This window comes from Archocentrus centrarchus, chromosome 20 (genome assembly GCF_007364275.1).
Source record: "Archocentrus centrarchus isolate MPI-CPG fArcCen1 chromosome 20, fArcCen1, whole genome shotgun sequence".
Classification (NCBI taxonomy): domain Eukaryota; kingdom Metazoa; phylum Chordata; class Actinopteri; order Cichliformes; family Cichlidae; genus Archocentrus; species Archocentrus centrarchus.
In genome coordinates, this window is record NC_044365.1 from 32,318,200 (window position 1) to 32,435,258 (window position 117,059).

Here is a 117,059-nt window from a genome sequence, read left to right on the forward strand (position 1 = left end):
GTCAAGGATGAAGACTCTCCCCCTGACCCGGTCCAAGCTCTGGTTCTGCTCTTCTACAAACCCCCTGAAGATCCTGATCTCAGATCTGTCCTTAGTGTACTGTTGTTACCCAGGAACATTGTGATCCGTGATGTACAACGCACCAGGAGGAAATTAATCGGAGAGGAGAGGTACTTAGACACGTCCCCTCACTGTAAACTGCAATCAAAGCAGGTTTACACTCTGTCCACGTCTCCTGAAGACGACCTGATCAAAGTTCAGCCAAAAGAAACTGATTTTGATGGTGAGAACCACGAGAGCTACTTCCCATCTTTCCAGGTGGTTTTCAAAAGAATCCTTACAGAGATTCACCTGAGTCTGAGACACAAGAGCAGCTCCAGCTGTGTTTGGGAAAGTGAGGTTTGCCTTTTGGCCAACAGACTGAGAACTGTGACTCTCCCTCCAAAGGACAGGCTGTTAAATGTATGGAGTTCCTTCATTGATGGGATTTCAGGACCGGTTCTCAGCAGCCTGATGGACAAACTGCTGGAGAAAACAGTGATAACTGATGCTGAGAGGGAGGCAGCTGATGGAAAGAAGGGAAGGGAAAAAGCTCGTTTTGTTATCGACACTGTGAGGAGGAAAAATGCCAGTTTAGAGATGATCGAGTGTCTCAGTGAGCTCGATCCCTTCTTCTGCAGCAATCTTGGGCTGATCTGAAGCATCAGTCAGTGTTGCTGAATGTGAGCAGACAGTAAATCCATCTGCACTTCAGACTGTCTTATGTTAGATCATCAATAAACATCAGTAGATACATTTGAAACTATGTACACATGTGCAAAGTTGCAGACTTTATATGGTAAGTTTTCCGAGGCCTCTCTGTACTTCTTTCATTGTGTTACAGGCGGATCTTTGTGTTTTCACCTGCCTGCAGACTGATGAGGCTGCATGCTGTTTTTCTTTGTCATCAAATCTGTATTTCCTTCCACAGTGTCCCCCCCCCCCCCCCCCCCCCCCCCCCTCAGCAGATGACCCCCCCCCCCTCCCTGAGCCTGGTTCTGCTGGAGTTTCTTCCTGTTAAAGGGAGTTTTTTCTTCCCACTGTCACCAAGTGCTGTTCATAGGGGGTCATTTTGACTGTTGGGGTTTCTCTGTAATTATTGTAGGATCTTTACCCACAATACAAAGTACCTTGAGGCCACTGTTGTGATTTAGAGCCATATAAAATGAATTGAGCTGCTTCCACAGAATATTGTGTTCTGCAAAAGGTTACATTTTAGGAGGAAATGAGAGATGCTCCTGAAGATGACCTTAGGAAAGTTCAACCAAAAGAAGCAGAGTTTGATGACGAGTACCATGAAAGCTTCTTCCCATCATTCCAGGTGGTCTTAAAAAGAATCCTTACAGATGTTAACCTCACTCTGAGAGACAGCAGCAGCTCCAGCTGTGTTTGGGAAAGAGAGGTTTGTCTGTTACCCTCCGGAGTGAAAACTTTGGACACTGGTCCAAAAAAGAGGCCGTCAGATCTGCGGAGCTGCTTCATCAGAAGAATATCAGGACCTGTTCTCAGCAGCCTGCTGGACCAACTGCTGGAGAAAAGGGTGATAACTGATGCTGAGAGGGAGGCAGCAGACACAAAGCAAAGCAGGAGTGACAGAGCTCGCTTTGTTTTTGACACTGTGAGCAATAAAGGTGAAGCTGCCAGTTCAGAGATGATGGAGTTCCTCTGTGAGGAGGACCCCTTCCTCTGTGAACACCTCAGCATCACTGCAGACAGCATTCAAATATAAATGCTTCACTTCAGTTTCATTTCTATGGCACCAAACAGCCTGTTACTGTTTTCTGAAGCGTTTAAATGTTTTTGTTTTGGATGATCAGTAATTATGTGTCAGTTTGAACTTTTCATGACATGATGATGAATATTTATGATGTATTTTTTCTAACAATATATTTAATTTAAACCCTTCAGTAAAAATTGTGATTGTAAACTTTTTAAATAAAGTTTTATTATTTTATAATTAAATGATGTTTCTGCACATTTCTGGGGTTCTGTTTTTGGTTTAGTCTCAGATCTCATAAAACAATAGTTTAATAAACTGTATTCAGACATTTGTTTGTCACCAGGTGAAGTCACCCCCGAAACACGTCTCTGCATCACCAACCTGCCCCAAACATGAGAACCAATCACAGCAGAGCCCCCTCCGGCAGCTCTAAGATACAAACATGTATAGTTAGATGCTGGGCTCCCATCACACACTGAGCAACAGACTCACACACTCCTGACACTCCCATTTTCTAGCTGAAGAACAAATTCATTGTTTAAATTAATGAAGTTATTAACATCAAAGAGAAACAACCATAAATCTATCACAGCATAAACATAAAGTCATCCTTGTATCTGATCATTTCACAGGAGTGTTGTTTTTTATGCCACATCACACTGACCTGTGAATGATTCCAGCAGAAAAAGGCACCTGGCTCAAGGGATGAAACAATGTGCAACAGGTCGGGATGCAAACCTGCACAGCCTGCTTTTTGCCTTGCAGCAGACATGGTCGCCTGCTCTTCCACAGAGCTACTCTGGCACCCTTTAAATTGTATCTTTGGGCACTTTGTTACCATCAGCCGGTCACAAAAACACATTTTTACCATTTATTTAGTCGAGTCTATGAAAAATACCAAAGATAACACAGTTTGACAGGCATGACCAGTCTCCATGTGTTTAGTGGACCTGGAGAAGGCGTCCCTCATGGTATCCTGCTGGGGCCGCTGCAGGAGTATGAGGTTTCTGGCCACAGTGAGAGCTTGGTCTGTACGGCCGGCAATAAGTCAGACTCGTTTCCTGTGGGTGTTGATCTTCACCAGGGCTGCCCTTTGTCACCGATTCTGTTCATAATTTTTATAGACAGAATTTCTAGTCGTAGCCAGGTGAAGGAAGGCCTCTGCCTCAGTGGCCTCAGAATCTCCTCTTTGCGGATGATGCGGTCCTGTTGGCTTCATCAGGGGGTGGCCTCCAGCTCGCAGTAGAATGGTTCACAGCCAAGTGTGAAGCGGCTGGCATGAGAATCAGCACCTCTAAGTCTGAGGCCATGGTCCTCAGTCAGAAAAGGGTGGAGTACCAACTCCAGCTCAGGGACGAGTTCCTGCCCCAGGTGGAGGAGTTCAAGTATCTCAGGGTCTTGGTCACGAGTGATGGGAGAAGGGAGCGGGAGATCGAGAAATGGATCGGGGCTGCCTCTGCAGTGATGTAGACGCTGCACCGGTCTGTCGTGGTGAACAGGGAGCTGAGTGTGAAAGCGAAGTGGTCGATTTACCGGTTGATCTACGTTCCTACCCTCACCTATGGTCACGAGCTTTGGGTAGTGACCGAAAGAACAAGATCACGAATACAAGCAGCAGAAATGAGTTTCCTCCAAAGGGTGGCTGGTCTCTCTCTTAGAGATAGGGTGAGGAATGCAGTCATTCAGGAGGGGCTCAGAGTAGAGCCGCTGCCCCTCCACATCAAGAAGAACCAGTCGAGATGGTTCGAGCATCTGACTAGGAATCCTCCAGGTTATCTCTTGGGTGAGGTTTTCCAGGCATGTTCACCTGGCTACGCCTAGAAATTCTGTCCATAAAACTTATGAACAGAATCGGTGACAAAGGGCAGCCCTGACGGAGTCCAACACCCACAGGAAACAAATCCGGCTATACGGACCAAGCTCTCACTGTGGTTGTACAAGGACTGAATGGCCCGCAACAATGGGCCAGACACCCCATACTCCCGCAGAACCTCCCAAAGAACACCCCGAGGAACACGGTCGAATGCCTTCTCCAAGTCCACAAAGCACATGTAGACTGGTTGGGCAAACTCCCACGCACACTCGAATATCCTTGAGAGGATAAAGAGCTGGTCCAGCGTTCCACGACCAGGACGAAAACCGCATTGTTCCTCCTGAATCCGAGGTTCGACTAACGGACGCACCCTCCTTTCCAGCACCCTGGCATAGACCTTACCGGGGAGGCTGAGTAGTGTGATCCCCCGAAAGTTGGAGCACACCGTCCGGTCTCCCTTCTTAAAGATGGGGACCACCACCCCGGTCTGCCAATCCAATGGCACTGCCCCAGATCTCCACGCGATGTTGCAGAGGCGTGTCAACCAAGACAGCCCTACAACATCCAGAGCCTTCAGGAACTCAGGGCGAATCTCGTCCACCCCAGGGGCTCTGCCACCAAGGAGTTGTATAACTACCTCAGTGACCTCACCCCCAGTGATGGTCAAGTCATCCCCCTCATCCCCAGACTCTGCTTCCACTACAGAAGGCGTGTCAGTGGGATTCAGAAGGTCCTCGAAGTATTCCTTCCACCGTCCGACTATAGCCTCAGTTGAAGTCAGCAGCACCCCCCCCCCCCCCCCCCCCCCCCGCACTATACACAGTGTGAGTGAAGCACTGCTTTCCCCTCCTGAGTCGCCTGACGGTTTGCCAGAATCGCGTCGATGCCGTCCGAAAGTCTTTTTCCATAGCCTCACCGAACTCCTCCCACACCCGAGTTTTTGCTTTGGCCACTACCCGAGCTGCATTCCGCTTGGCCTGTCAATACCTGTCAGCTGCCTCCGGAGTCCCACAGGCTAACCAAGCCCGATAGGACTCTTTCTTCAGCTTGATGGCTCCCTTCACCTCCGGTGACCACCATCTGGTTCAGGGGTTACCACCACGACAGGCACCAACCACCTTGCAGCCACAGCTCTGAGCAGCAGCCTCAACAATGGAGGTGCGGAACATGGTCCATTCGGACTCAATGTCCTCAGCCTCCCTCGGAATGCTGTCGAAGTTCTGCCGGAGGTGGGAGTTGAAGATCTCCCGGACTGGGGCTTTTGCCAGGCGTTCCCAGCGCACCCTCACAATACGTTTAGGTGTGCCAGGTCTGTCCAGCATCTTCCCCCGCCACCTGATCCAACTCACCACCAGGTGGTGATCAGTTGACAGCTCAGCTCCTCTCTTCACCCGAGTGTCCAGAACATACGGCCGCAGATCTGATGATACGATTACAAAATCGATCATCGACCTGCGACCTAGGGTGTCCTGGTGCCATGTGCACTTATGGACATCCTTGTGTTCGAACACGGTGTTTGTTATGGACAAACTGTGGTTTGCACAGAAGTCCAATAACAAAACACCATTCGGGTTCAGATCGGGCAGGCTGTTCCTCCCAATCACGCCCCTCCAGGTCTCACTGTCATTGCCCACGTGAGCGTTGAAGTCTCCCAGCAAGACTATGGAGTCACCAGATGGAGCACTCTCCAGCACCCCACCCAGCAACTCCAAAAAGGGTGGGTACCCTGAACTGTCATTCGGCACATAAGCGCAAACAACAGTCAGGACCCGTTCCCCAGCCCGAAGGCGCAGGGAAACTACCCTCTCGTCCACCGGTGAAAACTCCGACGTACAGGCAGCAAGCCGGGGGGATACAAGAATACCCACCCCAGCTCGCCGCCTCTCACCGAGGGCAACTCCAGACTGGAACAGAGTCCAGCCCTTCTCCAGGAGACTGGTTCCAGAGCCCAGGCCATGCGTTGAGGTGAGCCCAACTATATCTAGCTGGTATCTCTCAACCTCACGCACTAGCTCAGGCTCCTTCCCCACCAGAGAGGTGACATTCCATGTCCCAATAGCCAGTTTCGATAGCCGGGGATCGGTCCGCCAGGGCCTCCGCCCTCGGCCACCGCCCGACACACACTGCACCCGACCCCTACGACACCTCCTGCGGGTGGTGGGCCTGCAGGAGGGCGGGCCCATGTAACCTCTTCGGGCTGCGCCCGGCCAAGCACCACGGGCTAATGCCTGGCCACCAGATGCTCTCCCTCGAGCTCCCTCCCCAGGCCTGGCTCCAGGGTGGGGCCCCGGTAACCCTATCCCGGGCAGGGTAAACTGTTCCCTTGTTTTTTCACTCATAAGGGTCTTCTGAACCGCTCTTTGTCTGGACCCTCACCCAGGACCAGTTTGCCATGGGAGACCCTACCAGGGGGACAAGCCCCCAGACAACATAGCTCCTGGGATCACTGGGACACACAAACCCCTCCACCACGATAAGGTGGCGATTCACGGAGGAGTATTGCAACAATGCAATAGAAAATTGTCACAATAAATGACATTAGATATTAAGTTTTAATTATATAATTCATGTTGCAAATAACTTGTAAACGACGATTGAAACATTAAGTTCAGCAAACAAAAAGTGAATTGTGGGAATGACCCTTTAATGTGTGATGTAGCTGTGCGCACTGAAAACATTTTCTCTGTAAATACTGAGGTTTTCCAACCCAAAGGAAAACCAGTGACTGTTGAGACTCTGGGAACAATAACCAGATAAGTTTTTGTGAGTTTCATGATGTTTATTTTGCATTTGAGAAAAGTGTGTTTTTAGACGAGCAAATGGAGTAAATGAGACTCTGAGTTTAATCGGTGAAAGTGGAGAACTGATCGCTTTAATGATAATGTATTTTGAGTTTATGTGCATAACCAATGTAGATATGTGTATAGCGTACATTATGATTTAAGTGTGCATTTTATTACAAGCGTTACTAGCGGCGAGAGGAAAAAGCTGCCGCCATTTTCTTTTCCTTTCTCTTCTCATGAAGAGGCAGAAAGAGTGTATTCTGTTCTTGTAATGATTCTTATAGTAAATTACGTTTTCTGTATGGCCTGTTATGCAGACCAGTTTTTTGTGTGTGTGTTTCTGTTGCTGGGAAGAACTTTCTGGGTGTCGGACGAGGCCTGGATTTCTCGCTCCGTCTTCTTCGCGTGGTGGCTGCAGACGACCCGCAGGCACACATAGGATATTGGATGGCGACCCATGAGACTCAAGCTTAAAGAAACTACAGCAACCGGATCTGCAGAATAGGGTTTGATATTGTTCAGAGAGAGATAATTTTGTGTCCTTCTGTTTGCTGCTTTATGGGAGCAGGATTCTGGATCAAACTATTGAACTCAACTGAATCTGGGTTATAATATTGAACACTGTTATATTTCATGCTGTTATTGTTGTGTTAAAGTGGATTTTGTTCATACTCAATAAGAGTTCTGAGTTAAGTAAGACCTGCTTGACATTAGTTGTGAATGGTTTTTGTTCAATGTTTTTGTTTTATTAAAAGTGCCGGCTTTCCATTTAAGGGTTTCTTGTTCTGGTCTCTTCACTGTGCTTTGCTCCACCACTCCTGCGAACCTAGAACTGGTCCAGTAGCTCATACATCTGTCTTAGAATGACACAAGTGCTACATATAAAGTGGCGAGCCAGCCAGGAGTGGTTCAGCGGGTACATTGCTAGAGATCAGAGACCTTCAAAGTAAATAAAACATGGAAGTCGTGCAGCAGAGCAATGTGAAAATTCCCAATTCAGTGATAGTCAGTGGGTTGTCTGGTACAGAAGCTGATAAAGAACTGTATGATTTCCTCAAGCAGTATGGTTCAATCAAAAGAATAATACCATTAGACACCCCATGTACAGATCGAGGTAAGCAGGTCATTGTGGAATATGTATATGGCACAGCTGTTCAGTCATTATCATCTTTGTTGCCACACAAGGTGTTATCTAAGAATCAGACAGACACCTTGTATATTATTGAAGCCTTACCTGCTGTATACACACCAGTAGTCAGTAAGACAGCTACACAGACTTACCTTGCAGAGCTAAGAGACATAGACAAACAGAATGGCAAAGATTTTTCCACTGTTTTAAGAGAAGAACTCACTTCCAACTTCCAACTTCTCAAGATGTTGGGACAATCATTTAATATCTGAACTACAAAAGAAGCAAAATCCACCCACCTTTGCAGAACTACTTCTCCTGCTTTGCACTGCAGAAGATAAGCGTGCTTCCAAAGCATCCTGCAAGCAGTGAAAGAGCTGAAAAGACACAATCTGTCAAGCTAAAAGCTCCCAACTCAACAACAGTCAAGCCCCATTTGACAGTTCAAGGTTGCATAAGATCCAAGCCCCTGACCAAATCACAAACAGCTCAAGAAACCGACCCAAAGCCTGGTATTGTTTTAGGTGTGGTGAAGATTTGCAAATCAAACTGCAATGTGAAGGTGAACCAAACCCCTCTTTAGTGGCTTTAAAAAGGAGGCAACTGAAGGAAAGACAGCTAGCATGGGATGCTAGGAAAGGGACCACAAAATGTGACACTTTAAACTAGAAGAAGTTTCCATTGAGGGACAAATGGAGACTAAAGCATAATTAAAATGTCCCAAAAAAGGACGACACTTACCTAATTTGCACTCTAAGAGCAACAGACATTTGGTAACTGTGCCAGAAGGATGGGTTGGTGCAAAATGTCCAGCACGGGTGATCATAGGAGATCAAGAATCTAGCTGTTTATTGGACACAGGTTCTCAAGTCACAACTGTTCCTAAATTGTTCTACCAGGAGAACTTGTCCAAATTACCAATTCATCCCTTAAATGACTTGCTACAAGTAGCAAATTGTCAGAATGTGCCTTACCTTGGGTACGTTGAAACAACAATTAGATTTCCTAAGAGCTTATTGGGTGCGGACATTGACGTGCCAACCCTAGCCCTGCTCTTACCCGATGTACGTCCAGGTTTTTCGTCACCATTGATTGGCACCAATGCCTTAGATGTCTTTTATGAAGAGTACATAGACATTGCATCCCAAACCCATCATTTACTTCCCTATGGCTACAAAGTTGTCTTAAAGACCTTGGAAGCCAGGAAAAAGCATCAGGCTGACTGTAGCCTTGCAGAAGTGAAACTGCGTAGCACAGACCCTCAAACCATTGAGGCTGGTCAGACAACAGTTTTGGAGGGGTCGATAAGCTGCAGAATCCAAAATGTTGGGAAATGGGTGATGGTTGAATCTCCAAGGTCAACCTCCCTACCCGGCGGCTTACTAGTCACTGATGGGCTAGCAACTCTACCATCCAAACTGCCATGCTGCATACCAATTGTCCTCAAAAATGAGTCAGACTATGCTATGCTTTCACCAAAGACTGTCATAGCAGAAATACATGCTATTCAGTATTCAGTCTATTGATCAAGACCAAGTCCTTTTTGCCAAGCCTGAGTGTAACCCAGTAGAGAAAATGTCCCCTTTTCTCTTCTTTTATTTATATCAATACAGTTGTACTCTTTTATTTTGAAAAAAACTTTTAACTGAACATTCGCTGAGGAGCCTCCTTCTTCTCTTCTGAACATCCACATGGTAACAATACAAGCCACAGACTGAAAAAGGAGCTGAACTTAAAAGACAAACACATTTTGACTTGACTAACAACCAAAAGGACAAAACTGAAATATTGAGCTCAATGAGACTGTGTTTTGATTTTGATATGCCGGCTTGTTGTTATTATTATTGTTCTGATTAAGCTGTGTTTTTAATTTTATTTCTTTGCTCAAAATAATAATTATCTTTTGCTCATTTCCTGCCTCCAGCTAATTCATTTCGCACTCACCTTGGTTCCTATTGTACTCCTGCTGAACCTGGCAACTGGTCTAAGATATTCGAGTTATTCTGAATTACTTAACGAGTCAGGGGTTACATGAGCATGATTCAAAATTGAATTTTGACTTTGGAAGCTCTCCCATACCCAGTGAGTGGAAGGAGAGAATAACTGACAAGTTGAATTCCATGCTAGAGGTGTTTTCACACCATGATCTCGACTTTGGCCGCACTGACAAAATAGAACATCACATAAATCTTTGTGATGAGACACCTTTTAACACAGAGCAAGGCCTATACACCCTCAAGATCTAGAGGCTGTACGTAACCACCTACAGCAACGTCTTGATGCAGAGGTCATCAGAGAATCTGCATCACTCTTCTCTTCTCCAATTGTGGTGGTCAAGAAAAAAGAATGGTGATGTCCGAATCTTTATAGACTATAGAAAGCTGAACCTCCAAACAGTAAAGGACTCTTATGCCCTGCCTAACTTGGAGGAATCTTTTTCAGCATTGACTGGGTCCAAATGGTTCTCTGTTTTGGACCTCAAATCTGGTTTTTACCACATAGAAATGGAAGAATCACACAAGCACAAAACTGCATTTGGCTGTCCCCTAGGATTCTTTGAATTTAATAGGATGCCTCAAGGGATCACAAATGCCCCAAGCACTTTCAAGAGGCCCATGGGGGAGCTGAACTTGAAACAAGCCTTGGTTTTTCTGGATGATCTCAATGTCTTCTCCTCAACATTAGAGGAGCATAAAGAAAGACTGCTGCGGGTTCTCACTCGACTGAAGAAGTATGGCTTGAAACTGTCTCCAGAAAAATTCTAGTTTTTCCAGAGCTCAGTAAAATATTTAGGCCACATTATCTCCAAAGAAGGCATCGAGACAGATCCTGAAAAGACTGCAGCATTAAAACCTGACCAAAACCAAACAATCTGAAGGAGCTGAAAACATTCTTGGGCTTCTGTGGTTATTACCGAAGATTCATCAAGGACTATTCAAAGATCATGAAACCTCTCAATTAACTCACCGCAGGTTACCCATCCTCACAAAAACACTCTGGTACCCATGCAGCAGTTGGAAAATATCACAATCCTAAAGACTCTTTTAGATGGACTCTGGCTTGCCAAGTAGCATTTGACACCATTATTGAGAAGTTAACTACTGCTCCTGTTCTAGGGTTTGCTGACCCTAAACTGCCCTATGTTCTGCACACAGACGCTAGCGGTTCAGGTCTTGGTGCCGCTCTTTACCAGGAGAAACAGGGCCAGAAGCGGGTTATAGCTTACGCAAGTCGGGGTTTGTCTAGATGTGAGACAAGGTACCCTGCCCACAAGTTGGAATTTCTTGCCCTTTAATGGGCAATAACCAAAGAATTCCAAGACTTCCTTTATGGCAGTCCCTTCTTGCTTGTTACTGATAGCAACCCATTAACATACATTCTCACCTCTGCCAAGCTTGATGCTACAAGCTACAGATGGTTAGCAGCTCTGTCAACATTTGATTTCCAGTTACAATACAGAGCAGGAAAGCAAAACCAGGACGCAAATGCATTGTCCAGGCGACCCCACAAAATCCAACCTCATGACATGCTGTCAAAGAAAGAGCTAGAAAGAATACAGCAGTTCACAAAGAGCCATCTTAGTGAAAGTGCAGTCAAAGCCATATGTGAGAAGCATCTAGTCCATCATCTCTCAGATGATAGGCCTGGAGAGCCAGTGCCTAGCATCTCTTTGGTCTTATCACTCGCTCACCATCCGAAAGCTATTCCCAAAAGCTTTCTGGATGAAGAGCAGCTTGGTGGCTTGCCTGTCATCCCTCACTTTACAGCATCTGAACTGAGGAACAAACAAAAGGATGACATGTGCATCCGAACAGTGCTCAACCAGATGGAGTCGGAGGAGGGACCTTCACCATCCCTCAGGACAGAAGCCCCTGAGCTGGGTCTTCTATTGAGAGAGTGGAATCGACTTATAGTCAGAGATGGTGTACTGTTCTGAAAACGACAAGAGGGTGCATCAACACAATATCAATTAGTGTTGTCTGAAGATTTGAGACCCTTAGTCCTAAAGAGTCTACATGATGACATGGGACATATGGGTGTAGAGCGAACCTTAGACCTGGTTCGCAAATGGTTTTAAATGGTAAATGGACTAGTTCTTATATAGCGCTTTTCTACTCAGATATGAGCACTCAAAGCTCTTACACAACACGTTTTACATTTACCCATGCACACCCATTCATACAAGCACTTCCATGATTAATTAATTAAGCTAAGTGCTTTAATTATTTAACATTCACTCACATTCATACTCTGACGGAACGGTCGGAGAGCAACTTGGGGTTAAGTATCTTGCCCAAGGACACATTGGCATGCAGCCTCCAGTAGCCAGGAATTGAACCACTGACCTCCCGATCAGTAGGTGACCTGCTCTACCTACTGAGCTACAGCCACCCCAATATTAGTTTTATTGGCCTAAAATGTCCATTGAAGTGGAGAGCAAAATCAAAACTTGAGACCGCTGCATACGGTGCAAGGTTTCAGCAGAAAAGGCTGCCCCGCTTCTGAACATCATAGCTACACGCCCCCTTGAGCTTGTATGCATGGACTTTCTCACCTTAGAGCCTCAAGTAACACCAAAGATATTCTGGTCATCACAGACCACTTTACAACATATGCAGTGGCCATACCTACCCCAAACCAGAAGGCAAAGACCATTGCCAAGTGTTTGTGGGAACACTTTGTTGTTCATTATGGCATTCCAGAAAGACTCCATAGTGATCAAGGCCCAGACTTCAAGTTGCATATGATAAAGGAACTTTGTGAGCTGGCTGGTATTCAAAAGATACGAACTACGCCATACCATCCAAGAGGGAATCCTGTTGAGTGTTTCAACAGAACCCTGTTGAATATATTAGCTGCTCTTGATAACAAGAAAAAGAGCCATTGGCAGGAATATGTCAACCCTTTAGTACATGCTTATAATTGTACTAAGAATGAGGTCACTGGCGTCACCCCCTATGAACTTATGTTCGAGCGGCAACCAAGATTGACAGTTGATTTTAGTTCTTACTTTTAGAGCACTCTATGGACAAGTACCTTCTTACATCAGTGAACTTCTGCAGAGCCAGCGATTAATATCAATTAAAGATTAAATGCAAAGCGTATAAACAAAGAGTATAAACAAAGTAAATAAGGTGAATGAAAAGAGTGCATTATGTGAACCCCCCAGCAGACTAGGCCTATAGCAGCGTAACTAAGGAAGGGTTCAGGTCACCTGATTCAGCCCTAACTATTGGCTTGATCAAAAAGGAAAGTTTTGAGCCTAATCTTAAAAATAGAGAGGGTGTCTGTCTCCTGAAACCAAGCTGGGAGCTGGTTCCACAGAAGAGGGGCCTGAAAGCTGAAGGCTCTGCCTCCCATTTTACTCTTAAGTATCCTAGGAACCACAAGTAAGCCAGCAGTCTGAGAGCGAAGTGCTCTGTTGGGGTGATATGGGACTATAAGGTCATTGAGATAAGATGGGACCTGATTATTCAAGACCTTGTAGGTGAGGAGAAGGATTTTAAATTCTATTCTAGATTTAACAGGGAGCCAATGAAGAGAAGCCAATATGGGAGAAATCTGCTCTCTCTTTCTAGTCCCTGTCAGTACTCTAGCTGCAGCATTTTGGATCAGCTGAAGGCTTTTCAGGGAGCTTTTAGGACAGCCTGATAATAATGAATTACAGTAGTCCAGCCTAGAAGTAATAAATGCATGAATGAGCTTTTCAGCATCACTCTGAGAAAGGATGTTTCTAATTTTAGAAATATTGCGCAAATGCAAAAAAGCGGTCCTACATATTTGTTTAATATGTGCATTGAAGGACATATCCTGGTCAAAAATGACTCCAAGATTTCTCACAGTGTTACTGGAGGCCAAAGTAATGCCATCCAGAGTAAGTATCTGGTTAGACACCATGTTTCTAAGATTTGTGGGGCCGAGTACAAGAACTTCAGTTTGATCTGAATTTAGAAGCAGGAAATTAGAGGTCATCCAGGCCTTAATATCTTTAAGACATTCCTGCAGTTTAACTAATTGATGTGTGTCATCTGGCTTCATGGATAGGTAAAGCTGAGTATCATCTGCATAACAATGAAAATTGATGCAGTGCTTTCTAATAATACTGCCTAAGGGAAGCATGTATAATGTAAATAGAATTGGTCCTAGCACAGAACCCTGTGGAACTCCATAATTAACCTTAGTGTGTGAAGAAGACTCCCCATTTACATGAACAAATTGGAGTCTATGAGATAAATATGATTCAAACCACTGCAGTGCAGTACCTTTAATACCTATAGCAAGCTCTAATCTCTGTAATAAAATGTTATGGTCAACAGTATCAAAAGCTGCACTGAGGTCCAACAGGACAAGTACAGAGATGAGTCCACTGTCAGAGGCTGTAAGAAGATCATTGGTAACCTTCACTAATGCTGTTTCTGTACTGTGATGAATTCTGAAACCTGACTGAAACTCTTCAAATAAACCGTTCCTCTGCAGATGATCAGTTAGCTGTTTTACAACTACTCTTTCAAGAATCTTTGAGAGAAAAGGAAGGTTGGAGATTGGCCTATAATTAGCTAAGACAGCTGGGTCAGTGATGGCTTTTTAAGTAGAGGTTTAATTACAGCCACCTTGAAGGTCTGTGGTACATAGCCAACTAATAAAGACTGATTGATCATTTTTAAGATTGAAGCATCAATAATTGGAAAGACTTCTTTGAACAGTCTAGTAGGAATGGGATCTAACAAACATGTTGCTGGTTTGGAGGAAGTAACTATTGAAGTTAACTCTGAAAGATCAACTGGAGCAAAAGAGTCTAAACAAATACCAGCAGTGCTGAAAGCAGCCGAACATGAAGATAAATCTTTGAGATGGTTATGAATAATTTTTTCTCTAATGTCTAAAATTTTATTTGAAAAGAAATCCATGAAGTCACTACTAGTTAAAGTGAAAGGAATACTCGGCTCTACAGAGCTCTGACTCTTTGTCAGCCTGGCTACAGTGCTGAAAACAAACCTGGGGTTGTTCTTATTTTCTTCAATTAATGATGAATAGTTAGATGTCCTAGCTTTACGGAGGGCTTTTTTATAGAGCAACAAACTCTTTTTCCAGGCTAAATGAGCATCTTCTAATTTAGTGAGACGCCATTCCCTCTCCAGCTTTCGGGTTATCTGCTTTAAGCTGTGCGTTTGTGAATTATACCACGGAGTCAGGCACTTCTGATTTGAAGCTTTCCTTTTCAGACGAGCCACAGTATCCAAAGTTATACGCAGTGAGGATGTAAAACTATTGACGAGATAATCGACCTCACTGGGAGCAGAGTTTAGGTAGCTGCTCTGCGCTGTGTTGGCACTGATGAGCATAATAATGAAGGAATTAGATCCTTAAACTTAGTTACAGCACTTTCAGAAAGACTTCTACTGTAATAAAACTTATTCCCCACTGCTGTGTAATCCATTAAAGTAAATGTAAATGTTACTAAGAAATGATCAGACAGGAGGGGGCTTTCAGGGAATACTGTTAAGTCTTCAGTTTCTATGCCATATGTTAGGACAAGATCCAGAGTATGATTAAAGTGGTGGGTGGGCTCCTTTACATTTTGAGAGAAGCCAATTGAATCTAACAATAGATTAAATGCAGTGTTGAGGCTGTCATTCTCAGCATCTACATGGATGTTAAAATCACCCACTATAATGATTTTATCTGAACTGAGCACTAAATCAGATAAAAAGTCTGAGAAATCAGACAGAAACTCTGAGTAAGGACCAGGTGGACGATAGATAATAACAAATAAAACAGGTTTTTGATTTTCCCAATTAGGATGGACAAGACTAAGAGTCAAGGCCCTTTCACACCGGATGCGTAAATTCCGTGCGAATGTTTCGTGCGTTAAAAATATTTTTCGGACTCTCCTGTTCTTAATGCAGCCGTTCACACCGGCCGCGTCATTTCACAGGACGAATTTGCGGCATTTATTTTTTTGGATCAAGTTCGATTTTTCTGACTTTCGCAAGTGAACAAACAGGACTGACCAATCAGAGCGCTGCTTTTTGCAGCATGTGAGGTCATAGCCCAAAATGCGCACCGATGTACTGAATATACAGTGATGTGGGAACAATAAAATCAAAATATTTTACCTCAGACACACAGCTACATGCTGCTCTGGGTCAGTTGACTCTGATATTATCCTCTGCCTCCTCACATGTGATCCCAACTCTGTCAACAAGAGCTCAAACTGTCCCACTGACATCCTGAAATGTGTGTGAAAGCATCCGTGATGCAGCTTCAACTCCGGGATCAAACCATGAAACTCTCCCTGCTGCTGCTTTCTTATGAGTTGGATGAACCCATAAACTCTTTCTTCCTTCTCTTGTTTAGAAACATCAGGGCCTCATTACATCATCGCTGGATGTCGATTGCATTTTTTTTTCACCGTGCGTTATATAGTGAGGATTTAGTCCGGTGTGTATATAGGTTACAGGACAGGTTCACATCCGAAAGATTCGGAATTTCGTGTCGTTTTCTACGCAACGCATCCGGTGTGAAACGGCCTTTACTGTGACTCGGGGGTGTTGATTCATTTAAACTAACATATTCATTCTGCTGTAACCAGGTTTCTGTAAGGCAGAATAAATCAATATGTTGATCAATTATTAAGTCATTTACTAATAGGGACTTGGAAGAGAGAGACCTAATGTTTAATAATCCACATTTAATTAAGAACTCTTCACCATGACTTGTTGCTACCCTGTGGATTCCTTTCTGCTACCTCAGCTGAAATTGAGAACCCTGTAAGGGAGAACCCCAGATGACCAAAGACTCGTCAGTACTCAAGAACTGACAGTTCAGATGACTCAGAGGAGCGAGAATCTGATTCAGAAGATAACTACCCCTATCTCTATGGTTACAGGGATATAATGGTGGAAACTACAGACCCCCATCATACCCCTGTGTTTGATCCATCACTTATGATTGGCAGTGCATCTGAACCACCTCATTTGCCTGCCGTTGAACATGGTCCTTCAGGCATAGTTAGAGTTCCTCCTTGCACCACTCAGTACATATACATTTTATTTATTGCGCTCTCACCTATATAATGCAAACCGTGTATGCTGTGTACCTTACAAATGTATATAGTGTTTTTGATATCTGTATACAGTGTTTTGATGTATGTATGTGTATTGATATTGATATATATTTTATGTATATAGTGTTTTCTATTCTATTTTATTTCATTTGTTTTATTCATCCCTTCATTTTCTCTGTACTGAGCTGCTGTAATGTGCAAATTTCCCCTTCATTTTACAGTGCCTTGTGAAAGTATTCGGCTTTGTAGCGCCACCTTTTGCTGCAATTACAGCTGTAAGTCTCTTGGGGTATGTCTCTATCAGTTTTGCACATGGAGAGACTGAAATTCTTGCCCGTTCTTCCTTACAAAACAGCTCGAGCTCAGTGAGGTTGGATGGAGAGCGTTTGTGAACAGCAGTCTTCAGCTCTTTCCACAGATCCTCGATTGGATTCAGGTCTGGACTTTGACTTGGCCGTTCCAACACCTGGATACAATTATTTGTGAACCATTCCATTGTAGATTTGGCTTTATGTTTTGGATCATTGTCTTGTTGGAAGATAAATCTCCGTCCCAGTCTCAGGTCTCTTGCAGACTCCAACAGGTTTTCTTCCAGAATGGTCCTGTGTTTGGCTGGATCCATCTTCCCATCAATTTTGACCATCTTCCTTTTTATACGGAGACTTGATTACACACAGGTGGATTCTATTGATCATCATCAGTCATTTGGGACAACATTGGATCATTCAGAGATCCTCACTGAACTTCTGGAGTGAGTTTGCTGCACTGAAAATAAAGGGGCTGAATAATATTGCACGCCCCACTTTTCAGTTTTTTATTTGTTAAAAAAGTTTGACACATCCAATAAATTTCATTCCACTTCATGATTGTGTCCCACTTGTTGTTGATTCTTCAAAATCAAAAAAAAATTAAATTTTATATCTTTATGTTTGAAGCCTGAAATGTGGCAAAAGGTCGAAAAGTTCAAGGGGGCCGAATACTTTCGCAAGGCACTGTAGATATAAGCCCTTCATAAATGATGCTGACTGCACTCTGTTTACCAATATAAGCAAAGACATTACACATAAAGGCACACAGAAACATCTGAATCTGTTATGTGTGGCAGGAAGGGATGAACTCAGATGCAGGACGTGAGAACAAATTAAACTCAAAACAGCATTTATTTTCTGAAAGCTCAAATAATACAAAAAACACAAAACAGAAATCTCAACCAAGCCTAAAACAAAAGGCAAAACACCAAGTCTGGGAGAAAGGAGGAAACACAACACTAAACACAACACTGACGACAACACAACAAAGAACAGAGAAAACCCGAGGGCTGAAATACACACAAGGACACCAGAGAGAGTGGAAACAGGTGCAACATATGAAAGTGATAACACAGAGGAAGCAACACTAGACACAAAGTACAGTAATCCCTCACTTATCGCGGGTGTTTCGTTCCAGGACCGCCCGCGATAAGTGAAAATACGCGAAGTAGGGACGCTACATTTATTTTAATACTTATACATTATTTTAGTAGTTATACACTATTTAAAGTTTTAATAAACCCTCCCCAAACACTTATACACCAAATATATACATTACTGTACAGCACGTACTACGCATGTGAAGAACGAGTACCGCAAAAACCCGCAAAACAGCGAAAATACCGTGATAATTATTTTACACTAATATTGATTGAAAACCCGCCTAACAGCGAGTCCGTGAAAAGCGAACCGCAAATTAGCGAGTGATTACTGTATAGAGAACACAAGACTGTCAAAATAAAACAGGAAGTGACCAACACGAGGAATAACAGACAAAAGAGACACCCCAACACAAGGGAGGCCAACTGAGGGAAAACACAGTAAACTGTAAAGCTACAGCAGAGGAACCTAAACAGTGAGAAAAACCAAGAAACACAACCAGAAAATACAACAGAACTACACAAAAGGAACATAAAACACTGGCCATGGCCCCAAACTCGCTCTGTAAGAGTGACTGTGCCATGCTGACTCTTTTTTGTAGCACTTTGTCACCACCACAGAGCGCACAACGAACCTTGATGTTGTCATCTTTAGCTGACACAAACTCACAATAGTGCCTGTATTTCAGCTAGAACACACACATCTCTGTCCTCCCTCATTGTTTGTACTGAGGAAAATGACAACAACAGTAACTCAGTGACTTGGATAATAACTTTAATCTGATAGATCAGAGTAACACTTTACTGACGTCACTGTAACAAATGTATCCATGTCATCTTCATCTTCTGAGTCAGCCATGTGTAATCTTTGATAAAATTCTGTCACATATTTTGAAATAATGTTTTCATCTTCACATATCACATCATGAATTCTACGTTTTCCAATAAAAGATGCTCAAAGTTGCTTTTTTAAAGAAATCCTTTAAAAAACGTTCCCTCCTGGATCTAACAAAGGCACCTTCAGCTTTATCATCTCTGTTTTCCAAACCTAACATGGATATTCTTTAGATTCAGGTTCAAATCTGTTTTCTCAGATAATTTCATTATTTTGAAAATGATTTGGCTTTCTCTCTTTTTTCTCTGAAGCAACCTTCTTCCCGTTCTTATTGTCAGATTCCTGATTTCGAATGTCATTAATTCCCAGCACTTCCCAAAACTATTAAGAGATTTTGCTTGTGTCCAGTATTTGTTAAGAAGTCTCAGAGTTTCATTTTGAATTCTTCACTTTCTAACAAACTTTTGTGTAATTTTCCAGTAATCTTTATTCTGAATGTGTCTAATAAATTTCATATGAACCTTAATGGGGCCCCTTCAGCTTGCTTCCTGCTGCATTAATAAACTCCTCTGAATAAATGACACTGATGTTCCTGTGCAGGTGTAACCATAACCCAGAAAGGGACGACCGATTGGCCCAAATGTGGCCCACATCTGCAGCTTTCATTGGGCCACATGTGACCTTGACTGAAGACACTGACCCAGGGGGAGTTCACAGGTCAACCCAATATGTGCCGAATGGCAGGTGGGTAAAACCAGGAGCAGCTGGTTTCCCACTTAGGTAACCGTCAGCAAACAGACTGTGGTTTTCTTTAAGGTTTGTAGCTTTGTGAAGATTACAAACATGGAAAATGACATTTTCATTAATTCATTGTGTCCTGCATTATTAATGTGTGGTTGACACAGTCTCAAGGAACACCTGGTCTTCCTCTAGAGGGCAGTCATGTTTAAGGAAGAACTCACATTTGGAAGTGTGATGCTTTTGGGAATCTCTTTGATTTCCCTGACCTTTGACTCTGACTCTTTGCTTTTGAAATTTGATATTAAGTTTAGTTTGCTGCTTCCATTTGATTCCATGCAGAAACTCAACAAATCAATCAGTGATGTCACCCCACGGTCCCACTTCCACAGTCTTCGCTGATCCTTTTTTTTTTTTTTTTTAAATTTGTGGGGCCGAGTACAAGAACTTCAGTTTTATTTGAATTTAGAGGCAGGAAATTAGAGGTCATCCAGGCCTTAATGTCTTCAAGACATTCCTGCAGTTTAACTAATTGATGTGTGTCATTTGGCTACATGGATAGATAAAGCTGAGTATCATCTGCATAACAATGAAAATTTATGGAATTTTTCTAATAATAGAAAATATATAATTGAAATATAATTTGTCCTAGTACAGAAATCAGACCCCTGCAACCCTGAAAAAGGACAATTATTTTTTCAGTGAGTTACTGAACTCTGAGTAAATATAAAACACGATAGAGAAACTGCTGAAATTCTTCACTTTCACCCGTGTCATTCAAATAGGAAAGTTAAATAGGACAAAACATCCAGCAATTTTTTTTTTTAATGTGAACTATATATCTGATGCCTTTTATGGGATAGACTCCACCACCCCAACTTTGTAAAGGAAAAATGGAGGAACATGGATTATATATAACTGATTATTGTCTCATACTGGTGGTGGTTTGCACTGTTGCCTCACAGCTAGAAGGTCTGGGTTCGAATCACACTTTTAATCAGGAGAAGATTTTCCTGTTTTTGTTGGACATAATGAGTCTGTGACTAAACTGCCAAGTCTATCAAGGAAGATCTGCTTTGATTAACATTTGACTCAACCCTACTCCAAACAATACAGGATGTCATGAGAGTCTACAGCTTCTTGGAAAGGATGAAGGTGTTATGAGACTAGAACAGATAAAACAGAAAGTTGGACAGTGATGTGAAATACCTGTGGTCCTCCACCCAAAATGCTTTCGCTTTCTCTTTTGTTAATAAGCTTCTAATAAACCACAAATATTCAGGCAGCTTTGCTGTGAAGAAATATTTTTCTTAAACCACTGAAAGAAAAACATGATGTTCAGTGTGACTGTTTTCATTAACAACACTTGTTGACTTTTACATTATTTTCTGCTCCACAGTTCAATGACTCACTGTTTCACTTCAGGGTTGCATGTTCCATGTTGTTTTTGTGCTCTATAAATATATTTCTTTATTTAATCAGTGTCTAAAGTCCTGATTCAATAAAGAGTCCTCACTAACAGATCGCAGCTTTATCTCATCCCTCTCATCCCGGCTTATTGACTTTGTCACTTTATTTAATGACTTTTCAGACTTCCCAATCAATTTTTCCCCAAAAAGTGACTTGTGACAAATTTGGCAACTTTTTCTGCTGGTTGTATTGGATAAAACTATTTTTTCTGTAGTTAGGACAGTTCAGTTTATGACCATCTTATTGTTTGAATACTTATTCAAATGTAATCTTTTGATAGAATAGGAACCTCACTGTATTCATTTTAATGGAGAATTTCATTATTTCTGTCATTACTGGATGAAACTGAGTAATGAGATTTAGAGAAAATTTTAAAATACTTTAAGCCTTTCTAATCTGATGTTCTCAGAAATGTGATGGAATGAGTCCATTGGATCTGGACCTTATCCGGACTGAATCCCTGATCCTGATCTATTTGGATCCTCCTGCTGTGAAGGTGGACTCAGAAACAGTTTGTTGATCATTATAGAAACGATGATCACAGATTTAGGGGATTTTCAGTGGAAAATATGCAGCGATTCACACTAAACATAACTTTCAAAATATTGATATAAGTCACTTAAATCCTTTTATTTCAGTTTTCAAGTCTTAAAATCATTTCAGTCTCATCTTCACTCAAACTTTCAAATCCAAGAGGATGATGCCTATTATTTAATATTCTCATTCACACATGGATGTAAAAAGAACAAATGAAGCAGTTAAACATTTGTTTCCTGTGGCTTCTAGAATTAGAAATAATTGATGAAAATGGTATAATGACTTTTTTTTTATTAGAACAGAACGTTTCAATGAATAACATTCAAATAATAATGAATTATGATGATGCCAAATGGAAATTTTTTAAATAACATTTTCACACAAAGAAGCAAGAAAAGAACAGTAAAAAATGGAAAAGAAATATAGACTTCTTCTCTGCCATCCTTGTTTTGACTACAGAAAAAAAATAAGGTTTGCCATTTATATAAAACATTATATTTACTCAATGTTTTTGTTGTCTGCTAAATTGATAAAGCGTAAGATTGTCAGAGATGACAAATCACATGAATCAATGTCCATTACAAATCAGAAGTGACCAGAAGTACTTTAGTAACATAGCATTAATATGATTATTTTTCACTTTACATTATTTTTTCTTCAACACCCAAAAATTAACTCAGAGAATCAACAATATATATTACATCTTTTATTATATTTATCAGAAATCAAATTAAATTAATGCTCCACATTTATCATTCATACAGATTTCACAATTTCATGTAAACATACAGAAGCTGTCTTAAGTTAATCTCTCCCAAGAATGATGCGAAAAACTTTGATACGTTTAACAAGAGACTGAGTGAATCTATACTGAGCCAAAGTCACTCCCTTACGGCGTGCTTCCTCCACTTCTTTGTACATCTCATCTGTGTAATATGTGCCCTTATTTGCTGCCACCATTTTGTCGATCATCTTCACCAGCTCCACCACCTGCCTTTTGTCACTGCTGGTGTTGTCAAAGACGTGAAACCTGTTTCCACAGCTTTGGATGATGCGGCGAAGCCCTCGCTCACCTTCGCTTACATACTGCTGTATGGTCATGCCTCCAAGATCACCACCACGGGTGAACAGCACAATCATGAAGTGGTTAGCTTCTGGGCCAAACAGCTCCTGCAGGACACCAATCTCTCTAATATACCCAAGTTTAAACTAATGGGTTGTTGTGTTCAGGTGGTGGTTGTAATAAAGGGTCCTTTATGAACCCAGAAAAGCAATAAAGGTTCACTAATGTTTACTAAGCTCTTTTGTGTTTTCATACAACTGTAGGATATTACTTTTTACATTAAATGAAATCAAATTATTAATTCATTTACATTTTTACATTTTAAGGTAGTATAACAAGAGATTTTGCTTACATATTATTGTTATAAATTGATGCAGGGAGAAACGCTGGCAACACAGTGACCCTTGTTCTCCTGGGAATGGCTTTGGTACCTAAAGAAGTTGTGTCTGGAAAGGATAGTGAGCCCTTTGCCCAAAGGACAGATCTCGGCTGGACAATAGTAGGAGGTGTCGATCCTTATGTCAACTATGGAGACATTATTGGATGCAGTCACTGGATCATTGTCAAAGAAGTGACACCCAGCCCACCATCTGATCAGTTGTCGGAAGAAGTGCACTACATCTGTCGCACCCAGGTCAAAGAAGTTGTCACACCTTCAGATGTAATCAAAGTGCTCGAGGGTGATTTTAATGAAAGGAAAGTGGAAGATTCTCATCTCTCTCAAGAGGATTTATGCTTAATTTTGATAATGGAGGAAGGAGTGAAAATTCGAGAAGATCGACATTGTGAATTACTTTTATCATTTAAGGAGGATAGATCGTATCTACCAAACAACAAGAACTGTGCAGAACACTGACTTAAGTGCCTGAGTAAAAAGATTTGAAAAGGATAAACAATATCACAGGGACTACCTCAAGTTTATGAATGAAATAATAGAGTGTGGAGATGCAGAAAAGGTACCTCCTGAATCACTGGACAAACATCCGGCCTGGTACTTACCTCACCATGAGGTGTACCATCCCCACAAGCCTGGAAAAATAAGAGTGGTGTTCAACTTCTCAGCAAAGTATGAAGGAGTCTCATTGAATGATCACCTGCTGACAGGGCCAGAGTTAACTAACACACTGGTAGGAGTCATGTGCAGATTCCGAAAAGGACAAGTGGCAGGGATGTGCGACATCAAAGGCATGTTTCATCAGTTCAGAATCAGAGCAGAAGCTCAAGACTATTTCCGCTTCCTGTGGTGGGACAATGGAGATTTTCACTCTACTCCATCTGTCTACCTCAAGCATGTCCACCTGTGTGGAGCTGCTTCATCGCCTGCCTGCGCAAACTTTGGCCTTAAGTACATCGCAGCACGTCAAGGACCGTTTAGTGAAGCGACAGTAAGATTTATTGAAAGAAATTTTTACGCCAACGACGGCCTGATCAGTTTTCATTCAGAAAAGGAGGCAATTTGTCTGGTGAACGAAGCAAAGCAACTCTGCAACACTGGAAAGCTGCGACTACATAAGTTTGTTTCCAATAGTCAACAAGTATTCAAATCCCTTCCCAAGGGAGACTGTGCAGAGACAGCAAAAACCCAAGACCTTGCACTTGGTGAGCAGCAGACTGAAAGAGCTCCAGGTGTCAAATGGTGTGTCACCTCAGACCATTTTCAGTTTCGAGTGGTCGTAAATGAGCATCCACTTTCCAGAAGAGGAGTGTTGTCAATTGTGGCCTCCATCGAAGACCCACTCAGTCTTGTGGCGCCCTTCATTTTACTTGGCAAGCAAATACTGCAGCAAATGTGTCATGACAAGGCAGACTGGGATGCACCACTCTCAAGTGAACTTAAGCCACGGCGGGAGTCCTGGCTGTCATATCTCAAGAATCTTGCAGATGTCAAGATCAACCGTTGTTACCTACCTAAGGATTTCAGAGCAGTTCCGAAATATGAACTCCACTATTTTTCAGATGCAAATGTCGCAGGATATGGAGTGTATCCGGACAAATCCATTGCTCACTTGTATTTGCCAAGTCCAAGGTACCACCCACCAGGGTGACTACAGTACCAAGATTGGAGCTGTCTGCAGCAGTTGTCGCGGTACATGCAAGTGACATGCTCAAGGCAGAACTGGAGCTTGAAAATGTTGAAGAATGCTTTTGGACAGATTCCCAAATCGTCTTGGGATACATCAGCAATGAAGCCAGACGCTTTCACATTTTTGTAGCAAATTGAGTCCAGCACATCAAGGAGAGTACTAAAGCAACGCAGTGGAAGTATGTCGCATCAGAGGAAAATCCCGTTGACCATGTGTCTCGTGGATTAAAGGCTAAGGACCTTGTTACTTCCAACTGGTTTTGTAAACCAAGTTTTCTCTGGCAAGAGGAGCTTCCCAGTGGAGAGATTAAGGTGGGAGAACTTCAATCAGAGGACCCAGAAGTATAGAAGTAGTCATACACCACACAACAGCAAGATTGGAGTCTCTGGCTGAACGTTCTCTGAAATTATCCAGCTGGTCAAGACTAGTCAAAGTTATTGCAAGGAAGAACCAATGAAACCACCAGTCTTGAAGAAAGACAAGAAGCTGAGCTTAGGATCATAACTGTTGTACAAAGATCAGTCTTCTTCAAGGAGATCAAGGAGCTTCAGTCACGGAAAAAGTTAACTGAAGACAAGACAAGTAGGCTCTACAGACTCAATCCCTTCCTGGATCACAAGGGTGTCCTCAGAGTGGGAGGTAGATTGGAGCAAACTACGCCACATCCTTACGTCAAGCACCCAGCTATCTTGCCAAAGACCAGCCACATCACAAGGCTACTGATCGATCACTGTCATCAGCAAGTGAAACATCAAGGTTGGGGCATGACAATAAATGAGCTAAGAGCAAATGGCATTTGGATACTTGGATGCAGTCGAGCAGTATCATCCTATATCTACAACTGTGTCAAATGCAGGAAATTCAGACGTGGAACAGAAGAGCAGAAGATGGTGAACCTGCCTAGCGAGAGGATGGAAACAACTCCCCCCTTCACATATTGTGAGATGGATTGTTTTGGTCCATATTATGTCAAAGAAGGAAGGAAAGAGCTCAAATGCTATGGACTGCTGTTCACTTGCCTGTGCTCTTGTGCAGTATATATTGAGTTACTCGATGATCTGTCAACTGATGCGTTTCTTAATTCACTCTGTGCTTTCATTGCCCTTTGCAGAAATGTCCGTCAGTTGTGGTCAGACCAGGGTACTAACTTTGTTGGGGCAGGGCGAGAATTCCTGGATGCAGTTAAAGAATGGACCAGGAAAGTCTGAAGCAACTTGGCTGCGAATTCATTATGAACCCTCCCTCTGCCAGTCATACGGGTAGAGCCTGGGAGAGGCAAATTCATACAATCAGAAGTGTGTTGTCCTCTATTCTGAATCAGTCATCCCGCACATTGGACTGTTCATCATTACGGACCTATCTTTATGAAGTCATGGCCATAGTGAATAGTCGACCCATCACCACACACCTACTCAATGATCCTCCCGGACCTCAACCACTTACTCCCAACCTTCTCTTGACGATGCAGTCATCCATAATTCTACCACCTCCTGGAGACTTCGTAAGGGAGGATCTGTATCTTCGCAAGAGAGGCGTAGAGTTCAATACCTGGCCAATGAGTTCTGGCACAGATGGAAAAAGGAATATTTGTTGAAAGAGACTCGGTAAACAGGTGCACTTGGATAGACCTATTCATAAAACAGTTACATTATAAGAGGCAGAACAGACCCACTCATAGATTCATAATAGAAATCACAAGTGATTTGGTGGGAGTGTGGCTGCCGTCAGAGGCAAAGGTCATATATTTCGTTTCATTATTTTCATTGTTTGGTTAAAAGGGCAATAAATATGTCGGGTTTTTTTTTTTATCTAAAAGGTTCAATAATAAATAAGTAACAATGTTAAGTAAATTCATGTGGTTAATGTCATGTCCTGGGCCGTTGGCCCAGCGTTTTGTGTTAGTTTATTTCCTAGTGTTGTGATATGTCTGCGTCTCTGTCCTGAGTCTGTGCCTGTTCCCCGTGTTTAGTCAGTATGTTCCTTGGTTTGTCACTTCCTGTTTATTTTGACAGTCTGGTTTTCCTGTGCTTTGTGTTCAGCTTTGCTTCCCCTGTGTAATTAGTTTCATTTGCCTCACCTGTTGTTCCCTGCTGTTTCCTCTTGCCCTGATTACCCAGTGTGTACTTAAGCCCTCAGTTTTGTTTTGTTCTCTGTTGCGTCGTTGACGTTGTGTGTCCGTGTGTTCCTGTGTTCCCTGTGTCTGCCCGTCGTCTCCCTTCCACGGTTTTTGTATTTGTTTTTTCCCCGTTGAAATAAATCCCTTTTATGTTACGCTGACTTCTGGAGTCCTTCGTGTCAGCCATTCCTCGTCCATTTCCTCCCCGGCCATGACAGAACGACGCAACCAAACTAAAGACCCTGCAAGCTCCGGCCGCTACAACGGCACTCGCCTGGCGCTGGGGGGACCAGCTTTTTTGAACGGTCCCCGGCGACGCCGCTCACCGCCCCCGCCTAAACCGCAGGTCTGCCGCGTGGGCGGACTGTTTTTGGCGCCGGCCGCTCCCTCACCTGTCACTCCGCTTGCTGGTCCCTCCTTTTCTCAGCAGTCGCCGCAGCCACGGAGGACGAGATACCGGAGGAAGCGGAGAGACGTTTTCCTGGAGCCGGCGCCCGGAATGACTCCAGAGGAGTCATTTTTCCGATTCCTGGGTCACAGGGGTCCTTGGCCTCCCACCACTTCCGCGTCACCACTGCCTGCTGCTGACGGAGGAAGACCAAGCTCCCGGCAGCATCAGAGAGAATCGCCGCGGGAGCAGAAAGAGCAACTTCAGCCCGTCATGTACTCTGCTGCTTCCTCCCTCTCAGAGGAGAGCAGGAAAATTCTGATCCGAAGAGTGGACCGATTATGCTTGGACTTGTTATCTGACCCGTGTAAGGAGGAACAGGAAGCCATCACCACCAGGCTTCAAGACCTGATTGCCAGTTTCCCTTGGCTGTTGGACTCCTTGCACGGGTTAGTGAAAGACTTTGTAATCACCACCCTTCACCTACAGCCAGCACCACAGACCACTGCTGCAGCCTCTCAGCCACTCCTGTCAGTTCCCTTAGCTTCTTCCCAGTGTTCCCAGTCAGCTGTAGCTCCAGCTCCCCCTCAGTCGCAGTGTTCCCAGTCAGCTGTAGCTCCAGCTCCCCCTCAGTTGCAGTGTTCCCAGTCAGCTGTAGCTCCAGCTCCCCCTCAGTCGCAGTCCCAGACCCCTCAGTTAGCTCCAGCTCCCTCTGCTCACCCTGCTCCAGCTCCCTTAGCTCCAGCTTCCCCTGCACCCGTACCTGTTCCTCGGGTGGGGGCAGCCACGGACGGGCTGACCTCTGCACCCGTACCTGTTCCGCGGGTGGGGGCAGCCACGGACGGGCTGACCTCTGCACCCGTACCTGTTCCGCGGGTGGGGGGCAGCCACGGACGGGCTGACCTCTGCACCCGTACCTGTTCCGCGGGTGGGGGCAGCCACGGACGGGCTGACCTCTGCACCCGTACCTGTTCCGCGGGTGGGGGCAGCCACGGACGGGCTGACCTCTGCACCCGTACCTGTTCCGCGGGTGGGGGCAGCCAGGTCCAAGCCTTCGCATCGGTCTTCTGTGTTAGCTGCAGCAGCAGGGTCTCAGTCAGCTCTAGCTCCAGTCGCTCTCTCTCGCCTTCAGTCAGCTCTAGCTCCAGTCGCTCTCTCTCGCCTTCAGTCAGCTCTAGCTCCAGTCGCTCTCCCTCGGTTCCCCGTGTCAGCTGTTTTAGTGCCCTCTCAGTCAGCTCCCTCTCAGGCCCCAGTGTCAGCTAGCTCTCACCTCTCTGTTTCCACGCAGCCAGATCTCCCTAGCCCTCAGGCTGCTCCCACGCAGCCAGCAGCGCTGTCTCGCACTCAGTCTGCTCCAGCCCCTGTAGCTCTCCCTCGCACTCAGTCTGCTCCAGCCCCTGTAGCTCTCCCTCGCACTCAGTCTGCTCCAGCCCCTGTAGCTCTCCCTCGCACTCAGTCTGCTCCAGCCCCGGTAGCTCTCCCTCGCACTCAGTCTGCTCCAGCCCCTGTCGCTCTCCCTCGCACTCAGTCTGCTCCAGCGCCTGTCGCTCTCCCTCGCACTCAGTCTGCTCCAGCCCCTGTCGCTCTCCCTCGCACTCAGTCTGCTCCAGCCCCTGTCGCTCTCCCTCGCACTCAGTCTGCTCCAGCCCCGGTAGCTCTCCCTCGCACTCAGTCTGCTCCAGCCCCTGTCGCTCTCCCTCGCACTCAGTCTGCTCCAGCCCCTGTCGCTCCCCCTAGCACTCAGTCAGCCCCAGCTCCTGTCGCTCCCCCTAGCACTCAGTCAGCCCCAGCCCCTGTCGCTCCCTGTCCACTCCACTCTCAGTCAGTTCCAGTAGCTCTTCCTCGGTCCCCAGTGTCAGCTAGTTCCTGGCCTGCTTCCACGCAGCCAGTCGTCTCCCGGCCTGCTTCCACGCAGCCAGTCGTCTCCCGGCCTGCTTCCACGCAGCCAGTCGTCTCCCGGCCTGCTTCCACGCAGCCAGTCGTCTCCCGGCCTGCTTCCACGCAGCCAGTCGTCTCCCGGCCTGCTTCCACGCAGCCAGTCGTCTCCCGGCCTGCTTCCACGCAGCCAGTCGTCTCCCGGCCTGCTTCCACGCAGCCAGTCGTCTCCCGGCCTGCTTCCACGCAGTCCCCTGCACCTCGGCTAGTCCCCGAGCAGCCCCTGCTGCTCAATAAAGTAGCAGTGTGCCCTGTTCCGCGGTCCCAGCCTACGCATCCGGTGCCTCACTATGTAGGCCCCGTTCAGCCCATGGGCCCCGCTCAGTCCGAGCCGGTGGGGGTCTCCGCTCAGTCCGAGCGCCCCGCGCCAGAGGGCCCCGCTCAGTCCGAGCCGATGGGGGGCCCCGCTCAGGCCGAGCCGATGGGGGTCTCCGCTCAGTCCGAGCGCCCCGCGCCAGGGGGTCCCGCTCAGTCCGAGCCGATGGGGGGCCCCGCTCAGTCCGAGCCGATGGGGGTCTCCGCTCAGTCCGAGCCAGGGGGTCCCGCTCAGTCCGAGCCGATGGGGGTCTCCGCTCAGTCCGAGCGCTCCGCGCCAGAGGGTCCCGCTCAGTCCGAGCCGATGGGGGTCTCCGCTCAGTCCGAGCGCTCCGCGCCAGAGGGTCCCGCTCAGTCCGAGCCGAGGGGGGTCTCCGCTCAGTCCGAGCCAGGGGGTCCCGCTCAGTCCGAGCCGATGGGGGTCTCCGCTCAGTCCGAGCGCTCCGCGCCAGAGGGTCCCGCTCAGTCCGAGCCGATGGGGGTCTCCGCTCAGTCCGAGCCAGGGGGTCCCGCTCAGTCCGAGCACTCCGAGCCAGGGGGTCCCGCTCAGTCCGAGCGCTCCACGTCACCCGAGGGTTCCCCACCAGAGCCCGGGGTCGCCCTTCTCCGCCGCCGCACGCCCCGCGGTCGGCCTCCAGTGTCTGCTCCCCGTCGCCGCCACCGCACGCCCCGCGGTCGGCCTCCAGTGACCCCTCCTCGTCGCCGCCACCGCTGGGAGCGCGGTCGGCCTCCAGTGACCCCTCCTCGTCGCCGCCGCATGCCGCGCGGTCGGCCTCCAGTGTCTTCTCCGCGTCTCCGCCGCCGCCGCTGGAAGCACGGTCAGCCTCCGGTGCCTGCTCCCCGTCGCCGCCGCCGCTGGGAGCGTGGTCGGCCTCCAGTGACTCCTCCTCGTCGTCGCCGCCGCCGCTGGGAGCGCGGTCGGCCTCCAGTGACTCCTCCTCGTCGTCGCCGCCGCCGCTGGGAGCGCGGTCGGCCGCCAGTGACTCCCCCTCGTCGTCGCCGCCGCCGCTGGGAGCGCGGTCGGCCTCCAGTGACTCCCCCTCGTCGTCGCCGCCGCCGCTGGGAGCGCGGTCGGCCTCCAGTGACTCCCCCTCGTCGTCGCCGCCGCCGCTGGGAGCGCGGTCGGCCTCCAGTGTCTCCCCCTCGTCGTCGCCGCCGCCGCTGGGAGCGCGGTCGGCCTCCAGTGATTCCTTCTCGTCCTCGTCGCCGCCGCCGCTGGGAGCGCGGTCGGCCTCCCTCGTTGGGATTTTGCTTTGTGGCCCCTTGGCCTCTGCGGCCTCCTGAACTGTGTGTTTTTTGTTTTTGGATTTCCCACTGACTCCCCTGAACTGTGGACTGTTTTTTCCCCTGCTGTTTTTTGTTTTGTCATAGCTCCTGGACTGTTCCTTGTTTCGACCCCCTGTTTTGGACTGTCTCCGGCCTTGTGCCGTCGCCTTTTGTTCTGGTCCTGTGTTTTTGTTTTCTTCCTGTACGGGTTTGATTTGTTTTGTTCACGCCCTGTGATTTCTGTTTTGCTCCCTGTCTTTGTTTTTGTTTCGGGCCCTCCCTCCTGGTCCCCCGCCTCCCGCCCTTGTCTGGTTTTGTTTTCTGGTTTTGGCCGTCGGGAGCCGGCCTTTGAGGGGGGGGTACTGTCATGTCCTGGGCCGTTGGCCCAGCGTTTTGTGTTAGTTTATTTCCTAGTGTTGTGATATGTCTGCGTCTCTGTCCTGAGTCTGTGCCTGTTCCCCGTGTTTAGTCAGTATGTTCCTTGGTTTGTCACTTCCTGTTTATTTTGACAGTCTGGTTTTCCTGTGCTTTGTGTTCAGCTTTGCTTCCCCTGTGTAATTAGTTTCATTTGCCTCACCTGTTGTTCCCTGCTGTTTCCTCTTGCCCTGATTACCCAGTGTGTACTTAAGCCCTCAGTTTTGTTTTGTTCTCTGTTGCGTCGTTGACGTTGTGTGTCCGTGTGTTCCTGTGTTCCCTGTGTCTGCCCGTCGTCTCCCTTCCACGGTTTTTGTATTTGTTTTTTCCCCGTTGAAATAAATCCCTTTTATGTTACGCTGACTTCTGGAGTCCTTCGTGTCAGCCATTGCTCGTCCATTTCCTCCCCGGCCATGACAGTTAACCCTTTTACTCCGAATGCATTGGCCATGGCACATCATACTTCAAAAGTGCCACAGTTCGCAAACTTCCAACAACAAATACCATAATACCCCTATATGGCTGTGACGCGCAATTTCTGGGCTTACAGGAACTGTTTGCATTTTTCGATAGGACAAACGGTTGCAGAGTTATGGTAAAAAGCCAGCTGATCAACATTCCTTTGATCAGCCGACTCTGCGCTGATACGTCAAGTCTCAATCAGCTGTTCGACGCTATTGAGGGCAAGTAATAGGTGCCTCAGCGGCGATCACCTGGTGTTAAAGGGTTAAAGTTCATTTATCGGGTTAAAAAAGGAGGAAAGAACATTAAAATGTAAAGGGAATTTATCTTTTGTTCCGCATTGTTGCCACATTGTTGTTCCTGGAACAAGACTGAGTGGTGCACTTAGACAGCCACACAGAACATTTCGCCTGACATGTCTGCAAGAGACTTTTCATAAGAAGTTTCCCATAATATAAAAGGTGTTTCTTGTATAAGAAGAAGCTGTATGAATCATTTTTATTCCTCTGGAGTTAATGTGGCCAATGAGATACAGTTTATTGTTTTATTTGTGTCTTTTATTTATGTAAATTCTCTTTGTTTGCTGTGAGCTAATTTAGGTTTGTGTTTTCCTTTCTTAGTTCTGATGGTGTTTTGATGCTGTTAAGGCATGTAAAGACATGTGAGCCACAATAAATGTCTGTTGAAACCTAAAGAACGAAGTTGAGCCTTGATTAAACTTGAGAGGAGTAACAGTTTGTTTAACCACAATAAAGGCTTGTTTTGTTTCATACCGCCACCTGCTCCTGCAACCTGCATTTTGGGTCCTCTCCTCCTTCCCACACCACATGGCCTGCACCCCTGGACCGTGACAATTAATCAGTGTTTATATGAATTGTTTTCTAGTGACTGGATACCTGTTTGTAACTGTGCAGAATGGGACACACGGTAAACAGTCTTTATCCTCATCTGTATTCCCTTCTGTGTAAAAAGTCACACCTTATATGTAATCACGTGTATGAAGTGTGTTGTGAAACTGGTCCTTGATAAATAAGAAATGTGAAAAATTTCATGACAGACTGCTTTTTTGCGTCTGCGCTATATAATTAGAAACATCCTGTCTCAGAGTGATGCTGAAAAGCTAATTCATGTATTTATTATTTCTAGGCTGGACTACTGTAATTAATTATTATCAGGCTGTCCTAAAAGCTCCCTGAAAGAGTGTTCAGCTGATCCAAAATGCTGCAGCTAGAGTACTGACAGGGACTAGAAAGAGAGAGCACAATATTTATTTATTCACAAACCTTTAAGACGGATGCATGTGCACAACACCACGCCTGTAAGATTTGTAAAAAGGGGGAACTCCCAAGAAGCTGCTTTAGCTTATACAGGGACCCCAGGAACAAAAAAAAACATTACATTACAAAAACAATACAGTAACCCATATCCCCACACTAAAATCAAGTCAAAACATTATTGTTATTTCACATCCTCCACATACATTCCATTACCTGGTATCACACATTGTTATTGTTTGAATATAATATACACTTATCAAACCTTATCACATTGATCATATTTCATACTTCTTACAGCCGTACTCACAAAGCACAAAAAAAAAAGAAACATCAGTGTATTCGAGGTGACAAATTCATCCTTTTACTTAGCGTGATGCGGCTCTCATCGTAGCCGGGGACTTTAACAGTGCAAACTTGAAAAAGCTGATACCGGAGTTTATTCAACACATCGACTGCCCCACCAGAGGAGAGAGGACCCTAGACCACTGCTATTCTCCATTCAAAGATGGCTACAAAGCAAAGCCTCTTCCGCCTTTTGGGAAGTCTGACCACACCTCTGTCCTTCTCATGCCGAAATACAAACAACGGCTCAGGCAGGAACCCCCTGCTGTGAGAGAAGTGACACGGTGGTCTGATCAAACAGAGGCCGCTCTGCAGGGTGCGTTGGATTCAACCGACTGGGACATGTTTCGCAGCAGCGCGGGCGGAGACATCGAGGAGTTTACGGAAACTGTTGTGGGATTTATTGGGAAAGTTGTTGAAGACACTTCACTTAGGAGGACCATCAGGACTTTTCCCAACCAGAAGCCGTGGGTGGATAAATCTGTCCGCGACGCCCTGAGGTCCCGCACCGTTGCCTACAACTCCGGCCTCGCCTCTGGGAACATGGAGGACTACAAGGTTGCATCATACAACGTCCGCAGAGCGGTGAAAGAGGCTAAACATCGCTACGGCCGCAGACTGGAACAGCAACTACAACAGTCTGACTCCAGGGGACTGTGGCAGGGACTACGCACCATCACGGACTACAAAGCACCACACACACACCCGGTGAGTGCCGACGCTTCTCTGGCTGATGAACTCAACATCTTCTTTGCGCGCTTTGAGTCGGGAAGCCGACAGCCCGCTGCGCTCCCGGCCGGAGGGGCAGAGACACTCACTGTGACGGAGCGCGACGTGAGGAGGGCGTTTAGACGTGTAAACACCAGGAAAGCGGCTGGACCAGACGGTATTAGTGGACGTGTCCTTAAGACCTGCGCTGACCAGCTGGCACCTGTGTTTACACTGATATTCAACCTCTCACTGAAACTGTGTGTGATTCCCACCTGCTTTAAAAAGTCCATCATAGTCCCTGTCCCAAAGAAACCACACCCCAGCAGCCCCAATGACTTCAGGCCCATAGCACTCACCTCTGTGGTGATGAAGTGTTTTGAGAGACTCATCAAGACATTCATCACCTCCTCACTGCCCACCACCCTCGACCCACTACAGTTTGCATACCGGCCAGACAGATCCACAGATGACGCCATATCCTTCCTCCTCCACAAGACCCTTTCACACATAGACACCGGTAAGGGGAACTATGTGAGAGTGCTGTTTGTAGATTACAGCTCAGCATTCAACACCATAGTTCCCTCCAGGCTGGTCTCTAAGCTGCTGGACCTGGGCCTGGGCCCATCCCTGTGCAGGTGGGTTCACAGCTTCCTGACCAGCAGACCACAGGTGGTACGAGTGGGTCACCTCACCTCATCCTCCCTCACCCTCAACACTGGATCCCCCCAAGGCTGTGTGCTCAGCCCTCTGCTGTACTCACTGTACACCCATGACTGCGAGGCCACGTCAGAGTCCAACGTCATCATCAAGTTTGCTGACGACACTGCTGTTGTGGGACTAATCTCTCACAATGAGGAGACCGCCTACAGGAGAGAGGTCTCCCGCCTGGAGAACTGGTGCCAGGAGAACCACCTCCTGCTCAACGTCAGCAAAACAAAGGAACTGATCGTGGACTTCAGCAGGAAGCAGCAGAGGGACTACCATCCACTTGTCATCAGTTGTGCTGAGGTGGAAAGAGTGGACACTTTCAAATACCTGGGAGTGACCATCTCACAGGACCTGTCCTGGACTCATCACATAAACATCACTGTGAAGAAGGCCAGACAGCGTCTCTACCTCCTCAGGCGGCTGAGAGACTTCAAGCTCCCACTCAAGGTGCTCAGGAACTTTTACACCTGCACCATCGAGAGCATCATGCGTGGGAGCATCACCACCTGGATGGGAAACTGCACCAAGCAGGACTTCATGGCCCTAAAAAGGGTGGTTCGTTCAGCTGAACGGACCATCAGAACCACCCTCCCCAACCTGCAGGACATTTACACCAAGCAGTGCAGGCTGAGGGCCATGAAGATCCTAAAACAGCCCAGCCACCCCGGACACTCTCTCTTCTCCCTGCTCCCATCAGGCCGGCGTTACCGCTGCCTGAGGGCTAAGACTGAAAGGTTGAAGAAGAGTTTTTACCCACAAGCCATCCGTCTGCTCAACTCTGAGCCCTAACTGGACCATTATTGCACAATGTAAATATTATAATTTATAAAAGTGTGTATAGTGTATAGTATATAGAGTATAGTGTATAGTGTGAATTACTTTTTTTTAATTTTTATTCTTCTTATTTATATGTGTGTGTATATATGGTTGCAGGTACAAAATACATTTCACTGTGCATTGTACTGTGTATAACTGTGCATGTGACAAATAAACACTATCTTATCTTATCTTATCTTCTATCCAGATATTATTAGGAAATTAAATTAGACATAATAATTAGATGATAATGGATTTACATAAATTTATAAATATATACTGATTTTTATATCTGGTTTTACTGTTTGTTAAGTATAATGTTGTAACAGTTCATTTTTCAAAAGTTTCTTAAATATCTTTAGAGAAGATGATGTTTGTATTGTGCTGTTAATTTCATTCCAGATCTCCAAACCTTTGCATGTGATGCTAAAACTTGTACATTTCAGTTTGCGTTTTTTCCCCTTCAGCTGATTTTTCCTTCTAGAATTGTGTTCGTGGTCGGATAGATTATTGGAATAAGTTGGCAAAGTCTTTCATTTAGTCTGTGCACTACATTAAATATCATGCATGCATTATGAAAAGTGTTGCTCTCAGTGAGCTTCAGAAGCTTAAGCTTATAAAAAAGGGGATCGGAAGGAGCATTGAACTCAGACCATGTTATGGCGCGTATCACTTTCTTCTGCAAAGCAAGTAGTTTATCAAGATAGCTTGGATATGTGTTACACCATATTATATTGCAGTAATTCAAATGTGGTTCGAATAAGGTATGACACAACGTTATGAGAGCTTCAAGAGGGAGATAATGTCAAAGTCTATAAAACAGGCCAACCTGTTTAGATAATTTAGTTGTCAATTTGTCAATATGCTTTTTGAAATTTAAGAATTCATCAATATATTTTCCTAGAAATTTTGCATGTTGAACTTTTTCAAGGATCCTTCCATTAATCTTGATGTGTACATTTTCAATATTTTTACGATTTTTTATGGAATGGAATATAATACAGTGGGTTTTATTAATGTTTAATGATAATTTATTGCATTTAAGCCAGACATATACTTTAGTTAATTCTTTATTATTTATTTTTTGGAGATAATCCATATTTTTATGAGAAAAAAATAAGTTTGTGTCATCTGCAAAAATAATTTTGTGTAGTATATCTGATGAATTTATAAAGTCATTAAAGTAAATAATAAAAAGAAGAGGACCTAATATAGATCCTTGTGGTACACCACATTTAATTGTTTTTAATTGTGATTTGCTGCTGTGTATTTGTATGTAGAGCAGATTTCTCCCATATTGGCTTCTCTTCATTGGCTCCCTGTTAAATCTAGAATAGAATTTAAAATCCTTCTGCTCACCTACAAGGTCTTGAATAATCAGGCCCCATCTTATCTCAAAGACCTCATAGTACCATATCACCCCAACAGAGCACTTCTCTCTCAGACTGCTGGCTTACTTGTGGTTCCTAGGATACTTAAGAGTAGAATGGGAGGCAGAGCCTTCAGCTTTCAGGCCCCTCTTCTGTGGAACCAGCTCTGTACAGCAGGGCAAGATCATTAAGATTTACATTTGCCACCTTGCTACACAGTTTCACAATGTTCTCTAACCTTCTTTTGTTCTTGAGGCTCAGAGAACCGAACCAACAGATTAAAGAAAAAGTTAAAACAGACTCAATAAAACAAGAATAAAAAATTTTCATAAAAATGTTATCCACATTATAACCCCTAAGTTTCCGATACAAATACATATGCTGATGAGCTTTTGCACAAATGGCCTCTGTATTTGCATCAAATGACAGTTTGCTGTCTATTATAGTGCCCAAATATTTGTATTTCTCTACTACCTCTATTTCCTGGCCGTGAACAGCAGGTACGGATGAGGTTTTCCGACGAAAGACTATGATCATCTCCTTTGTTTCTGATGCATTTATGTCCAGAAAGAAATTCCCACGCCATGTTACAAAATCATCCGCAACCGGGCCATGGTCAGGATCTGCATCATGGAGCAGAGAAATGATCACTGAGTCATCTGCATATTTAATTATGTATCTGTTCTTATAGTGTGGAGTGCAAATAAAAGTGGAGAAAGGACACACCCCTGAGGGGAACCAGAGGAGGATAAAAGCAAATCTGATAAAAATGCTGTTGACTCGCATGCTCTGTGGTCTATCTGTTAAAAAATCCATGAGCCAAGATACCAGACCAGAATCAAGATTGTATGTACTAATCAGATGTCTTGCTAAGATATGGCGCTGGATGCAATTAAAAGCTGGTGAAAAATCTATAAAAAAGCAACTGTGAAAAATTACGTGCACCATCCAGATGCTCCAGAACTTTGTGGAGCAAAGTGCACATGTCACGGCTGGGTGCTGCAGGCAGGGCGGAGAGGACCTCAAAGCAGGACGCGGGGCAAGAGCTGAACTATACAAAAACTTTATTTAAACAAATAAACACAAGGGACTAAGCTGGACAGGCCAGTTACACGAAAAGACTAGAAAACTTGAAACTTGAAATTTAACAGTGCGCTTGCATCTGGTTGTGTTCCAGCTGCCTTTAAACATGCAGTTGTACAGCCTCTAATCAAGAAGAAGAACCTTGACCCTGATGTTCTTTCAAATTACAGACCAATTTCTAAATTACCATTTTTATCCAAGGTTCTTGAAAAAGTTGTTTTTAAGCAACTTCAAGCATTTTTAAGTGAACATGGAATGTGGGAAAAGTTTCAGTCAGGTTTTAGAATGCGTCACAGCACAGAGACGGCTCTTTTAAGAGTTTTTAACGATCTGCTTTTAACTGTGGACTCTGGTAGTCCTGCAGTTTTAGTACTTCTAGATCTGTCAGCTGCCTTTGACACTGTGGACCACGAGATCCTTCTATCCCGCCTAGAACATGAAATTGGCATTAAAGGCACGGTTCTGACTTGGTTCAGATCATATCTTACTGATAGAAGTTTCTCTGTCCATCTAGGAAACTGTTTTTCTACCACAGCAAAGCTTTCTTGTGGAGTGCCTCAGGGGTCCATTCTGGGCCCAATTCCTTTCTCATTGTATATGTTGCCTCTAGGGTCGATTTTTAGGAAACATAATATTTGTTTCCACTGTTTTGCTGACGACATCCAGGTGTATATGCCCATCAAACTGAACAGCAGAGATCCATGGGAACCCCTGCTGAACTGTCTCAGTGACATTAAGTCCTGGATGAGAAACAATTTCCTAAATCTTAATGAAAGCAAAACCGAGGTCATATGCTTTGGTAAATTTGACCCCTCAAGCTACTCCTCTGGCACTCCGAGTCATTTGGCTCCTCACTGTCGTGATGCTGTGAAAAATCTGGGTGTCATTTTAGATAGTAGTTTTAAAATGGAGAAGCAAGTAAGTGCTGTTACCAAAATCAGTTTTTACCAACTCAGAGTCATTGCCAAGGTAAAACCTTATCTCCCACAGCAGGACCTGGAAAAAGTTATTCATGCTTTTATTACTTCCCGCCTGGACTACTGTAATTCTCTGTACTTTGGCATAGATCAATCATCTGTGCGCCGCCTGCAGGTAGTCCAGAATGCGGCAGCTCGTCTTTTAACCGGTTTAAAAAAGCATGAACACATTACCCCAGTCCTGTCATCCCTTCACTGGCTCCCTGTCCGTTTTAGAATCGATTTTAAGATTTTATTGCTTACTTTTAAAGCCTTAAACGGACTGGCACCTTTGTATCTGTCTGAGCTGCTTCACTGTCACACCCCTGTAAGAGCTCTGAGGTCATCGAACCAGCTGCTCTTACAGAGGCCTAAAACTAGACTAAAACAGAGAGGTGATCGAGCTTTTGCAGCAGCAGCACCAAAGCTATGGAACGATCTACCTCTCCATATCCGCACAGCTCAGACGATACACACATTTAAATCTCTATTAAAAACACATTTCTTTTCCTTGGCATTTGGCTGCAGTGCTACCTCCTTTTAGATGATTGTTTTATGGTATTTTATGGTACTTGTTTTAAACGTTTTAATTTTTAATTTTCTTATGTTATTTATTGTTCTTAATGTTTTTATTTATTTATTTTTATTTTATTATTTTATTTATTTATTTATATATTTTTATTTTTATTTAGTATAGTCCTTGGGGTTACAGATCTTGTACAGCACTTTGGTCAACGTCGTTGTTTTAAATGTGCTTTATAAATAAACTTGACTTGACTTGACTTGAAAATACAAAACACTCAGCACAAACGTTAACTTGACCGTATAAAGAATTAGGACCCGACAAAGACAAGAGCAGACAATAAATACACAAGGGTTAATGAGGGGAGTGACCACAGGTGGGAAAACAGCTGACCATGATTACGCAGATGAGACAGGGGGAAGCAAAACTGAATACACACAAGGAACACAACACTATCAAAATAAAACAGGAAGTGGACCTAAACACAAAACACCCAAACCCAACACAAGAAACCGTCAAGTGAAGTTAAGAGCTTGATTGCCTGCTAGCCTAAGCTTGGTGTTGAATGAACAATCATAATTCAAATTTATAGAACTGTTAGAGAATGAAGTATATGATTTACGATCAAATGATGTAAGTGTAACAGAAATGATGGTTGAAGCAATGTGTTGAGGAAATTGCGAAATCATGAGCCAAGGGTAAAAAGAGGAACTGAAATGGGTTGCCTGGAGACGCGTGGAGCAAAGTTAGAAACATGTTCAGACATGTCCCAGGAATGGAAAATACTTAAAATCTTATATTAGACAAGAAATGAAGTAATGTCTGGGTTAAACACCCTAAAAGGATATCAGGAATGGGGTGATAAGTGTCATGATGATGTTTAGAAAATAGGCTGTGTCTTAGAATTAAGACATATAAAGAGGATGCACAGGAGCAACAGTCGAGAATTTTAGGAGCATCTCCCTCGGATGAGAACTGATCTGCGGAGAGGACATGCCCAAACCCTTCGTGGAAATTGATTCGACTTTGAACAGTTCTGCTGAGTGTTCTCCCTGCCTAGCAGTGAAGTTGGACGTACCCTTGCTGTGGATTCCCATCTTTTGGACTTTGTGTCAAGTCGCAGTGGATTTCTGAGGAGCAGCAAGGATTGAGGAAAGGGACAGTTAACAGAAGGATGGAAAATCATCCTTTTGGACTTCTTTTTCCCCACTCCACTGAGGCAGTAACGGACTAGACTTTGGGTGTGGTCGCTTCTGGCCAGGCACCCGCTCGAAGTCTTTTCTTCCAAAAAGGATTAATTGGACAATTGGACATTTCCAAACCCCTTCTTCATCAACCCAGCTCATAAGTATTCATTTTGATTAAGATCAAGCGATTTGAAAAATTAGGCTCTATGAATGATTGATTTTGATTTTGAGTTCTGAATTTTGAGTTGATTACTGAAATTTATGAATTGATTGAGAATTGTATTTTGAGCTAATTGCAACTGCTTGAACTGAAACCTGCAAAATAAAATTGACTCTAAAAAGTCAGTATAGTTCTACTGAGAATTATTTCCCCATTCACAGTACACTTAGTCTCATGCCATAGTAAAACTCTAGGCAAGTTAAGCTCTAACATCTAGATCTGTTTGGTCACACTAGTCTTGAATCCACTTAAAATTTACTTATGTCCCTAGGACTTTCTGCCTAGCCTTTAAATAAAACTTGGCCAGTAACAAGCACAAGGATCGAAAGGGGTTAGCCACTACAACTAACGGGACTGTACTTCGGGGTCAGCTGCGTGGGCCTCCCTGACTGGCGGCATCGGAGTACAGAGGAAGCGGGGCAGACGTTAGGATTATCAGCGGTAAGAAGCCAGGCGAGTCACCACGCTACAGCTTTAAGTAGTGTCACAGAGTATCAGCTGGGGTAATACTCCGCTGACGTGTGTGGCCAGGACCCTATTGAAATGGAGATGCTGTCACAGATATAACCTGTGGGATCTAACAAACCCAGAATAACAAACAACTATCAGAAAACCTAACATAACAAACTGAGGATCTAAATAATAAACACCCACCAGCAAAGAATATAACAAAATGGAACTACACAAAAAAGAACTCAAGAATCTGGGCCACCAGCCCACAACCATGACAGCACACAGCATCCTTCACACCCCTCCCTGTTCTATAGGCGAATTGGAGGGGGTTGAATTTTGTCTCAGTGGCACAAAAGATTTCATTTCTTACAAGTTTCTCAGATATTTTCATTACAAGAGAACTTAAAGCTACAGGACGATATTTAGGTGCTTTAACTTTGGGCACCGGTACAGTAATAGAGTCCTTCCAAATACGTGGCACTTTATGAAACTCAAGAGATTTTGAGAAAAGGAATGAAAAATTCCCGCCAATTGCTCTGCACAGGTTTTAAGGAGATGCCCATTTATTTTATCTGGGCCTGGACTTTTCCACTATTTCACCCCCTTAAATAATTTGAGCACCAATAATCTAGCAATAGTAATAATTGACTGTTTTCCCTGAAAGCCCCCTCCTGTCTGATCATTTCTTAGTAACATTTACATTTACTTTAATGGATTACACAGCAGTGGGGAATAAGTTTAATTACAGTAGAAGTCTTTCTGAAAGTGCTGTAACTAAGTTTAAGGATCTAATTCCTTCATTGTTATGCTCTTCAGTGCCAACACAGTGCAGAGCAGCTACCTAAACTCTGCTCCCAGTGAGGTTGATTATCTCGTCAATAGTTTTACATCCTCACTGCGTATAACTTTGGATACTGTGGCTCCTCTGAAAAGGAAAGCTTCAAATCAGAAGTGCCTGACTCCGTGGTATAATTCACAAACGCACAGCTTAAAGCAGATAACCCGAAAGCTGGAGAGGGAATGGCGTCTCACTAAATTAGAAGATGCTCATTTAGCCTGGAAAAAGAGTTTGTTGCTCTATAAAAAAGCCCTCCGTAAAGCTAGGACATCTTACTATTCATCATTAATTGAAGAAAATAAGAACAACCCCAGGTTTGTTTTCAGCACTGTAGCCAGGCTGACAAAGAGTCAGAGCTCTGTAGAGCCGAGTATTCCTTTCACGTTAACTAGTAGTGACTTCATGGATTTCTTTACAAATAAAATTTTAGACATTCGAGAAAAAATTATTCATAACCATCTCAAAGATTGATCTTCATGTTCGGCTGCTTTCAGCACTGCTGGTATTTGTTTAGACTCTTTTGCTCCAGTTGATCTTTCAGAGTTAACTTCAATAGTTACTTCCTCCAAAACAGCAACATGTTTATTAGATCCCATTCCTACTAGACTGTTCAAAGAAGTCTTTCCAATTATTGATGCTTCAATCTTAAAAATGATCAATCAGTCTTTATTAGTTGGCTATGTACCACAGACCTTCAAGGTGGCTGTAATTAAACCTCTGCTTAAAAAGCCATCACTTGACCCAGCTGTCTTAGCTAATTATAGGCCAATCTCCAACCTTCCTTTTCTCTCAAAGATTCTTGAAAGAGTAGTTGTAAAACAGCTAACTGATCATCTGCAGAGGAATGGTTTATTTGAAGAGTTTCAGTCAGGTTTCAGAATTCATCACAGTACAGAAACCGCATTAGTGAAGGTTACCAATGATCTTCTTACAGCCTCTGACAGTGGACTCATCTCTGTTCTTGTCCTGTTGGACCTCAGTGCAGCTTTTGATACTGTTGACCATAACATTTTATTACAGAGATTAGAGCTTGCTATAGGTATTAAAGGTACTGCACTGCAGTGGTTTGAATCATATTTATCTCATAGACTCCAATTTGTTCATGTAAATGGGGAGTCTTCTTCACACACTATGGTTAATTATGGAGTTCCACAGGGTTCTGTGCTAGGACCAATTTTATTTACATTATACATGCTTCCCTTAGGCAGTATTATTAGAAAGCACTGCATCAATTTTCATTGTTATGCAGATGATACTCAGCTTTACCTATCAATGAAGCCAGATGACACACATCAATTAGTTAAACTGCAGGAATGTCTTAAAGACATTAAGGCCTGGATGACCTCTAATTTCCTGCTTCTAAATTCAGATCAAACTGAAATTCTTGTTCTCGGCCCCACAAATCTTAGAAACATGGTGTCTAACCAGATACTTACTCTGGATGGCATTACTTTGGCCTCCAGTAACACTGTGAGAAATCTTGGAGTCATTTTTGACCAGGATATGTCCTTCAATGCACATATTAAACAAATATGTAGGACCGCTTTTTTGCATTTGCGCAATATTTCTAAAATTAGAAACATCCTTTCTCAGAGTGATGCTGAAAAGCTAATTCATGCATTTATTACTTCTAGGCTGGATTATTGTAATTCATTATTATCAGGCTGTCCTAAAAGCTTTCTGAAAAGCCTTCAGCTGATCCAAAATGCTGCAGCTAGAGTACTGACAGGGACTAGAAAGAGAGAGCAGATTTCTCCCATATTGGCTTCTCTTCATTGGCTCCCTGTTAAATCTAGAATAGAATTTAAAATTCTTCTCCTCACATACAAGGTCTGAATAATCAGGCCCCATCTTATCTCAAAGACCTCATAGTACCATATCACCCCAACAGAGCACTTCGCTCTCAGACTGCTGGCTTGCTTGTGGTTCCTAGGATACTTAAGAGTAGAATGGGAGGCAGAGCCTTCAGCTTTCAGGCCCCTCTTCTGTGGAACCAGCTTCCAGCTTGGATTCAGGAGACAGACACCCTCTCTATTTTTAAGATTAGGCTTAAAACTTTCCTTTATGATAAAGCTTATAGTTAGGGCTGGATCAGGTGACCCTGAACCCTCCCTTAGTTATGCTGCTATAGGCCTAGTCTGCTGGGGGGTTCACATAATGCACTGTTTCTCATTCACCTTATTTACTTTGTTTATACTCCACTCTGCATTTAATCATTAATTGATATTAATCTCTGGCTCTCTTCCACAGCATGTCTTTCTCTCCCCTCAGCCCAACCGGTCGCGGCAGATGACTGCCCCTCCCTGAGCCTGGTTCTGCTGGAGGTTTCTTCCTGTTAAAAGGGAGTTTTTCCTTTCCACTGTCACCAAGTGCTGCTCATAGGGGGTCGTTTTGACTGTTGGGTTTTCTCTGTATTATTGTAGGGTCTTTACCCACAATACAAAGCGCCTTGAGGCGACAGTTTGTTGTGATTTGGCGCAATATAAATAAAATTGAATTGAATTGAATTGAATTGAACTGTTTTGGAGAAACATCCCTGTGCACAGCCAGTTCTTCATTAAAATTGTGAATGTTAAAACAATTGTAAAACATGTTCAAATCATTTGCCAGCTCTAAATCAGACACACCTCCAAAAGAAATAGGACACTTCCTGGGTTGCAAACCCATAATAGACTTAACCCCCTCCCAAGCAGGGCATGAGCGTCCTGTGCCCAGCGGTGACTGCACTTTATCTTTATATTTAATTTTGGCAAGCTTCAATTCTCTTTTCACTTGCTTTTGCGACTCTCTGCTATGAACAACATCACCACGGTTAAATGCAATATTTCTCTGATTTATAATACTTTTCAGAGTTTTGGATCAAAAGGAATAATCTACAATATCTGTGGCGTATCTGTAGGCTGAATTGTTAGTCCTCTAATCTTCTAGGCACTAACTAGTAAAAAGCAACAATAAAATACATAGTTTATCATGAGTCAAATAATAATATAAAATAACTAGATAAAAATAAGAAATAAATACACAATCACTAAAATCAATATCTTAAACCTGGTCAAAAGCCAGGTGAAATAAGTGGGTCTTAAGAAGAAACTTAAAAGTGACCAGCATAGAGGCCTGTCTAATATGCAATGGCAGCGAGTTCCACAGATTAGGGGGTGCCACAGAAAAGGGTCTGTCCCCCCCAAGCCTCTGCTTAGTTCTCGGCACATTCAAAAGCAGTTTATCACCTGATCTGAGTATGTGGGAAGGGGAGTGTAGGTGCAGATGTACGATGGAGCAAGGCCATTTAAAGACTTAAAAAGAAATAAAATAATTTTAAAATGAACTCTAAAATACAGAGGGAACCAGTGCAGTGAAGATAAAACAGGGGTAATGTGCTCCCTCTTACGTATTCCAGTAAAAAGCTGAGCGGCAGCATTCTGGACCAGCTGAAGACGACCCAATGAGGAGTGGTTAACGCCAAAATACAAAGAGTTACAGTAATCCAGCCGGGTTGTAACAAAGGCGTGGATCACAGCTTCAAAATGATCTTTCGACAAGATGGTTTTAGTCTTAGCGAGCTGTCTCAGGTGAAGGAAATTGGATTTCACCACAGCAGTAATCTGACCCTGCAACTAAAGACTCTCATCCATCTTTACACCCAAATTTGTGACTGCAGGTTTCACATACTGGGATAAAGGACCCAGATCCACAGAAGTTGCCCCTCCAGTGACGCCCGGACCGAAAATGATCACCTTGGTCTTATTTTCATTAAAATTCAGAAAATCCAAAGAAATCCAAGCTTTGATTTCATCAAGGCACTTTGTTAGGGTCTGTAAGGAGTTTGCATCGCTATGTTTTAGGGGCATATATATCTGGGTATTGTCAGTGTAGCAGTGGAAAGCAATTTTATGCTTTCTGAGAATAGAACCAAGGGGCAGCAAATATAGAGAAAACAGCAACAGTCCAAGTATTGAACCCTGGGGTACCCCCCACAACAAAGGAGCACAGGATGATTTAAAATCATTTAAGGTAAAAGTTCTCTGGGTCAAGTCTCTGGGTCAAACCACTCTAGCGCTGTGCCCTGATCATCTACATACTAGTGTTGTAGTACTCGAGATCGGTCTTGGTCTCGAGACCGGTCTCGAGACTGCTTTTTGATGGTCTCGGTCTTGTCATGGACTCGACCGCATTTGGTCTCAGTCTTGTCATGGACTCGGACCTTGCGGACTCGGGATTTTATTTCAAGACCAGTCAAGACCACAGCTGTGGAAATATCACTAAATTGCCAGAATACTGTCCAATTTATTTGTTAACATCTTTGCTTTTATTGGATGCAAAACGTACTGATTCAAATCCCACAAATATTGCGCTCCTCTGCCTCTCAAAGGAGCGCACCTCACAGACTCCGCCCCGGCTAGGTCGCTGCTATTATCGCTGCTTACGCCTGTATCATTTCACCGCAGTTTGCAATCTACCACAGAGCACGGACAGTTTCATTCACAGTGTGTACGTTTGATCTCACTATGGTCACGCGTGTGCTGCATAAATCGAAATAACAACCGGCATGAACACGAAGAGAAGTAAGAGGGAAAATGAAGATCAAAGGAAAATTTCAGGCTTCCGATTCAACAAAAAAATCCCAGCATGAAAGGTAAATACCAACCTTCATGTATTTTGATACACAAACTAAAAATTTAATGCAAGTTTTAGGGCTGCAACGATTCTTGGAATAACGCAATTCGATTATTAAAAATCCTCGACACAAATTTTTGCTTTGATGTTTCGTTTCAGCTCTGCAGCTCAGGTGTCTCCGTGTAAGCGGAGCATTTCCAAAAAAAACAAAAACGACCCTTTAACACGAGTGGATCGCTGAGATGTTTTTTCACGCCCCCACTTCTCTGTGCTGTGAGTGCGCATGTTTGAATGTGCGCGCGTGTTGTGCAGAGGATGTCAGCTGTTATTTTTTTCTTTACGTCAGCTGTAGCCACCAGAACAGATCTATAACCACAGTGTACTGGGGAAAGGGGGGCTGCCATTAGCACTAGCAATCGTTCGGTGCCCCCCCACCCCCTTCAGTACAGAGGGGCTCCTTCAAAATGTTTTTATCAACCACCTGATCAGCAACATGAAGAACAGAGAACTTTGTAGCTGCTCCATCCACCCTGTTTGTTTCACACAGAGAAACATCTGCAGTACGGAAGTTAAAATATGCTGATGAATTGTTAAAATGAAAAATTATTTCTTATCCAATTACTTGATTAATTGACGGAGTAATCAATTGAATACTTGATTACTAAAATAATTGATAGTTGCAGCCCTACTTGTATTCAGAAAGCCATAGTCAAACATTAGTTTTCAGCACCAGTAGAGCTATGAGAGGCCTTCAAGAATAAAATATTACAGTTCCCAGCAAGATGATGTCACTTCCTATTGTTGCATTAAAAACGTGATAGTTTATGCTCACAATATGGTGGCTGATATTCAAATGTAGGAAATGCTATTAGCAGCCGAGGAATCTGGATTATGTTTTTGTTGTGTATTTTTTTATGTGATTTCTGCAAACACAGTGGAAGGAAACGGCACTCTGGGACACATTAAATGCTTGATATATATATGTAACTTTTCTGGATTATATGTAAAAATTATCATTCTATCGATCTAATAAGGCCTGATTTAGAGTTCTGCATTGATTGTTTGTGCATAACTGAAAATCCTCTCTGAAGCAAACCTGACATGCACCTCGAGAAATGTAACTACACGTCCAAAAAAACTGATTACTGCTTTCTGGTTATGTCTTAGGCCCCATCACTCAATTAACAAGTGGGAGCGGCATTTAGTGGTTAGTATTAGCTTACTAATTAGCATTAGCGTTAGTGCTGGGGTGAGGAATATTTCTTGCTAGAACCCGGAAGTTACCATGGCCACCACCAATGGTAACGGCAGAGAAGTAAGTAAGTTGTTTGTCCGCCATTAGTACATTGAGCTAGTGGTGGGCAGATTGATCCTGAAATCGATAATATGGATGCCAACGTTGTATTGGTATTGATCAATATCAGTGTAATGAGATCGATACTTTGGCTTCAGTTTCTCTCCTGTATGCAGTGCTGCGGTTTCATCAAAGATGCGAGCTGACTGTCTAAGTGTCGCTCCTGTCACAGCACAGAGCACTTTGCTCCTCCCCTCCCCACAGTGTTTTGTTATACTGTCATGTGATGCATAACATATTTTATTTGGGAAAAAAAAGGGTTTTGCTATGAAACATTTAAATCAAATTTAAATTTAAATTTAAATTTGTAGAAAATTAGTGAATGAAGGAACATTTTTTATTAAATTTTTTTATTATACTTTATGAAAAATCTACCTGGAAAAAAGTTTGCATTTGTTCTTGAGTGATTTTGTACACTTAATTTATGAAAAAAAAATCCAGACATCAATGTGTTTACACATTGTTTTACTGTGTTTACTTGGCATAGGATCGATACCAAATCTTGAAGTGTTGCACACAACTACACTGAGCAGCATACACCAGGAGTGATTGACAGTGCTAAGACCCTCCTCCTGGCTCTGACTGGTTGTTTTTGACTGGGAGCGGTTCAGGGAGGAGGTGGAGGAGCTCCATTTTTTTCGCAGATTATCGGTCTCATACTGTCTGACATGGTGACAGTTTTAACAAATATGTAAAAACCAGATTTTTTATAAAAGTTACATCCTGCAGCTTTAATCTGTATAAGATTAAAGGCTTTAGTTCTTACTGTCGATGAGTGTTTGCCATTTTTTCAGTTTTACACATTTAGCTATGTGGTTTTGAAAAAGCACCCATTTTTACAAAGGTTGTTGGTTTAAAAACAACACAACTTTATGCATAGTTTATGAAAGGCAGAGAAAAGTTAAGACTATTGTGATGAACTATGAATAATTGTTTTACATTCTGTGATAAATGATGGAAGTCACCCAGGAGTATTAAATAAAGATGGTTATATTTATTTGAGCTGTGAGTGTTTAATATCAGGATGATTTTATGGGAATGTGGATCTTTCAGATCAATTTGAGAAGTGATTTTGATCATGTTTCACATTTTATTGTGTCATGTAGTGTCAGGCACTGGTCTTGGTCTTGTCTCGGTCTCGCCCCCCCTCGGTCTTGGTCTCGACTGGTCTCGGACCCTAAAAGTCTTGGTCTTGTCTCGGTCTCGATACCCTCTGGTCTTGGTCTTGTCTCGGTCTCGGGTTAGGTGGTCTTGACTACAACACTACTACATACTGCTCTAGAAAAGATATGACAATATTGTGGTCCACCGTATCAAAAGCAGCTGTCAAATCTAAAAAAAGTAAAATCACACAGTCACCCGCATCTGTAGCCAGGAAAATATCATTAAAAACACTTAGCAAGGCAGATTCTGTGCCATGAAGAGGCTTGAACCCAGACTGAAAGACCTCAAGGATATCATTTTTGTCCAAAAAGGCTTTCACTTGGCTATTTATGGCTTTTTCCAGAACTTTAGAAAGAAAGAGGAGCCTCGAAATAGGCCTAAAATTAGACAATATAGCAGAATCCAGTCCAGGTTTTTTTGATCAATGGTAACACTTTTGCATGCTTAAAAGAATCAGGAACCACACCAGAGGACAGGCTGCTGTTAATAAGGACAAGAACAGCTGGGCCTAATACAAGAAAAACCTCTTTAAAAAATCGAGGTGGGATAACATCAGTTGGGGAGCCTGAGGGCTTCAGGTGGCCGACAGTCTCATCTAAAAAAGACAAAGTGACAGGCTCAAACTGGTACAAAGCAGCAGAGCAGGGAACAGAGACTGAGGGGTCAGAAGTAGAAGGTGGAATGAGAACCCTAACGTTTTCCACCTTTTTGCATTCAGCCTTTCAGCATTCATGTCATTCAACTGGAGCACGAGGTTTAACAATATTACAGGGCAACGCAAGGTCAAAAAACACAAGCATGTCTGAAAACACAGCATCACAAATTGACAGGTTAGAAATAGATAAATATACATTAAAACGAGGTCCAGAGTGTGTCCACATTTTTGTGTGGGGCCCAACACAAAATAAAATCAAGAGTCAACTAAACTTAAAAAGACAAAGAAGTCCTTAAGAATAAAAGTTTTGTTTGAAAGGGATCTAGCATTCACCAGACCAACCCTAACAGGAGCCGGTGGGACCCGGGCGCCGACATTGCAGACATCCCGGCAGAGAAACCGCAGGTTTCCCGGATTCCCTCCAAGCTGCCTGGAATGAGGAGCGCGTAGGCGGCGAGGCTGTGATAGCTGGAACAGACCCAGCAACCGGCACCAACCAGGTGTAGGCAGGTTCCTATAAGCAGCAGGAAGGAAAGAGGGGATAGTCCACTCCATGTGCCTAATCAGGACCTTCTTTCCAAATAATGTTTGTTTGAAATGTTTTCTTAATTTTCTCTCCATCATAACCTTTGTTATGATAAACACTGTATACAATCCACTAAATGCTGAATAAAACTCAGGTGTCTGCCACTCTTGTTTCTTTGGTTATTGTCACCAAAAAGATTATGTTGAATGTATTTGTTCTTCTGTAACAAATAAACAGAGATCTTAGTGTGTTGCGGCTCAATAATGATACTCAAAACCTGATGAGCCGCCGCGGGAGAAAAGTTGCTGATGCCCATACCAAATACAACTACCCATAAGGCTTTGTTTAATTACTTTATTATTGTTAGCGATGAGGGTAGTTCAATAAAAACATTCATACAAATATTAAAACTCCTACAAAATACAGTGCCTATATATAAAGCGGTCAACAGAAAATTTCGCTCCCATAGCTCATCCCACACCATTACTCCAGCCATCCCCCGTGAACAGGTGAGCACCAAACAGAGCACTTTGCTCTCAGACTGCTGGCTTACTTGTGGTTCCTAGGATACTTAAGAGTAGAATGGGAGGCAGAGCCTTCAGCTTTCAGGCGCCTCTTCTGTGGAACCAGCTCCCAGCTTGGATTCAGGAGACAGACACCCTCTCTATTTTTAAGATTAGGCTTAAAACTTTCCTTTATGATCAAGCTTATAGTTAGGGCTGGATCAGGTGACCCTGAACCCTCCCTTAGTTATGCTGCTATAGGCCTAGGCTGCTGGGGGGTTCCCATGATGCACTGTTTCTTTTCATTCACCTTATTTACTTTTTTTATACTCCACTCTGCATTTAATCAATAATTGTTATTAATCTCTGTCTCTCCCCCCTCTCCGCAGATGACCCCCCCCTCCCTGAGCCTGGTTCTGATGGAGGTTTCTTCCTGTTAAAGGGAGTTTTTCCTTCCCACTGTCACCAAGTGCTGCTCATAGGGGGTCATTTTGACTGTTGGGTTTTCTCTGTATTATTGTAGGGTCTTTACCCACAATACAAAGCGCCTTGAGATGACTGTTGTGATTTGGCGCTATATAAATAAAACTGAATTGAATTGAACTGAATTACAAATAACCGCAAACACACCCACAGTTACACACCCACAACCCCAAGAACCAATACAATCCACACACATACACACACCCATATTTGGCTCCTACATAGTGAGTGACTTGTGAGCTGCACTCTAACTGGTAACATGGCACCACCTGCTGGATATACAATGTAAAAACTTAATTTTGCAAGAAAGTTTTTCTGCACAGATTTGTGTTCACACTGGATTGTATGAACACTCGTGAGGTTTCAGCAGCTCCTAACCTGAAAGAAATGCAACTCTCAGTTTGTGCTTCATTCAGCGGTTTTAAAAACAAGCTTTACATATAAAATATATCAAATATTTGGGTTTCAGAGCAAAGATCAAATATAAAAACAGACTTAAAAATAGTTTCATATGTAAAGATATAAATACAGTTAACATGTCCATGTTTCTGTTTATTCTATTTCCTACTAATCCACATTCAGACATAACAAGTTGTTCCTTTGATTTTTGAATGAATAAATGATACTTTATTGATTCCACAATGGGGAAATTACAGTTAACAGAACACCCATCCAAGAAAACAAAGATGGGGAGATAGGTGAACTGTGGCCATGCTGCCCTCCTTCTTGAGGCGCTGCCATTAAAAAGACAGAAACAATAGTGAAAGACACATTGGGATGAGTGAGGAAAAAAAATCATCTCATACTTTGTATACAAAGATACAGTGCCTTGCGAAAGTATTCGGCCCCCTTGAACTTTTCAACCTTTTGCCACATTTCAGGCTTCAAACATAAAGATATAAAATTGTAATTTTTTTTGAAGAATCAACAAGTGGGACACAATCATGAAGTAGAATGAAATTTATTGGATGTGTCAAACTTTTTTAACAAATAAAAAACTGAAAAGTGGGGCGTGCAATATTATTGGGCCCCTTTACTTTCAGTGCAGCAAACTCACTCCAGAAGTTCAGTGAGGATCTCTGAATGATCCAGTGTTGTCCCAAATGACTGATGATGATCAATAGAATCCACCTGTGTGTAATCAAGTCTCCATATAAATGCACCTGCTCTGTGATAGTCTCAGGGTTCTGTTCAAAGTGCAGAGAACATCATGAAGACCAAGGAACACACCAGGCAGGTCCGAGATACTGTTGTGGAGAAGTTCAAAGCCAGATTTGGATACAAAAAGATTTCCCAAGCTTTAAACATCTCAAGGAGCACTGTGCAAGCAATCATATTGAAATGGAAGGAGTATCAGACCACTGCAAATCTACCAAGACCCGGCCGTCCCTCTAAACTTTCATCTCAAACAAGGAGAAGACTGATCAGAGATGCAGCCAGGAGGCCCATGATCACTCTGGATGAACTGCAGAGATCTACAGCTGAGGTGGGAGAGTCTGTCCATAGGACAACAATCGGTCGTACACTGCACAAATCTGGTCTTTATGGAAGAGTGGCAAGAAGAAAGCCATTTCTCAAAGATATCCATAAAAAGTCTCGTTTAAAGTTTGCCACAAGCCACCTGAGAGACACACCAAACATGTGGAAGAAGGTGCTCTGGTCAGATCAAACCAAAATCCAACTGTTTGGCCAGAATGCAAAACGATATGTTTGGCGTAAAAGCAACACAGCTCATCACCCTGAACACACCGTCAACACTGTCAAACATGGTGGTGGCAGCATCATGGTTTGGGCCTGCTTTTCGTCAGCAGGGACAGGGAAGATGGTCAAAATTGATGGGAAGATGGATGGGGCCAAATACAGGACCATTCTGGAAGAAAACCTGTTGGAGTCTGCAAGAGACCTGAGACTGGGACGGAGATTTATCTTCCAACAAGACAATGATCCAAAACATAAAGCCAAATCTACAGTGGAATGGTTCACAAATAACCGTATCCTGGTGTTGGAACGGCCAAGTCAAAGTCCAGACCTGAATCCAATCGAGGATCTGTGGAAAGAGCTGAAGACTGCTGTTCACAAACGCTCTCCATCCAACCTCACTGAGCTCGAGCTGTTTTGTAAGGAAGAATGGGCAAGAATTTCAGTCTCTCCATGTGCAAAACTGATAGAGACATACCCCAAGAGACTTGCAGCTGTAATTGCAGCAAAAGGTGGCGCTACAAAGTATTAACGCAAGGGGGCTGAATAATATTGCACGCCCCACTTTTCAGTTTTTTATTTGTTAAAAAAGTTTGACACATCCAATAAATTTCATTCCACTTCACGATTGTGTCCCACTTGTTGTTGATTCTTCACAAAAAATTTAAATTTTATATCTTTGTTTGAAGCCTGAAATGTGGCAAAAGTTTGAAAAGTTCAAGGGGGCCGAATACTTTCGCAAGGCACTGTACACACATACTCAGTATAAGGTTACAAAAACCTCTGTGGTAGTGCAGGAAGCACATAACATATAGCAGTCCAGTGATTTAACTGCAGCTCATAACATCCACACTTTAACTTCAGTGTTTCTTTGGTTTCTGATATTGTGTATTTGTTTCTCTGTAACACTCAGATTCAGACACACCTCAGGTATTTGCTTAGACTCAGGTACACAAATATTAAGTATGCATGTTCTGTTTAATGTGACTGGGCTGAATATCTTCCCCAAAATGTTTGACAAGAAAAAGCTTCATGATTATCAATTCTATAATGTTCCATAAATACATTAAAAGATATCCTTCTAGTATCATGTAAAGTTTGAGGTGAAAAGCTGAAATTTAAAATGTTTTCCCTGCTCCTCATTTCTTTATATTTTGCTTCCAAGGCCCCAGACAGAATTTTAGAGTGAACTTCAGCATCACTTTTCAGGCTTTCTGAAGGTCATCCAAATGTCCTCTTTGGACATTGGCTGCTTTTTCACTCATTTTCAGTCCGATCCTTGTTCCTGATCATTTTCAGAGGAATGTTTTCCTGTTTGTTAAGTCACTGCACACTGACCACTCAAAGTAAAAAGGCTCCTAACTCAAGGGAACAGTGTGCTGTCTACACACAACGCAGTATCCTCAGCACTTTGTTACAAGCAGCCTGTTGCAAAAGCACATCATCGTTTCTTTAGATGAATCTAAAACACAATCAGATAGTCTGATATTTTTGCACCAACAAGCTGATTCCCACTCTTTGTGGATTATAGATTGTAGATTATAGCTCAGCGTTCAACACAATCATCCCGGACATTCTCACCACCAAACTGCACACCCTGGGCCTCCCCCCTCTTACATGTTCCTGGATAATGGCCTTCTTAACCAACTGGCCCCAGACTGTGAGACTTGGCCCCCGTCCCTCCTCCACCCACACACTGAGCACTGGCTCCCCACAGGGCTGTGTGCTGAGCCCCCTCCTGTACTGCCTCTACACCCATGACTGCAGTCCGGCCCACAGTAACAACCTCATCCTCAAATTTGCTGACGACACCACAGTGGTCGGCCTCATCTCAAAGGGAGATGAGGCAGCTTACAGAGAGGAGGTCCTGAAGTTGACAGCCTGGTGTTCAGAGAACAACCTGGTACTGAACACCATGAAAACCAAAGAGATCATCATCGACTTCAGGAAGCACAGGACTGACCCAGCTCCCCTCTACATCAACGGTGAGCGTGTGGAGAGGGTCCACACCTTCAGGTTTCTTGGTGTCCTCATTTCTGCTGATCTCTCTTGGTCAGATAACATCACAGCTGTTATCAAGAAGGCTCAGCAGCGACTTCACTTCCTGAGGGTCCTCAGGAAGAACAACTTGGACTGAAACCTCCTGCTGATCCTCCTGCTGAGCAGCTGCACTGAGGCAGACAGGGTGAGGCTTCAGAGGGTAGTCAAGACAGCACAGATAATTGTTGGCTGCCCTCTCCCCTCCCTGATGGACATCTACACCTCCCGCTGCATCAGCGGGGCCAGGAACATCATCAAGAACACCTCATACCCTGGCTTTGAACTCTGACCTGCTGCCCTCTGGCAGGAGCTACAGGAGCATCAAAGCCAGAACAAACAGACTCAGGAACAGTTTCTTCACCAGAGCAGTCACCACCCTGAACTCTCACACTCACCCACTGTAACTGTGCAACACCCACATCTCTGTGCAATATTATATTATTCATACTGAACAATATCTGTCACTCCTATATTGTGTAATATCCAATATTCTTTCACTAGTGCAATACTCACCATCTTCATTATTATATGTATACAATTATTTTATTTTTTACAAAGTATATATTTTATACATTCTCTTATTTTCTGTATTTCTAATACATTTCATTTACTGTACAGTTTTTATACATTTTATTTTCTTTATATTTTATACATACTGTTTTCTGTATATTTTTAGATTATATTAGATTATTCTATTTTTATTTAGAAAGTTTGACTTTCTATTGCAGGGTACTGAACAGGAGTGGCCCTCCAATCTCATTGTACATCCTGTACAATGACAATAAAGGCATTCTATTCTATTCTATTCTTTTCATACCCCACTCCTCCCAGTACTCCTACTTTCTTCATCTCCATGACTATTATTAATACATCAAAATCAACAAATCAGAACAGATGCTTAAAACATGTTTCATTTATATTATTGATTTAATACAACGTTTGAAGATTTTAAATAATATCACATCGATTTACAATAATATTCATTACTATTATTATGCCTGCGTGTATTTCCGTTGGCCGTGAACGCACCACGCATACGTCTTCGATGCATCAGCCAATCGCCGCTCGGGGGGCGGGGTTTAATAAACTTGGCGACCCTTGCCCTTGCTGGCTTCGGCCAGCGAGCCTCATTCATTTAATAAACCCGTTCAGTTATCAGCGTTTATTTGATCATTTAAGGGACACACTGAGAAAGTCTCACAGCAGCTGAAACCCGAGCTGTTCGGCACGGGATGAAGCGCCATCTGTCACCTCTCAGCTGACTTTATTTCCGTCAAAAATCTATTTATGTCTGATTTAGCTTAGCCACATGGCTGTGACAGCTGTCATGCGTAAGAGACACTGGTTTAATATCAAACGCGGTGCATTATTATCATTAATTTAGCTGTCAAACACTGCATTTTGTATATTTTGGGTTTTATCCCGTTGACATGAGAGAACAAAGGGAACCTGTCCACATGTCCCCGTTACAGGGCCCCCAGCGCAGCTCCAAATCTCATTGGCTTCACTTTCATACCATTCAACCTATCGCGTAGCACCACACTGAGGCGACCATAAGATCGGCTTATGTGATTGGCCCAGACGTTTGGCGCCTCTTGAATCCGCCGCAGCCGTAGTAGGCGGTGAGACGGGCGAGCAGTTTGAACCGAGTCGGTAACATCGAATTCAGGGCAACTGTTTACAGGCAGGCTGAAGCGGACGGTGCGAGTGTCATTCACAGACGCGCGGTTCCTGTGTCCTAACCAGCCTCGGAGCGGAGAAGCCGGTGGAGACTGTTTCGTTTGCCGGCTCTGAGTGCGTGAAGCCGGGTGTCGCGCGAACTCGGTCGCTCCCTCCTCCCTACCTAGCCGCCGAGCTAACATTACAGCTAGCCGCAACACGGAGCGAGCTAATCCGTAACACAAAGGACGACTTTGCCCGTGTTGGTCGCTTCGATCCGGAATCGCTCTGTTGGATGAGGCCAGAACCTCTGGTGGAGGTGAGAGAAGCTGTCACTGTCAGTGGCTGTGTTCGCGGAGCTTTTGTCGTGGGCTGCTCTTTGTGCTCTGTGGACGCCTCAATCTTTGTTACCTTACCAACTGTTAGCTAGCTCGCCGGGGTGCTGTGCCAGGTTTCGTGTCCCCGTAAATATTGACTGGCTTGTAAAGAAGCGAACTTTTTTTTTTTTAATCTCACAGAGCAGCATATTGACTCCGATGGAGCCGCCTTCCTCATGTGTTTTTGGGACCTTTGTGAGCCGGTTTGTGCGCTAAGGGGAAACACATTTTGAGGGGATCCAAACTTGGCACGACATCCGCAAGCTATCGTTAGCTCGGAGCTAGCTCACACAAAAAGCCCGATACAGGTCTTCATATGTAATTTTCTGTACCTCATTCAGTTTTCTTTTTTCTCTCCAAGCTTTTGGGCGTTTTTTTGTGAAACTGGGCTTTAGTTGAACTAGAAATAGTGCGTGTCACCTTTACTTAAGAGATTATCAGACTGATAAAAGTGAAAAGCTTCACTCTTGTTTGTCTCGAAGCCTTACGGGGGCGATATTCAACCACTTCCCTCACTAAAAAAACTTATAACATCGTGTAAACTAGAAGAACGGGAGTTTGTGGTGCAACACATGACAGGAAGCTTGAGTTTCACCTGTTAGTCAGAAGTGACCTTAATGAGTCCTGCTGCAGGTTTTTGGTAGAGTCCGACCTGTGCTGGCTTTGTGGGGATAAATATATACACACACCACTCGACGGAGTTCCATTAGAGAAGTAAAATGGTGGTGGGGTTACTGCTGCATTGTCGGCTGTTTCTTTCCACAGACTGTCTATAAAAGGAGGACGTAGCCATTGTGGCTTTAATGGTTTTTAGACATTTTGATGTCTTTCAGTTATGATGTTGGAAATCACCATATTTGACTGCTAAGGCTAGCTAGCAGGGCGTAGATGTGTGTGAAATTTGTCACTCCCTAGTTTATTTTAGTTTTTTTCATAAATGCTTTAGATCCAGTAAATTTTAATGAGACAAAGAACCAGTGTAAATACCAGATGCCGTTTTTATGATGATTTAATTTATTAAGAGAACAAAGCTGTCCAAACCTGCCTGTCCCTGTGTGAGAAAGTCACTGCCCCTAAATCTAATAACTGGTTTTGCCGCCCTTGGAAGAAAGAAAGCGTTTGTGAAAACTGGCAGTGAGTGTTTCACATCACTGTGGAGGAGGTTTGTCCCACTCTTCTTTGCTGAAGAGACAAAAACTTCTGAGCAGGGAATTTATTGAAAACTGCATTTACACTCAAACATGATTTTTTCAGCTGATCAAAAGTTTAAGACCACAGGTCCAAAAAAACAAAAGCCCCCTCAAAACAGAAATCAAAGTGTCAACAAAAGGACTTAGTAATGAGTAGCTCCACCATTCTTGTTTATCACTTCAGTCGTTTGCTTGCTTGATGCCAGTGTTTCCAGGAGGCTAGTGGGAACGTTGCTCCAAGTGTTGAAGATGGCTTCACGAAGGGCATCCACTGTCTGGAACTGATGTCCATTTTTATAAACTTCCCTTGCCATCCATCCCCAAATGTTCTCAATGGGATTTAGATCAGGGGAACATGCAGGATGGTCCAAAAGAGTGATGTTCTTCTCCTGGAAGAAGTCCTTTGTCAGGGGGACATTGTGAACTGCAGCATTGTCCTGTTGAAAAACCCAGTCATTACCAGACAGACGAGGGCCCTCAGTCACGAGGGACGCCCGCTGCAACATCTCCACATAGCCAGCTGCTGCTGGACGCTCCTGCACAACCTGAAGCTCCATTGTTCCACTGAAGGAAAGCGCCCCCCACCCCCCACTGTGCCGTGTAGAAAACATCTCAGGTGGATCTCCTTGTCATGCCAGTAATGTTGGAAGCCATCAGGACCATCCATTCATTCACTTCCGCTTACCCTGTTCAGGGTTGGGGGGGCTGGAGCCTATCCCAGCTGACATAGGGCGAGAGGCAGGGTACACCCTGTACAGGTCGCCAGCCTGTCACAGGACCAACACGGGGAGACAGACAACATCCACACTCACATTCATGCTCTCATTCACACCTGTGGGCAATTTAGAGTAGCCAATTAACCTAACCCCAGTAAGGACCATCAAGGTTAAATTTTTTCTCATCAGAGAAGACAACTTTCTTCCACCTTTCAGTGTCCCATGTTTGCTGCACCCTTGCAAAGTCCAAACGGGCAATTTTGTGGCGTTGAAGAAGACGTGGCCTTTGAAGACGTTTTTTGTGTCTGGAGCCCTTCCCTCGCAGATGTCGTCTGTTGGTTATTGGGCTGCAGTCAGCACCAGTAATGGCCTTAATTTGAGTAGAGGATCGTCACGTGTCTTGATGGACAGCCAATGGGATCCTGCGACTCAGCGCTGGTGAAATTTTTTTGAGTCTACCACTTGACTTTTTTGTTCTATAACCCTCAGGATCATTTAAAAAATGCAAAATGACTGCCTTACTGCGTCCAACCTCAGCAGTGATGGCACGTTGTGAGAGGCCTTGCTTATGCAGCTCACCAATCCTACCACGTTCAGTCAGTGAGCTTTTTTGCTTTTGCCGTCAGGAGGTCTTGACAGAAAATGGCATGGAATCCAAATTTTTGCACAGCTTTTGGCTTTTAAAGGCTGTGGTCTTAAACTTTTGATCAGCTGAAAAAATCATGTTTGAGTGTAAATGCAGTTTTCAATAAATTCCCTGCTCAAAAGTTTTTGTCTCTTGCGCCGATTTCTTCTTTTAGCATCGTGAAGCTCTACTTAGAACCTTCTTAAGATCCAATAGTGCAAAATGCAAATTCTTGCAATTTTTTTAACGTCTTAAGATTTTGATCAGGAGTGTATCACAATAGTTGAAGGAAGTTAGTGTTTTAGAGAGAGTTGCTGGTCATGTGTTACTGAGCGTGTTTCTAATAATCTGTCCACATATTTGGATAACAATAGGACACCTCAGTAACCTCAGTAACTGTATGATCTTACTGGCAGACAGCGAGCATCTCCAGCAGAACACATTTAACTTGGCCAGAAGGACTTCAGTGTAACTCTTTATTTGGTGTGATTTGAAGACTGGTGAAATGTGCCAGGCCAGGTCAGTCCTTCACGCCTACATGACTGCCGTCTGCCGTGTCTGATCTAAAGTGAGATTTGAGTCAGAGACTCACACTGACTGACTGACTGCCGGGCAGCAGATGGATCGACAGACGAGTGCTGTCATTAAAAAAAGGAAAGATGAGAGCAAAGGATTTGGCAGAGAAGGTGTGAAGAAGTAAGCCACCTGTGTCTGAGTCTCCTCAGGGCTGATGCTTGAATGGAGACGAGAGGTGAACAGAAGTGGTTTGAATGTTGGCAGCCAGGCTGCAGACGTCTGAATTTAGCTGTTAAATCAGGGGTTCACAGAGAGGGAATATAAGGTATTAGTCGGCTCTGATTATTGGACTCGAGGCGAGGTGGTGATCATGTGCTGCTGCAGGCACGTGGAATTTTATAGTAAACTACACCAAAGCTGAAGTTTACCTCAGCCACAAATGTTGTGATTTTGTGTGTTTCATGGGCAGCAGATCCAGGTTTGGGTTGTTCCATGCCTTCATCACACCCTTCAGATTAGCATAAATTACATAAAATATTCAGAAACTGGGTCCCAGAAATGAGGACAGCACAATTGTTGGATCATTGATTGGTGACTGATTAGTATTGTAATAAAAAAAATCCAGTTTGTGCACTGGGATGTTATTAGTGAAGCTTTATGGACACCTTTGATAAACAATAACTGCAGAAATGCTTTGATTTCTCTCAGATAGGTCAGACACATGAGTTCCCTTTACTGTATGCTTAGTTAGCTCAGAGTTTCACTCAGACCCAGAGAATCCCACAATGGCCATTTTGGCTCTTCCTGCAGGGACTGTATTGGCTCTTGTCTAAAAACATGAGATTGTGTTGGAGCTGGTCACAGTCAGGTGTTACGGTCCTACAGTCCAGTGAAGAACCTCCAGAAGTGTGAACACAGTCACAGGATCCTTGATCGTCTTCCTGTTTGGCTGCAGGTGAATCATGGTGCTGACTGGGAAGCGCTCGGAGAAAGGTCCCGCCTGCTGGAAGAGGAGGGTGAAGTCTGAGTACATGAGGCTTCGACAGCTGAAACGTTTCAGACGGGCCGACGAGGTCAAGGTTTGTTTACACACACACACACTTAGTTACACACACACTCTGCAGCTATTAAGAGAAGTTGGTTTACTCTCGCCTCGTCTATATATAGCACCTGTCGTTTCCTGTTTTTTTTTTTGTTTGTTTTTTTTTTTACTGAGCACTGGCTGAGGCTGCTTTTCCATTCTTGGCTAAAAACAGACTTCAGATTTATTTACTAAAAGTTTTTAATCATGGACAATGGGAACAGGAAAGTCCGACAGTGTTTTGATTGCTGTAAACTCTCCTGTTCAGACTGCCATAAACTCAGTGATCAGCTGATGTTGTGAATGTCACTGTGTGCGCACACAGTGAGCTATCAGCCTGCAGAGCTGCTTCTTAAAGCTGTCCTCTTCACTTGTTTATATCTTACCATCACTAGACTAATAAGGGCTAAAGTGGTCACCTGGGTCATGTTCCCATGTGAGGTCTCTGTGTAGGGAAATGAGGGAGGATAAACAAATATCAGCATGCTGATGAATCAGGTTCTGTTTTGTTCTGTGCAGTAATTTAAATTTCCTCTTGCAGAGCATGTTCAACACCAACCGTCAGAAAATTATGGAGCGAACTGACATTTTGAACCAGGAGTGGAAAACCCGGCGAATTCAGCCCGTTCACATCATGACGTCAGTGAGCTCCTTACGAGGGACCCGGGAGGTGAGTGTACTGGAACTGGAAGAAACGATAAATACTCTGAAGGTGCAGAGGAACATGTCCTCACTGTACCGTATGTTTCCTCTGCAGTGCACGGTGGAGAGCGGCTTCTCTGAGTTCCCCCGTCAGGTCATCCCCCTGAAGACTCTGAACGCCGTGGCCTCTGTCCCGGTTATGTACTCCTGGTCGCCGCTACAGCAGAACTTCATGGTGTGTACGGAAAGCTGCACATTATTGAGAGCTGGAGGCTGGGTATCTCTACTTAGCTGCATTTGCAGGTGTTTGGACCGTTTTAACCAAAGCTCTGTGTGTGACTGTTCTCCTTCAGGTGGAGGATGAGACGGTGCTCCATAACATTCCCTACATGGGAGACGAGATCCTTGACCAGGATGGCACTTTCATCGAAGAGCTCATCAAGAACTATGACGGCAAAGTCCACGGAGACAGAGGTGAGGGTCAGAGAGTGCACAGCCTCTCATTGGCCGCTTTTCTGCTGATGGGGTGCTGGTGCCAGGTTTTTCCATCATGAACGCACTCTGTGCTCGGCCGAAAAACTGGTTCAACTCCGGCCCTGCAAGCTAGCTGGTCTTGAACCAAGAACGCGTGACAAAAGCAGCAGAAACGTGTGACTCTGCTGTCTCAGCATAAAGTTTTCTGCCACTATTTCACTGCATGGTGTGTATTACATGAGAAAATCGAAGCGATTTTCAGGGCTGTGAATTAGGTTGGGCTCTAAGGCTGAACTTGCTGCTTTGTATCAGTTCATATCACAGATAAAAGGACACAAAGTGCGTACTTGTGGTCTTGCTGTTATCGCTGTCTGTGTTTCCCTCTGTGCTGCACACAGATGCTGCAGTAGTTTGTTTGGACCATAAAATGTGTTCGCAGCACAAGAAAGGGGAGTGTGTTTGGCTTCTGTGTCCAGACGAGGACCCGCCCACACTCACATGTAAAGGATCAGTTCACAAAGTGCGGTGGAAACATAGGCCCGTTAAGTGTTTCACCGGTTCATTGAAACCAGCACCGGCACCTCGGCGGTGGAAACGTAGCATGTGTGTTCCCACGATGGGATTACTTTCAGGGCGGCGAGCGGTGCTTACTCTGGGTTTGGTTCAGCCTAGTAGAAACTGAGGCTGCTGGATTGTGACCATAATCATGGTTTGTTTTGATTACTGAACGTGGTTATTCAGTAACTAAATAGTTGAATTAAAAGTCATTCTGAAGGTCGTGCAGGGTGGTTGGTGTTTAGGCCCGGACAGGAGCCGTCTTTGACCTTCAAACCGGTCTTACAGGGGCAGCCGGGGGCCCGCCTCCAGCTCGATCTGAGTAAACAGTGAAGGAAAAGACGGGCAGCTACAGACGTTTCTTGGGAGACCTGCAGAGTACACCTGGGGCGAGTGACTGAGAGCCAACTGCTGGCTGTCACCTGCTGCAGAAAGCAGACTGGTTAAATCACACGTATCATGCAAAACCTACTTTTTTAGCCCTTAAATACATTTTGTTGTGTACTTTCAGTGTGTAGCAGTGCAGGAAATGTAAATGCATTCTGTTCCAGTGCTGTGTAGATATCTTTATATTCTTTTTGGGTCACATTTTTCAGGCTGTTCAGTTTTCTCTAGTCCCTGTGACATTTTCTGTCCTGTGACGTCACAGTATTTGCTGTGGAACTGCTAAACAAGGGCATGGACATCCGGCTTACCGAATTCATGAATCCGCCATTTTTTTCTTTGTAGTCCAAGTTCAGTCATGCCAAAGTTGAAAGTAGACAAGTCAAAATGTTCGGTTGTTGGGTGTATTAACCCACACGACCCCCCCGCACCCCAGCATCAGAGCCTGCTCTATGTACTTGTTTTTCTGCTGGTAGATAATCGTATTGCTGCTATCAAACTATGGAAAATGGCTGAACGGGGTGGAGTGGAATGCTCTGCGACCGGGGGGGGGGGTGTCTCATTAACATTTAAAGACAGAGCAACCCGTTTTGGTGCAGTAAGACGCGTGTAAAAGAGGGGTCTATTGCTACTTTGCCACCACCGAGGAGCCGGTGCTGGTTTCAATGAACCGGCGAAACGCTTAAGAATGGGCCCGCGTTCCCACCGCGTTTCTGTGAACTGCTCCTTTACGTATGACCGTGGGCGGGTCCTTGTCTGGACACGGAAGCCGAAGCGCACAAACGTGGGAGAACACGCTCCCCTTTCTGTGCTGCAAATACGTTTTAGGGTCCAAACCAAACTACTGCAGCATCTGTGTGCAGCACAGAGGGAAACACAGACAGCGATTAGAGCAAGACGACAAGTACGCACTTTGTGTCCTTTTATCTGTGATATGAACTGATACAAAGCAGCAAGCTTCGCTTTTCTCCTGTAATACACATGTAATATGGTAGAAAACTTGATGTTGAGACAGCAGAGTCACGCCCTTCTGCTGCTTTCATCACGCGTTCTTGGTTCGAGACCAGCTAGCTTGCAGGGCCGGAGTTGAACCCGTTTTTCGGCCGAGCACCGAGTGTATCGGCGGTGGAAAACCCGCCTAACGGTTCAAATCACGGCACCGGCTCCGGAATCCTGTTGGTGGGAAAGAGGCCTCCTTTAAGAGACCCTGCGCGATGCTGAGCTGCTGGCAGTTAATACTTCTACAGGTTTACCTGCGTAAACCTTGTGACTATTACATCCTCTTAATGGAGCTCTCTCCTACTCACACCTTTATAAAGTATTGCATTTTACACAACCAGAAAAGACACAGTCCTATAATGAAAACAAATGTTAAAAAATAAGTGTTTTTATAATGTTAGAAGCCAAAATTGAAATTGAATTTTGATCAGTTGCCTGGTGTTAGCAAAAAGCGGCATAAATGGAAGAGAAACAGGGAGAGGAGTGATTGGTTGCTGTGGTGGTGCAGGGACCTGGGAAGGTCAGAGTGGAAAAAAGCTGAAACAACAAAGTGAATCAGAAAATGAAGTCAGCCTGTCTGCTGTCAGGATGTTTCCTGGTTAAGTCTCATGTATAAAAACAGCTGCATTACTAAAGTTAGGCAGGTTACACTCTCACAGACATGATGCTATGCTTCTTTGAAGTCCACCTGAAGGACAGGAAGTTGTTACGAGCGTCCGCTCTGATGATGGCCTGACTCTGACCGAAGTGTGCTCACAGACACTAAACCTGAAATGTGCTTTCTGTCATTTATGGAAATGCAGACAATGACTGACAGAACTGTGCTCTTTAAACTTCCTGAAAGAGAGGATTCTGGGTAGTTTAGATGGAACACCTGTCTGAGTGCACAGCTGATTACACGGAGACATGATGCAGCACAGCTGTTTACCGTCCTCCCTCAGCAGCTGAGAGAAACTGCACAGCTGTGACTTTGTAAACTAGTCGAAGGTGACCCTGAACGTGGTCGTCTGATGTGGAGTCTCATCGAGGCTGAACGGGTGGATGGGTTGGATTTGAAGACATTTATGTTGTGTTTTGCAGAGTGTGGCTTCATCAACGACGAGATCTTCGTTGAGTTGGTCAACGCTCTGTCACAGTACAGCGACAATGAGGATGACGAGGAGGAGGAAGAGCAGGACTTCAAGGTGGACAAGATGGACATGTGTGAAGGCAAAGACCACCCAGAGGACCCCCGCAAGGACGGGCTGGTTAACAACGAGAGTAAGTCCTGAGATGTCGATGTATCGTCATGCCAACAGGCTGCAGTTAGAAAGGTGTGGTTAAAAACGGTGAAGGCAGAAGTTTCCTTCTGCAGAGCTGAGTAGTTTTAAAGATCTACAGTAGGGGGCAGCATTCAGGGGGAAACTAAGGACTGGACAAGTTCACACTGTCAGGTTTGTGTCCTGATGGAAAGCGTGTGTGTGTGTGTGTCGTCTCCAGGCCGAACCAACAACGACACCAGCAAGAAGTTTCCCTCTGACAAGATTTTTGAAGCCATCTCCTCCATGTTCCCCGACAAGGGCTCCCCCGAGGAGCTCAAAGAGAAGTCAGTGGGTTTGTTTGTGTGTCAGTGTCGTCACAACAGCAGAGGAACAAATTCCTATAGACGAGCAAAGATCTGAATCTGCCCGTAAACATAAAACATACCTGATTTTAAACTGGGATCGTCTTCCCTTCAACCTCAGTGCCTCTGGAGAGGTTTCAGGACGTCCTGTTCTGGCACGTTGGTGAAATGGGTCAGAGGTTCATGATGTGACGAGTTTTAAGGGGGGGCTGGACCCAGTTTGAGGGTGCACTCACAGTAGATGATGTCTTAACCCTAAAGTACTGTTAGTTTGCTGCATGCTGTGCCACTTGTAAGGTGAGCCCAGGTGTGGTTGAGCTGGAGGTGTGCTTTTAGACTTTTACTTTATTTATTTCCTGTTCAAGTCAGAGTAAACACACATCTTAATTAAAAACATCTGTTCTGAAGTCTTTAAAGCTTTCATCAGTGTTAATAATATTAGCCACTGCTGATACTGAGTAATTCTCCAAGTGATCTCTGATTAGACACAAATACCTGTGATTACTTTTTTCCAAGAAAACTGCATTTGTTTGTCTCTAAAGGCTGAAGGTTTCCTCACATCATCATTGAACACAGAGGATTGGAGAAAGTATGAAAGCAGCAGTTATTGTTTATTTAAATATAATAAATATGAAGGCAGTTTGTGAAGAGAAACTTGTTTTCCTCGTGTTTGTGTTAAATGTAAAATTAAACTGCAAAAACTGGACAGTTTAAATCAAAGCTCCTCTGCTGTTGTGACACAAAGTGTGTGTGTGTGTGTGCACTGTAATGCGTTCATCAGGATCTGCAGAGCTGTGGAGAATTTGATATTAAGATCTTATCATGCTAAATATTTTAGAGCGATGACATCAGAAATCTGAACATCATTAATGGAACCTTTTTATCCTGCTCGTTGTTTCTGCATCATTGAACCTGCAGACTTTAGTGGGTCAGACTCTTAAATCCATTGTTACACAGCAGCAGGTGTTTCCTGTTTACATGCAGGTCTCTGATAATGAATGACAGGCTGATAGATCAGTGACATGTAGGGCTGCATAAGTCGATTATTTTAGTAATCGAGTATTCTATCGATTATTCCATTGATTAATCGAGTAATCGGATAAGAAATACTTTTTAATTAACAGTTTATCTGCATATTTTAACGTCCGTACTGCAGTTTTTCGCCGTGTGAACAAACAGCGTTGGATGGAGCAGCTACAAAGTTCTCTTTTCTTCACCTTAACACTTGCTGATCAGGTGGTTGATGAAGGACCTCCAGCTGTTTCTTTTTGAACTTGCGCAAGGAGGAGAGATCCGTTCCTTGAACTCAGCTCGCGGCTGAGCGGAAGTTATCTGTCCTGAAGGACCGCTTCCTGCGCAGCGCTTTTATTCGGACTTTCGCAATAAGGTCACGTGGGTTACACCAAACGCAGTTTACAGCATGTAATAAACAACATTCTTGGCTTTTTCCTTACCATATATGGTAGTAGGTATCCTGTGGGATGTGCATGTATATGAGATACGTGTCCTATGTTTGTTCTCTGCAGGCTGAAAACAGCCTGCAAGTAACTACAACTTCCTTTGTAAAAAATGTCACCACGTGTTTCCATTTCAAACATAAAAACAACAGTATCATATGTACATAAAACAACTTATAGAAAATATACAAACAGAAGATATGATAATTCATAATAAACAGAATGGAATTTATACCATAACTCCAACAGTGGTTACTAAAAGAAAAAGCTGCTGTTTTGGACGCTGGAAAAACGTTTCCTTTTGCACTACTTGAGCTCACCGTCTCTATAACAGCTTCATCTCTTTGCGCTTGCGCAGTTCAAACCGCTGCCTGCTATGAGTGTTTTTGAAAAGCTAGTGGCTGCGGGAGCCATGGCGCATGTGTGAGTAATGTTGTAATGCTTTGTATTCACAAGCATTCTCAAAAATACGTTTCTACTGCAGGTCTATATTTAGTCACTAATAAGGGATTAAAGTATAAAAAATATTTTGACGGAGCCCCTCGGTCCTGGGGGGCGGGCCTTCCGGTACCGAACCATCGCTAGTGCTAATGGCCCGCGCTCGCTAGTAAACCAGTTCTGGTAGCTACAGCTGAAGTAAAGACAAAAATAGCAGCTGAAATTGTCAGCGAGCACAACACACACAGAGAGCAGTGGAGGCGTGGAAATGCACGGAGTCCTGTAACATACGGGGTTCTGTATTTTACGAGACAGGTGGCAACTCTAGCGATGATCCACTCTGTGTTAGGGAAATTCATCGCAGCGACGGAGAGCTTTTTGGAATCTGTGTGCGTGCGTGATTCACACTCCAGTCCAATAGGTGGCGGTAATGCAGTTCTATGTTGGTTTGCCAGTCACCAATAAACCCACAAAAAGACGACGGAGCACTAATGCTGCTAATGCTAGTAAAGAGCGCTGCAGAGTTTAAACGAAGCATCGAAACAGTAAATTTGTGTCGATAATTTTTTAGAATCGAATTAATCGAGTTAATCGATGAATCGTTGCAGCCCAAGTGACGTGTGCGTCTCACCGCGCTCGTCTGACTTCAGGTCAGTTTGATCTTGTGTGTTTGTGTTTCAGGTACAAGGAGTTGACCGAGCAGCAGCTGCCTGGCGCGCTGCCGCCCGAATGCACGCCGAACATCGACGGTCCGAATGCTCGCTCCGTGCAGCGTGAGCAGAGCCTGCACTCCTTCCACACTCTGTTCTGCAGACGCTGCTTCAAATACGACTGCTTCCTCCACCGTTAGTACACAATAAATACACAATAAAGTCCACTCATGTGAGCTCACAACAGCTCCAGGTTCTAAACTTAGAGGATGAACTGCTGGGGCTGGTGTCTGAAATGTGACCACCGCGCTACATCTCAGTCACAGTTTCTGAACTGACTGACCTCATGAAAGGTGTCACATCAGGTTGTTACTGTGAACTTCATCATGTCACCTTACATCAGTGCACCTCACACATTTTCTGTCTAAAAGTTCCCCACAGTTTCACATATTTTATTAATTTTTACCGGTTGAGTTTTGATGAAATGAACTCCACCCCTGCATGACTCTGTCCCTTCAGCCTCACAGTGGCTCCTGTACTGCATCTGTGCAGCTGATCATTTTATCAGTAAATAAAGACATCAGTGAAGACGCTGATGTTAGAAATACAAACATCTGCTTCTGTTTTCATATTAACACCTGAGAACATAAACCTCAGTATTATTGGTCAGTCAGTGCTGTGAAGCTGACTGTGAAGACAGTTTTCTTTCAGAGGCTGATCTGTTTTTCATTTTTTTTTTTTTTTATATTTAATCTTTTGACACTTTAAACAAAGTGACTCTGGCTCCTTTGAGAGTTAAATTCCTAAAAGCAAACATCTCTTCTATATTTTTAGCGTTTCATGCGACTCCAAACACGTACAAGCGGAAGAACCTGGAGAACCTGGTGGATAAAACCCCCTGTGGGGTCGACTGCTACATGGACCTGGTGCAGGTGAGAAAAAGCTGCTTTCTTTAAGCTGAAACACAAACTAAAATGTAGCTTCACTGATTTCTGGTTCTGCTCAGGATGGCGTGGTGAGGGAGTACACATCAGGCGTGGGAACTGAGCGAGTAAAGACGCCCTCCAAACGCAACGGGGGCCGCCGCCGAGGCCGACTGCCCAACAGCACCAGTAACAGCCGGCCCAGCACCCCCACAGTTTCCTCTGAAACCAAAGACACGGACAGCGACCGCGAGGGCAGCAAAGACGACGAGCGAGACAACGACGAGGACAAGAAGGACGAGACCACCAGCAGCTCGGGTACGGCCCCGCGTTTGTCTCTGAAAGTGGAGCGACGCCCTCGTTACCGGGCGGCTCATCCTCTGCACGCAGCTTTGTTGTTGTGTGTTTGTAGATGGCGCTGCAGCAGCTGTGATCTGTGCTGCCCTCAAACAAAAGCATGTTGTGGCTAGATGTGAACAACAGATATCCAGATGTGCCAATGATTAAGGCCTAGTTTACGCAGCAGCCTAACCTTTTCCTTCCTGTGTGATCAGTACTGGACTCAAACTCCTGTCAGCAGTTTAAATAGCTCAGAAATGTGAGCAGAGTTTCAGACATGTGATCAAACTTCTGCTGTTAGCTGGAAGTATGGCCCTCTTTATGAAGAACCTTCCTTCAGCCCCGGTTCCTGGAGGTCAGAGGCAGGTTCAGTTACTCTGAAGGTTTTTGGGGAGCTTAAATAAAAAGTAGCTGCATGAATGTCCTCAGTGTTGATCTCATGTCTTTACAGAGGGAAACTCTCGGTGTCAGACTCCAGTGAAGATGAAGCTGTCCGGTGAGGCTGAAGCTGTGGAGTGGAGTGGTGCCGAAGCCTCTCTTTTCAGGGTCCTGATCGGGACATACTACGACAACTACTGTGCCATCGCACGGCTCATAGGCACCAAGACCTGCAGACAGGTGAGTCAGGTCCACTCAGCATCTTCAGATGCTTCCCGACGATGCTCGGCTAACATGTCATCTTTACCGGGTTCTGCAGGTTTACGAATTCAGGGTCAAGGAGTCGGCCATCATCGCTCGGGCTCCCGCTGAGGATGAGGACACACCGCCAAGGAAGAAAAAGAGGAAACACAGACTGTGGGCCACTCACTGCCGCAAGATCCAGCTGAAGAAAGGTCAGGAGCCAGGCTGAAAGTACCTTAAACCTGAACCTAATGGGCAGGAGAACAATAGAAGTCTTTTGGAAAATGACCTTTTGACCTGAATATTTTCCTGTTGGTTTTATTGTCATAATCTTTTTATACTGTTTTGGTCCCTAAAAGGTTGATAAGGTAGGGACAGTTCCTCCTTCCTGATCATTTCCAGCTCTGCATTAATGATCCTCATTTATCTCCCAGGCTTTGGTAAATCTCTGAATCAGATCATTTTACAGCCAGAGCGGTTTTTATCAACAGTGGAGAGAGACAGGAAATGGGGGAAAGATACAGGGGAAGACACGCGGGCAAATTGGCGATGGGCCGAGACGCGAACCCGCAACGCAACACGGCATGTGTATGTGGTCGCCGGCTTCACCACTAAGCCACCCAGGCGCCCGATCATTTTACAGCTTTAAATGTCTGATGAACAGCAGACATTTGTGGTTTTATGGGTCCTTGAAATAATAGTTTTGGTTTGATGATGATCACAAATACAAGACGAGACACGTAGGATCTGATCAGGCTCTGTTTGTAAAGGTTAGAGGTCAAAGATTAGACAGGAAACGTTTGAACACAGAAGGATCAACGGGCTGGACTCGGAGAGTCGTACTGTCCACAGAAAATTGAAAGTTTGACCTCTTACAGATGGCTCGTCCAATCACGTGTACAACTACCAGCCGTGTGACCACCCCCGGCAGCCCTGCGACTCCTCGTGTCCCTGCGTCACCGCTCAAAACTTCTGTGAGAAGTTCTGCCAGTGCAGCTCAGAGTGTAAGAACCTTCCTGAGAACAGAGTAGAAACGTGCTTTATAAGAACCAGTTTACCATTTATTAGAAACATAAACTTTCCACTTCGTTTTAGGTCAGAACCGCTTCCCGGGCTGCCGCTGCAAAGCTCAGTGCAACACCAAGCAGTGCCCCTGCTACCTGGCGGTGAGGGAGTGCGACCCCGACCTCTGCCTGACCTGCGGCGCCGCGGACCACTGGGACAGCAAGAACGTGTCCTGCAAGAACTGCTCCATCCAGAGAGGTGCCAAGAAGGTAACAAAACTTGAACTGTTCTTCACCAAAACCAAAACTGAGGTCCACCGTACTGATCCGTGTGTGTCCCTCAGCACCTCCTGCTCGCACCGTCAGATGTGGCCGGCTGGGGCATCTTCATCAAGGAGCCAGTGCAGAAGAACGAGTTCATTTCTGAGTACTGTGGGGAGGTACGGCTCATTTCTCCTTGTGTTAATGATGCTCATTAATGGGTTCATGTGCCAAAGTTACTTACGGATGTGGTTAAAAGCTGTGACAGTGTGCCCTCTGCTGGGCTGTGAGGGTACTGCATGTCTGCCAGAGGTCATTTAAATCATCTTTTTATGATTTTTACCTGCATGAGGTGGTGCCCCAAAGACATGTTATAAGCTTGAAATCAGATCAGTTTGTCTTTTACATCTGCCCCTGAACGCACCTTCCTCAAGGTGTTTCTTTATAAATGAGTTACATGCATCACAACACAAACGCACATCTGTAATCCTGCGTCTGCCTCAGCTGCAGTTTATTCATGCATCTGCTTGACGGCTTTCAGCTGTGTGTGCTCAAATTTATAAGAAATAAAGATTCATTGTTAGGTTGACAGACAGGAAATAAAATTAAGAATGTGAAGGATTTTAAAAACTCTGGTAACAGTAAAACATAAACCTGTCAGAGGCGTGGTTTGGTACAGTCTGACCTCACAGGTTCAGCTCTGGAAACATTAAACGTGTAACTTCCTGTGGGATCTCTCTTACACAGATCATCTCCCAGGACGAAGCCGACCGCAGAGGGAAAGTCTACGACAAATACATGTGCAGCTTCCTGTTCAATCTCAACAACGGTAAAATGCACAAACACATCAGGGACGTCTGAAAGAATAAAGTTACATCTTAGATCAAAGTATTTAAGACGCTCTCTTCCTTCCAGACTTTGTTGTTGACGCTACGAGGAAAGGCAACAAGATCCGCTTCGCCAACCACTCAGTGAACCCGAACTGCTATGCAAAAGGTACATCGATCAGACTGCGTGAGCCTCATGGAGTTTTCTGCTCTGTGCTAACTCTTCATGTCCTCCGCAGTGATGATGGTGAACGGTGACCACAGGATAGGGATCTTTGCCAAGAGAGCCATCCAGACTGGAGAGGAGCTCTTCTTCGACTACAGGTCAGTGAAACCCGGAGGACGGAGTGAACACGGAAAACTTTCCTTAAAAGCAGCCAAACTTCGAAATGTATGAACTTCATTTTAGAGACGTCACAAATTGTAGCAGCAAAACCTGCTTCATGAACCCCAAATAGCCCGAGAGACTCTGCGAGTGTCAGTAACACAGTTCAGGATCTCTGAAAGCGTGTGTGCGTGTGGGCTCTCACACACACCGACATCAGCTCATTTCTACCTGCTGTAGCTGCGAGCCGCCCTTTGGTGTCGCAGCAGCTCGTGGAGCCTCCTCGAGTTTCCTAAGTTTACCCGCTCGGTCAGGAGCCGCTACAGCAGCTCCAACGCTTTGACTTCTGCTGTTCGAGCTCTGATGTGGAGGTTTGGTGCTGTGATGTCACTGTTCCACAAGCTCCACCCATGAGTGTGCACTCCTCACTTCTTTAGATGAACTTTATGGGAGAAGCGTCTGTTTGGGCTAAAATGGCTCTGTTAGCCCTTTTCCACCGCCGGGGTGCCAGTGCTCGTGCTGTTCCCAAAGGAACCGGCGAACAGCTCAAGAACGGGCCCGCGTTTCCAGCGTTTCTGTGAACTGCTCCTTTACGTATGAGTGTGGGCGGGTCCTCGTCTGGACACGGAAGCCGAAGCGCACAAACGTGGGAGAACACGCTCCCCTTTCTGTGCTGCAAATACGTTTTAGGGTCCAAACCAAACTACTGCAGCATCTGTGTGCAGCACAGAGGGAAACACAGACAGCGATTAGAGCAAGACGACAAGTACGCACTTTGTGTCCTTTTATCTGTGATATCAACTGATACAAAGCAGCGAGTTCAGCCTTAGAGCCCAACCTAATTCACAGCCGTCAAAATCGCTTCGCTTTTCTCGTGTAATACACATGTAATATGGTAGAAAACTTGATGTTGAGACGGCAGAGTCACGCGTTCTTGGTTTGAGACGAGCCAGCTTGCAGGGCCTGAGTTGAACCCGTTTTTTTTGGTGGAAAAACCGCTGAACGGTTCAAATACTGGCACCAGAACCCCGTCGGTGGAAAAGCAGCTTGAGTGTCCATCTGCTCAGCCTCGTGTTTTAATCAGGCCTGCAGAGGAGCTGGAGTTGGTCCCAGCCGTGGTGCAGCTCAGGTTAGAGACTTAAATATTAAATGAACTTTGTGACAGGATGAGATGTAACTAGTGTGTCACAGCTCCTGCCGTTTGAAAGGATTTCCATTATCTTTCAGACGTTAAAGCGTTCTTTTGATTTCTTTGGTTCTCAAAGTTGTTGGTCTGAGTCTGCGGAGCCACTCAGTTGTCCAGGTCATGGTGGAGTGAAGCTCTTGAGTCATGATGACTCAGGACCTCCAAAAGGATTAAATCTGGGACCTATAAGCCACGTTTCCATTAGTATCTACTCGGCACGGTTTGAAGGTTTCCATTAGTACCTGGTACCAGGTACTTACTTATGGAAACGCATCTTTAGTTCCTTTTTACACAGATCTGTGTGTGTTAGGAGCTTAGACTAGAATCAAGAGTCAAAGCTCAGATGTGATTAAAGTGCCGGTCCTGAAATAAAAACTTAAAGCTTCCCTTCCGTCTGCTCCTCAGGTACAGCCAGGCCGACGCTCTGAAGTACGTCGGGATCGAGCGGGAGATGGAGATCGCCTGATTGGGACTTCCTGTGTTTTTCAGCCACACAAAGGCCTTACACACAAACACACACACACACACACACACACACACACCGTCACGTTCAGGAAACCCAGACGACTCGTCAAAATGCCACAAAAGCTTCAGGAAAAACAAACTGGGATATACGAAGCTGATTTTTGTTGTTGTTGAAACTTTTCATATCTGTTTTTTATCTTTTCCTTTGACTTGTTGACAAATCTTCCTCTTTGGATTCGTAACTCTTCCCTCTGCTGAAGGTGCACCGACAAAAACATACAAATTTATCTTTGAGTAAAAACGTTCTGCAGTGAGAGGAGGAAAAAATGACTTTGTTTTTAAAAGCTCTCAGTTCAAGTTTCAGGGACCAAAATCCTCCACCAGCCGCTTTCACCCCAGGACCGGACTCTGTTTGTACTCTGTGTGTGTGTGTGTGTGTGTTTTTATACTGAACCAGACGCTCTCCTCAGAGTGTCACTTCACTGTCTGTAAATCAGGAGGTCGTTCACAAAGCAGCGTCACGCTGACACCAGCTCTGACCGTTTAAAGCGAAGGCGATTAACGAGGGAAGAAAGAAAAGCTGTACATTAAAGATGGACATACCTGCAGTGGTCTCTGCAGGCGTTTTTGTTACTGCTGCATCAGTTGGTTGAGCAGGAAGTGACCATGTTTGGATGAGAGGCTGGACTCCTTATTTATGATACGGTGCACAGACAGATTTCTGCTAATTGATGCTTAGTAGCTTCTCCAAAATGCTCCTGCAGCACAAACACAGCTGAGCCCTAAATAACTTGAGTGTTCTTAAAAAGGTAACGGGCTGAATCAGCTTTAGAGACCAGGCTGTAAAGGTGTTTGATTCTGCTGTAAAGTCTGACACTGAGTCAGGTAACCCCCCCCCGGTGGTTTTACTGGTCTGATGTTCGAACCAGGCGTCGATTTTCAGGACTGAGAGCCGGTCAGTACGTGGCTCAGTGTGAGAAACTTTATTGCTGGGCGGTAATCAGCAGGTATGAGAAACACCTGTGCTGTCTGTGGATGCTGTTCTGTAAGAGTGAGCTGATTAGTGTGAGCTCCATTATACCCGCCGCACTGGAAGCTTCACATCACCACAGCGCTGTACCGTTTGTACCCGCTGCATCATTCTGATTAACGGGTGTCGCTAACATCACAGCTGCAAGCATAACCGCCCCATTGACCTTCTCATCCAGATGTGGCAGCAGCTAAAATTGAAGCTTCAAAACATGGAGCACAGAATCAGGGTGGCTCTGCCCATCTTTTATTTACAGTCTGTGATTAAAATCGTCAGTTGTTTATAAAGCGCACTGTATTACAATGGCAGCTGCTGTTGGTGCAACACTAAACATAACGTGGTGTTAGACACAAAGCGGCTCCATCGAGGCTGTAGCAAAAAGGAAATCATCACAACTGGTTCCCATCAGGGGCTCCTGTTTGTTTGTCGACACAGAGCTTCATCAGAAGGCTGTAACACTTGAAGCCTCACACAGTTTAGACTTGTTAACGATAAAGCTCACATTTCCTGCGTCTCTGCTGGTTTCAGATTTCTCAAAGCCCTCTGTAGATGATTCGAACTGTATTTGAAGCTTCAGGTCGTCCTGCAGACTAACTCAGATTCAGAAATCGTGATGTGAAAGCATCAAACCCGACACGCCGTCAGGTTTAAACGTGCCAGCTGGGTGTGACTCTGCTTTGTGCCTCTGCTTCAGGTGCTAATGTGGGAATAAATCAATCAAAATCAAGGCCAGCACACTTTCTTCAGATGGGACGCTCGGCCACAGCCGCCTGACCAACGTTTAAAGTGTGGGCGGAGTCTCAGTTTCCTGTCGGTGCTTTTTAACACTCGACCAAACTGCACGTCGCCTGCTGACGTTTTCCCAGCATCCTCAGCAGCTCCTGTTTTGTTTTGACTGTTAATTAGAAAACGGGTCATTTTTGTATTTTAATTACGCACATTTAATCCAAGTTTTCCCAGCATCCTCAGCAGCGCTTTGCCTCCTCTGAAACATTTATATTAGCCACCTTTTAATTTTTAATCGCAGCCATAACGAAGCGTCAGGCCCTGAAATCTGCAGCCGAGCTCAGTTTAAAGTTTGAGACCTGATTTATTCTGTACTTTATTAGTTTCAAGGACCCTGCAGAATATTTACAGCATAAATATTTTTATGAATTAAAGCTGCAGCTGATTTTCAGTGTTTTTAATTGATTTATGCAGCAGGAATTTGATGCACAAACAATAAAATATCAGTTCATAGATGAATTATTGCAGCTTTCAGTCACACTATACATTTCAGCTTTGAAACGAATGATTCCCAGCGTTTGAATCTTCAAGTTATTTACATCAAAATGTAGTAAAATTTGCGTTGGTGTAGTTATTTAAAAAAAAAAAAAAAAAAGCTGAAGTTGCTGCCGGGGTTTGATGGGAAAACTTCCTGTGAAGTTATTAAACCCCGCCCTTTTCTCGCCTCCCCTGTGCCTTCAGTCCTCCAGTGGATCATGGCATTCCGCATAGCCTCCGCCTGATGTCCGAACTCATCCCAATAGTTTCCAGATCATTCCTCCTCATAAAAACAATCTGAATCTTCTCTCCTGTGAATTCTGGTGCTCACAAAGACCCCAAAGTCTGACCAACTCATAGCAATACCAGCCGCCTCCACCTGTAACTTATTACAAACATCAGAGACTGAAGCGGCGTCTGTGGTGGAGGGGACGACTTCAGGGGCTCTGAAACCTGGTGCTTCACTCACAGGATTCCCACATCAATCTGTGCAGGAACCCTCTTATCCTTTTTTTTTTTTTTTTTTTTTTGCTTTCACTGCTGATCCAGATGTTTGCAGCAGCTGCTTTCTAATCGGTGAACAGATGTGTGAATGCTGCTGTGACGGAGGGCCGAGGAACACCTCCGATTAAGCTGGAAAGAGTCACAGAAATGATGCAGGTGGAGGTTTCCTCGGCCCTCCCTGAACTCAAAGCTTCTTCCTGTCAGCAGGACCACGTTTCTCCTCTGATCTCACAGGTGCTGATTTTTGTAATGTTTACAGGGATTTTTGTTGTTCAAAGTGTTGCAGATTAAAATATTCTGAACTGTTCTTGTGTGTTTCATTTCTTCCTCAGAGGTCTGAGTGTGAGGCGACCTCAGGTTTACTTTCACTCTGAATCAGAGGTGGAAACATTGTTACAGGGTCAGACAGCACATGGTGATCAGCTGCTGAACTTTGTCACTGATTTATGTTGACTGTATTTACAGGGTCTAAATTTCTTGGGGGGGGGGTCCAAACACTGGCAGCCCACCTCGATCTGAAGTTTGCTGCTGCTGTCACTGCTGGCAGCAACAGTCATGAACACACCACGACTGACCTGCAGGTTCGAGTACAGAGATGTTTGAAAGCCAGAGAAGGGAAAATCTGCTGAAGCTAGTTTGGAGCTGTTAATCTTTGGTGTATGAGGCTGCTAAAGCTTAATGAGGCAGCTTTGACACTGACATTTAAACTTGTTCACATGAATCACACTGAAGAGGAGTTATTGGAGGACTGGGCTCCTGCTCTAACCTTTCAGGTGTCTCCTCAGTGTTATTCATACTCACCTGTTGATCAGGAAGCAGAGCCGGTCGTCTTCTGATCAGAGGTTTGGTGGGCTGATCCTCAGCTCCATCAGATGACCACCTTTCCTCCTGAAGCTGCATGTTATCGAGGCTCAGGAGCGGGTCATCTTTGACCAAAACACCGACCAGCTTAGAGTTCACCTGTGAAAGGTGCTGTAGGTGGTCAGACTGGAAATGTTGCTTAAAAAGACCAGCAGCTCCTAAAAGTCACCGTTTCACAGGGAATGCATCGTTCCTGTTTAAGCTGTTAAGTCATTTTAGAAACCAAACACAAGTGGAGTGTTAATTTAGTGGCATTTGTTGGAGTTGCACCATCATCAGGTTCACCTGCAGTAACCTGTTTACCGGCTTACATATGAGATGCATCTGAGCTCCAAACCTGCATTCAGCCATGAACACCCTGCAGCTCCTCTGAATGCTGAAGTATCACAAAATTACACCATTAATACTTTATAATAAAGTTTATGGTTCCTCCCCCGACATGAGACTGACTGATGGATTCATTTTAACAGCTTTAAAAAAATAAAATTTCAGTAATTTATTTTGGTTTTATTATTTAAATCAGACTTTATGGGTTTTAGACACCAACATATTAAATGAGAATGCACTGAAACTCAAACTGAACTTCAACAATTCAAGACTTTAGTTTGAAACAGAAACGATGCACTCGGACGTGACCCAGACAGATGCTGCTTTGGGGGGGAACACTGCCTCCTTGTGGTCAAAGTCCGCTTCACATTTTGCAGATATTTTCAACTAAAATACATTATTTAACCATCTTTAAATTAAAAAACAAAACTCCTCTACTCAGTGGGGTATAGCTCCCTGTTCTGCCTCAAGGGGGCAGCACTGAAAGCGAACACTGAGGAACTCGTTAGCTAAAAAACAGTGAACCACTGAGATCAGGGAGCTTCTCCACAAACATTCAGAGTCGCTGCAGATACCAGAAACCCCACAGAACTATGAACTCTGTCAGGTAAACCTCACCTGTCTACCATGTGCAGTGTGGGGGAGGAGCTGAGTAACTCCAAGGGAAACGCCCATCCCTACTCAGTGCCAGTGCTGGTGCAGTGACCTGAAATGGTGCTGACATACAGACCAGAAGACCATGTGACTGACTCGGGGTGTACCGTCCCTTTAAATGTGAACAGAGTGTCGGGGAGGCGGGGTTAGAGAAATCTTTCCTGGTTTTTATTCATCACACATTTAGAAAATGAACCACACTATACAAATGTCCACCGTTCAGTAAAGAGACTCCTGCTCGAACCCGCCAGCCTCGCTCTGACGCGACCTCAGCAGCTCCTCCTCCTCTTCCTCCCTCGATGCAGTGGCGGACTTTAAGTTACAGGACCGGCGTCGATTCGATAGTCGTGCGGTGGGCTGCGTCGGTGGCCTGGGCGACTCGACTCTTTATGCTTACGTGTGAATCTTTTTCGTGGTCGCTGTGGCGCAGGTAGGCAGTAGCATGCAGAAACCTTTGGATGCGGCTCTCCTCTGATTGGCTGTAGGCTAAGTCATCACGCTAATGTAAAGGGGGGAGGGCGGGGCTTGTTTATTCCTCTCAGTCCGTGGTCGTTATTTACAGTATGACAACAAGGAAGTGAGCGTTCGAGTCGCACGGATAGGACAGGGACGGGCGAGCGTGTAGAAGGGGGTTTCCCGGTCTCAACGGGGGGAGCGGAGGGAGCAGCCCCTCCCCCTCCTTGGGTTTGGTGGCTGTCATATGAGGGCGGTCACGCTCAGAGGGATCCACACTTTATTTCTCAGACATAAAATTAAAAAAGAAAAAAAGGGAAAAAATAAAGATGTAAATTAAAATTAAACTAAGGAGAGCCGGCGGCGACAGGCGGGCAGGTGGGCGGGGGGAGGGCGGGCTCAGGCTAGGTAGCTGTACGTGTCCTTCTCGCCGTCCACTCGCTCCAGGTACTCCTTCTCGATCAGGATGTCAATGCATTTCTGTCCACAGGGGAGGGAGACAAAACACAGATACATCTGAGTCACTGAATGATCTCTGTGACCTCTAACCTTTAAAGACCTCTGACCCCTGACACCCCCCACGCTTATACAGTCAGAGGTGTGTGAGTTACCTTGATGACGGGGACTCGGGGTTTGAACCGGGATGACAGCTGGTTCAGGACTTCAGCCAGGAGCTGCTGGTGCTTCAGGACCTTCCTCATCTTCATGATCCTCACTATGGCAGCCTGAGAGGGACACAGGAGCACCGTGTCAGAGCAGGAAGCACTTTTTTTTTCCTGACTCCCTCCATAAAAACAGGTTTTTCAGAAAGTAGGTGAGGCAATAGTTCTCAGTGACCTGAGGATCTCCACACTACCACCCCACACCTGCTCTGACCCTTTGTTTCTTAAATCATAGAGTGGGAGCTGTGGGTGAAGAGGGAGAAGCTGCACCTGGATGAGAAGCTTTCGATCCTCTTCGATGTTCTTGTGAGTCGTCTCCTGCTCCTGTTTCTGCTCGGTCTTCATCGGCACGTTGATGTTCACCCTCAGCTTCTTACTGCACAGGAGAGAAAACACAAAGCTTCAGCCTCGCGCCTCCTTAAGCTCCATCACCTTTGGTGGATTTAAGGTCGTGCGTGAGTGTTTCTCACTTTTTGTATCCGAGGAAAAGTTTGATGACGGTGTCGGGTTTGAACTCCACCTCGTCCACGTTGGCGTTCTCGTCCTCCAGAACCTGAAAGTTTGGATACAGGTTAGATGTTATCTTAATGTTTCTATGGTAACGATTAAACAGCTGAAATGTTCCCACAGCTGAAAATCCCCTCCGGACACCTGTAACCTGTCGGGTCACATGACCTGATCCGAGCGTGACTGCTGATATCAGAAACTAAGACTCACCAGCAGCTTCGACTTTAACAAGATCTGAAGAACTTGAACCAAAATGTCCTGAAAGCAGAGCAAAGGTGGGGTCAGACACGCCGCCCCTCGTTCACACACTCGTGTGGAACTCGTGTGTGTGCGCTTACAGTTTTGATCTGCGTGCTGTCGGTGAGCTGCTGCACCGTGTAGCTGTCCTCCGTGTTGTACTGCAGCAGGATGGCCATCTGGAAGGTGGAGGCCTGCAGCGTGTACCTGTCAGCAGCAGCAAGAAACAAAGCGACTCATCACTAAAGCTGGTGGAGGGGCTGTGGAGTCACAGCGCCCCCGCCTGTGGGCTCCCAGACTGCATACGTACCTGTTCTTGAAGCAGTTGGTGACCAGCTCTCCCTTGGACAGGTGGTAGAGCCAGGTGAGCTTCCTGCCGCTGTGCCTGCTGGCGTAGAACGCCGTAAAGCGCTGATAGCTTCGCTCCAGCTGTGCAGGAAGAGAGGAAGAGGAGGGTTCTCAAATCGAGGTCTGTGGACCTTCAAGGGACCCTCTTAATGAAGAGGCAAACACACATTGGATACAGACACCCTGAACCTGCTTAGAAATGACCGCCGTGATGTGTGAAGTCATTTGTCTCCTGTGATCTGACATCATCACATTTACCGTATTTTCCGGACTATAGAGCGCACCATACTATAAGCCGCACCTACAAATTTTTTGGAAAAAACTGGAAACGTACATATATAAGCCGCACCGGGCTATAAGCCGCTGGTATCTCCGCCGCTCTCGGTTTTCCACAATTACTCGGCACTCAGCAGAGGGGGACAGACAACCCCAAATTTGAGTTATAACAAGTCAATTCACCATTGATTCGTTCACGCCGAGCTTACGTGCAGCGGCTCTATTTCCCTCCTGTAGTGCCAGGTCGATAGCCCTCAACTTAAAAGCGGCATCATAGGAAGTTCTTTTTGTGGTTTCCATGATGAGGGAGTTTGAAAAAAATCTCTTTTGTGCCTGCTGCTAGCACTTGTTGGCGCTTTCTTCTTTGATTTCCAACTTTGACGTCCCATGATTCATATCCTGCTAAAGAGCCCCCTGGTGGTTAAAGAAAAATCCACAGAAACGCCGCACCGGGCTATAAGCCGCATGGTTCAAAACGTGGGAAAAAAGTAGCGGCTTATAGTCCGAAAAATACGGTAATCTGTTTTTTCTGGTAAACAGCTTCTACATTAATCAGCGCCACCTTGTGGCAGAAGCAGAGTGCTCCGCCTCACCAATGAAGACGAGGAAGAAGGAAAAAAGGAGTTTTCCTGCTCCTGCCTGCTGATTCTCCACTGAAGGAGTTTAAAATGAGAATAATGTGATTTTTAATGTTTTCACAGGATTCAGATTCAAACATTCAGAGAAAATTCTCCTGATAACTTTGGACACCATCAGCATTAAAAACTGCTGCATCACAAACCCTTCGACAGAATCTGATGCATTTAAACCAAACAGCATGGATGCATTTATGAGGAAAACTGGTTTTTAAGTCGAAGTCGCTTCACATCTCTGAACTGCTGCGATCAATAACTCAAACGTCAAAGCCGTCAAACTACCCTGAAACGTGGGAGGGTTTTAACATGGTTTCTCATGAATCCGGACTTTGATCTCCAGGCGTTTTCTCTCTGAATGTTCGGCTCAGTAAGAACCTGATTTAGACTTTTCTAAAAGGAGCCCATTACCTCTGAGGGCAGAGCGAAGGTGCAGGACTGCTGGAACGGCCACGAGCCGGAGCTCAGAACCTGGATGCTGAAGTCCACTGCAACACAAACACAACCGAACTCCTTCATATGGAGGCTTCACCCACTTCACTGTGTGTGTGTGTGTGTGTGTGTGTGTGTGTGTGTGTCCTTACAGTCCAGAGGCTCAGAGTTGGTCAGGTGTTTCTTGAACTGCTCGTTCAGGTCTTTACTGACTCCGATGTCCTGGAACATTCGCTGCAGTTTGGACGTGTACTCGAAGCCACACGCTTGCTGCAGGAGGAAGAGGAGAAGAAGAAGTCAGAGGAATGGTGCAGCAGACTCTCTGACTGCAGCATTTACACACTGCACAGAGCTGTGAGGCGGACCTTGAGTTTGGAGATCATGCTGGCCTCGGCGTCGTCGCTGGCGCTGTTCTGGTGGACGAGACGTTTGGCCAGCATCTTGGCGTAAAACTTCTGGAAAACATCTTTGTCCTCGATGTACTTGAACACAACCATCTAGAAGAGGAAACACACCTGAGCGTCAGTCAGCTCGACAGGTGAGCAGCAGTAAGAGCTGATCCCTGTTCCTACAACCACAGAAAGCTCAGAGCATCTCACCACTTGGTTCAGAGTGTCCTCGAGCTCAGCCTCCTCGGGGTTCTTGGAGCTGAAAGGAAACAAAGAAAAGTGATGTTTTGATCTCCTCTGGAGCTGAAGCTGTTTCAGTGTTCCTACAAACAGGAAGGGAAAGAAAACCTGATGTACATGTTTGTTATTCTGTGCTCCCTTGCCCTCTTCCTGCACTGTAACATCTCTGAGCTCACTGCTCTTTAACTGCTCTGTACAAACGTCTTCTTGTGTTTTAAACCAATCAGGGTCGAGATGCTGCCCTGAAGTACTGAACGGAACCCTCAGTGAGAACCTGGTTCTCCCCTGAAAGCAGCCCTGCTGGACTTCCTGTCTATGCTGACTTTCAGTTTGGTACAGATCCCGAGGAAAAAGCCGATTAGGCCTCCTGAAACCTGCTCCAAACACACGTGATCACATGATCCTCAAAGATGAGCTAACAGGAAACTAAAATGATGGCTGAGCTGCTCATCACCGACCTCTTCTTCAGTAACGAGTCGCAGTATCTGGCCAGCAGCTCGGGAGACTTGCTGGATGACTGAGCCATCCTGGTGACGGCGTTGTTGTTAATGAAGCGACCGCAGGCCTGTGAACAGACACAGAGCGACCACGTTAGAGTCAGAGAGCCTCAGATTGCTCCACCTGGAAAAGCTCTGAGGCTGCAGTTCTTCTGAAGCCCACTGGAGGCTCTCTCTCTGTTTACTGTTGGTAATGATGTTTTTGAAATAAGATTTTATAAAAAGGAAACGCGTTACATCATGATGTCTACTACCATCTTTTACATACAGTCTGTGGTTACAGACCTTGTCGAGCGCGGCGACGAAGCCGGCGTCGTTGTTGAAAGCGGACATGACCAGAGCGTTGTACTTCTTATGGACGTCCAGGGTGGTCTGCACGTACACTTTGGGGTCCTGAAACAAACACACCCAGAGGTCAGAGGTCATTCATGCTTACAGGCTGTGGTGATATTAGTTTCGTTTGATGTTGCTGTTTTAGCAGCTCATCAGTGAATTGATTTTAACAGCAGCAACTTCATGAGGATACAATTTTATTTATTTATATATTATATATATATATATATATATATATATATATTATGTTTTTCTTCAATCTGCTTTAAAAACCAACAAAACTCATTTCCTGTTTGTGTTTGAGGCCACCACCTCCCGGCCGCGCCGCCTCCCGGAGCAGTGTGAGGAGCCGCGGTGCCTCCTCACACCACAGAGGCTTTAGCTCCTCCTTCAGTTTAAAAAATAAAAAAAAGATCTCCGTACATTGAGCGCAGCCTCGCCGCACTTCTCGATGGCAGCCAAGCCCTGGTTGTGGATGTGGGTCTCTAGAAGTTTCTTCAGTTCGCCGAGACCGTCGGTGATCCGGGACACCAGGTTGTACATCCTGCCCAGGTCTGAAACACACAGACACACAAACACTGAGCCCTGTTAAACTGTCCTGTTATTGGAGGCTCTGAACCGAGAAAAATAAAGACTTCATGTTGAGGCAGATATTAGATAAACCAAGTTCCTCTGACAGTGGAACCCAAACACCACGTGGAAACAAACACGTTTACCTTCGTTCTTGTCGGCGTCCAGGAGGTTCTGGAACTCGGTGTGGAAGATCTCCAGGTGCTTCTCGATGAGGACCTGCTCACACTTCCTGGCCAGTTCATCCTGGGTGGATTCGTGGAGGTAAACCTGCACACGGCGCTGCTCCTCCAGGAGACGGGCCTCCGCCTGAGGAAAAACAGTTAGACCGGCTGAATGTGATCATCCACCCACAGCTGTCTGCAGCTGTACGGCAGAGACCTACCTTCTTCATGTACTCTGTGACGGGGTTCTGCTGCAGGAACTCTGTGCTCTCACGCGTGTAGAACCGTTCCGTGTCAGTGAGGAACTGGCATTCAAAGTACTCCTTGTACACAGAGAGCGTGGGGCCTTTGGCGAAGGCGTCCTCCTCGTTCAGGCCCAGCTCGACTGCAGCAGCAGGACAAAGAAGGCGTTAATGAGCGCTGCGGAGCTCCATTAGCAGCACGAAAACAGTCAGAGAGCACAGAAACAACCTTCCAGCAAATTTAATTAAGACCAATTCTGAAACGATCCTTTCATTTTACAACAGCTACAGATGAAACCCTGCAGCACAGAGAACTGTGACCTGTAACCGTGACAGCGGCCCTCTCTGTCCATCATCATCATCATCATGATAATGGCTGAAGCTCACAGCAGCAGTTTGGAGGTTTTTCACTCCAACAGCGTCTCTCTGCACGTTTGGGACTGTTTTTAATTGCTACTTTCCCACCGCAGAGGAGCCGGTTTGCGTGCCAGTGCTCGTGCTGATCCCAATGAACCGGCAAAACGCTTAAGAACGGGCCCGCGTTCCCACCGCGTTTCTGTGAACTGCTCCTTTACGTATGAGCGTGGGTGGGTCCTCGTCTGGACACGGAAGCCGAAGCGCACAAACGTGGGAGAACACGCTCTCCTTTCTGTGCTGCAAATACGTTTTAGGGTCCAAACCAAACTCCTGCAGCATCTGTGTGCAGCACAGAGGGAAACTCAGACAGATTAGAGCAAGACGACAAGTACGCACTTTGTGTCCTTTTATCTGTGATATGAACTGATACAAAGCAGCGAGTTCAGCCTTAGAGCCCAACCTAATTCACAGCCCTGAAAATCGCTTCGCTTTTCTCGAGTAATACACATGTAATATGGTAGAAAACTTGATGTTGAGACGGCAGAGTCACGCGTTCTTGGTTTGAGACGAGCCAGCTTGCTGGGCCTGAGTTGAACCCGTTTTTTGTGGTGGAAAAACCGCTGAACGGTTCAAATAAAGGCACTGGCACCGGAACCCTTAATCTTCACACCTGATCTTACTCCTAATATATGTGCAGTCAGTGAACCCCCACCCCCACCCAAAATAGAGATGGTTACAAACTCTATGGAATCATTCTCAGACTACCACTAGCCCACACTAGAAGATCACAGGTTAGTTTTATTTATGGAGACTCCAGCACCTTCATGGTGGTGTACTGGTGATGCTACCAATGAATGCATTCATATGGAAGTGAAACCGTGCGCGCGCGTTGGGACATAAACCCTTGATTACAGTCAGTATTTTACCCCCATAATGAGCCTGAAGAAAGCTCAGCTACACCCTCAGCGTGCCTGCTCGTTTCCTCTGCTGTACTCGAGGACCTACCATAAGACTGGACGACACCACTGATCAGCCGGGTGTTGATGGTCTCACCGTTCCTCTCTCTCTCTATCAGCTTCAGAACGGCGTTTGTTACCTGATGGGGGAGACGTTGGTTTAGTGCACATGCAAAACTCGTTTTATTCATCGTGTTTCTTTAAAAACTAAACACACCTGTTTGTTGAGGGGTCGGAATAAACACTCCCTCCAGGTCACAAGTGCCAGCTGAGAGGATGCAGAGGAGAACGAGAAGGTTAATCAACAGTTTGCATGAATCCGTCTGCTCTGGATCTTTATCGTGGTGACATCACTGAGAGCTGATCAGACCAACAGAAGCTTTCAGCTGTGCTCTGAAGTAACCTCTCTGAGGACCAGCGGTTACCCACAGCATTCAGGACCGTCAGACTTACTGAGTATATCTCGTAGATGCCCTTGCGTCCCTCGTCACACTCTCGTCTGACCCAGTGACGGTTGAGGTAGGCACAGATCCCGTTGAGGACCTTACTGGAGAAACGGTAGTCCTCCCACTGCTGGGTGTAAAACTTCAGCACACACTCGTCCATCAGCTCCTCGCCATCCTGCAGACAAGAGGAGGAGACACAGAGGACGTGACGGCTGTCTGTGATGCACTTGCTGAGGTTGTGAGTGGGAAGCGTGGACTCACCTTGAGTAGGCTTGTCAGATAGTTCTTCAGGAACTCCTTGAGCCGCTTGTAGAGCTCCAGGCCTACAAACTGAGCCCCGCCTGGAGTGGTGGACTTTTTGGAGGGCTTTGCTGGAGGCACGGAGCCCCGGCCCTGGCTGGACTGGTGGACGCTGGTACAATAATTATATACATGTCTGATCGAAGGGTTAAGGTGCAGATGTCACGTCAGGGTAAACACTGATCACTGCATTCCTGACAGCTGGCTGTATCATCATGAGCAACTACCTGAGGAACGTCCTCCTCCGTCTCTGCAGTTACACCGAGCTCACACGGCCGGGTGCACTTCATACTTCAGTGTTCAACCTTCAGCAGGACTCTACACTCATTATGCACGCTGCAGCTGAATTTGATGCAGTTGAAAGATTGGGGGGGCTCCTTCTACATAAATACAAACATTACTGACACTAATTCAGAAAAGCTCACAGTCTTCAACAAATACTTGAAACTTGAGATTTCAGTGTGGACATGACGCTGAGGAGTGACCCTCCCAGCAGCACGTTAATGACCAGCCTCGTGCGGCAGCTCCGCCTTCCCCAAGGGGTTCATCGCTGCCCATCAGGGATGCTCAGCATGAACTTTCAGTGAGAACATGACCTCTCTGCCTCCCTGTGCTAACATGTTTATCTGAGCTGAACCCCAGCTCTGCAGCTACACACCAACCACCCCGACTCCACCAACCCTCCAAACGCCACTGCAGTGTTTCATCATAAATCCTCTCATGGATCCCTGAACATTTAAAAACCGAGGAAGCGTTTGGGTCCAGAAAACATGAATGACATCAAACTGAATGAGTGGATTCAGGAAGCGTTTGCCTCCATGTGCTGCACTCGTACTCATTTACAGACACTTACAGCAGCTACAACGATGCAGGCGCAGCTACGGTGTCCCCCTCATTCATGGGTTCGGGTTCATTTTTGGCTGTTGTGACAGAAATGTCTCAACTTCTGGGAAAAAATAAAGCATCTCTTCTTATTTCCTATTTATTTGCTTTAATAGATTCTTAGAGCGAAACAGAGGTTTTCTTCCTGTTTGCAGGACTCTGCCCGGCTCGGCTGTAACTCAATAATGAGCTATAAAGGAGGCAACGCCGCACAGAGGGTCAATATTTCATGTTAGGATCGTCAGCACTACTGTTTCATTGTAACCTCAGGGATTAACTCCTTTAAAAAGCCTAATCTGTAATCCTGGATTATTTATCAGAATTATTCATTAACATGAAGCAGTGTTTGGACTTGTGTCTTTATAAACCAAGTGTCTCCACCTCAGTGTCTACAGGTAAAACAAGGTGGGCGGAGCAAACGGCACTCGAGCGACAAAAAGCCGACAGCCGTCCCAAAAGCGGACATAAGATTCGGAGACGGTCCGGAGCGGCTGCAGGCAACCATTAATAATCCTTCCAGGGATATCTGGAGATTTACTCCCTCTGATAGATCTTATTACACCGGGCAGACTACGCTCTGTCCTCCATACCCAGCCCTGCCTGTAGCTTACTAACATACTGAGTTACTGCACTTATTATTTTTATATGGTGAAAAAAAGGGAAGGTTTGTCTAAACACACACACACACACACACACACACACACACACACACACACACACACACACACACACAGGATACGTGTAGAGTTCCATGTAGCGGGACTTGGCCATGCTTTGCCGCGTGTACACCTGCTGGATGCCAGCCCGCAGGTCATCCCATATCTGGTCCAGGCCTATCTGTTTCAGTCCGTGGGGGTTCTGGGTCCTGTTGGACGACATCGTGGCGGAGCTCAGTGTCCTCTCCGCTCCCTACCAATGCCCTCCCTTTCCTGCTCCAGCGAGCGTGTGCTCCTCCCCCCGCACCTCCTCTCCTTCTCTTGAGTTCGGTCCCGACTGCCTCGCTTTGCTCTCAGAGTCTGAAGTCCATCTGGGGAGGGGGGGGTGGCAGTGGCGGCGCCTCGGGAAGTTGGTTGTTGGCTGTGTGAGGCGGGATGCGGTCCCACGCTGCACGCCTGGGTGGCGCTGTCTGCCACTCCTCCACCTAAAAGCTTCAGCACTCTTCACCAGATGACCTGCAAAAGGTAACAGACACACCTGATTAATGACCTTTGACCTATCACCATCAATCAAAAACAAAAACAAACCTGCACGCGTGCGTGCGCGCGCGCACACACACACACACACACACACACACACACACACACACACACACACACACACACACACACACACACACACACACACACACACACGAGATTCTCAGGATTCCCTTCAAACATACGGACCTGGAAGTTCACCTACAGCCGGCTCTGCTGGAGTTTATCCAGGTGGGTTACATGGATTTACCTGCTGACACCTGGCTCTGAGCCTGCAGACACAATGCTGACCACAGCCTGACGTCACTCAGCTGAGGAGATTAGCGCACTTCATCGCCTGCCTGGTTTCCTTCACCACAGCCAAGCCTCACTCAACAACACCTCCACGGCCAATAAGACTTTTTTAAACACTTTAAAGCAGACAAGGGCAGAAACGCATCGTTTGTGTTGCTAAAAGGCACTCAAACACTAACCTGCCCTTCTAGTCTGTTCCCTGTGAAAGCAACAGTCATACATTAAAGATGAATCAGAGAACACCCTCAAAGACTCAAAGTGTTTAACACCGGGGTGGGGGTGGGGGTACCTGTCTGAATGACATGACCTGAAGGAGGTGCTTTAATAAAGTTCACATACATGAATTTCTTTGTGACATAACTTTGGAAAACAGTGATGTTATGTGGTTTGTGGATTTATGGGGGAAAAAAAACAAAACAAAAAAAAACCCGTCCTGTGGGAAACACTGAGTCACGCCTGTCGCACCGTGACAAGGGTCAACATCAGCAGCATCGAGCGGCCGGCTCATTAGGGATAAGAGAGACCTGCCAGCTGTAATTTCATCCCTGCTGATGGGACGAGCAGGACGTAAACCAACACCACGGTTTGCAGCATCAACATCTCTGAAGCCACAGACACACACAGGCCATAACTACTACAATATTGCACACAAAACCTTTAGATGATTTAATCCAGCCAATAAAAGTTTGTTCAAACTCTTACTCGATTCATTTACTTCTTCTGACTATAAACTGGACTGAATATCATCGAGATTTATTAGCTTATGTTCAGTCCTGGAAAAAAAAAAAAAAGTGTTTCACTGACGACAGCAGCTGCAGCCCTTACAGCTGAGCTGGAGCCTCATTAGCTGGTAAGGATGGAGCCTTTCAGCCTTCAAGACTTTCACTTATAATCAAGACTTCCTGGGACAAAAACACAGAAGTTTACACTTTCAGATGACTGCAGGAGCATGAAGTGGGCTCACAAACATTAAGACTAAATCGGTTTCTCTTTAACCTCCTGATTTTAATCAAATCCCATCACATCTGTGACGTCAGCTGTATTTACACGTAAAATGACCAATCAGAAAGTCCCATCAGGCTAATAAGAGTCTGCAGTCAACGGCTCCTCCTGCAGGCCAATCACACCAACTAATGTCAGCAAACAGCGTTTCCCACCTTTCTAAGAAAGGAGCTAAATCAGAGTTTCAGACTGAGGGTGAAGGATGCCCTGCAGCAGTGCGTGTGTGTGTGTGTGTGTGTGTCTGTATGTGTTAACAGTATTCCAGTAGAGCTCTGACAATAAGAGCCAGCCGAGGGCTGGTGAGAACTTTGGGAATGTTGTCGTCCTCTTGGCATCCAAACCAAATGCACGGCTGTGATTTTCTCTGCCTCATGGATACGCTGACAGTCATTCTGAGTAATCTTTGCTAAACTTGGACCACATGCGGTCACAGATGTCAGGAAAATGCAGATTTCAGTCACACTGCAGCACAGACTCATGGTGGCCCCCCAGTCAGAGAAAAGAGCCCCTGAAATACAGGGTCATAAACCCCGATGTGAGGCAGGAGGGGGTTTCTTGCTCTAAGTGGCACAGATGCAGCACTCAGATATACTTTTCTCTGTGAAAGGCCCCACTAAACTAAAATGTTAATAACTGACAGATTTCTGCCCTTAAATCACCAATAAACCTATTAATAGCACAAAGTGCAGTAAAGAAAAGAGAACGGGTAATCAGAAGAAGATATGGCTCACTGCTACTCCATGTTTATCCTTCAGATCATTTGAGAACAGACTGAGAGCTGCTGCAGTGACTGGAGGAGGAGGAGGAGGAGGGAGGAAGGGCAGAAGCTGCAGCCTTCATGTAGGCAGCGCTGCTATATTTAGCAGGCCCGGGCACGACCACTCACGGCTATTGGGGCCAGATATTCAGGACGTGACGAGGGCAACTGTTTACTTCCTGTTCTTACAGTTTCCCCCGACGATCGCTCTGATCACATGACCAAGTGAATGCAGGTAGCTAAGACTAAGGTGCTCTTCTAGAGGCGTGACTGGTTTTTAATTGAGACCTTTATTTTACTATTCTATCAGTTTTTCCATCAATTAATTGGTAATACTTTTGATCTGTTAATGATAAATGTTCTAACATGAACTGCTCATTGGTTTCTATTTTAGAAACTTTACGGTTTAAGTGCAAACATCCGTCAGAACAAACTGCACCCTTTCATGTCATATTTATAAAGAAACAAACTTGGATTGTTTATTTACAGTAATGCCAAATACAGTACGGTACCTTCAGCCCGTCGGCAGAGTCCTGACTGTGTTTCTGCTGGATGAGGTAGATTTGGTGTGTTCGTGTGTTTGTGTGCGTCTGTGTGTTTCAGTGTGGCACTGAATGAGTCAGTGTGTTTAAGTGTTTAAAGGAGCATGAAGAAAAGCGAGCCCATCAGCATTCTCAGAGCTCAGGTTAGTCCAGCGTTTCCTGCTGCAGCAAACACGTTCTGATGGTGTTCAAAATTAATGTTAATAATTCAGCGTGTAACCCAGCAGCACCAGCTTTACCGGCCTGAGGGAAAAAACAAACATATATGTTTATTTATTTTTTGGCGGTTTTATTCGACAGTGCAGACGGGAAGGTGGGAGGAAAGATGGGGGAAGAAAGCAAAGAGTGACAGGTCGGGACTCGAACCTGCAGTATCTCACAGCATCCATGCTCACCTGTTCTTCCACTGAGCCACCCAGGCGCCCATATTTGTATATTTTTTAAAAGTTAATATTTACATTTTATATGAATCTATAGCTGATCAACATGCTCCAATGAGGACAGAGAGCTCTGCAGCTGCTCCACCCACCGCTGTTTGTTTCTCACAGTAAATCTACAGAATCAAATGTACAGATGACCTTTGAACTGAGTCTGAGCTGATGATTAAATCAGGCTCAGCCTATGCTGTAATACTTTTATTCACACGTGTGCTCCTAAACATGTTTCTATTGCACAGCTATTGTTAGTGTCAGATGTGGGTGAAACACTCGCGCTCACACGGTGACACCTCCTCAGAGACCTCAGCTGTGCACCTGACACACAACTACAATCATATATTCACACACCTTGTTTGGGAAGATCACGTGCACACAGATGTGGCTGCCTTTAGATGGATGCATGCAGACGAGGTGGCCGCTGTCAGCCCGAGGCAAACATTTACAGGACGCCTGCCAAATTTAAAGACCTCTCACTTTATCTGTAAACAGCTTTTATGTTCTTCCTGCTACCAAACTGTGAGACAAAGCAGAGCAGCTGAAACACTTATGGTGGACTGACAAAGGACTCCTGGTGGTGTCTTGTTGATTGTGATCACAGTAATGAGTGCTGCTGCTGTCAAACACTCACTTTCACACCACCTGGGCTCCATCATTAACTACAGTTTCAAACTTTTGTTCCAACAAGCAGAGGCTGAACCTTTAAACAGCTGGAGCCCTGAATACAAACATACCATAATATTTATTTAAATCAAACAAGACAAGCTAAAAATGTGCAGCCTTTGCCTCTTCCCTGCCTCCTGCTAACAGTACATTTAAAAACACTGATCTAAAAAAGTATTAATGTCACAAAATAGTGCCAAAAAGGCATTACAGGTACCTACAGTGGAAGGTGGGCCCGTCAGCTTGTTTTGGCTGAGGAGCGGCTTAAAACCCAGACATCGGTCCAGAAACACAAACACAGGACTCCACCCACTGAATGACATTTTCCTCAAAGCAGCGTGATGAAGACGAGCGCTGCACCCGGAGGAAAACCCTCCTCCTGCTCCCACAAACACAAATCGTTTTTTTCTAATATTGGCTCTATATGATGTCATAAGGAACCATTTGCAATTGGCTGCCTATCAGATCAAAGTTGGCCTAAAGGGGGAGAGGCTAAAACAGCTTGTTTCAGACAGAGGACATACCATAATATCAGAGTTACTTTGATCAGTGAATCACGCACCAAAATAAAAATAAAATAAAATCCAGAGACCTCTAAAAAAGTCTGATGTTCACGTCACAGGAGCGTCCCTCCCTGATCGTCTTAACCGTTTCATACTGAGTTGAGCTTTTCAGCCTTTCCTCTTCAGCAGCCCCTACCTGAGCTGTTCCCATGGCAACTGGGGCAGACAATACCTGTGAGTACCCATTGGACCACAGCAGGTAAGAGTGTAAGAGCACTGTGGCTGCTTTGCTTCCTGTTCTTGCGATGGTGAGAAAGGTGCCCTTCATGCCGGCGCTGTGATCAGCTTTCAGATTCCCGCAGCAGCAGGTATCCAGTGGCTGACCTACAATCAGCTCCACAGCTGCGCGCCCACGAGCAACGGGATGAGGAATCTCGCCGGCAGCTTGTTGTGAAACGGGAATCCCAGCCCGTGGTCATCAACAGCAGGTCTTTGCATGTGGCAGGAAGGCAGCGGAGCTCAGAGGTCATGACTCGTGTCAGCAAACAGCTGACCCAAATAAGCCCGAACCACAGAAAACAGACAGCGAGTCCTGCAGGAGCCCGTTTATGCAAATGAAGAAGAAACACCTGCGCTCTTCTTTGGACTTTAACTCTTTAAGGTGTCGACAGGAAAAAGGCTGAACCCCACCTGCGGCTTTCCAAGTTCTTTAAGGGTTTTATGCTATTGGCCACTGGGAGCACTAACGAGCACACTGACAAATGAGGCGTGCTGTGCATCCTTCTCCCTTACAGGGTCTAATCCAGGGGTGGGCAATCCTAGGCCTCGAGGGCCGGTGTCCTGCAGGTTTTAGATGTGTCCCTGATCCAACACACCTGAATCAAGTGGCTGAATTACCTCTTCAGTATGCAGTCAAGTTCTCCAGAGTCCTGCTAATGACTTCTATATGTGATTCAGGTGTGTTGGCTCAGGAACACATCTAAAACATGCAGGGCACCGACCCTCGAGGCCTGGAGTTGCCCACCCCTGGTCTAATCGTATGATTTCTATAAGAGTCAGCAGTTAATGGCCTGTTTATGCTCACTGCTGTCACCCTCGCAAACAGCAGTACGGACCAAAAGTGATGTCACTGCTGCTGGTGCAGCAGTTCGGTGTCATTTCCACCCACCATGCGCCTCTTTTTGTCTTTACCGCCATTGCAGTTACACATCGGTGCAGCTCAGAGATCCTCTTGATTACTGAGGATGAGATGCTGCCACAGCTGGAAAATGTGAGCTCCACGATCGCGCTGCTTCCTCCTCTAACTTCTTCTGCTCATATTTACGAGCTGACGTGGACTTCTGCTTCACCCATCGTTAGGACGGCGAGCCCTCGTGCACCAGTAGAAATGGTTACAGGACTGTGACGATGACACAGAAGCGGCTCAGGAATCCAGCATCGTGGCACACAACAATCTGTTAAACACAAACCATTTCTAACACAAAGTACACATTTATGACTGGGAGGGGCTCTGTGCTGCATTCAGGAACAGTAAAGACAGAACGAGGATGAGAGCAGAGAGGCTCCCACAGAGGGGCGGCGTCTGCTGCTTTTAAACAGACTTGTTGTGCTTCATTTCTCCTTCTGTGCTGCACTTTCACTGTGGGCGGGGCTTCGGGCAGCTCCCACACACAGTAACAGGTAACCAGGCGAGTCAACAGTCACATGTCACTCAAAGTTTTTAACCAGGAGACAAATCTGTGCCACAAAGTTTGGAAGATGGAGTTTAATGAGCCAGATGTGATTAAGTGTGAAAACAGCTGCAAAAAAGATGCATCCAACTGAAAACCAGCAGCAGCCTGTTACAGCCCCGCCCCACACACCTGTGATATTTATTTTAAAGAGAGAATAAGAGCAGGTTATGTTTGCTTGGTTTTACTTCATCTGATGGAGAGCTGAGCTGAGCACTTATGCAGGAATAACATAAAATCATTACTGTGATACAGTAAAACTAATGAGCGCTGCTATTTTAGGTCACTTCTATTTGATATTATTCCAGCAGTGTATCTGATTTTATTGCTACACGTTTTTGAAGGTAAATTTTAACTTTCAGTTCTATTCACACACCAATCCCAGCCCAGGACTTTGTACCGGGAGCAGCCAGTTTGAGACGTACACACACCTTCATCAGGTGAGTCCAGGAAGGTTCAGCTCTAGAATAGAACGCCTTTATTGTCATTATACAGGATGTACAATGAGATATGTTCTTACCCTGCAGCCAGCAGCAGCAGAATGACTCCAAAACCTCTGCAAGCTTTCATATCAGGAGCTCCCTCAGTGTGGCCGAGAGGTAAACCAACTCCCAGGGATCAAAGCTCACCTGCATTTTTGCTTTCTGAGCTCGAGTCAAGCATGTGAGAGATTTGCTGAAGAGGAAGGAAGCAGGAAGAAATGAAGAGCGGGGAGTGAGCGGCGCTCATAGGAGCTCAGTAAATCAGATTAGCCCGGTCTCAGACTCAACAGCCTATTAGCCCACATTTACCAGGAAACAAACTCAGCCAAATACACAAACACCTGCCAGCACCGTTCACACACCCCAGGAGCTCATCTCTGTCCTTAAAGCCGAGTTTAACTGAAACACAAATCTTAAATTCTGGCAGGAACTGAACCACCACGAGGAGCACGCCAACGATTCTTCTGCAGAGCGGAATCAGACGATACCTGATTAGCATGAGCAGCGTCGCTTCAAAGGAGCCCAAACAGCGAGCAGACAAACCTGGACGAGTCAGAGGGAAGAGCGGCGACACGACGGCATCATCTGACCTGACTGAGCAACACGCAGTCACATGTTTCTATGTTATTAATAACAATCAATTCTTCACGCGTCTGCTTCTCCTGCCTTTCACAGCTATGTAATCAGACAGTCCAGCAGGAATAAAATGTTTTTAAAAGTTATTCTTTTTATGGATATGTGCGTAAATGTGTATCCAAAGAGATCTGTGGTTTCATTTACAGTAATCGCTCACTACCTCGAGGTTCGCTTTTCGCGGACTCGCTGTTTCGCAGGTTTTCAGTCAGTATTAGTGAAAAATATTTATTGCTGTATTTTTGCTGTTTCGTGGGTTTTTGTGGTACTCGTTCTTCACATGCGTAGTACGTGTTGTACAGTAATGTATATATTTGGTGTATAAGTGTGTGGGGAGGGTTTATAAAAACTTAAAATAGTGTATAACTACTAAAATAATGTATAAGTATTAAAATAAATACAGCGTCCCTACTTCACGGACGTAACGATAAGTGAGGGATTACTGTACATCAGTGTGACAGACGTCACAGGAAGTCTAACAAAACTTGGACAGGCTTTGATTGTAATTTATCATTAATTGGTAATTATTCCATATTTAGGCCTATTTAATAAATATATCTGAAAAGGTTTGGTGACAGTTACTGAAAGCTCTAACAGAAAGCACCGCTGAGCCCGTCATCGATGCAGCGTTTGCTTTGTAATGGACACAAAGATTCTGGCCCATCATCATCATCATCCACCTTCTCTGACATCATAAAAATCAACAAGCTGATTCAGGAAGCAATCAGCAGATCATCAACGATGGAAACATTTGTTCATTTGTGCTCGACGCCCTGATGCAAACCCGTCTATGCTGATGGAGCCTAATTAGGCTCATTAAGGTCTTCATTAACTACACCCTCAGCTCCCTTATGGGAGCGACTCTGTTTCAGCTGATGAAACTTTATATTAATGTCCTTTAAACAGCACTGCTGTTCACTGCACCTGCAGGAATATGACCCTCATGTTTCTGCACTCATTAAAGTTTTTCATTAAAAACGCCTTTCTGGTAAAGGTGGTTTATGAAGCTGACTTTACAGAATAAAAATAAATGTTAAATAATCTGCATAATTATTCATTGAAGGTATTCCTATGAGTTGTGTAAAAGTCAGACTGATCCAGTTATAACAAAGTGACATTAATTCAAGTTCATTTGGAACATTCTGCATTATTTACACAAAGACTGAGAACAGACCCCCTGTGGAGGCAGCAGCACACTTAGATGGTGTCAGTTTGTGTCCCAATAATACTGATGAGATCATATTATCCAACTGTCAGATGTCATTTTAACATCAGCAAGAAAATGATTTCTGCTGGGCAGGAAGTACACACGTTTTCCCACCTTTAAATCGCTCTATTAGCTGTTTGGAAGTATTCCCGATGATCCCGTCCTCTTTACAAACCACTTCCTGTCCTAGAAGGCTCACTATTCATTTTTACAGTGCTTAAACGTGCAGATTTCAGCTGTCCATGCTGAGCAGAGAAAGGATCAAACATCTGAACTCAGCATGAGCCAGCAAGCTCGGGGGGAGCGGAGGATAAACAGACACACACACAAACACACACACACAAAAAAAAAAAAAAAATACACATTTCCCATCACATTACACACAGAAAGCAACATAACTCTGGGAGCCACAGAATGAGGGACAAACTGCTCCACATCAGTACAGTGTCAGGAGAGGAGGCGGGCTGCAGTTTGGGGGTATTTCGAGCTATGAAGAGGTTGACCGAGCAGAAACACTTCCACAGAGCACCACGGAGCATTTTCTTTGTTTGCCTCCAAATAACCACCTGAGAGGAAAGAAGTCTGAGGCTGTTTTATTGTGGTTAATACTTTAACCTACAGCAGACCCTCTGTGCCAGCACTGACTCCTTCCTCTGTACAGTCTCAGGACAGCCTGTAACAGCAGGGCTGCCGGTCAGGGTCCAGATGGACACTCAACATTTGTTAGTCATCAGTGTGCAGCATAACACTTGTTTATTGGCGAACGGAGATTAAATAATAATTCATGCCTCCATGTCCTGCTGGCTGGCTCAATCTATAAGTTAGAGCATAATGTAGGAGCAGACTGATGTTACCAACAAACATCTGAAAAGTAATTGATACTAAAGCTTTAAAATAAATGCAGTGGGGGCTCCCTGCACCCTCATGGGCTGTGAGGCGGGTCACTCCCCCCACGTTGTTTAAAATAGTGCCGGGTCCATTATATTTTTTTAAGGAAGCAGAGCTGGTGAAGAGGACAGGAAATCAGCACAGGTAATCCAGTCAAATTTCAAAATAAGAGAGCTGGTGCAGACTAAATGCTCTGCTTCTGAAATACCTGCGGTCTGATTTCACTCACACAGCTGCCGTGTTTTTGGGGTAAAGCTGCAGCAAAGTTTTTAATAATCTGACAGATTTACAGATGGTGGCAAACCAATGGAGCAGACTCAGCTTTCAGTTCCCCCTCAAGACACCGGCTCTGTCGCTGTGTCAAACACACAGCGGTGGATGGGAGCAGCTGAAAAGATCCCCTTCCTAACTGTTTAAGCTGCTCAGGTAACACCTGATAGACTTATTCTGGCTTTTTACCTGTAAAGGTTGGGACTGGGGTCACAGTTTCAAACCATGTTGTCATAACTGGAAAAAGGTTCTCCTTCACTCTGGGATCTCTCCATCAGATCTTCAGTACAGTGATCCTCACCTTTCACTGGGGTTATGTTCCAGAGATCCCGCGACAGGTGAAAGTGGCAGTGCTATAATAAACCCTTCCCACACTCCCGTAAACCTTCCCCACTCTCTTACTACAACCTGAATGATGAAGTTGATGAATTATGTAGCTGCGCAGTACTGACGGCGATGAAGGTGGTGCAGCATCCTCACCCTCCAATAACCACTTCTTTATTTCAGAACCTAAAATGTCTTATTTAATATCAAAACAGACGCCTGCCAGCAGGAAACTCTTCATGAGCAACTGTTTGATTCACAGGTGAACTCGATCCGAGGGGTCACTGCAAGCAGGTGGCCAATCAATTTCCCTGACACACTTTTTAACCTCCCGGGCCGTGAGGTCATCAGCTATGTTGAACCCTGCACATGCTGAATAAACCATTTAGAAACTAGACACCGCTTCCTCCAAACTCAATATCAGACACGCACTCCAGCTTCAGGTCCTCCTTCAAGCTTTTACATCAGCGCAAGAATTCAAACAGGTGGGCGGTAACAGGTGGGCCTTCCACAGTCAGGTGAATTAAAGTAGAAACATAACAGAACTGCTCTGTTATAAATAAAAGCCTTTTCTAACCTGATGGTCTAATTATCGATTTTCTTTTAAAGAAATTTTTATATCAAGGATACAAGAGTAAATATTTTATATAAATATTAAACTGTAAATAAAAAAAACATTCATCTTCAAAATAACAGCCCTGATAAAGAGACCTTAACCCCCGGGGGAGAAACTTCTGTCTTGAAATTTTTCAGAGCTGCAACATTTTAAAACTGCACATGGATCAGATTTAAATTCATATCAAACTCAAACTTTAAGAAAAAGTAGTTAATAAGGCAGTTGGGCTGCTGGCTCATTATTTAACAGAGACAGAGGAAACAGCAGATTTATTGATCTTACTTTCTAGAATAGATTTCTGTGCTATAATCATAAATGACCAAATATAAGCAGCAAAGTCCTTCATAAAGAGTCCTGCTCCTCCACATTCAGCCACTAGAACCATCACAATTAGAAATCCATCAAGCAAACATGTTTTTAAACACTTCTGAGGTTTGTGCATATTTAGCTCTTTCAGACTATTCAAATAACACTTTTATCAAAAAAAAAAAATGCAGTTCAACACACTGATGTTTTCATCCAAACCTTTGAGACGATCATAATTAAAAGCAGCACATAAATTCAGATCGTCCGTGTCTTGGTGCAAAAATTTGCCTTCCAGTATTTACTTACAAATATTTATAGAGCACTGTGCAAAAATCTTGAGCCACCCCTCATTTTTTAAATTTAATTTAATTGTTATTCATCCCTGTCTCTCTTCCACAGCATATCTTTTTTTCTCTCCCCCCTCAGCAGATGACCCCCCCTCCCTGAGCCTGGTTCTGCTGCAGGTTTCTTCCTGTTAAAGGGAGTTTTTCCTTCCCACTGTCACCAAGTGCTGCTCATAGGGGGTCGTTTTGACTGTTGGGTTTTCTCTGTGTAGGGTCTTTACCCACAATACAAAGCGCCTTGAGGCGACTGTTTGTTGTGATTTGGTGCTATATAAATAAAATTGAATTGAAATTATGAATTGCTTCCAATAATACAGAAGAAAAAAAAGAAAAAATAGAGGAAAGTGGACAAGAAGAAGATAGAAGAGGTGGCAGACCTTAAAAAAGTAACGCACTTAAGAAATAAGGGACAAAAATCCAGCAAAGACCTGTGAGACACATCTGGCCCTTCAGCTGATCATCTACTGATCACTGAAGTCTGCGTATGGACAGACTGTAGGACTCAGCGCCAGGACAAAATCTAAGTGATTTAAACGGTGAGAATCCGGCACAATAATCATTTCGTACCGATATTTTGTTTTAAAGGCCAAAATAAGTGCAGTGCTGAAATTTAGAGGGGATGTATGACTCCAGAAAACTGGGTTCACATCAAAGGAGTCACTCTCCAACTTTTCCAGGAGTTGTTCTCTGACAGGTCACTGCCAGCCATAACTCAGACATCACCTCTCCTGTCTGATGTTCTCCTAACGTCTCCAGGGCAGGAAATGAGTGATCTTAACATTGCTGCGCTTTTCCAGGTGCTCCAAGAGTGAGAGTCACGTTCAAATCACCACACCGCTTCAGGGGGCCGAGCTGAATAAAAGCAGCTCCTACACAGAAATTCGGCCATTTTTCAAATATAATGATGCCCCGCGTCTATTAATTTTTCAAATATTTGCTGCGATTATCCTCCGGAATGGAGTCAGACGCTGCTACGCAATACTGCTAGCTCTTATTAGCCTCTGAGGCTCGATTAGCCTGTTAGCTTCATCTACTGCCCGGACGCTGGGTGGACAGGTTAAAAATCAAAGCACAGCCTCTAAGTGGTCCACATTTACCAATCGCTTACTCACAGGTGTGGTATCGGGATTGTATTAAACATAACCGCTGTCTTCTTACAGCCAAAGGCAGAGGCCAGGACAGACTAAGTGCCTGGTGTAAAATGGCAGCCTAGCTTCTCGAGCTGCTCAATAATGAGTCAGGAAAACAGTTCGCTAACCGCCTAGCATTAGCATGCTAGCTCTCCGCCAGCGCTAATCGGGCTGAGAAAAAAAATTCGCCGCCGACCCAGCGTTTAATGTCTCCTTACCATTTTAAGGCAGTCGCTGTCACTGTGTAACCGTCAGATGAGTTTGTTTTCAGGCCCCAAATCGGTGTCCCACCGCCGTTTCTGAGTGTGTTTGCTGTGGGTAGCTAACTGCGACCGCTCCGCTCCTTCGTTCGCACAAAGATCAGCTCACAGAAGCCAGCGACTCACGCTGCCTTCAGGGGCCCTCGGAAATACGCACCTCTCCGCTGACAGGCGCACGCACTCACTGTTATTACAAAGGAATCCTAGGGCCACATATATGGAAATTTGTTTTTGCCATTGAAAAAAAAATGAGGTTAGACAGAGCTAAGCCATTTAAGTTATTACGTCTGTCTGAGCTCTGCCTACAAGCTTGCATGTATAACATTATGAAAAATATATTGGAAGGATTTTTTAAGTGTTACATTCTGAGAAATAAGTCAGCAGTGTTCCAAAATGAAGTCAAAATGCTACCGCAGAATAAAGTTAAAATACTACTCGTGAAAATAGATGATATACTAATAATACACTCCAAACACTACTTGGAGGGGGGCTGCCATAGAGGGAGGCAGGGCACACCTGGACAGGTGACCAGTCTGCTGCAGAGCTAACACACAGACAGAAACCCATTCACACCTACGGGCAGTTTAGAATCACCAGTTATCCTAACCCTGTCGTGGTCCCGGGGTTTAGGACCCAGAGATTTGTAAAGTCTTATTATTGTTGTTCCTGATTTGTTTCTTTATTCTAGGATTCGGTTCTGTTTCTATTATATTTCCTGAGTTTCTGTGAGTTCCTGTCTCATCTCTGTGTCCTGTTCTCTGTGCTCCCCCGCCCCCCCCGCCTGCTGGGTTGTTCATTCATGTGTATTGTGTTTATTATATTTCCTCAGTGTGCCTGCCTGCCTGGTTTATGTCAAGTCTGCGTTTCTGTTTCCATGTCTACTTCCTGTTTTATGTTGCCAGTCCTGTGTATCGTGTGCTTTGTGTTCAGGTTTGCTTCCCTCGTCTCGTTAGTTTGATTCAGGTCACCTGTCCTCCCCTGCTGTCTCCACTCTCCCTGATTACCTCATGTGCATTGATATTGTCTGTGTCCTCATCTATGACTCCTCTGGCTGTGTGATTCCCAGTTTGTACCTCTGGCTCCAGTCCAGCTTTGTCTGTATTTAGTAAAATCTGTGTGTTGGCAGCAATAAAGCTGAGTACTCTTGATTTCAATCCTGTCTTCTGAGTCCTGCACCGGGGTCCTTTTCCTGCCACACAGCAGTCTGTGATAGTGATGAGAAAATGAAGCTTTTGTGAAGCACTGAACCACTTGAACAATTGTTTCGGAAACAGGTTCATTACTCGAAGCTTCAATTGTAGCGCCCTCTCCTGGAAAAGCGCAAAGCTTTCATCTACACACCTGCATGCACACACTCACACACCTCAATGATCTGAAGCATCTTTGCATTATTTGAGGCACACACGTTATCACCGAACATCATGATATCAGGTTCTATTACAAATAAAGATGGATGACTGTGTGTGTTGTGTTATTGAGCAGAGAAAACATGGCATTAACTGGCTGTGCTTGTGTAACTACCGCTTCTGCGTTAATCTTGTTAGGACAGCGTCCGTCATCACGTTGAAAGGACGAGCCAGCAAAGGTTGTCTTTAATTCATAACTCAGCAGTAACTGATGGCCATAACAACGCTAAAACTGTGCGAGTATGAACCTGGATGACCGTCTCGCTCCTTCACTCGTAACCAGCGAATCACCTGAATCAGTCACGTGATTCATTCCGAGAACGAAGCAGGTGCTGCTTCGGACGTCATATGTCACGTGATTTTTTTCGCTCTGAAGCAAGCTTCGAAGCAGTGATCCTCTGGAGATGTAAGCCCGGGGTTCGAAGCACGTATCGAAGCTTCAGTTTCAAACTCTCATCACTAGTCTGTGACAAACCCCACTAAGTCCAAATGTCACTACAGAATAAAGTCCACATGTTAAAAATAAAATAGTATTCCAAAGTAAAGTTAAAATACTCTAATGGCATAAAGCCCAAACATTAAGAATAAAGCTGGAATATTACTCCAGAACCATAACTGAAATACTTGTGATTCACGCACCGAGTATTTGGAACATGGTAAATGGTCCTCTGTATCGGTGGACTGTTCTGGGGCCCATTCTTTAGTCTTCAAACAAGTTACCTCTAGGTCAAGTTATTTGTGAACATCTATTTTCATCACTATTTTCATCGCACTATGCAGGTGACTTTCAGCTGTATTTACCTTTGAATCTTGGAAAGCAGTACTCTATATAAAGGGTCAGCATATATATATATATATATATATATATATATATATATATATATATATATATATATATATATATATATATATATATAATTTTTTTTTTTTTTTTAAATGATGGCCCAAAGTTTGAGTTGAGTGACAGCAGTTATTTTGTTTGGCTCTCCATTTCTAGCTGAAAGCATGAAGGATAACCTGGGACTTTTAACCCACCTAGAGCCAGTTTAGAATCACCACCTAAGCTACCAAGCATGCTCTTGGACTGAGGGAGGAAGCTGGAGTACTCAGGGAGAGCTCCATCCATCCATTTTCTTCCGCTTATCCGGGGCCGGGTCGCGGGGGCAGAAGCCTAAGCAGAGAAGCCCAGGCTTCCCTCTCCCCAGCCACCTCCTCCAGCTCATCCGGAGGGACCCCAAGGCGTTCCCAGGCCAGCCGAGATACATAATCTCTCCAGCGTGTCCTGGGTCTACCACGGGGCCTCTTCCCGGTGGGACATGCCCGGAACACCTCACCCAGGAGGCGGCCAGGAGGCATCCTAATCAGATGCCCGAGCCACCTCAACTGGCTCCTTTCAATGTGGGAGAGCTCATTTCAGCAAAGCAAGAACATTAAACTCACACAGAAAGGCTCCAGCCAGCCTGGTGCAGTCAAACCCAGGACCTTCCTGCAGCAAGGTGATGCTGCTGAGGTCAAGAGCAGTTTCTCCAGGCCAGTCAAGTCTGAACTACTGTAATGCAGTTTATACTGGATTTGAAGTCAAAATACTTTATTCTTTTTTGAGAATAATGGAGACTAACTTCATTGATGCCGTCTTTGCTTTTCAAGAACCCATAATAATAAGGCACAGAAAAGGGGTATATCAAAGGTCTTTTTCATAAACAATAATGATTATAAATTATTTATCCAGGTGCCTTTATGGATTTTACTGGATCAACCACATCCATTACCCACTGGTGAAATGCTCCCCCCTAGTGGTGAACGCCGCAGTTACACAGAATAATTACATATAGTCCCTTTGACGACAGTTTAAGAACATTTGTGTAGTTTCATGTCACACACACACACACACACACACACACACAGATTATAATCAAACAGTGCTTGCTAATGGGACAATTTTACTGAATGATGGGTGTGTATGCATGCAAAGACTTAACACTGTGTTTTGTGGGTGGAACATTGGAGGGTTTCTAAGCTTTGTTTGAGCATGTTTGATTTCTGTTACTCCACCCACAGCTTGTATCTTTGCTTTGTGTTTGTAATTTATTAGTTTATATAATGTGTACCTGCTCAGGGACTGCAGGTGGAGATTAGCTGGGAGCTAAATCTGGTGTTACAGTGTTTTTATCCCAAGATCGGGTTTTAACAGGAGTCGGTTGAGTTGAATGAAATATTCTTTCTTATATATAATATTTCTTACCTAATGTACATTACAGTTATTTTAGAAAGAAATGTGTGATTTTTTTTCAATAACTTGGTCAGAAGAAATCATTAAAATTTGTTTATACCGGAAAAAAAAAACTTAATATTGAAACGTCAGAATTTCCCAGCGTTCCTGAATGCTGCATCTGCGTCACAGAATGGACTCCCTGAAAGGACTACAATCATGGCTGCACAAAATTACAGCTGCTTCCTACAGCGGTGACGCATGCGCCGTGGACAGGTTCGCCTTACGTGACATTTTAATTATGCATGCCCGACAGAGAAGCACGATACTGACATTTAACTTCCTGTCCTTTAATGTGTGTGTGTGTGTGTGTGTGTGTGTGTGTGTGTGTGTGTGTGTGTGTGAGAAGGTTATGCAGAGTTTAAACTCTACATTTGACTCAGCCTGATACAATATTATAACCATCACCACATTCATCTGCAGCAGGTTCACAGTGACGTTTATGTTGTGGTGATGCTGCAGTCCCACAGGGAACTACAGGCAGACTCCGTTCCACTGTGCGCTGTGTGGTGGTCAGTATCCCGCCATTTGCACCTTCACTGCCTCTGAAACAGGCAGAGCACGCCCTCTGCTGGCTCAGGAGGAACCACAACCTTGGATCGTAAGAAGGACGTCAGAGTGACAGGAAGGGAGAAACGATGCTTCCTGCGTGACTTTTATCAGGTGATTACTGAGAGACAGGAGACACATTAAAACTACCAGGATAACTTCAGGTGTCCTTGTCACTGATTCTACACACACACACACACACACACACACACACATATATATATAATATTTAAATATCTCCCTCTGACCTCCGGGGGATGCAGTACAAGTTGTCTCCACCATCTGCCACAGGTCTGAGAATTTTATGTTTATTTTACAGTGAGATGCTGTTTGTGCTGCAAGTCACTGAAATTATTCATTCATAAAAGATTTTACAGTTTTAAATAGGAAGAACCGATCAGTATTCAGTAACCGGGATCGGACCTCTAGGGCCTCCACCCCTCACTGCTGCCAGATCCACAAAACACCAAACCCCTCCCACCCCTCCTGTGCCCATGTAGCACTTTCATGCTGGCGGTGCTCCCCCCCAGTCAACAGGGCAAAAGGGTCCCGACAGCATAGCTCCTGGGATCATGCAGATACACCAACCTCTTCACCGTGATGAGGTGGCTCAGGAATCTGGCTAGGATGCCTCTTAGATTAGTCAGGAATCTGGTAGGACATGCCTGAAACACCTGGGGGAGTTATTCCAGGTATGTGCTACCAAGAAAAACCCAGAGGGCAGACCCAGGGCACACCGGAGACATTTAGGGTTTAAGCAGGTTCAGGAATGCTGCGATGTTCCCCAGGAAAGCCGGACAAGGAGAAAACTGATGGATGAAGTCCCAGCTTTCAAACTTAAAGGTAAACGTATTTCTAGGCTGGTTAATATTTGCTGGTACGACAGGGCAAACAAAGCATATCTTAGAGACCTCACGACCTCCAGCTTGAAGATGAGCTGTTCCAAAAGTCAGAGGGCAGGAGAGAGTGAACGTATTCCTGGTCTCTGGAGCTTGAAAAAGGCGACTGGACTTCTTTTTGTTTCTTGAAGACGTTTCACCTCTCATCCGAAAGGCTTCTTCAGTTCTCAACCAAATGGTGGAGAGACCCAGGTATTTAAACCCCTGTGGGCGTAGTCCCCTGGAGGTGGTTATGACCCTCTATTGATCATGTGTGTGAACACATGTGCCCAGGTGTGAAGGGGGCGTGGGACATATTTAATCAGTGGTTTCAGTTGAAACCAATTTAGGACTCCGCTCCATTGTTTCCTGTGGCCTATTGAGGTCACTGGAACAAAGGTGTGAATGGGGGCTGAGACGTCTGGGAAGGGAGCTCAGGACAGCACTGTAAGTGGGGGAAAGTTGGTGACGTAATCCACCTCCTCTGTTCAATGATGGTTGTTCACAGTGGACATAGATGGCTTCTTTCACTCCTCTTTCAAACCATCTGTTTTCCCTGTCCAAAATGTGGACATTGGCATCCTCAAAGGAGTGCCCATTTTCCTTCAGATGCAGATGTACTGCTGAATCTTGTCCTGTCGAGGTGGCTCTTCAATGTTGTGCCATTCGTTTGTGAAGAGGCTGTTTGGTTTCACCAATGTAGAGGTCCGAGCACTCTTCACTGCACTGAACAGCATACACTACATCGCTGATCTTGTGTTTGGCGGGTTTGTCCTTGGGATGAACCAGTTTTTGTCTTAGGGTGTGACTTGGTTTGAAGTATACTGAGATGTCATGCTTGGAGAAAATTCTTCTGAGTTTCTCTGACAAGCCTGACACATATGGGATGACAATGTTGTTCCTCTTGTCCTTCCTATTCTCTGTAGTTTGTGTTTGGCCTTCATTCCTGTGCATCTTAGCTGATTTGATGAAGGCCCAGTTGGGGTAACCGCATGTTTTGAGGGCTTTCTTAATGTGTGTGTGTTCCTTATGCTTCCCTTCTGCCTTAGAGGGAACACTTTCCGCACGGTGTTGTAGGGTCCTGATCACCCCAAGTTTGTGTTCCAGAGGGTGGTGGGAGTCAAAGAGGAGATACTGGTCTGTGTGTGTGGGCTTCCGGTAAACTTCAATGTTGAGGCTTCCATCTTCCTCGAGCACCGCACCTTTGTTCCAGTGACCTCAATAGGCCACAGGAAACAATAGAGCGGAGTCCTAAATTGGTTTCAACTGAAACCACTGATTAAATATGACCCACGCCCCCTTCACACCTGGGCACATGTGTTCACACACATGATCAATAGAGGGTCATAACCACCTCCAGGGGACTACGCCCACAGGGGTTTAAATACCTGGGTCTCTCCACCATTTGGTTGAGAACTGAAGAAGCCTTTCGGATGAGAGGTGAAACGTCTTCAAGAAACAAAAAGAAGTCCAGTCGCCTTTTTCAAGCTCCAGAGACTACTATGACCTGGATGACTGAGAATCTACACAGACAACGTATTCCTGTTATTACCTATGACGACCTATGACTGAAGCTCCTTTGCTGCAGCCTGGTTGGGTCACCTGTATCATGTTTGGATTACATAAGCTGGTGTGATGTGTTCACAGACCACGCCTCACCGTCAGTGAGTGAAACCTGCCTGAGAATGAGGGCGGGGCATATACAGCATGTTCACTGCCCTCAGTCATAGTTTGGATTCTGCATTTCCAGCTTGAACAGATGGACTCAGCGTGTTGGTCATATTTCTGCACGTTTAATGAAAACAAATAAAACAAAGTGAATCATAGAAGCAACGATAAAATGCTGCATAGAAACTTCAAAGGTCATTCCTGCTGGAATTTCCCAAAAACATGAAGTGAAGGATTTGAACTGACCTCGGAGCTTTAGCACAAAAATATTATATTTATTACATTCAGGCCAGAAATGGCTGCATAGTTTGAGCTGCATGAATAAAAATCCCTGAGCTTCATTTTAGTGACGTGAAGGCAGAAACCTGAGAGCTCCCAATCAGACATGTTAGTGAAGCTTCTTCTTCTGGAGCGTCGGGCTAATCTGACCACAGATATACACACAAAGCCTTTATAGGACTACACAACCACATACAAACCACTACATGCTGGCAGTGATTACACACACAGCACTGCTACACATTTAACTACGACTGCTCGATGTGATCCAGCAGCTGCAGCGAGGAGTCGAGACGCTCAGCCTGTCAGCACAGACGTTTCCTCCAACACCGGCTTCTTCACCTGAAACAACGATGAGACAAAGATGTTTGAGACAGAGCTGAGATCTTTGATCATGCTGCTGTCAGGCTCTAAATCCACCTCCGTATCAGCCTGTCTGATGGAGCCTTCACTCTCCAGGTGAACCAGCCCCCCCCCCTCAAACATCGCTGGTTTGGAGCTGTGTGCTGACAGGGTTAGGGTTACACCCACCTCTCTATATGGCATTTTTACCTGTTTTTCTTACTTGAATTGAAACGTGATAAAAGAACTGGAAGAGTTGATCTGCTTGTTTGGTATGTGGCTAACTTTAAGCTAGCTCGACGTGACCTGCTGGATGCTCCATTTCCATTGGTGGCATCCACCAATGGAAATGCGGCGCTCTTCACTGCATCAGTGAAGAGCGCCGCTCAGTGACGATGGCTTTCAGAGATGTTTCTGAGCAGCTCCACCACAGTTTTTAATGCAGTGCTGGCTGAGAGCAGCACACAGATGATTATAAACCACACCCATCACCTTATTAGGTGGCCGGTCAGTGTTTATTACTGTTCAGCTGCTTGTTGCCCATCACATGGCAGCAGCTCGGTGCATTTCAGTTCAAACTGAGCAGAAACTCAGAAACGGCTGATCTGCTGGGATTCTCCCACACAGCCGTCTCTGAGCAGCAGCTCTCCGGGTGAAATTGTCTCGTTGATGTCAGAGAACAGAGACAACAGGAACTCAACAAACACTCAGGACAACCAAGGTCTGCAGAAGAGCATCTCTGAGCAAACCTCAAAGCAGACGGCGTATGGCAGCAGAAGAGCACACTCCTCACTGAGGCTCACTGAAACTGGACAACAGAAGGTTGGAGGGAGGATGGTAGGGCCACGAAAGCATGGATCCATCCTGCCTGGTGTCTATGGTTCAGGCTGCTGCTGGTGTGATGCTGAGGGGATGTGTTCTTGGCACACTTTGGGTACCAGTTGAGCACCATGTAAACCCCACAGCCTCCCTGAGTATAGCTGCTGCACATCTCCATCTCTTTATGACCTCAGTGTACCATCGTCTGATGGCTGCTTCCAGCAGGATAACATGTCACAAAGCTCTAACTATAAATTAAATATCAGGTGTTTGAGGTTTTCAGGGACAGGGATCATAACCTAAAGCATGAGTCATTTCCCAGCCTCACCGTATGGCTGCTGAGCACTCAGGGAGGTCATCCAGCTGCTGCTCAGTGTCAGCATGGGCAGTTATAAAGAAGTTATTACAGATATCACGGCGTCCACGTGAACCCATCATATCTTAGATGGAGCCTGCAGCCTAACGTAAAGTTCCTGGAGTTTCTCAGAATGGAAGCGTTTGAATGTTTAATGTGTTTCTACTGTTTCTAGTTTTAAATATGGGCTGTGAATGATTTTCAAATGAACTTCAAAGGTTTTTAGAAACGAGCCGAATCATCAGGACGCGACTGTGTCTGTTTCAGGATGTTTCCTGTTTTGTGAGACGGTGGTCTCTCTGAACCCTGTGTGGGAGGAGCCAAACCATAAAAACTCAGACCGGTTTCTGCTTCCTCTTTGCTTGCATCATTTCCTGCTGCTGCTTTGAGCGTACTTCCTCCAGACTCATGCAGCCACCTGCCGGCACACAAACACAGTCAGAGAAAAGAAAAACACATGAAACACTTTTGATCTGCAGCTTCGGGTTCCTCACCGACACTGCTGGGGTTAATGGACACGTACGCCATCGCCCGGCTCAGACGCAGCTCCTCTAAGGCGGCGAGCTCCGCCTCAGCCTCTGCTCAGCCAATCAGACATCACAGACCAATCAGGCCCCACCCTTCAAAAACAGCGATTTAAACACTTTTGAGGCCACGCTGATGAAATGTGACTCACTTTTCTGGATCTCTCTTCTTTTCTTGGGGTTCGGGGGGATGACGGTGAAAGCTTTGTGACTGAAACAGGAAACACAAATTTCGGCTTTACTTTAGTTCATTTTCTACGACTTTTTATAAACAGAAACAAAAAGACGGGAAAATGAAATCTGAAATCAGCCATCAAGGAGCTGAGGCGATGGCTGCAGAGCCATGAGGTCTGCATCAGGGTCAGTTTCCTCTGCAGAATGAAGCTGATCTGATAAATTAAAATAAAAAAGAAGGAACAGCAGAAACCAGAGCGAAGGCATCCACAGTTTAACACAGTTAGGAGGATCTGCAGCTCCAATAATACGATTGTATCTCCGTCCGGACTCTGCACATCTACAAACATGAGCTCTGATGAAGCTCAGATAAAACCACAGGAACTAATCCTGCTTCTGACAGGTGGAAGAATTCACCTGCACGGTGGGCTCGTCTCAACTGCTGCAGCCACAAACACAAAGTCAGCTCTATTCATTTAAACAGGATGAATCAGCTCAGCACCACAGGTGTTTATTTAAACAGGTAGAAAGTGTGGAAGGAGCCCGAGAGGCAGCACACACACACACCTCCCTCCCAAACTGGAAAGGTGAGAGAACTAAACAAAGAAAACACTGTGAAAAACAGAGCAGCAGGACCTCCATCCTGAAGGCAGGGGAATAAACACCCACACAGAGGAGCAGGGATCCCAGCCACCTGGAAGCAGGAGCTACTCCACCAGGTGGGCCTGAGCGCGAGGGAGGAGATCCAACAGGTGAGGGAGGAGAAAGAAAAAGCCTGCTGTGCTTGTCACAGGTGACGCTCTCCTCACTGAGGAGGAACGGTCCTCGTTAGTGAGCAGAAATAAGCAGCACATGTATCGCTGACCTGTGAGTAAATGTGACCTCAGTTACAGCACCGATCAACCTTTAACCCTTCAGGTCTTTGTTGAACAACAGACCTCGACCTGTTTCAATAAATCATGTAATAAAAATCCTGCAGAGGGGAGTGGCTGAGTGAGCTCCTCACTCGAGGAGCCGTCAGAGGAAGCTCATTTCCTGCTGCTGTCTCCTCTGTCCTAGAAACTATCTCTGTATGTGACCTTGAAGGAGCTTTTAATTCCTGAATTTCATCTAAAGGAACGAGAGGAGAGAGGAGGCTGCAGGAGGAGGTGCAATCATGGATGCACAGGTGCAGGAGGACTCTACAAACGAAGCGTTACGTTGGATTTAGAAGCTGTTGTAATTGTTGCACGTTTTTAAAGAAGTGTTAACAGAAATGTGTGGAGTTGCTCGTGTGTAAAAATGATTCTCTGCCATTAGAGCTTCAGACCTGCTCACACTGCAGCAGCTCAGGCCTGTCGTGCCAGTTGGTGGTAAAACATGCAGGGATTAGCCTGCTGCAGCAGATGGCCCAGCGAAGCTGCAGGACGACACCCGAACGCTCCAAACGGCGGCCTGCACGCACCCTCAGAGAGAGCAGCTAAACACCGCCTGTGACATCAGCTTCACCCTGGCTGAGCTCAGTCCTGATCGGTGAGTTTGGTGAGTCGAGAAATATCAACCACCAGATTAATCCTGACTGAGTTCGACTTCCTCAGATTAAATTAAAAACATCCACAGGGAAACAAACGTGACTCACAATGCAAACATGAGAAATCAGGACATGGTCCCAAAGTTTTCCAAAGGCAGCAGATATCTCAGGCTGAATGTGGGAATAACACGACTTCATCTTTAGATGCAACATTCACCAAACACACAAACACAGAAATGAGCGTTAGCTGCAGAAAACTATAAATATGAAATCACTCATACGACACAAGCCAGTCTCACTCCCTCATTTCTCAGTTTCTACATCCTCGCCTCACATCTTAGCCCCTCCCACCAAAGACGGGAGTGGAGGCAACAGATACTTTAAAAGCTGAAACTTCCTCACTTCAGAGTTTGACAGCAGGTAGATATGACGCTCGGCACAGCTGGAGTTTCTGATGTCGTGCAGCAGCCATCCTGACATGTTTCATATTTAGATTAAAGCTGTCCCCACAGACTGCACTGCACAGCTGATTTTCTCACTAACTCAGCTGAACTGGACCTCTGATCCGTGTCTGCTAGAATAACACAGCTGAGCATGTCCGATCAGCACATATCAGTTCACGGATTCCTCGGCTTGCTTCAAAAACCAACATGGCAGCTGCTACATCACTGAGGTCCTTCTGATCTGCTTCCATCTTTAATATACAGTCTACTCCAGCTGACTTATTTGTCAGGGATTTCAACATCATTGAGCAGCTGTAACAGCGGGATCCTCAGGGATCCTGTCCTGTTTTATTGCAGTGTGTGAGTGAATGCATACACATGGACACCCCCCGTGTCTCACCTGTGACTTGTTGCGTACTTGGCCTCAGCTCGGACCCCCCTCTGCTCCATCTCCTCCCGCTGATATTTGGGCTCCGCAGCGGCGTGTTTCATGTTCGCCCTCCTGCAGTCCGGCTCCGCTTTGGGCCAGTTCTCGGGAGGTTTTGGAGCAGTGGAGGTGGACCTGGCTCTCTTCTCGCACCCTGATTTGGAGGATGACCCCTGCGCCCCTCCGGCCGGCCTCTCCCGCTGTGGGTTCCTCGGGCAGCTGGCGGCGCGGCTTTTCCGCGCAGCGGGAACTCGGAGCTCGCCCTGCGGCTCTCGGGCCGCTTTGGTCGGCTCCGGTTTTGGCCTCTCCCGGGGATTCCTCGCTGCATCCACAGGTTTCGGCTTGATGACTTTAGTCGCTGGCATTTTTACCTCATGGGAACGTTTCTGTATCCGGCCTCGATGGAAGGAAGGGGCCCCTCATCATCTTCTTCTTCCTCATCAGGTTAAATATATGAACATTAAAATCGCTACTTTTTTCTCTGCGGGGAGCCGGTTGCTATGGAGCTTGTACCCTAGCAAGTCCGGAGTCAGAGCTGACAGACAGGAGGAACCCGTCTGCTCCGGAATTTCAAAATAAAAGCCCCAAAAGGCTCCTAATGTTTTTTCGTTTTGTTTTGTTTTGTTTTTGACTCGGTAATAAATAAATCTAAATAATAAAATCTCCCGTACATAACCAACTTACATTTTATATCATACTGCATAAATTACTATAAAGAGACACAAAAAGAGACTAAAAAGAATAAAATAATGGGACAGTGTTGTTGGTGTGAATTACATGAGGAGTGATTTGATGCTCTGAAACCATGATAGGACAGAGGGCCTGACTTATTTATCTTCACACAGTCATGTTTTAAATAAATACCTGTGTTTGCCCCTCTGATGCATCAGTACTTATCAGGTGGATTTTATTAATAGATTAAATAAGTTTTTGCATGTTGACAGGTTAGAGCTGGTATTCGATTCCGTTTCCTTTTTTTTTTTTTTTTTTTTTTTTTTTAGTTTTTTGTTTGTTTGTTTGGTTTTTTTTTTTGTCTTTTTTCTCTTCCAACATGAAAAAATATAATGCACACCAACAGGAAACCAACGCCTCTGCAGCTTCTCGTTTTATTTTGAAAGCAGGGTCAATGGATTTCCGGTTTTACTTCCTGTCTGTTTTCACTTCAGGCAGGTGCGGATTAAAGTCGGTGACGCAGCAGCGCATTTGCTGTCAGTCCAATTATCCGATTACTGACACGCGACTCTGCACAGGTCACATGACTACACGCACTGAGCTTACAGCACGCAGTTTATTCTATTCTATTCTATTCTATTCTATTCTGTGACTGGGTATTTTCCCCCACTGAATAAATGCGAACACTTAAATATTTGACCGGAAATCAAAACATGAAGTTCCTGCTCCTGTGCAGCTCTGCGTGCTCGCGCTGATGCGTCACATGAACAGCTGCTGCTGAGCGCTGAAACTGTTTCTGTGATCAATAATAAGTATAAAGTATAAAGTTCTACATAAAGTGCTGATTCTGGAGAAGCGGGTGGATGATGTCATTGGATCCTGATGATTTCTAGTTACTCTGTTTCCTCTGAGAACACTCAGAGTTTGCGGCTAACGTTTTAGATCCTCGTGTGTGCTTTATGAACTCACCCCAATTAAAGAAGTGTGTGTTATGGATGAGTCACTAAAATCTGGCTCCTCTAATGGGGACTCAAACCCCCGGCCTTCTGGAGGAGCACCACAGCCTACCTGAGTATTGCCTCTGACCATGTCCATCCAGCAGCATGTCACAAAGCTGAAAACATCTCAAACTGGTTCTTGAACATAACGGTGAGTTCACTGCACACAAGTGGCCTCCACAGTCAGCAGATCTCCCAACAGAGCACCTTTGGGATGTGGTGGAGTGAGAGATTCTCATCATGGATGCAGCAACCGTGTGATGCTGTTGTGTTCGTATGGACCAAAATCTCTGAGGAATCTGTCCAGCAACCTCTTTGAATTTAATGAAGAATTAAAGCAGTTCTGAAGACCACGGGGAGTAAAGCCCTGACAGTTGAAAGGTGTACCTAATGAAATGTCCAGTGAGCAGCAGATTTCTAGCTGAAAATAAGAAGTAACCAAACCTTTAAAATGAATATCATGTAAATGTAGCAGAGCAGAAGCAGAAAGTCCTGAGTTACATACACTCAGGCAGCTCTACTGCTTCAGCCTTCATTTTAATGATGTACTGAAGAATACTCATAAGCATTTCTTGAGATTGAAGGACTTTTATTAGCAAATCAAATCCATGCAAAGAGCCGATGTTTACAGTGTTCATCCTTCTGCAGTTCTCTGGGACATTTCAGCTTCTGGACCAAATGATCGTAATCATGAAGTGAGCGGACTGGAAGAGTTTGAAGCAGCTTTAAAGCTTTATTTAACACATACTTGAAATTCAGGTTTGGACTCAACATCGTAATGACAACAATGTGGCTGGAAGCATAAATACTGCTGAGTGATGAGAAGAACAGAGATGGGTGTGGCTGCTGAAGCTCCACCAGCAGGCGGGTCCAGCCAGCCCACACCTCCACCTGAGAGGATGGAGGGCAGAAAGGTGAAACCCAGACTGGCTGAACTACAACATCCATTCCTGCATGTTGACCGTGGCTTCTTGATTTGATTATGATCCCGGGAGTTTCCCAACCATGATCCTGAATGCTGATTTAATGATCTCTGAACATTGTGACGTGGTGCTCCATCATGCTGGAAAACACACAGACTGGCACCACGTTGCTGCTGGGTTGCAGGAAGAAGTTGGTCTTTGAGGACGTTTTGTAGCACTCTGTCTGTGGGCAGTGTTTCTCCCATGGATGAGAAGGAATCCCACACATGGATAGTTTCGGGATGTTTCACAATGGTAGCGTCCACCTTTTCTCTTACAGACAATCACATTTGCAGGTCTCCCAAAAAGAGAAAATAACTCTGCACCTCTGCTTGAACTTCCTGCCAAATTCCCATCTGTCCCGGTTCATTGTCGTGGAGACAAGTGACTTCTTTGCTGTCTTTATCCACAGTCTCACCGTGCCTGCAGATGCACTCACAGCTGCTTACTGCCAACACGACTCTGAAGCTCCTCAGGAGAAGACGATCCTGGCGCTCGCTGGACTCTCAGATATCCTGAAGACTTTTTAACCTCGGCTGAACCGTTCTCCTCGAAGTATCTGACGTTCTTTAAGGTGCACTTTCTTTGCGTGTGAGGCCTTTTTAATGCAATGATGGCTACACGAGTTTCTTTGGAAGTAACCATTGCGACCACAGGAAGACTCAGGCAATAATACAGAAACATAAAAACAGCTAAGTTTGGAAATCACAGTGTTAGTCCCACCAAAGCTTTTGGCCATGCCTGTAGTCATATCTTAACACTAGAATGTAGCTTATGGCTGCGAAACAGGAATGCTCTATGTGAGTTTGGACACATCACACTGATCTAACAACTTTAGGTCCCCAAGAGGTTTTTGAAGGACCGGGACCCCCGAGGCTCACAGGAAGTATCAGATGGGAACTCCCCGTCACTGACTTTACTAAACTGTAGACTGAACCCTCAGCACTGTCCTCATACACATCATCCAGTTTGTGACAGCTTAATTCTCCTGTAACAGTTCAGAAGCATCACACTGATGCACTTCAACAATGAAAAGATTCATAATGTTCGCATGACTTCATTAAATGAACTGAAGTTAATGTAAAAAGGTAAATATGAGCCGATCCTGGCCTTTTTCAGACCTGATTGATTTTATGAGGAACGATATTTAATGAGATATCTGATCAAACTGAGTGGATGCTGGATTACATTCGCAGTGCTGCAGGTAAGCTGGATAGTCTC

The 117,059-nt window shown here is 45.1% G+C and overlaps 5 protein-coding genes across 5 annotated transcripts in view; 2 read left to right on the forward strand and 3 right to left on the reverse strand.

Moving 5' to 3' along the window:
- LOC115799201 (NACHT, LRR and PYD domains-containing protein 1b allele 3-like) overlaps window positions 1-699 on the forward strand; it is a 2,918-nt gene extending 2,219 nt beyond the window's left edge. The window contains exon 3 of the mRNA XM_030756222.1: window positions 1-699. This exon is cut by the window's left edge and continues 463 nt beyond it. Within this exon, the coding sequence (XP_030612082.1) occupies window positions 1-699 (699 nt within the window).
- Window positions 700-22,338: 21,639 nt separating this feature from the next.
- Window positions 22,339-23,621, reverse strand: LOC115799202 (GTPase IMAP family member 7-like). Its single transcript, XM_030756223.1, has 2 exons — window positions 23,602-23,621; window positions 22,339-22,728 (listed from the first exon to the last, which is right to left on the reverse strand). Exons 1-2 carry the CDS (start codon window positions 23,619-23,621, stop codon window positions 22,344-22,346), a joined length of 405 nt encoding a protein of 134 aa, XP_030612083.1. The 3' UTR covers window positions 22,339-22,343.
- Window positions 23,622-56,710: 33,089 nt separating this feature from the next.
- ezh2 (enhancer of zeste 2 polycomb repressive complex 2 subunit) lies at window positions 56,711-77,524 on the forward strand. The gene is made up of 19 exons (XM_030756914.1): window positions 56,711-57,081; window positions 61,142-61,265; window positions 61,809-61,937; window positions 62,025-62,144; window positions 62,263-62,383; window positions 65,402-65,581; window positions 65,801-65,906; window positions 68,501-68,664; window positions 69,304-69,401; window positions 69,476-69,710; window positions 70,183-70,349; window positions 70,429-70,564; window positions 71,231-71,356; window positions 71,448-71,626; window positions 71,701-71,796; window positions 72,365-72,446; window positions 72,533-72,613; window positions 72,684-72,768; window positions 74,361-77,524. The coding sequence occupies exons 2-19, from the start codon at window positions 61,149-61,151 to the stop codon at window positions 74,419-74,421; spliced, it is 2,283 nt and encodes a 760-aa protein (XP_030612774.1). The 5' UTR covers window positions 56,711-57,081; window positions 61,142-61,148; the 3' UTR covers window positions 74,422-77,524.
- A 1,681-nt stretch (window positions 77,525-79,205) lies between these two features.
- On the reverse strand, window positions 79,206-101,680 carry LOC115799266 (cullin-1). Its single transcript, XM_030756330.1, has 22 exons — window positions 101,522-101,680; window positions 88,722-89,154; window positions 87,062-87,236; window positions 86,808-86,975; window positions 86,572-86,622; window positions 86,404-86,494; window positions 85,021-85,184; window positions 84,782-84,944; window positions 84,489-84,619; window positions 84,018-84,125; window positions 83,694-83,800; window positions 83,206-83,254; window positions 82,972-83,103; window positions 82,759-82,876; window positions 82,586-82,662; window positions 81,229-81,347; window positions 81,020-81,125; window positions 80,892-80,939; window positions 80,645-80,727; window positions 80,445-80,550; window positions 80,124-80,237; window positions 79,206-79,992 (listed from the first exon to the last, which is right to left on the reverse strand). Exons 2-22 carry the CDS (start codon window positions 88,859-88,861, stop codon window positions 79,912-79,914), a joined length of 2,331 nt encoding a protein of 776 aa, XP_030612190.1. The 5' UTR covers window positions 88,862-89,154; window positions 101,522-101,680; the 3' UTR covers window positions 79,206-79,911.
- A 6,775-nt stretch (window positions 101,681-108,455) lies between these two features.
- Window positions 108,456-113,754, reverse strand: LOC115799032 (uncharacterized). Its single transcript, XM_030755964.1, has 5 exons — window positions 113,180-113,754; window positions 110,805-110,863; window positions 110,623-110,706; window positions 110,470-110,546; window positions 108,456-108,954 (listed from the first exon to the last, which is right to left on the reverse strand). The coding sequence occupies exons 1-5, from the start codon at window positions 113,569-113,571 to the stop codon at window positions 108,910-108,912; spliced, it is 657 nt and encodes a 218-aa protein (XP_030611824.1). The 5' UTR covers window positions 113,572-113,754; the 3' UTR covers window positions 108,456-108,909.
- Window positions 113,755-117,059: the final 3,305 nt, after the last annotated feature.

Coding starts and splice junctions, on each gene's coding strand:
- LOC115799032 (XM_030755964.1), bottom strand. CDS start 113,571: ATGCCAGCGACTAAAGTCATCAAGCCGAAACCTGTGGATGCAGCGAGG. Junction 110,864..113,179: donor AAGTACGCAACAAGTCACAG/GTGAGACACGGG, acceptor TTCCTGTTTCAG/TCACAAAGCTTTCACCGTCA. Junction 110,547..110,622: donor CATTAACCCCAGCAGTGTCG/GTGAGGAACCCG, acceptor GTGTGCCGGCAG/GTGGCTGCATGAGTCTGGAG.
- LOC115799202 (XM_030756223.1), bottom strand. CDS start 23,621: ATGGTACACCTCATGGTGAG. Junction 22,729..23,601: donor ATGGTACACCTCATGGTGAG/GTAAGTACCAGG, acceptor TGGGTATATTAG/AGAGATTGGTGTCCTGCAGG.
- ezh2 (XM_030756914.1), top strand. CDS start 61,149: ATGGTGCTGACTGGGAAGCGCTCGGAGAAAGGTCCCGCCTGCTGGAAG. Junction 69,402..69,475: donor GCTACATGGACCTGGTGCAG/GTGAGAAAAAGC, acceptor GGTTCTGCTCAG/GATGGCGTGGTGAGGGAGTA. Junction 71,797..72,364: donor TTTCTGAGTACTGTGGGGAG/GTACGGCTCATT, acceptor TCTCTTACACAG/ATCATCTCCCAGGACGAAGC.
- LOC115799266 (XM_030756330.1), bottom strand. CDS start 88,861: ATGTCGTCCAACAGGACCCAGAACCCCCACGGACTGAAACAGATAGGC. Junction 84,620..84,781: donor GGACGCCGACAAGAACGAAG/GTAAACGTGTTT, acceptor TGTGTGTTTCAG/ACCTGGGCAGGATGTACAAC. Junction 83,255..83,693: donor GACTCGTTACTGAAGAAGAG/GTCGGTGATGAG, acceptor GTTTCCTTTCAG/CTCCAAGAACCCCGAGGAGG.